Genomic DNA, 121,896 nt, shown 5'->3' with positions numbered 1-121,896 from the left:
GCACTCCTACGAGATCACTTTTATCAATGCAGCATATGTGTTGAAATAGCTTTTCTGTACAATGCAGGAACTTTGATCTCCTGACTCCTGGTCCTGTCCCTTAACAACAGAGGAAGCTTGTAAATCTCCCACAGGCTTCTCCTCCCCTGGTCATGCCTATAGACCGGTACCCTAACACCACTGCAAACTGCCTGGGAACAAGCAAGACCATCTTGGAAGGAAACATCAAAATGGTATTGACATCCTGCAGCATGCAGGCAGTTTTATTTGTTGAACCAAGACTGAGGGGCAAACCCAGAGACTGAAGCCAAAAGTGATTTCACCTGGAGCCAAGACAAATGTCACCTGGAGTCATACTTGCCTGGTTTTATGGAGAATTTTATAGCAAACACGTTTCTTACTCCCAGGGGCTTTCCTCCCCTGACACATACAATGCACAATATTTGTCTTCTGACAGTGCACAAAAATGGTTAAACAGACTACTGCCATTCAAAATAGTTGCCATTTTCACAACAAAAACTTTGTATTTCTGCATAACAAACTAGAAAGACAAATTACATGTCTGCAGGATGGCATTCCTACTGAAGTAGCCAAGGCCCACAATACAAAATTTGGGTCAGCTTCCTACTGGCTCCAGGACAGCCACTGGAGCTTGATAACACCTACTTTACCCACCAGTGTAACCATTTGAGCCAGTTTGAATTGGTAAAATGAGTCTACACAACATTTAGCTATCCCTGCCATGACAGCTTTGATCTGACAGCTATGACAGCTTTGATCTGACAGTAAAAGCTATGACAGCTATGATAAAGTTGTCACAGTGAAACAAGAAGGCGTACTCCTATCTCAGACTTTTTGTTTTCTAGAAATGCTGTACCCCATCCTTATTAAGGCTTATCATCAGTAGTGAGTATATGCAAGTGCCCAACAAGGATTAAGTTTCTTTTCACTTAACACTGCCGCGTTTACAAAAGAGAATCCTAGAGGATTTTGTATTATATCACGTGCGTGACTCCACGTCCTCCAACAAACTTCTCCAAATGCTTCTTCTGAGACCTTTTTCAGGTCATGATGCCAGCACACCACATCCAAACTCGCTGGAGAGAGCTGATCAAGGATGAGCCCAGGCAGGAAACAACCAAGACAACTCTACTCTGTGTTTCTGTGAGATCTTCACACAATTTTACTCGCTGGCCATCAGATGACTAAATGCAAAGCTGAAGAACAGTGCCCTGCAGACATACCATCAACATTCACATTTGAGACAAACACGCAAATCAGCAGAATCTTTTCCAAGTATTAGGAGCATCAATTCACAAACAGTTTGCCTGTCACATTCACAGTTGTGCTGCTTTGCTGCAGTTTTCACTTAAGGTCAGGACATGACCCCACGATAGAATAACTTTTCCACCATTCTCACACCCTTGAACCCCAGTTGAGTAAAAAAAAAAAAAAACAACATGCTGGCATGCTTTAGTTAACACCATAATTTTTAACTGTAAGATTAGTTGGGAGCTTAACCTTGAAAGGCAACATCTACAGGAAACTACACATCTGTACATTTTCTTTAAACTAAAAAGTGAAATCATGTTATCAATGAGATCTTTGGAAGCCACTGCTTCCCTTTTTTCTAGAAGAGTGCTGCATGGTGCAGTTTTGCACATAGTCTGCTGATAAAGATGCTTGCAGGGGAGGCAGGTACCTATATATGCTGGCCTGAAGACTTCTTTGACTAACATGATGTTAATGAGCAAGTACCATGATTACAAATGGTACATGCCCCCTAAACTCCCTGACGGGACTCAATGACCTTCTCTCCTTATTCACAGGTTGTTTAGCAGCTATTAGGCGATTTTAGAGGTATCAGGAATTTACCCAGGCAACAAAGAGTAATTTTGAGCAACGGAAGGGATTTTTCTCTCAGTCTTCTGCAATTTCGTAATGGTAAAGCTTTATAATAAAACAAACCATCATCTTTCGTTTTACAGGGAAGTAACATACGAAGAAGAGAAAGGAGCACTAGCAATCCATTCCTCATTTGCAAGGTTGAGTCCTTTTCCTTCTCAGACTAGGAATTTGCATCTAAAAGCCAATTAAGAGAAAATCCCATTTTTTGACCACTTGAAACAATGTTTTTTTAAGAATGACAACCAGCTACTCAGAAATGTGGTAAGCCAGGCCATGGGTGACAAGCATTTCACACTGTAAAAGGGTGTCTGAGACTCTTCTGTTCAAATGGGAAAGCAAAGAAGGAGGCTTAAAAAACTTCTTTTACATGGTTCACTAATTAACAACCGCTTCCTTACATAAAGGATGCTTCCTTTTTGCTTTTCTTGAATGAAGAACTCTGATATTCTTCTTCTTTCCTAAGCAAGTTATAAAACTTCTCCATGTTCTTAAAGGTCTTTCCCAACCTAAATCATTCTATGAGTCTATGTTATAGTAGCTCATATGCTCCTGAAATGGGGTTTGAAATTCAAGAATGGCAATTGAACTTGGTCTCAGTCCTTGGGCTTGTGGTATTTGGGCATGACTCATCCATCACATCTCCTGAAAAGCTGACCCCAGAATCTCTTTGATCAAGCTGGATGCCTACAGGGCTCCCATGTTACCATGGCAAAGGACAGCAGACAACCACATGAGCGCTTCTGTACTAGATTCTCCACTCTTCACCTCGAGAGAAATTCAATTCAGCAGCAAAGACAAAAGAGGTTGCTTCAGGTTTTGCGGTTTTGCATCTTTTTTAAGACTCAAAGACGACTCAGCTTTTTTCATCAGCAGACAGAGAAAATCTGGAGGACAGGGCACAGGCCTGACTTCTGGAATCTCCAGCCAGACACAGGATCGGGACAGGAGCTTTTATTGCAAGAGATCTTGAGCACGAAATAGAGGCCTTGAAAGCTCACGGATTTCAAAACTCTGACATTGAAACAACAAACAGGTAGTTTCACCACTATTTTGAAATATCAACTATGTCTTGGGAAAACTGCTTTCATGACCACGGTTAATATTTAAATCTACAGAAGTTGGAATAGAAGTCAAATGCACACACTAAAAAAAAAAAAAGAATCAACTCTGAACTGTAAAATGTTAAATATTCACATATACCTATCCTAATAATTAGTGAAGAAATGGTATGACATCACCTTCTACTGGATTTTAAAGTAAAATATTAGTGCTTTGGCACAACTACATCTTATTTTCCTACTTCGAAAAACTAGTGCATACACTGTGTAGCAAACACAACACCTGCCTGAACGCCACTTGACTTCAATGAGTTATTCAAACAGGCTACTCTGGATGCACAATGTTTCGTGATCAAGCCTTGTAAAATGATCTCATTTTCTCAGAGACAATATGTTACATGAGTGTCATCGTACTCTTCTACTCATATTTAGGTACTTGAAAACATCTGTCCCTTACACTTCCTCAAAAGCAATTTTTTTCCCAGGTGTCCAAGAACAAATTTACCATTACTGACAACAGTAGCATTAGAAACAACTGCATGAACAACGTGTACCTAATCACTGACATCAGCGTGTTGTGTAGACTTGCTCCGACTTTACTATAGCTCATGTTCTGCCTATGGCAATGCACCTGCTATAGCTACATATTGTTGGAGCAACACCAGCAACGTTTGGTCAACAGCTGTAAATTGCAGAAACATCTCTTGGCAGAGCCGTTGCAATGTTCATCCCGTCTAACAGCTGCATTACCATTAAAAAACACATGCTATTTTTTTCTGTGGCAGAACTTTTATTTGGAGGGAAATTATAACTTTTGCATTTACATGACACAAATTATATACAGTACACTTTCCATGATAAGAATTATGATGCTGTTCACAGAAAGGTATCAAATTTGAGATAAATAATGCATAAGCTAAAATATACAAACCGGGGTGGAGGTGAAACTATTGGCCATTTTTATTATCTATAGAAGAATTTCAAGGAATAATGTTAATTCAATGTTCAAAAATTTTTAACAAACTTCTAGTAAAGTTAATTGAAATATTTATAATACTATTCAGTTGTTGCACAGTATTTCCAATATACAATCAAGAAGATGCACAGAACACAACACTTAATATGAAAAAACCTTATTGCACCCACAATTTAAAGGTTTCACTGCCTTTTGGATGCTGCACTACCATATTTATATAAACATTTACAACACTTCAGTAAACACAAAGGTTCTAAATGTAGTGCAGCATTATGGGGGGCCACTTTCAGCTCTTAAAATAAATGTTAAATGCCCGTATACTGTGCCATTTATTCTAAGCTGATGGTTTAAGCTGTAACCCTTAATTCCTACTGTGAGTAGCAAACACACTTTCCCCATGTTCAGAAGATTACCATCCCTCTGACTACATACTCTATATTCCGAGACCTAAACTGTCCTCGGCTTCATTGCCATTTAGGCATTTTGCCTCAGTGCTTGTGACAACTATCCCTTATATTATTTTTTTAATGTCCTGTTAAGTAGTCCTGCGTAGAATCTGAAGCAAAAGAATCTGCATCTTCATTATCAGAATCATCACTACTGTCATCAGCTGCTGGCTCTCCTGTCAGCGCTATCCGGGCATAATCATCAGTGTCTATAGACTTGCAGAAGTGAATGGCATACTTCAGTTTTTCCTCTAGCACTTGCTTACAGGAATACCTGGGCAGCTTCAGGAGAAAGAAGCAAGTGTATGACTCAGGAAGGAAGTGGTCTGGAGGATTGTATTTATCCAACACCTGTTGAAAACAAAAAGCATAATCTTTTTGATTCACTGTCCAAACCACAAATATATATCAGACTTATACTTGAGAATCCTTTTTAACAGCATGTTAGATTTGTGATTTGATGCTGAAGTTCCTTAAAAGAATAACAAAAAGACCAAATCCATTTTCCCTACACTAAGTAAATAAATAAAACCAGACATATATGAGCTTTTATTCATTATGAATATATGGTTGGGAACAATCTAAAAAGTATTATATTACTTCAGCAAATACCAAAATATGATTTGACGATTGTGGTTTTTTAATTTAGCTGAAATGATTACTGAGCTGAGTGAAATGCTAAATAAATGCCAGCAAAACCAGCTGATGACCGACAGTGGAAAACTACCAAAATCCAGAGAAGCAAATGGCTGGTAAATAAAATGAATATCCACTAGCCCAAGTCAAGACAGAAATACTTATACACATTATAGGTCGCTGTTGCACCGTCGAATCTACAACGTAACGCTGCATAAACAGTTTAACGAACTCAGTCTGTTCTCTTGTTATGTCACGCTACTACTTCTCCACTACCAGCTTTTAAAAATAAAAATCCCACACCCCATCCCACACACCTTACCTGAATAACAAAGTCCCTCCCTCTAAAGTCTGCAATAGTCCTGGGCAGCCTTGTTCTGCCCCACACAAAACGCAGGAAGAGAGATCGCTCTGTATTGGAGAACGATTCCATCACTTCCCAGAACCACTGTATCAAGGAAGCAGTTGGTTCAATGCCTTTATAAGTTGCTACAGATTTCAGAAGGTGAAGTGGAATATCTGGGCTTCCACATACCTGAAAATAAAACAGAGCGATAAGCTACAAAAATCTGATCAAATCAATTACAGGTGATTTGTTCCCTCCATTTCTTTGAAATATTTAATCAGCTTTTACACTGACAAAATCAACATTCAAATATTTGAAGTGCTGTGCATAGTCTCCTATTACAGTATTACTAAATATACATCATACCATCAGGGGACAATAATGAACTTTCTTTCATATTCCTGAATCACGTAAAGAATTAAACATTCTACTTGGGATGAATATCTCCAATTCACCTCCTAGGTCTCTGTTTCATGGGGGTTTTTTGGCTTTGTTTGTTTGTTTGTTTCTTCCAGAAATAATTCATTACATCACTCCTCAGCTATATCAAAATAACCTTATTAACACCAAGAGGGCAACTAAACATTTTCTAGTCTTTCCTTGGACAAAATGTTTGCAATCACAGAGCAAGCATTATGAATAGTATTTAATGTGGGTTTTGGATTAGTAAGATGTAAGTGAAGAATCTCACTCCAAGTTAGTCTGACAGAGTTAGCAAAACAGAAATTGATACCATAGTTTCCAGTTCATATCCTGTAAACAGCGAAAGTAGAGGAACTGGAACAACACGGGCCATCCCCTCACGAACTGCTGCAACTTGTTCGTCAAATTCATGAAGTCTGCAGAGACACATTTTCAGAGTTTCTTTGAATGCCACTTCTAGCAATTATTTCTAGCAATTACTGTAATATCAAGAAAAATTTAACCATTCTCCTCAAGTCTCCAGCTATGTGCCAAGGAACATTAATAAACATTTATCACACGAGACACTTGACTTACACCAGTTTCTACACCAATTCATATTGCACAGCAAGCTCAGTATGAAGAGATACCTCCCAATGTTTAGGATATTTCATTTCCAGTATTATTCATGTGCTGTGCCTGGCAAGAACAAACCAATACCCCATTTGGAAACAACACGCTCTTGGGAAAAGAACAGCTGTGCTTTGAAACTCTGCCCTCGAACATTCCCAACACTAGACAGACATAATGGTAAAAGAAAAACGGGTCTGAACTAAATGATGTCTGAGGACAGGAGTTGTATTTCAAGAGAGACACAGATAAGTCTAACACTCTGCTGCTTATGCTGCCACCCATGATTTGTGTTTTGCATTTTTTTTTTCCTGTCAAATAATTTCTGAGATGTTTTACAGGGCTCTCGGAGGTGAGATTCGCATCATTGACGAGTCCTGGCCCCAGGATCATTATCACCAAAATAAACAAAGATGTCAGGACAAACGTGGTCTTATGCATCCACTTTTTCACACGGATTCTATTCAGGTGATAGTTTTTTCTCTCAAGGGCTTCACATAATTAAAAAATTTGATACTTAATCTAAACATGTAAATATTTCTCCCAAAGGACTTTTAATTGGAAAATGCTTTAGAATTGCTCCATGTCCTTTGAGGATAGCCAGAACTGGCAAGAGAACAAAAACATTTCTTCAAAGGAATGTTACATTTTATATAGACATATCATTTATCCACGCCAAATGAAATTCCTCTCTGCTGTCAAAAACAGGTTTAAGTATCGGTTCATAACCATCTATAGGAAAAAAAGAAAAAAAAAACAAAACAGCACAACAAAGACTGTAATTCAAGTAGTTGTTGGCAAACACTGTAACTACAAACTAATAAGCAAGTATATAGTGATGATACAGTCTTGCTCAAGCACTCTCTGAAACAGTTAGCTATGGCGGAAGGAATAAAACAACTATGAATCAGTTTCTCGTCCAATTATCTAAATTTCCATAGTTCAATAGGTACTAGGCCCATTGCTTCACATAACAAGATGCCTACGGTTTCTTCTTAGATGTACTTGTCCAGATTAGCTATCTAGGTATTTAAGTGACCAAAGGCCTGTCTTCTCAAATCCTGAACAACTATTTCCCACTGATTTCAGTGCAATGTTCAGCTTTTGGCTTACTTCTCTGCATACAGGTGTCAGACTTATTTTATGGTGTCCAGGGAATGAACATTTTGTTTTGTGTATTCCAACTTAGATAAGAATATAATAAGAATTCATCTCGGACTCCTCTTGACTACCACTGATGATACAAACAAACTGTGGGAGCAGTAGTACTAAATCTAAGCTCTTTTTACAAAGAACTTGATGATCAAGCCCACTACTTTATTGCATAGGAAGAACTAGATGGATGGGGCATTTCTCCACCTGTAAAACTGGCTGCCAAAACTGCTCTATCAGGACAGCTATTAAAATCTAGAGCCATACCTGCTAGTTTATTTTGTTTCCTAAAGATGAAGTTTAACCTTTTCTCCTTGGAGATATTAAAAGAAATCAGAAGATCAACACTGTTTACATTGTTTAAAAACCTTTACATATTTTTAAAAGAAAATGCTTATTCATGTCAATAATTTTAATGACTTATTCAACAAACCTGTAGTTTATTGCCAGCCTCACATATTCAGCTCTATTATCCAGTGTAATATGGGTGTACTTGGAACTCAACTGAATATCTTGACCACTTGCATTAGGCACAGTGAATGGAAGGCTCATAGCCTCAAACTCTTCTGAAGTAGCTTCGTTGTCTCGAATGTACATAAGCCCAGGAATAAAATCTTTATCGACCTTTTGAAAATAACAAGCCCAAGTTAAAGTCAGTTTACTAGCTCTATACAACAGCATCTCTTGCATACCAAAAGCAGTGCATCATGTGTCATCTACCAAAAGCATCGTCAAATGTCTGACCATAACCCATCTAACTGAATTTCAAAGCCATAAAATGCCTTAGTATTTTACACAAAATTTCGTTATGCAGGGATGTGGGAGGGTACATGTGTTCTAGATTTCAATTCTTTTGAGAAGCATTTCCCAAGAAACTGCATTAGATAAAAAAATGGATCTAAAGCTTAAAAACTTAATCATGTCTACAAAGTCCAATGCTGGTTTTAGGTACAAAAGGAATCCCCTTATGGACAATTAAATGACTCAATGCTTTTACACTAAGTACGTTTCTACGTGACAGTATTTGAGAAGGAACTCTTCTTTGTAATGAAGACCTAACTCTTACTCCACATTTACTAAGCTCAGTAAACAGAGATTGAAAGTTTGTGATGTTCAGTATGTGGGCATAAACTATTTTCAGTAGTAGTTTGAACTAATTTTCTTTTACTTCAAAACAGTGTAGGCGTGTGCACCCAATCAGTTACTGCATCTTAGAATCCTAGAATCCTAGAATTGTTTAGGTTGGAAAAGACCTTTAAGATCATCAAGTCCAACCGTTAACCTAGCACTGCATCTTGGCACAACAGGCAGTAACAACTACAGAAAGGTCTACTGGAAAGCAGGAGTTTGACCACAAACATTTGTCTAGGCAAACCCATGAGAAGATTTGAGAACGCTCTAGAATTCAAATAGCTTATTTAAATACTTTTGAATGACCTGTAAATTTACAGTTTAATAGTGAGTACAAGTCATCCTTATATACTGGCTCAAAATGTAAAAGACCAATCAAAACACAAATATATAGAAACCAGGGAAGCCAATCACTGGAGAAAAAATTATGCTAGAGTCTGCTTGTCTTCTGTAAGTTATATTCTACTCAGAAACTTCATACTTACCTCACTTAAATCAGCAATTGTTAGGTTCATTCCTGCAAGCTGTTTCCACACTGGCTCAGCCAGGTTGAGGCTCAGAGGGCTGCCAGTCCGGATAGCAATGCCCAAAAGTACACCTGTAAGTTTAAACATAGTATTTTAATTTTTTTTTTTGTTAGATTCCCACTATTCTGATCATGTAATGCAAGTAGAACATCACAATGTTGCTATGAAATTACCAAGAAAACGAAACATGTTCATATGCAAGAGGGACTTGGCAGCAGGATTTAATAGGAAACAATCTCTGTTTGCTCCAGACTCATCTCTTCCATTTGGTGTCACAATTAACAGAGGGGTCAGCCCATTCTGAAGCTCCTCGCACATTTCTGCTATTGATTCACTATAACCTCCACCACAATCGTCCACAGATTCACCTTGGAGAAAAAAAAGGCTCAAAATTAAATGCTCTTTTAAAAAATAAATGAAGTATTGAAATAAACTGTATTTTCTTCCATGGGGATGACTGAGTAAACAGAAGTTTACTAAAGCTACACTGTCATATCTGTTCATATAAAAAACCTTTATGTTTTGGTTTATATTTGGATATTTCCAGTTCATTGTAAATCTCATTATTTAGAAGATGATACAATATATCACAGTGTCAAAAATGCTATTTTGCCAGAGCGTAACTAACATTTTTTGTGTTATACACTAATCAAAATAAAATAGAAGAGGTAGAAAGTCAAAGCAACACAATTCCTAAGTAACATTTTAAAGTATATATATGTTATATATGTTACATACAGTAGATAGAATGGCTCTTCAATCTAAAAAATTTTCATCAAAAAGCTCAGAGTGATATGTGAATTGTAAAAACAACCCTACCAGTTAAAACAGCTATCCAGAATTATTTACCAATTCAGACAGCTGAAAAACAGGTTTAGATTTTGCAGAATGTTTCTTGTAAGCAGAGGAGCTGCCCCTGGAATTTGAGGACAATTACAGGCACATTTCCACTAATCTTGACATGTTTTATAAAATCATTTTAAAAGGCTTTTTTGCTTCCTAACGTTTTAAGCACCTTTCTCTGCCTACACACATACATTGTTTTCCTATATCCCTTCCTTCCTTCAGGCCTCCAAAAAACTAAATCTGAAGAAAACTGTTAAGTGCAAAATAGGGGGGGGGGGGGGAGTGGAGAATCTTCTTACCAACAAACTTGACTTTCCAAACACGATGAGGAAGCAGAAGGCTATCAGGGCTAAAGGAACTCATTTTAGCACACATCTGTCCAAACACTGATTTTGTACCATCAGGCCCAGCCAGTCCTCCTTTACTCCTAGAACGCTTTACCTATTGAGTAAGCACATTATAAAAATCACTGTAAGAACATATTTCAGCTGGCATCACTGCACAGATCAGACCATAACATTAATGTTTTTAAAATACTAATGTGTTCAGTGAAACATTTGCAGAGGTCCACAGTGTATCTTGTAAATATGTGACATATACAGAAGAACAACCAAATTTCAAATTACAGCACTACAGTATTTTTCAGTACCATCTAATATCCATCCCTAGCTATAGCTATCACAGACTCCTATTACGTATCCTGATCCTCTCCAGGAGGACGAAAGCACTTAAAACCTCAGGCTCTCAGGAGCCAGAACTATTTCAGAGTCACATGATGGTTGAGGTCAGAAGGGACCTCTGGAGATCATTTGGTCCAACTTCCCTGCTCAAGCAGGGCCACCCCGAGCCAGCTGCCCAGGACCATGTCCAGACAGATTTCAAATATCTCCAAGGATGGAGACTCCACAGCCTCCCTGGGCAACCTGTACCAGTGCTCGGTCACCTTCACAGTGAAAAAGTGTTTCCTGATGGTCAGAGGGAAGCTCCTGTGTTTCAGTTTGTGCCCGTTGCCTCTGGTCCTGTCGCTGGGCACCGCTGAAAAGAGCCTGGCTCCCTCTTTGCACCCTCTCTTCACGCATGCAAAAATATACATTAATGAGATGCCCCCTGAACTTTCTCTTCTCCAAGCTAAACAGTCCCAGCTCTCTCCGCCTTTCCTCGTAGGAGAGATGTTCCATACTCTCTGCGGTATGTCCATGTCTCTTGTACTGGGGAACTCAGAACTGGACCCAGTATTCCAAGTGTGGCCTCGCCAGTGCTGAGTAGAAGGGAAGGATCACCTCCCTCGACCTGCTGCCAACACTCCTCCTAATGCAGCCCAGGACACCCATTAACCTTCTTTGTGGCAAGGGCACATGGGTGGCTCATGTTCAACTCGGTGCCCACCAGGACCCCCAGATTTTTTCTGCAAAACTGCTTTCCAGCTGGATTACTCCCAGCATGGGGTTGTTCCTCCCCAGGTGCACGACTTTGCACTTCTCCTTGTTGAACTTCATGGGGTTCCTGTCAGTCCATTCCTCCAGCCTGTCGAGGTCCCTCTGGATGGCAGCACAACCCTCTGATGCATCAATCACTCCTCCCAGTTTTGTATCATCAGCAAACTTGCCAAGGGTACACTCTGCCCCATCATCTAGATCATTAATAAAGATGTTGACTAGGACTGGACCCAGTATGGATCCCTGGGGTACACCACTAGTTAGTGGCCTCTAACTAGACTTCATGCCACTGATCACCACCCTCTGGGCCCAGCCATTCAGGCCGTTTTCAGCCCACCTCACTGCTCATCCAGCCCATACTTTGTCAGCTTGTTTCTGATATAAAAATAGGAAATACTTAAACATTAAGGAAAAAGAGTTACTGGTTCTAGGATAGGCTGCACTGCAACTTCTGCAATAGGTCGTCTCTCTGTGACATAGCTGTTTAGCTGTCAGTGATTACTATGATTATCACCATTTATAAGCACTGCAAATTCCAGTGCCTCTCTAACAGAAGACATTTTTCAACTAATGCTTGGATTTGCACAAACCTAAAAACCAGTATCTGGTTATCTAGATGCTTCCACTACATGTCCTGAACTGACCTGACAATGCTGAATGATTGTTCTAGGTAATTTCTATGACCTGACATAGTTATAACTAGTTGAGACAATCTTAGTTCAAACACAGCTGACCACAATAATGATGATTTTTTTTTTTTAAATGAAACTAAAAATTTGGAGGTTGATTAGGCCTTAGTAATTTTACTGTTAGAGCTGGAAACATGCAAAAACAATAGGTGCGTCCGCTGCAGCTAGACAGAAAGATTCTTTACCAGTTCAGTTGACAACCCTGTGGGCTTTCTTCCCTAGGTAAAGACTTTTACATTCCCCCAACCACCAATACCTTACTTATCTTTAATTTTAAACAGTTCATTGTTCATCTGTCTTTACTCATCAACACATCTGTTCATCTTTAAAGGAGAATGGAAAGACAGAGGGGTATCAATGATAAAATTTTTTGATAAAATTTTCTTCCCCTATTTCTGAAGAAGCAGCCAATGCCTTGGTAAATTCAGTTTTTCTGGACTGCAGTCCACTTAGTTAATGCATACTGTCTCTACTCACACATTCAATTGTCAAATCTGGGTAAGTTTTTAATACATAAGACAGATCAGAGGCTGTGTTGTTGGCCAGGAAACTGAATACATGTTATTCTTATAGTCATTAATGGTAATATTTAAATATGCATCTATGATGCTGACTAGAAGCCTCTAAAAATGAGTAAGCACTACCAAAATATGTATGTATATACACACACAGAGTAATGTGTTTCTTAGGCACCTACAAAAAAGTGTATTTTAAGATCCATAAGAAACGGCATGCAAAGAAAATCCAACGTATTTTGCTGCAAGAGATGCATGCAAAGTGGGTAAGAATACAAACAGCATTTCACCAGTATAGAGAGGAAAGAAATGGAAAGTAAACAGAAGGCTAGAGAAACCCAAGATATTTTTTTTTCCCCTTGGTGTTCTGCAATTTATATTGTCAACCTGCGCTGACTGCAAAGGGACTCCTACAGTGCATGTAGTTCACCGATATCCATAAGACTGTTCATTCAGAAATAACCCAGACTCATCCCACTGATCTGTATTTGGTCCCACTCCAACCTACAATGCATCTCAAAATCCAGTTGTTCTGATGCTGCATACTTCTGATGCTTTGGATAAAACATCCATCAGATTTCTTTCAGGTTTTATTGAAAGGCTGACACACTCAAGTCCTCCTCATGTATAAGATGTTCTGTATCAACACAAGCTGGTTTTAATTCAATGGATTTCTAAGAAATTTGGATGCCCAAGAAGTTTTAAGCTGAGAAATAACTGAGTCTTCTCTTAAAAAGAGGAAAGGATGAGCAGAACGTCTATGAAAGCAGTAGTTAAATTCTCTGTTTTTTCAAACTTCAGACCTAAAATACAAATTAATCAAGTGACAATAAAAGGCAAGCAATCCTGCCTGAACTGAATAGGATGGCATGCACATTTGCTATTATACATTTAATTTAGTATTTGTTTACTAGCAACACAGAATTTTCATTTAATCTGATCATTTAGATGCAGAAATGGTTACAATTTGACTTTTAACAAAGCAATGCAAGAACACCATGAAGGATTATTGGCATTTCTGCCAGCACCTTAGTATATTGCTGGCTGACAAAGACAGATGCCCATATTAAAATTTATTAGGTTATTAGCAAAGAGTAAAACACTTCACTGAAAAATGGCTAAAATTCATACAAATAGATTTAGGCCACAATCCACCACAGGTGTTTTAACTTTTTATTGTAGGGGTCTGGAGCATAGCATCTTGCTCATGTTTTCAAATCATCCCCTTTGGAGACATAATAAGTATCCTGTGAAATTTATTTTGCTGAATAGGGTCAGATATAACCCTCATTGAATACATGCCTTATTAAACATGGATTATGCAGCATCTCAAGTTTTTAAAATACAGTTCTAGCCTTCTTGCTGATGAGAACTTTTTAGCATAAAACAAGTTAATATGTTGATTAGAGCCTAAGTAGGATTTTCATAAAACAGTCTGCCATCAGAAGATATTAGCTTGTGGAAAACCAACATTTCTTGGACCAGAGAGAAATGCAGCCATTCAAAAGCAGCACACAGTGAAATGTGAGAGAATCAAGTTCAAGAACTTTCCTCAGTGAATAATCACTTATTGTGAGCAGACCCATTGCAACAAAGGGGGAGAGGCACTCAAGTCAATCTGTAATCCGGTTAAAGCATTTTGAAGTGATAAAGACCAAAATTTAAGTTCTTTCTCTGAATCTGAAGAACAAAACTTTAAATTTGTCTCAAGCAGCCTGAGAGTACCCACTGAAATACTGACCATCCTGTGGGGCTCTCTCCAACCCACCAGAACTTGGGAGAAATGTAGTATATAAACCCATGCACTCAGACTAATAAAAAAGTTTACAAAAATATGACAGCTTATTAGTTGGAATCATCTAGGAAAGAGAAATACATACTGTTAACAAAGAAGACAGATCTATGAAAGCAAACACAATTCAAGGATATGTCATGAAATCAATCTCCAGAAGAGGTGTAGAAGTATCAGTGTGAGAACTACAAGAGCACAGACACAGTCTCACCTGTACCTTGAGATTTGTTATCTATGCTCAAACTGAAATGCTACAGAAAAAATACAGTGTAAAAAGATGAGGAAAGACTATTCCACACAAGCACACAAAGAAGCTTCACCTGATCAGTGTAGGAAAATGAAGGCTGTTATGAAATGAGTGTCCTTTAAAAGCAATTTGATAAGGGAGAAGACAATAACCAGGACAGACGAATGTTATTTAAACTGAAGTATAACACTCACAAAAGAACAAGTAATTCATTCATTGATATGCTGTGCCTACTTTAAGGTCAGATCATTTTTAATTATCATGCTAGTGAGATTTCTGTAACCCACATTTAATAAGGAGCCCTAATGAGGAGGAAGAAACTGTTCCTAAAGTGAAATTTCATATAGCCATACATGTGACATTCCTCCCATGACAGTAGAGAACATTGAACCAGGAGATGCTTTGCAATATTACATTCCTGAAAGCAGACATTCTCCTTAACTGAAATTTGTTTCCCTTTTAGAAGGAGGAAATTCTTTTCAACTGCTGCGATAATCTCTTTCATCTAACAGCAAAGATACGATTTAACAGCATTATGAATGTGTTTGCCTATAGGTCATACCACACTGTCCATTTGACACCACATGAGCTACACCAATACTTAAATACTAGGTAAATCTGGTCTGCTAGTAAGAGGGTCAGTAAGTAAACTTAAGCACTGGAGCCCTGTCTAGCCACGTTACTGTTGGTTCACTTTCTGGCTCAGTCTTCGACAACTTCTATTACACCTTTCCAGAGCAAGGCCCAGGTGCTGTTTTGGAACATTTCACTTAACAACCATTCCCAAAAAGTAACATGGATAAAACTGCATCAAGTTTGGTTTCTTCTGCCCTATGCAGCCCTCTAACAGTGTCCCAAACTGTCTCTGTGCACGCAGGCTTGCTCTCATGCTACACCTCCAAACATAAAACATCTACCCTCAATTTTATGCTATAGAAATACCAGGCTGGCACTTGGGTGAGTTGCAGTACAGCCATCACACTGTATTTCACACACCTTGAGCAAGAAGACTACACAAAACTACTGTGTCCTGCTATCACAAGGCTCCCAACAGAGAAGATCCAGGGCCAAGTAGTATATAATGTGAATGTGACGTACTCTAAAAGGAATCTGGTCCATGTAAAACTTGACCTCAGGACAAGGGAGTGGTGTGTTTGCTTTTATGCCACAAGTTAGACAGCTGTTATGTCCAGTTCTGGTACTTCCAAAGAAACCACTAACAACAAGGTAATATTTTAAAAAGGAAATATTTTAAAATGGAAAATATTAAATAAATAAAAAGGAAATATTTTAAAAAACAAGACAGTATCTGGAAAACAACTTTAAATTAAAAACTTATCTGTTTATTTTACACGAAGGAAGATGGTGAAGAGAATTGACTGTACCATACAATATATAAACTGTAAGAAGAGTCTTCTGAAAGCAAAGGGATCTTAAAGCCTAGATGCAGTTAAATTCACAACTGCAAATAAGATGAAAATTCTTAACATTGACAATTAGCTGTTTAAGAGTATGTAAAGCAGCTTTGAATCTTCAGTTAAATATTATAAAGGATCAAACAGTTTAAGAAACCACATCTTCATTCTCTGCAAAAGCTAACTCAAGAAATTGTGACCTGTACTTGGTACTGTGTAATCAGTACAGATTAGGAACATGGTCTTCTTTAGCCTTCACTTGGCTAAATCTAGGACAGACTTGTGTTACAGCAATATTTCATTTCCCTCAGAAGCTAAGAAGAAGGAAAGCCCTGCAGCTACCAGTTCTTTTCTAGAGTTCAAGACATATTCAAGTAGTGAACTGGAATACAAGAGAAAGCTTATCTTAATTAATTAACTCAACAGTAGAAGAAGGACACTAGGAAATGAGCCCAAAACCTACTCACTGTTTTCCTGCTTAAAGTTAAATACTTGCACTGCTTTATTGGGCTTTCTGAATTCACACACACACACACAAAAAGTATCAAGAAAATCTCTGGCACTCTCTTCAAGCTTCAACTTCCCATATAATAAACTAAACCAACACATTTTAATCACATAACATTACCACAAGAAATTTTAAGTGCCCACAGAAAATGGCAAATAAGCAGAAAAAAGGTCCAGTCACAACAGGATGTACTTCTGTTCACTAAGAGAAAACTAATTCGTCAAAATTTTCACAATTTCTCCATTCTAGCCTTAATAAGAGTAGGTTTTCTTACTTTTTACAGTATAAAAAAAAAAAACAAAACACACCACTAAAGGAAAGAAATGCATAAGGATTCTCTGTAAGAACAGGCTTCAGTCCATTTAAATGAAAACAATGTTTTACTATACTATGTTACAGAAATATCTACAGAAAAAAGACATATCTGGCCTAAGGCACAACCTTACATTTTCTAACATCAATGATAAGGAAAAAAGCCCTTTTGTATCAAAGAATTCTGCAATCAATGTGACCACATGTGATGACCCACAAAGGACAAGAGTTAATCAGCCTGATTTTTAACTATTTTCAAAGACTTTTTTTTTTCCCCTTCATATTCTCTGTTATGAAAGCAACAGCTGAATAATTCATCTGACCATTTGGAAACTTAAGAAAGGCATCAGAATTCCTACTCTCTTAAATTATCTCATGTAGTGAGTTTCGAAAAAGCAGGCCTTTGCCAAGCATGACATACTTTGCTCATTAGAGTCTCAATCATTCACTTAATATTTCAACAGATGTCCCTCTCCCCTCAAACAACTACAGTGTAGATGAAAACATACTGAAAAGAAAATGAGCAGCCCTTGCTGCATTCACTTCTTCATTGTTTAATTCTCTGATAAAAATTCAACTCTTCAGTATTCAAATACCAAACAGCTGAAACAAAGGGACTTGACAAATGTATAACACTGTGGGCTAAACATACAGATACTAAAATAAAAAACCTCAGCTTAAGATACCTGTATTCTGTTGAGCTCTACGACTGGTCCATGTTGACGATCTCTCACCATAGTTGCTTGCACAACTTTTCTGAAAGCTGCCTCCTAAAAAACGAAAATACAAAACATTAAAATAGTAGCAAAATTGCAATCAAATAAGAGAGTTGCACATATTTCACAGATAAACACATACTTCGTTCAACTCACAAAAAAAAAAAGACTCTTCAGCAGAATAGAGAAACCAATCCTGCAACACTACCCTTCAGCAATTACCTTCTGAGTACATCACAAAACACTAAAAAAGGCATAACACCTCTGAGTCTTTCTTTAGAAGAAATGGAAGCAAGCATCAAATACTTTTGAAATACTAAAAATAAACAAAAGCAACAGAAGATAAAGCTGTGAGATGTTAGTTAAAGATCATGTTATTTGTGCGAATACAATTCAAGCCTGAAACAGTCAGGATACTAAAAAAGTAAAGAAGAAAGTCTCTCCTGTATCACTCAAAACCATGGCTTAAAAGGTTGTACTGCACCCAGATTCAGTTATTACTAAGCAACCGACATGCCACTGAGTGCAGGTATAAATTAGTTTATACCAGAATAATATATATATATATGGAGAATAATTAACATCAGAGAAAAACAATCAAAAAAGTAAAAAATGAGATCATCTCGCTATGGAAGGCAACAAATAAACAACAAATAAAAATAAAAACCCCAAACTTTTAATGCAAATTCAAGTATCTGAGGTTCTCTCACTAAATATTTGGATCTAATTTTACACTGTCAGTTTCAAGCAAGCTGTAAAAAGATTTTTAGAGTCTTTAGAATCTCTGAAGGTAAGCCTGACTTAAATGCCTAGATATGAATATGGTATTGCAACTTCTGGTGTCTCTGTTGAATGCTTTTGATATAACATATGCCTGATATCACATTTTATCTCATATCTGAAGCCTTTCTGGAACTGTTCTGCAGACTCTTAAGTAAATTATGTTGAATATGCCTCCTGCACACCCATTCCTATACTTAACTTCATACCTAAAGACTCCCTGTTAATAGCACTAACATATAAAAGTATCATGAACAGAGTAGCTAGGACTTCCCTTTTGTTTTTTCCAATTTAGGTTTTGATGAAAAATGCATGGTCTTCTCTTGGTCTGTGAAGCATGTATTCTGCTGGATTGCTCTACTACACAATTTTATTGGAGTCTAGAGAAAGAGACCTTGAGACAATACATGCTAAGGAGTCTAGTTACAGGCCATGTGTCATATTTAAGGACATAGAACAGCACTGCAGAGGGAAACTTAACTGCTTCTCTTTTCAAATATATCTCCCAGCAGATTTTGTCTGTTTATATAAGGTTATCATTTTTTGTTAGACAAGTTACTATGACAGTGAGAAAATTCAGATCCCAAACTGATGATCATACTGAAGGCAAGTCATGTTTTTAAAGGCTTTCCATATCTGAAGTTTTGAATAAGTGTTGTAGCCTTGAAGCATTATAATCATCTGGATTTTCTCATGACTGACTTTACTTAAAACTATAAAAATCCACTTTCTTTACCAATTTGAGATTGAACTCCTAGGTATCCTGTCTTCACTTATAGCCCAGTCTAAAACAAGTTTGTACCTGCATAGAGCTTTGGATCAACTAGTATATCACCTGATCATGACAACTGAAATATAAAAAGCAGACAGTGACCATTTCATACCTATCTTACATTTTTCTTCCAGAATAGCATCTACTGAATACTCTAGAAGAATTTGGCTGTGCTACAAAGAGAAGATCTGCAGTGTAAAGTTATTTTCAAGATCAACACACAAAAGCACTATGATGAAGAACTGAGGAAAACATAATAAAAAGAACACATTCACAAAGAAAGAAATTTGCATAATCAGAATGCAAATATTTGATATACAACTTACAGAACAAATTGAGATATATAGTTCTATTTTCTTCAGAAACAGTTTAAACAGTACATTTCACTTACAGTTACAAATCACTCCCTTAAAAACATTCTGATAAATACCTTTCCCTGTGATATCAGTATTCCCCGTAATGTATCAAACCCAACTGAGGGTCCTTGGCCAGTTTCATCAAGTCTTCCTTCAAGATCAAACATTGGAATGCAAGGACAGAAGAGTTCAGAAATGTGATGCAACAGCAGAAGCCTGTTTCTCAATGAAATGATGGGAATTTCCTGCAGATGATTGTACTCCATAGGAACCTATGATAAGGCAATGATATCCAAATGCAAATTAGAATTATTATATACTTTATTTTATTAAACAGAACAACAATTTATAAGATTTGTAGGTAAATTTGTATTAGAAATTCAGATATTTGCTTATTCACACTGTCAAAATTTCATACATGGAATTCAGTTGTTTATAAGAGATACTAATAGTATCCATCTAAACTGAAACAAGTATTAGAAACATGAGTTAGACTATTCTTGCTATTGTGTATTTTACAATTTTCTTTATCCATAAAGAGACACATTTTACATCCTGTCATTGCTACACCCAGGCATTATAGCTGAAAGACAGAATATTCAAAAAACAATCTTCTCAACATAGAGCAAGCAATGAAGAAATCCCTTGGAAGGCATAAGATTTTCATAACTGGAATACAGAATTAAAATTCCTACCAATTTGCAAACTGAGTTACTGTTCTGCATTGGATTAACAACTGAATGAAAAGGCTTTCTAGCCTCAGAAAACTGGAATCCTTCTTTGGAAATATGGAAGTTAAAGTAACTGGCTCAAACTCGAAGCCAAATCAAAGCACACCGAGCTTATGCAGGGATTTAGAAAGGAAATATGTCTACTGAAAGATCAGCAATAAGCATACCAAGTACATTTCCACAATCTGAATGCAATAAGCCAAAAATATTACCTGTGTAGGCAGCTTGCCAGCATTAGCAGGTTTACTGGTTGACCAAGCTAAAGTATGTGCTGAGCCACAGGCTACTCTGTTGATCTTTTTACCCTGAAGCGCTGCAACCAAGCGTGGTCTTTGGATGGCATTAGTTGTTCCATCTCCAAGCTGCCCTTCATCATTATCTCCCCAGGTATATACTTCCCCTAAACCAATAAAAATAATTAATTGTTCTGAAGCAAAGACAGAAGCCTTTTGCCTTTTTTTTTAAATTAGCATTTATAAATCATTTAACCAAACGAGGCCTTGGACTGTAATCAAGATTGCTAGGACTGATGGCCATCCTGAAATCCACTGTCTAGTGCAGATAAATCTTGAACGACACAGTTAGGCACATGGTCTATGTAGAGCAGCTAGTATAAGATGCATTTATTTCCTCATAGTTTGTATAACTTAAAAGTTCTGTTCCAGAACAGGAAGAAATGGTAGAGCAGAAGAATAACAACAGATAAACCAGAAACAGCCTGTATTTGAGAGTTTCATAGCAAAAAAAGCTGATATTAAAAAAGAATTAGAAAAGCTTAACATTTTGTATGAGACAAAAGAAAAGATCCTGTAATAGGTTGTATTACTAGGGAGGACACTAAAATGGGTGCTTACTGTTGCAAGATAATTGGAAAATATTTTTAAAATAGCAACCTTGTTTCTGAGCATCCATTTTCTGCAGCTATATCCTATTTCACTAGCACCTATAAAACACTCAGTTATTGTGCAGACTTATTAATTAAATGTGGGAGTGAGTCTGCTACAAAGAATATTCGGTATCTCAACCTGCTCTGTAAGAAGCAATATTGTTTGTGCAGTGCTTCATTTAGCAAGTTAAACACCTCAGCAGGCTCAGAAGACCCTGTGACAAAAAAAAAAAACAAATCTGTTCATTCTACTGCTTGACCAATCTGTAATTACTTTTAGAGCTCTATATTTTTCTTTGACCATCAGCATTCATGAAACTTAAACTCTTGATTTTTTATTAATTAAAAACTTTCAGTTGGTTTTATGTGATCATTTTAAATCAATGACATGCTTGCTGCTCAAGAAATATGCAACATCTGCAAACACAAATTATGTCCATACACATAGAGGACCAGCATTTTTAGCAACAATCTACCAACAGTTGACTAAAAAATAAAGTTTTGGTTTTTTCAAATTCAGTACTGAGAACTAAGTAAATGATTTGATTTTTATACCATCTTCAGTGCAGCAAACACAGTGCAAAGACCCAGTAGCAATTGCAATGACTTTCTTTCCTTGCAGTCCCTGCACTTGTCGTGGTCTTCTAACATGGTCATCAGATCCATGGCCTAACCGATGATAATCTCCTTTGCCCCTGCACAGAGAAAGTAAAACATTTCAAAACCGTGTTTTAATTGTGGAAAAAATGCAATGATAGACTGTGTCTGATATTTGATCTGTAGGTGTATTTATAAACAGTCCAATACCAAAATATCCTCCGAATATTCAACATTAATCATCCCTAGCTTGTACAACATGGATGTGATTCTGCTGATACAGTAAAAATTCTTAAACCTCCATCCAGTATGCTGTTCCTACTTATTCTGTGTAGGTCTTTTTACCATTTTTGCAGTGGGTGGTTTGGTTTTTTCCCCTCTTAAAAGGGTCAAGTATTAGAAGCATTCATCTGCAAAAACAGAGCTCAGAGACTGGAACTTTGTACAGTTTAAGGAACTCTCTAATGCCATGCAAACAAGGGGGCAGAAGGATGTTGGGGATGTATTTTGCTTAGTCTTTTTAAACACTTAAGTCTAGTAGTTTAAACTACAAAATTTGGAATGGCATAGGAAGATTAAAACAATGAACTAAAATCAAATTCTCAGACTACAGCCACCACAAGCTAGACGCAATTTTGATAATATACGAGAATCTGATTTATGCTATCGTCTTCCATCCTGTAGGACACTTCAGGCTTATACTTCTACTGACCTCCTTGGAACTTCTACACCTTGCAGTGGTCAATGCCTGGAATGACAACTCTGTGCTTAGGTCTCCAAGATAAAATACTTTGATTTTTCATTCAAATAGCACTATAAAATGTTCCCCAAAGTGGCAGATTTTACTACCAATCAAGGCAGAGGAACTCAAAAAAGTTTTTGATTGGGGGGGAATCAAAACAGTGAAGGCAGTATAACACTTAATACCTGTTGCAGACAAGGTTACATCTAAGACTGTCAAAATAACTAATACAAAGTACTTACCACGTATATACTGCTCCAGATTTGGTAAGAGCCACAGAAAATTGTGATCCACATTCTACTTTAACCACTCCAAGGCCTGTGAGGGAATCAATCTAGGAAAATAATATCAAATGAAATCAAAGCTAATTAAGGAGGCCATAGTTTCATAGACTGCACTGTCTTAAGTAAAACATAATGTGCAAGTGCGTAAGTGTCTATGTATATTTATAAATTAAAACATGTATATAGATCATTTAGCAGAATTTTACTCCTTTCATCTTTCTACCATTTACTACTTGAACATTAAAAAGAAGCTCAGATTTGCTGTTGAAGATCATCTCTAGTATGCTTCGCCAACAGATACTCGGCAATTGCGCCTTAGTAGAAACGGTAAGGCTCTGTTGCCAAATACTCAACATTAATCATACCTAGCTCATATGACATGAGTGTGATTCTGCCAACATAGTATAAGTATTTAAACCTCCAGTACACTCTTCTTATTTATTCAGTGTAGGTCCTTATGCCACTTTACCATCAATCCTATGGGACTGATGATTGATGAAACATAAACAAGCTATTTTCGTATTGTGTTACGTCATGTAATAAAAAACTTATTTGGGACAGGCTGGTAGACTTTGCCCATTTGGGGACAGAATGGGGACACCTGTATGGAGGTAATAAAGCGTGATTCTGCACTAAGAATCTAAAATCCACCATGCATAGGTACACACAGTGACACTCACATTTCTCAAACACAAACAACGTTCATCTTCATAACAAGCACTGGAATTCAAATTAGAGGGCTACATGGATTTAATTTGTAACATATGAAGAAAATCCAAGTCAACCATGCATTCACACGAAAGGTTTAATATAAAGTAAGATTACTTTTTAATCAATTGATACCCCTTTCCGAAATGAAGTTATGACTTCAGCAGTATTATGGAAATTTATTAACACAAGGCAATATGAAGATTTCTTGGCAAAATCTAACATTTTGACAGGAACCAAAATTAAAATGAGAAATATTGCTGGAATCAGCAATATTCTCCAAAGAAAAAACCTTCAAGTGCAACTTCAACAGTTAGCACAAAATTTAAAGACTTGTCATTGTAGCCTACAAAGTTCGTTCTTAACAACAATCAGAAGAATCCTGATGTCCCAGGATGGGTGGAAGTTTGCACATATTGGCAAGTCTGTCTTCAGTGCTCTCCATCAACCTCATGGTTTCTAAAACAATGAAAAAATTACATTCAAATACCTTCATTGGTACTTTACAGCCATCACTGCCTCCTCTCCCAAGTTTTCCATAATCTCCATCACCCCAGGACCAGACTGTATCATCATCAGTCAGGCACAATGTCTGTGCATCTCCGCTGCCACAGGCTATGTCAATCACACGGTAGCCCTGAAGTGCTTCCACCTGTAAAGAAATCGCCCATTCTTGTTCACAATAAAAGACTCAGTCATTTAGTTTCAGAAAAGATGACAAACCCAACTTGGAGAGGTGCTTCACTGGAACTACAAGTCTGAAACACCACAGAAACAAGCAAATAAATGCAACTCAAAAGGCTTTGCTCTTTTCAAACCAGCAAAATGAAAACTATGTATTTTAAATACTGGATTATTCTTTTTAATTGGTGAACTAGTCAAATTTTTTTGTCCTAGAAAGCCAGGGAAAACAATTCATACAAAACATGTAAAGTTATCAAAGACTATATTCCATTGAAATAATTTCAGGTTCTCTGGGTGAGTATTGTATACAATAAGGAAAAAAAGTCTTATTTTCAAATATTCTTTTACTAGTTTACGATTTTCTAGCACTTGCATCATAATCTGAATTTAGTCAACATCTTTTGAAATGCTGCCATCTAGTGACGAAGTATGGGATTTGGATTCACAAAGTAAAAGGATGGTGACCCACACATATCGCATCCTCCCCATCCTCACCCCTACTTGAAATAGATTATAGGTAGCACAATCCATCATCCAAAGCAGCATGGAATTTCACGTACTTCAACTCATCTACAGATCATCTATGATGATTATCTTATCTATCTACAAGATGTATAAGGATGTATAGGAAAGGTGGGTAGACCTTGTTTTTTTGGGGGCAGGGGAACGAGAACATCTGGATACAGGTGATAAGGTCCCAAAGCGGACTAAGAATGTACAATACCTTGCCCCACAAATTCAAGCACTGAAAAAAGTTAATGCTTGCGTAAATAGAAATACGTGCACAGAATGACAAATAAAAATAACAAACTAACATTCAGTGTGATTCAACTAATGCAATCTTATCCTTTGCTGTATTTTCAGCAAGAAAACACAGATAGTAAAATGAACTCTCATTGCAAAGGCAGGGCAGTTTTCTTAATACCACTATTCTAACTTGAAGCTCTTACAGTCTAGTTCACAGGAGTATGGTCTGAATTACAACTCATCAGCTAATCAGTATAGTCATTCTTCCTACATGCCATACTGTTCAAGTTCTCAGATTTACCACTTTACCACCAAGAATCAAATGGAAACAGCTATCATCTCCATCAATAATTGCTTAACTCTTTTTTTTTTTTTTTTTACCAAATAGCAATTAAATACTTCATAAATACCTAGGTTAAATTCTTACTAACTTAGTAGGTACTTCATCTCAGTATTCAGTCATGAGAATTAAGAGTACAGTTATTATGTCAGGAAAAAAAAGCGATTTGCAAGTGACTAAGTGGCTATCACTATAATGACTGGTATATTTTTCAGGAAGTAAACAATGAGGGGACCCAGTAGACAAGGAGCTCACTTGTTACTTTCAGTGCAAACTACTCCTGTGAAGGGGTGGAATTTACTTACTGGGGGACAGGGCACTTGATTTGGGATTTTCTTTAAGTCTTCTCTAAAACAAATCCCTTATAAGCTGTTTAGTGACCTCTAGCAAAGTTTTGCAGCTCCACTTGCATTTTATTCTTCCAATCCATTCCTGTTTTCTAAAGCAACTGCTCATTTCTTACAAATACATGCCACCATTTTGCCCTTTCATTCTTTATATGCAGAAATGCAAAAAGTTACAAATCAGAAACTAAGAACTGGACTAAGACTGTATAGAAATCCAAAGGTTTCTTACCAGTTTAGGTTTTAGTTGGTCCTCACTATCTCCATGCCCAAGGCGTCCATATCTCCCCTTCCCCCACGTAAAAAGGTCTCCTGCAGCTGTAATACATGCGCTGTGTGCTCCCCCAGCAGCAATGTCAACCACTTCTATACCTCTCAGAGATTCAATTACACGAGGACGATCACAAGGGCTGAAATGAAAATATTTCTCTTGACAAAACTTTTAGAACAGACCATTCATCCTCACCGGTGTATGGAGAGAGGTTTTTAAAATCAGTACGAGGACACCTAGAATAACTGAGTATTTGCTTTTCCTCCAGTTTAATATCCTTAAGATTATGTTTAATTAGTCATTCAGAAATATTTTTAGAGGCCTACAGTATTACAGGTAAGCTGAAACTACAAAACTACTTCCATTAAAATCCAGTCAAAGCTAAGCATTTACCCCGGAAAATCAGTCCAATTTAAGATACATTATCAAAATTTCTAGCATAAAGTGTCCATGTTCCCCATGGACTCCAGCATTCCTTTTTCTTTTTGGATCAGAACATTGTTATCTCTAAACACAACAGAATTTCTCCTTCAATGTAGGCAACAATGCATGCAGAAATCAGAAGCAGAATGGCAGCTTTGCTCTCTAAAGTGGCCTTCAAGTTCCACATACCTACAAGACAGATCCCAAAGGAAAGCCACTGGACTTTAGGATCCACAGATATGTTAGAACACAAGATCTAATGACAGAAATCAGAGTAACTACTTATCTGAAAAATATTTTGTGGATCTCCAATTTAAAAATGTACGTTTCCACATCACTACTTAAAACTGATTTCCACATATAGGCAGTACTCATACAACACTTCAAATACATAGCAACTGTAATAAGTATCCGTTAATAGTTTTTAAAATTAACATTTCAAAGTGTTACTTACCTTCGGTTTCCATGACCAAGTTTACCATCTTCTGCTTCACCCCAAGAATAAACTTCTCCCTCAGAAGACAATGCCAAACAGTGTTTTCCTCCTGAGTTCACTGCAACTTTCTTTATAAACACATGTTGAATGGATTCCAGCAAAGTTGGAGTAGAAACTGACTCTGTTCCTCCAATTCCAAGCCTACCACCTGCTCCATATCCAGTGGCATATAGCTTTAAAGTGAAGAATAAAATTTAATTTTGTTTGCCTCTTGAAGAACATTCACTAGAGCTGTAGAGAAGAATTCTTAACGAATTTATACTAGAATGCAGTTAAAGGAAAGCCTGTAAAAACAGTTTCTTACATGCTTCTATACCTTCTTCTGGAAAATAAGAAATATTTTAAAATATTTCACAAAATAATTGTGAAAAAATGACTACATTCAAGTCAATATGAACTGTCACTGACTTAGTGGATTTCATTTTAAATCCTAAAGCTGATTTTGTAAAAGCATCAAGAAACCATAGCTTTGTATGATAACATTGCAAAATCACCTGTCACCTGTAGGTCTTTTTCAAGCAGTGCTATTCTAGTTTTCTTTCTTCTGTGGAACATACACACCTAAACACACTTGCTTCTTCCCCTTCCATCCCATAAATACAGTTTTAAGTACTGCTTTTCACTCTCTTTTTGTCTATCTGAAAGTAATTTCTCTCAACAGAACGATGTCAAGCAATGTCATTAATCTGCCCCTTACCCTTCTGTCAATCGCTAGCAAGAATGATACTAACTGCTGAAGAAACATTACGGTATCTCACTAGATGAATGTAACTGTTACAAAAAGCTCTAGCTAAAATTCTCAATCACATCCTTAACACAAAGCTGCCATCTGTATCAAAATAAAGACTTTTTCAAATTCATTAACTTATTTTCTTCTCCTATACCTTACACTAAACCTCTACATGGTGCTCCTTTTCACTCAGGATTTAAGCATCTGCAACTCAGATCCTGCAATATCTAACTTACAGGCATTTAGCCAACTGTGATCAATCTCAGATTCCAGTTGCACCTCTCCCCTGTCAGAGAGACATAATCACCATCACATTTTACTGTCTGTCCTATTTTATGGGACTCAGAGACTGTTACTTGTATTCAGCTTTGTTTTCCAAAATCTGATCACAGTTTTGAATTGAGAACTAAAATACATGTCTTGTTTCATGCATTTAATGCTATAGTACACTGAATTCCTAGACTGCACTGGTGGAGTTGGTATAGTTCAGTTTCTTTAAATAAATAAACCAAAACAATAATAATAATAATAGTAATAATAATAACACTACTACTACTAATAATAATAATAATAATTTAAAAAATCTGTGCTATGCACATTATTTTTTATTTAGCCAAACCCATTCTGACTGAGGATGAAATATTTCAAGGGAGTCTAACGAACAATCATTTGTTGTATCCTTACTTTCCCATCAGCAGTCACTGCAAACAGAGTCTGTTCACCACCAATTAACTGCACTGGTCTAAGGGTAGCGAGAGCTTCACATGGAGTTGGGACTTTGACTTTTGCCCCTTCAATCCCACCAAGTTGCCCTCTGTGATTATGACCCCAACCATAAATAGTTCCGCTGCCTCCAGCTGAAAGTGTCCAATCATCGGGTCGTCTGCAGAAAATGTAAAACAAACAAAAATTTAAAAGAGCTTTAAAAAAGTCACAAAAAGTGCAGTTTATCATTGTACAACAATGAAGCATCACGAGACCAAACCAATGAGAGCTGAAAGAAATAACCTGTTCATCCACTGGACAAGCTGCTCATCCTGTTCTCTTTTAAAGACATCATGGCACTCATGAAGAACATCCATATTTTCATTATCTGCCATTAATTCTCGGATTTTCTTTGCCACCTGTAAAATATTTTGGATTAAACAACATCATTCAAACTATCAGTTACTCCTATCACAGTTGGCATAAAATACTGTAAACTCAAGTGCCTTTTTAAACGAAACACTTTCATATGTTCCATGAACCATTTAAAATATTCCTGCAGTACCTCATCAAGGAAAAGGCGAGGTAATGGTGTCCTTTTATCAAGAGCCACAGCAACCCTGGATGCCATACAGTATCTCCTGAACCAAGCCCATTTGTGTGTCTCTGCACAGCAAGGGAGAGTGTCCAACTCCAGATCACAAGCAAGAGCCACAAGCACCTGCAGACAATCAAAAAACATTTTAGACATGTATCAAAAATGTGTAATAAAAAGTAATAAGCATTTGATGTAGTTGAACAGCTCATAGACCATTATGGCCTGAACAGAATCTCAAAGACATGTAAAGTGCAAGGGACATTAACAGCCATCTTTATTACCCTTATTGATGGGGTAGCATCAGGTGTATCCACACTATCTCACATGGTTACATATCTAATTTCCAATTCCAATCCAGAAATTTTCACAACCCCCCTGTGAAAAAAACCCCACTCCTAGATTAATTAACTTTTCTATATCAAATACCATGTGCTGAACTTTTACCTTCCATTTCTAAACTAAGTCTCCTTCCTACAATTAAATCAATTTTCAATTGATTTTCAATTTGATTCAACTTCAAATCAATGTTACTGATGAAGATTGTGAACAATGGATTACTTCTTCCCTGTATAAACTTTTACATATTTTAAGAATTTCTTTTCCTTAAGGTAGATAAGTCCTCTTAGTTTAACTTTTACCACATGGGAGGCTTTTCAGCCTTTTATTCTTGTTGCTCTTCTCTAGACTTCCTCAGCTTCTTTATTTTCACTTTGAAGTACAGGGTCCAAAACTGAATAGCCTTCCTTTTAAGATGTTCTTATTTGTTCCAACTAGATATAAATAAAACCTTCAGAGTATTTAAATAAACAAACAAACAAAAATATACAACACTCCTATTAGGACAACTCAAAAATCACTTATCAAGAAGTGTAGTCTACTGTACTTTCAAGACGTTTTTCTGACCTATCTACCTCTGCCTAGCTAGGCACTCCTTGTTCTTCATTTGTATATTTGATTCTCCTTTCAGAAGTAGTATTCTGATTTTGTCAGAAAATGTTTCTGATATAGGACTAGGTGATCTTACCATGTCTCACAAAAAAATCCAGAACTATAGTAATGAATTCTTTACTGATTGTACCCCATACCTTAAAGAAAGGGCTGTGGAGCAATTGTTTGCCACCTCTCACAATGGGGTCTTCATAGTCAAACTGTCGCTGCAAAGCTTCTGGAAGACCTTTAACCAAAGCAGCTAAAGCACTCCCTGTGAAACTCTAGAAAAACCACAGAACTAGGAAGTTAGTCTTACTGTATGTATTACAAAAAGTAAATTATTTAGATGACCATGACAAAACATTAATAACTTCCCAAACTACAGTTACTATGTGAAGTATCATTTCCATCCATTTCCTAATACAAAAGTATTTCTATCGCGTTTTGGCAATTCCAAAACCACATCTCTACAGTATTGGAATTAGCCGTTTTTTTCTAAAGTGGAGCATCTTTACAGGCTTGCAGAGCTGTGCAAGAAGGCTATTCATTTGCACATTTCCTATTTTGCCATTAACAACAAAAATATTGTACATCAGAGCTAGCATTTTAATGCTTCACATACATCTAATGTGAAAAATGTGAAGAGGAGAGCATCACTGCCTTCTTACCAAAGCTCGTGTTTCTCCGTCGTTATCCCCCAGAATCCGGTTGATGTTAATAGACTGGCCAAACTCTGTTGTGAGCAGTTTCCGTAGTCTTTGCAAGGCCCACATTCTGTGGCCAGCAGCTAAGGAGGCATAAGCACACAAAGAACATAATTACTTAAAACAACCATTTTAACTTCAAACAAATAGCCTTAATTTTAAGACTGCACCTACCTAATGCACTCAGTTGAGCACAAGCTGCAAGAGAAGCTGCCAAGCGAGGAACTATACTCCTGTTGGAAGCAAAATTTAAGCGAAAATCCAACAAACACGTAACCAAATCCATTGAGGGACATGAAAGAATGCAACGATCTGAGAGAAGGTCTTTAGGGCCTGCAAGAAACAAAAAGAAAAACAACAACAACAAAAAAGGTGTGGAAGATTTGTCCTCAGACTGAAATAAGAACAGAACGTAGGCAGGATTTAGCTGACCAAACGCAGCAGCCTAGAGTGCCAGTCTGCACCTGAGTTGGTCCATTCCATCTCCCTTTGAAGGGATTGGAAGAAAGAGGCACTTTCATGAGGCACATTCACCTAATTCCAAAACAGATGCATTAAAAAAAAAATTCAGATTAATTGTGCCTCAAAAATATCCTCTCTTCACTGATGAAGAGGCAAACTAGACTGATTATAAAATATTTTTAAACTCTTCCCTATGTACAAGTGCCCCTCTCAGAACTTTGTTGAAAATGTTGCCCAAGTATGAATGAAACTGTTTTCTTATTATGAATGCAAATACTATTGAACTTTGACACATAAATATCACACAATAAATGCAACTGTAAAAAACTGACAAGTAAATCTACTCTCTTGCCCTTCCGTAAATGTCATATATGATACCTTACCTGCAGCTGGCATGATAGGGTAAACAGTGAATCGCCATCCCCATCCGTTCACAGAGCCATCACTGATGAACTTCCACTTGAGCTCATCCCCTGGAATTCGCAATTCACTAGACCAATCTGACCACTCACGACCTGTTACAGTAGGTAATATGAACATATTCATCTATGCTGTCTGAGCCAATATGCAAGCCACTCATCAACAGCAACTTCCCTCCATGGTTATATATTATAAACATCACATAAATGCATTCAAGAAAAGAAACCTATGTAAAGCACATGAACGTAACTATAAAGATGTTCCATTAACAAAACTTAAGTCTTAAACAGTTCAATTAGCACTGCTAACAGATACCCTCAGTAATTCTAATACCACATTCAAAAGAATTATGAGATCTTACTAAAATCCATTGTCCTATTTTCAAATTATCTTTTCATATTACAAAAATACATAACAACATATATATTAAATAAAACTTTACAGCTTTTTTTCAACCAGGAATCCAATCAGAAATATCTCAATAATGAATTAACACATGCATCTGAAACAGTCTGGGGAAAAACAGGTCAACAGTAAAAGCCCACATCATGACTGCTCAGAAATGTTAAGCACAGGCAGTAACTACCAAGACCCATACACATGATGTAACGGATGGGTGGGTTCAATATAAAATTTGATGAGATTAAAAATATTCCTCTAAAATCTACTGCAAATTAATAGTGCTTAAAAATGAAATCAGAGATAAGAGGATAAAAGACGAAGATTTCACGTAGTGTCATGTACATAGACCAGAGTACAAAACAGAAAGAGAGAGCCTGTTATTTTGGGCATTTGACAGCAGAAGAGCATTTGTCTTGACTGTATGAAAGCTCAAATTTCTGTAAATATTACTTTAAAAAGAAAAAAAGCTAACAAAAGAAGTATCCTTTTCCAATTGTGTTCCAATTTGTTAAAATATACTTTGATTATACAGAAACTCACACGTTAGCAGGAGTGCTAAACACTGATTTTTTACACTCTAACTGCTCTTCGGAAGAGCATGACAACATGCTCTTCTGACAGATTCTCTACATTCAAAGATGCAAGATCACTCTTAGATGTCTGTGTCTAGATCCTACATCTTTTTTAGTTTAAAACGGAATATCAATTTACATAGTTTTTCCTCTTTTTTTAATTGGCATATCCCTCACAATAAGTCAGTCACAGACAGTGGTACATTTCATTCAGCATTTAACAATAAATCACACAAGATATTTTTGAAAAGCACTAGTTCTCATAACCTGATCGGACGGAAACAATTCTGTTGACACCATCCATTATGGTGAGTGGATCATGACGCCGCTCTGTAGAACACTGGCGATCAAATTCTACCCTTAGTCCCTCAGCACCTAAACAGCAATAAAGAGTTTACACATTTCTACAGAGCAATCAATACCACAAACAAATGCAGTATTTTAGAAATCCACATGAAATCAAACACAGTTCTTTGGAAGCCACAGCGCTCATTAATAAAAATAGCTTCCTTTGGTTTAATGACATTATTTGTCTGTAATTTCCTCTCTTTGAAAGGCTTACATCATAGCACACTCATGTGAGTAGGGGCTAGCAGACAGAAGACTATATTCAGAACATTCCAAACTAAAGTTGCAACAGACAAAAAAATGTCTATTTACAGTTAAGGCAAATTGCTCTTTGTTGCCCGTACCTTTTGATAAGTATCTAGGTAACATACTGAAGGAAGCACTAAATGAAAAGACAGCGTTGAAACAAGAAAGTATTTCCCTAATGCTCAAGACTAGAAGATAGGTGTTCAGTTACTGACCCCAAAAAAGACTCAGTCCTCAGCTCTGTAACTGAACAGAGAACAGCAATGATATACAGCTGCACTCACAGCCAGTGAACCTAAATATACGTATTTCACAGGATCAAGATGTTCATGCAGTATGTTAAGTGTTTTAAGAAATACTTTATTATAGCGACAGGATACATAACACGGTTTTGAAAGTTCAATACACATTTTTGCAAGCTAAGGAAAAATTTTATGCGTGCAGGCTTGAAATTAACTGAATTTTAGTAACGTAACTCTAAGAATTCTATACCTGGTATTTTAACTGTGCCACTAGAAGATGTATCATCAGTATATGGATGGCTGCTTTCTACCACAACTGGTTGCGAAGAGAGCCGACCACTTTGTGAATCAGTTGCTACATCTTCTAGTTCAGTAACACACAGCTCCAACAACATATCAGCAACCTAAGAAAAATACACACTTTATGAAAAGTAAGTTCGATTAGTCCAAGAAGTCTAAGCTAACTACCATTCTTCCCAAATTTTAAATAAATAAATAAATAAATAAATAAATAAATAAGTCGCTTGTTTTCTGAATTCTGATTCATAAACCATCATATTCATTCAAAAATACTCTTCTTGGTGTTGTTAAAGCTAGAAAAACTCCTAAAACTAAAAGCCAAACAACATAAGTTTCCAGTAAGTAAATTGCAACACAAATAATTGCTTCCCCTTACAGAAAAAACTGTAAAATCTGAACTGTAAAGCACAGGCCAAGATTAATGAAAAGTGTAAATATTTAACCAGTATGTACTACTGCAAAATATTGTTTAGAGAGAAATTTCCAATAGTACTCATTTTTAAAGAGCAGTTTCAAATAAAAATTCTGACTATCAAGGTTAAAAAAAAAAAACCAACACCACACAAAAAAAACCACAAAAAAACAAACTACAAAAAACACCCACAAACACAAAGCTGTTCAACTACTCACTATTAATGCTAGAAGCAAAAAACCAGAATTAATGTTTAAGTGCATATATAGCGTGCATCTAATTGGGGTGGGAGGGGGACAACTACATATCAAACCCAGAGTATGGGTATACATAGCTGATCATTGAAAATACAGGGAGTAAAAAAAACAAAAGGAAAAAAAAAAATGTAACAGTTTGAGAAATACCACTCAATTGCCCCTACACGAATAGCATCAGTTAGGCTCTCCTCCAATCCTAGTGTATTTGGACAGAGATACTGTAAGATTTCATCGTTTAAAACTGAAGCTGTCTTGTCATTTATACCATAAATAAATAAATAAAATGCTCAATTCAATGCACACTCCTTAGCAAAGTCATTATTCACCTTTTTGGTTAGAGAAGCCAAGTTTAATAAAAGAATACAAAATCAGCTTTGCATAATCACTTCTGATGTTTCAAACCAGTCTTAATTTATGGCTTTGCACTGCTTAACTACATCATATGAGCATCTTAAAAGAAATGCATTGTTACTCATCAGAAAAAATTATTTGAAGGGTAAAGCTATAAGAAACATTAAACAACTTTCAGTTCATTACTGTAAGCAGATATTCTTTAAATAATTTATGATTTGTAACATTCTTTAATATAGCTGCTGGTATCCAATATTACAGCATTTATTAACTCTGTTTGACAGTTGTCCCAAAAAAACCCACACCCATGGATACTTTGTAAATAGAAACTTCAATGCATCAAATGTAAATCTTAAAAATTAAGAAGAATTACTATATCATTAACAATATATTAACAGCATTTTTAGCTAGCAATAATGACTGCACCAATTTGAGAAATAAACTCAGATGCAAAATGAAATCAACATGGAAGATTTTAAACTAACATTCCACAGATCCAAGCAATAGAGCTTGGTTTAATTCAGCTTAATTCCAATATGTTTCTCAGTATGTTGAGCTGCACTTCAAATACAGGAAAATATTCAAGTAAGCTACTATTAAAAAGGACATAGTTAAAACACAACAGAAACAAAACCTGACCTGTGGGTAAGCTGTGCCCATACCAGACAGCACAGCTGAAAGAACATCTCTTCCCTTTTCACCTGCTCGATTGGACACAGCAAGCTTTAGCAGGTCAACCATGACTCGCGTGTCATCTGGTACTAAGAGACTAGTAAACTCATCCAAGTACTGCGGTTCTGGGCCAGACACTTTACTTTGACTTTCCACGTCCTACAAAAGAATCCAAACAAGTTAACAAGTCTCAAGAAGCTTAAAGGCAGTTTAAATCACAATTTGTAAATCTGGGATTATATGGCCTCAAAATTAATCTACTGTTAAATCTGTTTCTCAAGTGAAAAAGCTTTCCTAAAACTAGCCTCCTTTAACTTTGGACACACACACATACAAAAATCATCCCTCTGTCTTTGGATACATTTAAAAAAAAATGCAGTCATTTACAGAATAAAAGCACAAAAAAAGCAAAACTGCTTGACAAAAGCATGGTAAGGACTTAAGTTTTAAGGAAAGTATTGACAACATTACTTCTTTGGTTTTTGTCATGGTTTCTGCAATGATACTGGCAGCTCCAGGATCATCTGTGACTGGAATGAAAGGACGGGAAGAGGCAGCAGCAGCTGAGGGAGTTACAGCAGACGGTGTCACAGCATCTTCTGAAGAAACAACCTAGCCAAAACAAATAATAACTAACAAAAGCTGCAAGAAGATACTGTAAAACCTTCAAGAGTCTAATTATTTATTAGAAGGGCTTACGTTCAAAGACAGCAGCAATTTAAAAACAGCCATAAATTCAAAACCAACAGATTTGCTCCCTGTACTTCTAGCTTCTATTTTATGGTCCTAGCACAGCAAACCAGCCAACACCCCCCCTGAAGGCCAGCTGCTACAAAAACATGCAATAAAACATCAGTGCCTGCAGAGAAGTCTGCAACATTGAAGACAAGCCCTAACAATACATGTCAAATTAATAGTTTGTTAAAGACCTCTTCAGCAGCAAGCCTTTTCTTTTTTCTGCTTCTGTTAGCAGTTGGGAATCAACAAAGTAGAACTCCATTCAGGTTCTCCTGTTCTACATTAGTTGCTATAAGTTTACAATTACATTTCATTAAATAATTGTCAAATATTCCCTTAGTCTTGACTTTTTTTTTTTTTTAAAGATCACTCCTGTGAAATGAATTTAATATCTGATCAAATGGTTAATATTTTCATGCTAACTCTAAACACTACTAGAAATCATCACAATTGCATTTAAGTGACAGTGCATTCTGAAAGTTCAAAACTGATTTCACACTAAAATTTTAGTTTTTCCAAATCTGACATACACAAAGTACCCACTCCCGAAATTAGAGCATGAAAGAACAGTTTAATCTCTGCTATTATCAAACTAAATCGGAAAATATTTTTCAGCTTTACTGTTAAACACTGTTGCAAAAATTCGTTTCACACTTTACCTCCCCTCTCCTGTCCTGCCATGGGTTTGGGCTCAGCCTCTCTTCTATATCTCCTACAAGCATGCATTCCTCTCCATTTGCAGGGCTTCCTGTAGAAGTAGCATCTGATGGGGGGGCTGGCGAAGAAGAGGGACATTCTACTGGTGCGATCATACTTGCAGGCATCAATGCTCCAACAACTGCATCCCTGAAATCATTTAGGACAGGTTAACATAAACCTAATTATACTCCCTTGTTGAACTTAGAAAAAATGATTTAACTTGTCTTAATAAAATAAGGAAAGGTTTCCAAGCTCTGGAATTTAGAGAGTAGTTTATTTGCATTCTCCTTTGGGCCTGATGCTTAAATACTGTGTTTTAAGGCAATTATTTTACATGAGTTCCTCTTCAGAAATTTTAGCACAGATACTCTGTTCTCTACCAACAACAAGGAGGGCACTGTAAAGTTGTGTTGTTCTTTCCACCTTGCTCCCCACTGCTTCCTCCACATCATCTATCATGATTTACTTACACTCCTTGTACATGATTTACTTGAGCATTCCTAAATAAACAATTTTTTTCCCCAGGCACTGGGAGCTTCTGTAAAGAAAACATAACAGCATAAAGCTAACATCAACATCAAAAGAAAACTTAAATGAAGCTTAGGCCTATCCTGAGGAGTCCAAACTTGTGAAACAATTTATACCTCACTAAAGAGACCCCAACAGATGGTAAGCTATGTCATCTTTTGCTCTGTAAAAGACAAGAATGTTCGCATGCCTACCTGGCATACATGATTTGTAATGCCATCAATATATGAGATAACGCCTGCTGTTTGGCCACGTTCCCATCAAGCGACAGAAGAATCTTAGCAAGGGACGGGCGATTCGGCTTGGAACTGTTTGCCCCACTGATTTTGTTACTGGCAGCAGAAGAATCTGCATCTGAAGGAACACCTGGAGTGAGGGGAAAAAAAGAGAAGGAGAGCTTTTTTAATGGTGTACTACATAACTGAAACTGATTTATCTAATTTCTTAAGTCAGAAAGAAGACTGTAAAACAAAAGTCTACAGTAGATTCTTAAACTGCAGTGCCTAGAGTTACAACATTAAAGTCAATACGGAAGCTTTGCAGCAAGGACTTTCATAAAATAGTGCTCTACCTTGTTACTTACTCATGAAGATTAAGGCAATACAGATATAAATATTTTGGTGATCAGCATCTAAACCAAGTTTTACTTACACAGAAATTTCTCAAATAGCAAGAATATTTATTAGGTACGCTTAAAAATATTAATCAAATATTCTATATATGTAATTTTTGCTCTTTTTTAAATACATTGCCTTGTTCATGAAGAAGCTTAATTAGTAAAATGTTTGTTGCTTTTATATTCAACACAAAACATTGCTGTTTTGTCTTCCTAATTCTTAAGTCACCCACCTTAGAAACAAAAGGTAACAGTAGCATCAAGAATTATAGCAAGATGTAACATGTAAGAAGACCAGTATTACAGTAGCATCCATCTACCATTACCTCCACAAAGCTCTATCCCATATTAAAGACAAAGTCTTTAGGGCATTTGATAAAGCATGTTGCATTTTAATTTCCTGAAGAACAACGAAAGTTCAAACTAATGCTACTTCTGAACAAGTTCTTTACAACTTCCACTTTCAGGAAGAGGTTTTGTTGGGGTTTTTTTCAAAGGTGTGTATGGTTTTTGTTGTTGGTTTCTTGTGGTTTAAAAAAACCCACATTTTTCTTTTTGCACTCTTCTATCACCTATTAAACCACACACACAACTAACTCTCCAATGGCATTAATAAAACAACGTAAGGCAATAAATACCAACCAAGATAAGAAGCACCTAAAGGGTCCCGCGCTGTCTGGAAAAGTACTGGTTCATGAACAGATGGTGTAGCTACATCCACTGTTGTCCATGCTACACTGTGGGAAGACCCACAAGCAACCCGGGTGATTTTCTGGCCTTCCAAGCCCTGGACAAGAGTGGGCTTTCTATTGACTGTAGTAGTTCCATTGCCTTGTTGCCCATGGTCATTGTCACCCCAAGCATAAACCTGCCAGTAAAATTTCCACATATTACTTTGCTTCACTGGTTGCCTCATTTAATTGTTTTCTTAAAAAAATCCCACAAAGGAATATTAGTGATTTGTACTATTAATCTAGGACAATTACCTATTGCTGTGACTTTTTCCGCCCCCATGAAATAATGCAGGCATTATCATACATTAAAAGAAAAAAAAAACCAAAACAGCACTTTATCAGATGATTCATAAATTATTGCCAGTTCATAAATCACCGGTTGATTCATAAATTATCCCATGTTCACAGCGAACAGTAAGTTAGAAGAATGAGTTGCACAGTAATTACATTTGGGATCTGAATCAATACTATGATAATGATAACGCTGGATCACAGCAGAAAAATCTGTCCAGAATGCTATGACTGCCTCAGCATTTCATGAGTGAGAAGCAGGAAACTGATCATGCAGAGAATACATAAACTAGGGAAGTATTACAAAAGCCACTACGACAACAATATTTAAATTCCAATAATAATATGAAAGGTAATATACTTTAAATTACAATCATGCTTATATTTATTCAAGACTTTAAATGGAATAAAAATTTCTAATGATATTTATTTGCTTTTTAATCAGCATCGATGCTATTACACTCTTCAACACTTTAGTTTATTCCTTTCTGGATCAAGGAAAAAGGGGAAAGGAGGATGATGCACAACATACCTGCCCAGCGTCAGTAACCGCTAGACAATGGAGCGCGCCTACAGCCACGTGCACGATCTTTTTACCCCTCAGTCCTTCCACAACTTGTGGCTTTCGTACATGTACATCTGTGCCATGGCCTAGCCTGAAGTAGTCGCCCTTACCCCTGCAACAGATAGTAAACAAAAAATTCAAGACAATTATATTGCTTACACATTCCTCTGTCAATGCAGCTTCCTGAACCAAAATACTTCCTTTACCACTGGGATTAAACACAAGCACCAACTAGCAAATTCTTCAAATTTGAATTACAAGGGCCTAAAAATGAGGGTAACTGCAGTTCCGTGACTCCGTAACTTTTCACTTCAGTATAGAACAGGCATTTATGACTATTTTTTGTATGTAGTGCCAACTGTGATTACACTGAATTTCCTCAGTTGCAGAAACATTGCAATTACAAATACCTACAAAATTGATGTGTTTCCATAGACTTGGACAGATTTATACTATTGAGGACAGACCTAACAATAAACAGACCCTTTGACAAGTACAATCACATGAAAAAAATATACGGGAACAAACATGGTTTTAGAACTGAGTTTTTTCACACTGTTGCAAGCCTCAATATAGGTTCTCAAGCCTCCATAATTTAAATTCTTCTAAAACTGTTATACACAAACTGCACTAAAAATATACCATATGCAAGAGTAATGAAAACACCTTAAAATGCCTCTAAGAGCATCAGTAAAGAAGAAAAAAAATCCTGAGATCTCTTCCACTGTTTTTTAGTAACCAGTTCTGCTGCTTACCACCACCAACACCAATTTTTCTCAATTTATGCTGGAGGTGAATGTGATATATGGGACTATTGCCTACCTAAAGTTATAACACAGAAGTTGTGATTTTTCCCTCAAATCAGTACAAATTCAAGAAGATAAGAATAAAAGTTTAGAAGCAACTCAACCATTTTAAAGCACAGACATGCACACCTGAAACAGACCCAAAAATCTCCTTGTAGTCCTGTAATGCCATGAAATAGCTGTAGATTTTATGACTAGATATAACAGTGTTAAGACAAACTGGGGGAAGGAAGGAATGAACAAGAATTTTGCAGAGAGTTCTTAAAGACTGACAAATTCCCTTTCCTCTTACTCCTTTTGTCACTACAAAAAATTGATTTAAAAGAGGGAGGAAAGTGAGAGAGACAAATACAGTTTCCAGTGGCCACTCTGAGAAGTCACATCTCCGCTAAAAGCTCTTCTCCCTATTAAAAATAGAAGTAACTTATAAAAATGGAAGTTTCCTGGATTTCTGTTTGTATCATTCATCAATTGCTGACAAATAATAAAACAAAAATGACCATTTTAAAGTCTTCTTAGCTTTGATATACATCAAACAGGTCATAGTCTTATTACACAAGGATGGGGTAAGACCTTGATCTGGTTAGAGCTCTGAAGTTGACCTGCCATACAATAAGCTCTCAAATTTTACAAAAAGTTTATAAACTCAAAAAGCCAGGTTTGTGTTCAAAACAAAGCAGAAGTGAGCAGACAAATAGAAGAAAAATAAAAAGTGTTTCTGAATAACCCTCAGTAATGATTCCATACCAGTTCTTGCTTTGAGGCATCATTACTGACAACTCGGTGGCCTTCTGAGCAGCAATGAGCTCTGCAGAGACCCTGTGTTTCCAAGGAAGTTCTTCCCATCTCCTCTGAACTCTGGCTTACTTCCTTACTCTACTACATCCTTACTCTCTCAGTCTCTGCTTTAGCTGTAGGCTAAGTACGCCGAAGTATGATTTTCAGGTTCTCTTTTTCCCACTCTACTCCTAAGTCTTGAATTAACATTTCTTTACACACTCCATTGCTCCCAAGAGAGGGAATGATCTTCTCCTTCCTCCAGTAGTTCAGTAAGACCCAGGCATCCTAACAGAGTACAATACACAAGTGAGCATGCTACAAAACACAGAGTAATTGAACAGATCACAGCTTGTCTCGAAGAGCTGCCAGTTTAAAAGACAAAGCACACAGATAAGGCACAGATAGAGTTAGGGCAGTCAAATGGCAATAAATACAACACATACTTAGCGATTGCTTTGTTAATATTTTCTGGCAAATGTAACATACCATGTCCACACCACTCCTGACTTGGTCAGTGCCAATGAGAACTGTGCACCACACTCAATCTGACAAACGCCTTGGCCGTTCAGTCTTTCAATGTTCTGAGGAATGTTGCATCCTTCACTTCCTCCTCGGCCCAGTTTTCCAAAATCACCATCACCCCAAGAAAACACCAAACCTAACAAACACCAAACTGCAGGTCAAACAATGATCACAGTATTCCCATGTGCTAGAAAGCTTCTAGAACAAGATATTCCTACCTTCATCTGTCAAAGCAAGAGTCTGAGCATCTCTGCTTCCACAGGCAACCTGAATGACTCTGTGGCCAAGGAGCACTTTAACCTACAAAATAAAAAAGTAAGCAAGACATTTCAAAGAAATTATGTTTTAAAAACCTTACAGACATTTTCAAGCTCTTATGACTGATGTTGTTCATTGTGCCCAGCCTGAGCATGCCATTTAGCAAAGGCCTATCAAGCCTTGCTCACTCAGGATCCAACATAGCTCCATGACAGCAGTAGCTTCCAGCTGTGTATCAAAGTAGATGCAGGACATAATGACAGGTATAACAAAGTAGACGAACGTTTAGAAGAGCACTAGCCATTCCACATCACTTCCCAAGAAAAAGAGAGAGACTGGATCTTTTTGGCCTTTCTGAAATAATAGCTTGCCTGTTAATTTTGTTAATTTGTCTTCATACTGCTTTCACGGTTTATGGCTTTACTTTAGCTTTATTTTATCATTTATTAAACAAACACATTTGCATTTCATCAGAGACAAGAAACATTTATTTTACCATCTTAGGCTTCAGCTGTGTGGTATTATCTCCATGTCCTAGCCTTCCATACTCTCCAAGACCCCATGTATACAGTTCACCACTAGAGGTAATGGCAGCACTGTGGGAACTCCCACAAGCAATATCACGGATGCGTTTGGTTTTCAATGCTTCTATCAATCTGGGTTTATCACAATTCCTAGAGAAAATGAGTAAAGAATTAATTGCGTTAATTACGAAAGAGTTGCACAATATACACCAACCTTCATAATCGAAAAAATTTTGTGTAGTAACTAATAGTACCTAAAGATAAAATAAGATGCAACATTATGATTCCAAGACATACTTTTTAGTAGCAACATAAACCTAAAGTTTACACTATTTTAATGTACTTCGAAGTTTATTTAAAGACATATTTTATGTATATGCTACAAAACAGGTGACAAAGCCAAAATACCAAGGTGATGGATCCATTAAAAAGTGTGAAAACTGATATCGTGTCATTGCCCAAAGTTGAGCTATTTGTCAGAAGCAGTTATTTCTCCACTCTGTGGACACAGAGCCAGATAGTAAGATTAAGAGATGACACTCCCATCCCAAGTTTGCTCTTATGAGAGAGAAATTAGAACTGGAATTTACTGTTAGGCTTCTACGAGAGTACTGGAAACTTCTACTATCCATATTGTACAATATTCTCTAAACTCAGGGAAGTGTTTCAACTCCAGGTTTTCTAATATTAACTGTGTATCAGAGCCACTATTAAGGTTTTATAAAATTATGCACAGCCTCTGGAAAATTTGCTCTCATGAAATGCCCAAGAAGTCCAAGTCTCACTTCTGATAAAATTATAGAAAACATGAGGCAGTTGAACAATAAACAACAATACTGCTCTAATCCAGACTTTCCCTTTCATTGATCTGACACACATACCCTTATGAACATGTATTTGTTGTCATGTATTAACCATCTGAGTTGAGCATTGTAATTTTTATGTATTCTGAGCAGAATGACAAAGATTTCCCCATAGGCTATGTTTTTTTTTTTTCTTTCAAAACATTGTTCTGTGGTACAAACAAAGAAAAATCCTGAGACAATTCAAATTTTCCTCAAAGCTGTCCTGCAGAGGATTAAACTATGTATTATTGAAAAGTGTAAGAAATTTATTTCTGGCTAACAAGTTTGTGAACAGAAGTCTAAAGAAAAGGGTTACAAAATACTCTGTCAGGCTTACATTATAAATTGTTACAGCTCAGGAATGTAGAACTGCTACGGTTTTACACCTCAAGGCACCTCTGTAAACCTTACCTTATAAAAGTAACCAAAAATGTCCAAAAGTGTGCCATTTCATCAGTGACATTCAAAAATGCTATGAAAGACTTTAACCACTAAGTATGTTTCCAATTATTATATTAATTGAATGCCTCCTTTTTAAATGACTGAAGACTGCTACAAATGCTGCACCATATATTGACATACACTGATGAAAAAAAAAATCTTTTCACAACACGATTTTTTATTCCCGTTGTATTAAAAATCCTGTCATTGTCAATAGCGGTGGTCAGCTGTGTTACATGCAACACAAATGTTCTCTTACTGAAATACAGACAAATTTGGTATCCTTACATTCGACTGAAGTGACCAAGTTTTCCATCATCTCCTTCACCCCATGAAAATACCTTTCCATCAACAGTTAATGCCATAGCATGACGGCCACCTAAAAGTGTAAACATAAATTTAAATTTTCAAGCTTTCAAGCAGGCAGCAGGTCTAGGAAAAAATCTCAGAAATTTGACACTGCTGTACTTCTACAATGTAACTGTACGAGCCTTTCAACCCAATAGGCGTTGCTTATTTTCTTCAGAGTTTTTATGTGATTTAATTTAAAACACAAAACTTTTCTGAGGTTTCCTGACACATTAAAAAAAAAAAAAAAAAAAAAGAAATAATCATTCAATTTGCTATTTTCAATGCTGCAAGAAAAAACAAAACCAAACCCACCACTTAGTAATATTCAAAAATGAAAACAGTTTCTTTGGATCAGACTGAAAAACTATTCAGAAGTTACCATATTTAACTTCCAGCAAGTAAGAAACTGTATATCATCTAAATTCATAGATTTTAGTAACAGAACCATTAGATTTAATCTGACATTTTACGCAACAGACAGAATTTAATAACCTGTAATTATTTTAAAATTTTTTAAAAATATCCGATATGCTGGGGCATCACAGCACCCAAGAAAATTTCAAAGCAACTATTTTCAGGCTTAATATGCTTCTTTATGTATATAAGAATAGCAATAGTCAGTACCTGAGTGAACAGCCACCTTCTTTACCACATAGTTACTAAGAGCTGTAATCTGGCGGGGAATAGGCACAGTTCCACTAGATATTCCTAAACCCAGCCTTCCATTTGTGGCTTCTCCGCAGGCATATACTTTACCCTCTACAGTCACTAAAATGAAGAGAAGAAGTTTGAAACATCATTTATGTTTCACAACTCGAAATCTGTTTCTGCCCTTAAATAATTACATTTATTTTAAACTTCTATTACCTGCAAAAAGGCTTTTGGATCCTCCAGCTACTTGTACAACATTCAAAGCAGACAGGGTTTCAGAAAAGGAAGGGACCTTTATCTAGAGCAGATAGGAAATAAAGATCGTTACAATACATTTTAAGATTTTATACTTTAAAAAGAAGAGCTATTCTGAAATGATAAACCAGTTAATCTAACAGGTACCTTTTTTTTTTTTTTAAAAGACATTAAACTCCCCATTATTATTCAGACACTTCACACATACCAGTTAATATACACCAGGCAAAAGACAGAAACCAAGAAAAAGCATTTAATACTGAAACCATAATAAATACAAAAACTGAGAAAAAAATAAATGTGATAAAAACAAGGATTTTCCTTTTAGTAAAGTTGTCTTGAGAAAACTGAACTCAGTTTTGAAGAAAGGCACAACAGCAAAATAAACCTAGTTAAAAGTGTTAACCAACCCACTTCAAATCAGCATACAGGAACACAAAACCACAACTGAGTTTTCAGTAGCAAAATACTTCAGCAATCTGGATTAGAGATCAGCTCAAAGGGGGAAAAACAACAAAAAAATCCACCACACCAGAAAAACCCAGACAAACAAAAGGGACCAGGAAACCTATTTTCTCCATTACTACAAAGAAGTCTTTGATCAAGTTGTGTATATATATATATAAATAGACATCAACAATCTCTTTTCAAGTGTTTTAAATCAACATACATTCAAACCTGGCATAACCCCTTCCATAATAAAAGTAAATATTTAGTTATTTATTTTTATGCAGCTAAAGAGATAAAGTTTCTAGCAGACTTCTTCATTACAGTATATGGGGAAAAAAAGTTTGAAGGACATTTGAAAAGCCTTAAATTAGTTTTTGAATTACTATCCTAATTAATCAATTTATGCATTTAATAATATTAATACCTGTTAAGAACTCAAAGATAAAGTGTGTAAGTTCATGTTAGCATGTTTTTTCCACTAAAAAAGTTTAATCTTTACAGAATCAGTTCATATCTACAGAGGTATCTGATTTCTTTTTTTTTTTTTTTTTTATCCCCTCGCTTCTTCCATTCAACTGTCCTATAGTTCTCCCCTTTTCTAGGTGGGGGGGAAGCACGTCAATCGAACAGAGCCATAATGCTGCCTTCAACATGTTTGGAGCAAGAATGAACTGAAATCTGCACTTCTGCACTGAAGCATTGATGGCTTTATGCACCAATAAAACACAGGATGGAGAATACAGTAACAGTTAACTTTTTGGTTTCTTGAAAGGCACTCTACGGATACAATAGCATATGTTTTATTTACAGTATAAATTAAAGAAATGCTCTCCTAACATACTTTTCAGATTAATGATATCTTAAATTGATTAAACATTCGCCATGTATCTCCCATCTTGCATTGTGTTAGCCATTACGTATAAATGGCAGGGCTAAAATTCCTCTCGTATTACACTGAATTGTAATCAAGTTATACCAATCAAAAGATTACAATCCAACTTTTTTTTTTTTTCTGATTACTGCACCAGCTCCAGGTACAGGTAATACATAGAAAAGTTCACCAATATCTTCATTTCACGCACGCAAACTCAAAAGGAACAGAATATGTATAGCGCGCTACACATTTTTAGAACAATTAGTTCACTATTGTCTAAAACAAATGATTAAGTGGCTGCTAGAAATCAAACTGGATTTCAGAATAACAACCAAAATGCAAATTTTCTCCAATTTTCCACCCACCGGACATCTACATGTCTTAACAGAAAAAAGCCATTAAAACCTACTCTTTGTAGCTTTTGGTAATAAACTTTAAAATTCTGATTAAATTTAAATTAATTCTGAGTCGTGCGAGACCTGCACATTTTATTTTTAGCCGTGTGCGTTTTTTACTAAAGTATGAAAACAACAAACATACCTTGGAACCTTTTAGCCCTCCCAATTGGTCTTTGTCATTCAGTCCCCAAACAAAAACTTTGGTTCTTATTGTAGCTGCCGATTCAAGCCCAGCTGCCTTCTTTCTAACAAGACTGAACATATTGAGAAAAAAAAAAAGTCAGTTTAGCAACCTGCATGCTATAGCCTAGGCACCTTTTTACTGTATTTACTGATTTTACAGTCTGGAACAATTTCAGTACTCAAACTACACTACCATAGTTAAGTGGTGGCTATAACAATAAAAACCAAAAAAAACCCCAGAATGTTTTGATGAGCTGTGGGAAATATGCACATGCCACATACCAAATATAAATACATCAAGCTTTTAGCTAGATGTCCTGGTTTCAGCTGGGACAGAGTTAATCTTCCTCTTAGTAGCTGACATAGTGCTGTGTTTTGTATTTAGTATGAGAATAATGTTGATAACACACTGATGGTTGAGTTGTTGCTGAGTAGTGTTTATACAAGTCAAGGACTTTTCAGCTTCCCATGCTCTGCCAGGTGCACAAGAAGCTGGGAGGGGGCACAGCCAGGACAGCTGACCCAAACTGGCCAAAGGGCTGTTCCATACCATGTGATGTCATGCTCAGTATATAAAGCTGGAGGAAGAAGGAAGGGGGGGACGTTCAGAGCGAGGAATTTGTCTTCCCAAGTAACCATTACGTGTGATGGATCCCTGCTGTCCTGGAGATGGCTGAACACCTGTCTGCTGATGGGAAGTAGCGAAGGAATTCCTTGTTTTGCTTTGCTTGTGTGCATGACTTTTGCTTTACCTATTAAACTGTCTTTATCTCAACACGCAAGTTTTCTCACTTTTACCCTTCTGATTCTCTCCCCCATCCCACCAGGGGGAGTGAGCAAGCGGCTGGGTGGGGCTTAGTTGCCAGACACTAGGTTTTTAACTCCAAGTATACTGCAGAAGCAGAAGAGTTGTACAAAATGCTACCACCTCACCAGTATGATAAACTTAAGGAAGTTATTTATCAACACATGACCTACTTACAATTCTGACAAACTAAGATACTGATTTCTCTTTACTACCATTCAACCTAATTAAGTTGCTCTTCTTGAAATAATCTCCTGACTGGAATATATAGGCACTAAGGTTCTTTATCATTTCTCCCCTGCCCCTGCAGTTACCTACCTCCCAGTGTTAGCTTTATCGTCATCCTCTTCCTCATTATCAGAAGCGAGGAAAGGGACTGCAGCCAAATCTTCATCCTCCGCACGTATACGTCCCAGTATGCTGAGGCCATGTATTTTGCAATCAATCCCAGAGCTTCTGCACTGCTTAATTGCAATCTCAATATACCTGTGGTACTAAGAAGAAAAAACTAAATTGCCATCTTTCGGGTCCTATATAACTTTGTAAAACATAGGAAAGAATTAGAACTTTTGCTTGACTTTGTCACCTTAACAAAATGAATCTGCAACGTTAAATATTTGGCTTTTCAGCCGTACATAATTCATACTTTAAGAGAAACATATGGCCTCATTAATTTGAGAATGATTTTACTTCCCATCTTCTAAAAATTCTTTACACATTCCTCCTTGCTGTTACTGAAACAGATCAGAACTACTATCCAAAATAAGCTTTATCACCCACCAAAATTATTCCCAAATTTAAGTTTATTGGGATGTCTTCTTGGTTCATAGGTATATTGATTTACATCAAAAAAACTAAAATATCTTTACTACTAAGGCTATTATAGAGTTACACTGTGATTATGGTAAAACTTACCAGGATAATTAACTTTACTAAACTGCCAGAAATAGTGCTAATTTAGAGGAAAAGTAAAATACCATGTTTTAATAATCAAAACATTGCTTTTCATCTACCTTTTACAGAAAAATATTTTTCTCGTGCATACAAGAGTAATTCTCACACAAACTTCACTTACTTCTGTACAATCACTGAGAAGAGGCACTGTGGTGTCTGTAGGATTTATATTGATTGTCTTTAGCTCTATAAGGTTATTTAAGGAATTCCCCCCTAGAAAGAAAAACATTTTAAGAGATGGTGTTTGTTTCATAAACAGGCACTATACACCTTAAATAGATAACTATGTTAACTGAAACCAGATAAATACCTACTGTTGAATGTACAAAAAAAATATTTTTCAGACTTCTCAGAGAACATACACATACCTGAAACTACAACTAAAGAGGGCATGTAACTGCTGTCCGCAGGGTCCACTATCATCTTTAGTCTGTGAACAAGAACATCTGGAAAAATCTCCAAGCGAATCCAGTGCTAGGGGAAACACACAGAATTTTGTTTTCAGATGGTACTGTTAGAATCACGGTATGGTTAACAAGAATAAATGTGTGTTGTTTTTGAAGAAAGCATGAAAAACATTTGTGAATGGTACACAACAGCTGCAATGCATGGGAACTGGCCACAGGAAAATGACCTTGTGAACTTCTTGCCTGTCCAAGCTCCAAATACAAGACAAACAGTTGCAGCAAATTATCTCACCCAAGAGCAACACCATTGAGAAGACTGAGAAAGCACAATACCATTGGAGGTCAAGAAATGGTTACAGCCTGTAGACAACCCGAAGGAAGGGTACTTGGGAATATTCTCAGCATGGCCATCAACTGAGCATCAAAACACACTGGACAGAAGCCTAGCCGCAAATCCCAGTCCTTAGACTGGCCACAGTGCAGTGCTGCAGGCCAATAAAACTGGTACACCATAAACTAAGGAACAGTACTTGTATGGTTTTATAAGTGATCTGGATGCAGGAGTCGAATGTACATTAAGCAAGTTTGCCAATGATGCTAAACTAGGAGCAGCTGTGGACTCCCTCAAGGGTAGAGAGGTCTTGCAGAGAGATTTGGATAGACTACACAGCTGGGCAATCACCAACCATATGCAATTTAAGAGCAAGTGCCGGATTCTCCACCTGGGATGGGGTAATCCTGCTTATGCATACAAACTGGGGGACAAGAGGCTGGAGAGCAGCCCAGCGGAAAGAGATGTGGGAGTTTCGGTTGATGGCAAGTTAAATACGAGTCAACAGTGTGCCCTGGCAGCCAAAAGGGCCAACAGTCTCCTAGGGTGCATCAAGCACAGCATAGCTAGTCGGTCGAGGGAGGCGATTGTCCCACGCTGCACTGGTGTGGCCCCATCTCGAGGACTGTGTGCAGTTTTGGGCACCTCAATATAAGGAGTACATCAAACTATTAGTGTCCAGGAGGGCTACCAAGATGGTGAAAGGCCTCGAGGGCAAGACTCATGAGGTCACTTGGTTTGTTCAGCTTGGAGAAGAGAGGGCTGAGGGTACACCTCATCACAGTCTACAACTTCCTCAAAGGGGGCAGTGGAGAGGGAGGTGCTGATCTCCTCTCTCTGGTGAGCAGCGATAGGACACGACTGAAGCTGCATCAGGAGAAGTTCAGGTTGGACATTAGGAAAAGGTTCTTCACTGAGAGGGTGGTCAGTCACTGGAAAAGGCTCCCCAGGGAAGTTGTCATGGCACCAAGCTTGTCAGAGTTCAAGGAGCATCTAGAAGATGCTCTTAGTCATATGGTTTAGTTTTAGGTAGTCCTGCAAGGAGCAGGGAACTGGACTCGATAATCCCTATGGGTCCCTTCCAACTCAAGATATTCTATGATTCTGTGCAACTGAGGGAGTGCTTGGAGACTTTTAGCTACTGAGAGCATAGGTGCTTTTCGTACTGCAACAAACTCACTTAAGTAAAATATAATCAATGTGATTGTTAAGAACAATTGTCATCAGTTACTATACTGAAAAGGCAATTGTAACCATATAACCAACTACAGAATAGAATAATTACCCTATATTTCAAAAATCACACAAGTACCTTATAATTCACATTAAATAATTAGAAAGATGAAGAACAGCTTTAAAAAAACAGGCACATTTACTATGAAGAAACATAGTTTTGTACTTCAGATGTCTGTTTTTACTACTCTTCTATCTTACATGAAGGTAACAAACAAATATATTTGACTAAGGTCAATACTTATCCTCTTAAGAAGAAAGTAAGCCAGAATAAACCAGGTATGGCTTAAAGTTACCTTTCCTTGTGAGCCAGAAGACTGCCAGCACTGCTCACTACCATCAATAAGACGTGAAGCCTGATTCACAGAGGATGAGACATTCAAATTCTTAACTATTCTTGACCAATCATCCAGTAACATTCCCCGCTGGCTACTATGCCGTCTCTTCAGCTGCTTTCCAGAACGCCCACAAAACACCGGAGACTGACCTGCATGATTAAGTGAAACGTTAAGTATGTACCTCTCAAAGAAAATTGCTTTTATTAAACCCATAAGCAACATGAAAGGAAATATAACAAATCAAAGATTTCAGGTATGTAATCTAAAAGTAGAATACAGAAGCATGTCACATAGGTATGGTAATACTACTCACACTTAAAGGGCATAGCTCAAGATTCATTTTTTTTTTTAAAAGGAGTTTCAAGCACTTTACCTGACTACAAGTTTTCATACCTGTCATTTGGGATAGTCACACTTTCTATTCTTACACTTATGGTTGATTTGTAACAAGAAACCAAGCATAATTTAGTAAAAAAAATAAACGTTAAAAAATTAAGGAAAATTATTCTCTTCAGGAATGTAAGACACTACAAATAATTCCTAAAATCAAATGATAAAACATTACAGGGGCATGCAATCTTTAAACTGACAGAATCCTTAAAAGACTAACATTCTTGACTAAATAGCCACTTGAAAGGGTCCTTCCTTTTGAAATAAATCAAAATCTATGATGATACATACTTCAAAATACAGGCTCACAGCACATGAATTTTGTACACCACCATAGCATATGAAAAATAACCAACTAACCCTCAACAGAAATCCCTTACAGGAGAATAGACATAGCTAAGTTACAACACTCAAAAATTCCAAATCTTGTTCAAGAATGAGGTGGTTTTGTGAGCTGTTGATTTCCCTCCTGCAAAAACCCACTTCCACTTCCCTTCGCTGATCTTTGTGGCTTCTAGAAAGCCTGACTAAAAAAACATTGTAACTCCTCTAGCCTATCCAGAGCAACAGGAAGGACTACAGATTCACAACATACTAGCTGTTACAACCATATTAACTGATTTCTTAATGGAAAGTCTTTCTTGCTCTTTAGACAAACCACCACACACATGTTCATGATTTCTAGCAGGAAATCAGTTTTATTCATTTTCCAAACCAATTAGACCAGCTACATGTAAATATTAAGAGGTTTAGTCCAGATGCCAGCATCACCTTGCAAATACTAGGAATCAGACTGATTTTTAAACAGGTGGAGAGAAAAGAAATAAAAGCTAGTGTCAGGTAAGTTTTGCATAATAATGCAAAACCCAAAAGTTTTGGAGTTAAAATGGCTGCACCTGTTCCTGCCCTAAAAACAAAAAACTGAAATACTCATAATCAGAAAAGGTTTCCCTTTCCTACCACACCTCTCTGGAGTCTCCACACCATGGAGGAAATGAGGCAATAGCCATCACACACTGATAGGCAAAATTGCTGAAGAGCAACTGAGGTGTAAGAAGGTATCTTAAGTATTTCAAGCTGCACCCACCATCATGAGGATTCCATTCACCTACATTTAGGCTGATAGCAAAAGGCAGGAGGATTAAAGAATTATACTTTTTACTCTTGGTGTAGCTGAAAACTCAGTTCTGACATAAAGAGTTACTGTCAAGTAGCCATATTTTTTAAACTTCTTTAACACTACAAAGAAAGCTTCAGAGTTGATGTTTTGGTGTAGTGCATTATGTGCAATTGTAGCAGTGCTATGATCTGCCGAAAATGTCTTGTTGTCTAGACAGTCAGTCTGAACACTAATTCTTCATTATGTTAAGGAGCTGAAATTTAAAACTGTTTTTTTAAAAACAAATTCAATGCGTTTTAAATTAATCTAAGAAACACTTAGATTCTGAAACTTACCTGGTTCATTTATTCTGCCAAAAGTATGTCGGGTGTTATGCTTCCTGGTTTTAAAACAGGTTTCACAAAAGTCAAAATCATCACAGTTTCTGCATTTGAATCTAGGCCCATTGATAGGAAACATCTGACAGCCATCACACCTGATTTCACGAAAGAACGAGTAAATATATTTCTAGCAGTTTTCATGGTACAAGTTAATTGTAACACCAGTCAAGATAATGGAATCAAGACAGTAAGATTAAAGGATAACCCATATACATTAAGAAAAATGTAAATCATCACTTACGTGACTCCAGGATGAATGCTGGGGACCAGTTCCATTTCTGACAATAAGCCAGTCCAATGAGACTGCTGAGGAAAGTCTACAATGACATCTTTTCCATTGGCACTAAAAGCTGTGACAAAAACATGCAGAAAATACCATGTGTTGCAAATCTCCATAAAATGAAGCAGAAAGTGTCCAGTGCAACATCAGAGCAGAAACATGTTATAAAAGCAGCTTTCAAAAGCAATCTTTTATTTTAATGGAACTATGTATTAACCTAATCAGATAGCCTAGAAAGGGGCAGATTTTTTTAAAGATACATATTATTCTATTTAAATTCCTTGACTCTGAATTTTTCATTTATCTTTTTTTTTAAACAGTTCCCAAAGGGAGAGAGTACTTCTAAGCACAAATACAGTATAACCAAAATCTGTACCTCTTTAAAGAATCTATGCCCCACAGATTACTTCTATAACATCCCTTACAGCTTGACACTAGTGCACCCCACTTTCTCCTCACTTTCATATGAAGTGTTCAAGTTAGATTTGCTTCTTAAAGGAAAACCGTTTGTGGCTTGACCAAAGTATAAATGAGAACTACAACAGGAAGCTGCACAGATTCTTAAAGACCTTCCTTTAGCGTATGTGAATGGAGCGGCTCAAAAAGCAGATGAACACGCTAACAAAATGGGCTGCCACAGAGTACGTGTCTATAAATTCATCACAGACATCAAATGCATTCTATACTCTCTTATCATCATGCAATATTCCACAAAACAGTGTGATTTGTAAGTGTGTCTAGAAGATTCTCTCCTTAAACACTGCAGAAAGTCTGCGTGGCTTCCAGTTTTATTACCTCCCCATGCCCCATTTTGAATATACATTACCTTTGACAACTCCCACACTTCGGTGAGTAACTGACCCCCATTTGTATTTGGGTGTGGTAACAGAGCTTTTCACACGCACTTTATCACCTATCTTGATATGAGAGGCCGAACTCTGCGGTGGGAATCCTAGCAGTTGCAAGAATAAATGCATGGTGAGTGGGTTTTTCCCCTCAAAAAATAAATCTCCCTTAGTGAATCATTCAGTTTTTTATTAAAAAGCAGTTAGCAGTGAACTTACCTAAAAGCTCAACATGGATATATCTGACCCAGTAAGTACCACCCTTTTGTTGCCAATCACACTGTACGTTCAGGTCATGCAATCCATCTCGATCCAATTTAATAACTTTGCCTACATCTCCTTCACAAACCTCCTCATAGGTTCTGCAGCACCTAACCATCATCCCCACCTAGAGAAAAAGGACAATAGAATGCCATAGCTATGTAAAGACTTTTGTACCAGAAAGAAAGCAGTTTCAGTATAGCTCTTCATCATCATGCTTACCTGAATATTCTCCCTCACATACACAGCATAGTCATCATTACTTAAGAAATCAGATCGTTTCTTATAGGTCTGGCTCTCTGTTACAACAGCACCACTTGACTGGAAAGAAATCCAAAATTAACATATAACAGTTACAAAATTTGTTTTTAATTCAGATAAATAAAATTGTTAGCAGCGACTGAAGAAAACCCATCAAACCACACACACATATAATATCCAAGTTGCATGCCAAAATGGGCAAAATCTTCAACAGGTCAACTCACTATAGGGCTAACATTTATGATCTACTTTAAACTAAAGTTTAGTTTTCAAAATGACTTGCCAAGGAATGCAGCTGCAAATTTTCAAAATGTGTGAAACAAACTGCAAGTTGCTATTATGAAATCTGCTTGCCAAAGAAAATTAGAACAAAGAGGATTTTTGAGTGTTCTACTTAGTCTTGCAAATACACATTCACTTTCCACTTCTTACGGTACTTGTTTGGAGAGGAAATAAAACAAATAAAACAGTGGGGTGAATGGTAACCTCCTACCTAAAGTACACTGCTAATTTTTTTTGTTATATAATATAGTGGGATTTAAAGTATTCCCTTAGAAAAATAAGCTGACAAAAAAGACAAGATTGTAGTTATCAGAAATTATTCAAGAGTTGATTAACTTAAAAAAAATTAGAACTATTGCATTCCAGTTGTAACAAGAATTTTCAGAAAACTTTGTTCTGTTTTGAGCATTAAGTGTTTTTTCATTTGAGGCAATATATAGCACAGTTTCTCACTGCAATACTGATAAAGACATCAGAATTCAACGTCAATTTCCTTCAAAATACAATGCATTTCTTTTGATTACAAAATCCCACATGTGCCAGTAAACTCAACATGACTCCTTAAAAAAATAAATAGAAATACAGAACTCATTTCATTTTATTGGCAAATCCTTACTGAAACAGTTCCTGAAAGTCAACAGAAGCCTAATATAAGTTCACACTAAAGCCATCACAATCAACAGGCATTGTAAAGGTCATTTTATCACCAGTAAGTGAAAACAGTTTTTCAGGAAAAAGTTAAGTTATTTCACTGACATCTTTTTACCATTTATTCACTAAGTCTTCAGTCATTCCTTACAGCTAACATACAAAAAAAAAAAAAAAACCAAACAAACATCAAACCCAAAACCAAAAAACCCAAACAAGGAGTCCTTTACAAATACTGCCCCATAGCATTGACTATTTTAAATGAAACTTAGACCAGCTATCAGGGATACTTATAGCTACTACCACTAGTGAAACATCTGCCTGCATTCCACTCTTCTCCTGTGCTACTCATAAATATTTATACATTATTCTTCAATTCTTTTATGACACGCCTTAGAAACATACGGCAAATGTGGTCCTTGTTACAGTCTTGAAAGCTTGGGACAGCAGAATGTCCTTTCACTCTAACCAAGTTCATAAAAGGAAAGAATTACAAAATTTGCAGCCAGCTAGCATGACTTAGGTTTTAGTAAGTTGATACTTACCACAGGGCATGCAGCTTCAGCTTCTTCCACCTCCTCTGCTATCTCCTCATCTGAATATTCATCAGAAATAGTATCAGCATCAGAGAGATCCGTAATTTGAACATCAGGGTGATCCAACAACCAGCCAACCAAGGCTTCCACTCCTAATACAGAAAACAAACTCAGTCTGTCTCTAAGGGATACTCTGACATTCTTAAGACAGTATCCAAAAAGAAAAGTAACAATTGCTTCCTTGTAAGAGTGTTTTAATCTGCTCGCAACTTTCCCTCTCCTTCTAACATCATTAATTTAACTAAATTAAATACCTGGTAATCCAGAAGCACTTCCAGAGGTTCCAGACAGAGATTTTAATGCAAATTCTATGTTTTTCCTAGGAAATCCCATTTCCATAAGTTGAACTACAATGGGGAGGGGTGGAATTGGAGATTGCTTGCGTTTCTTCACTTTTGTGGGTCGGATATGTTGCACTGTGATGGGTGTTGTAGCTTCACTAGAGCTGCAGTCTTCAAACAATGGAGTTGATGGATGTGTAGACTCTACAGCCAGATACTGGCATACTGCCAAAGCGGCAGCCTAAATGAGAACAAATAAATCAGTCCAAGTAAAACAAGCATACTTAATGTTTTTTGTGTGTGTGCCTGAACTCAAAGGTTATTTGCCGAAAAGGGTTCAGTTTTTAAACCTATAGCTTAACAAGTTTCAATTGGAATGTGAATTTAAAAGACTTGTTTAGGTTATTTATTAGCAGAAAACACAGACTCTACCTCAAGCTCCTGTTTGTCAAATATTGCTTTCACAGGTGATGGTTGCGTAGCAGCTGTCAAAAGTTGCTGTAAAAGAATCATGGGAGGCTGAGGTCCTTCAGGAGACATATCTCCTATGTCGGGAGAGGCAACTGCTCCATCCTCTTGAAACAAAAACATTATTTTAACCAAAACCATGTAATGTAAGTCAATCGGGAGACTTATTCTGGGACCTATTGGTTGATAAAATATATTTATTTCTCCCATATTTCTTCTCCACAGGAATCATGTATTTAAGATTAAATCATGTGTGCCACAATCTCCGTACAAAAAAAAGCAAATAAGAAATTTGTAAATAAACAGTAGTTTTACTAAAAGACACCTAGAACATGTCTAGCAGAAACTGCTCAGTGGACAGTGAATTGGCACAAGTTCTGAGTTCACCTTTTTACAGTAAGATTATTATACAGAGGTCCTTCCAGAATAAACCACTTTATATAGACAATTAACAATCTCATTGATCCCCAAAACCATGGTGCATACTTTCTGGATTGAATCATTTCCCCCTCTAATATATCTCTGGGGAAGAGACCCTAGAAGTATTCATTGCCCCTTCAAAAGAGTACACCTTTTTTGAATCAACTGGCTCACAATTCCACAACTTTTGTATTTGATTTTGTATTCCTGTTGGCATAAACATTCATGTTTCCTAAATCTTTACTGTGGCTATTTTAGGAAAGTGTTCTCACTCTTTATTAAACTTCAACAAAAGGAAGTTCTTATATTTGAAACAAGAACAAAACAGTTAATACTCCTCACGTACTTATGCTGTTCTGGTTTTAAAAAAAAAAAAAAAAAAAAAAAAAAAGGTGGGTGGGGTTTTTTCCCCCCCTTAAAAACTGATGGTAGAAGTAAAACCATGTTCCATTCCTGGGAAAAAAAATGATGATGCTGTTGACTTAAAATTTGGCAACTGACAAAAACCCCCCAAAATATGTAAATAAACTGAATATATTAATATATTTAAAGACATTACATGCTTCACAAATGCCCAAAGAATTAATATAAACTATAAGGGCATCAATAGCTATCCTGAAAGCTGACAGAGCCATTTTCTTTATTTTTATATGTGGAACGAATGTATATCGAGAATGAATTCCAATTATTAAAACTACAATTCTTTAAACTCCTTTTAAGATTATGCTTAAGATACTGTATCCTGCTAGGTGTTTCACTGGAAACTGCAAAACACTTGAAGTAAAAGGAATAGCCAGTTGAGAACTCATACTTTAAGCTTTGAAGCAGAAAAAGAAACCACTGCAAAAAACCCACAAGTTTTTTAAAATTACTTACACAGCTCACTAACTATAGAAGACTTATAAATTTAGCTAACTCCAATATTTCAAGCTTCAAACGCTTGATCCACTTAGTTTTCAAAACCTAAGTTAAAAAGTCAAAATGCTTTTAATATATAAGGTTAAAAACATTCCTGAATTTTAATTCTAGGCTTTAGAGGGCAAACCTAATTTCTAGCCTTTAACTGCCATTAGCAAGGGTTACAATCACATACTCTATCTACCGTCTAAACAAACAGCAGCACACTCAGGTTGCATTTCAGAATACCTGCAGGATTTAATGCACACTCCTGAACAGCTGGCTGAGATAAGATCTGCCTTAGTGTATCCTGGTGAGAAAGCAGAGCTCGGCCTGCTTTCAGTATGTACAGCTTTAATTGCTGGCATCGCAGTAGGTCCAAATCCACTTGACCTATCAGAAATATTAAGCAGCCATTAGTGCTAGGAACCTCTTGTATTAGAGAAGAAAGGGTATCATTCATACAACCTCGGCCCAAAAATCAGGTTACATCTTAACTCACTGTGTGAAAGCTTGTGAAATACTGATGGTATGAGCTAGTTTGAACAGCACCTGGATAAACAGTCTGCACACATTCTATGACCCGTGATATTAAAAACACCACCTTCCTACTTTTCATACCCTGGACAATCATACAGCTAATATATAGCACAGTAAGCACCGTAAAGATGTTATATGCATCCAATATTAAAAAATTCAATACAAAAGTCCAGATCCAAACCTTATTTACATTTTCTCACCAAAGTAAAAACGGTATTCCACTTACAGTGCAGAGTTATTCATCTCCTAGTTAAACTTGTCTTGTAAGTGCATACAATTCAATGTTGACTAAGAAAAAAGGTAAGGTTCCAGAAAACCCTTTTTCTTATGTATGCTTGCTGTTATCAGTATTTTTCACACAGTATATCCAGCTATTTAAAAACAAAACAAAACAAACAAACAACAAAAATCCCAACTGTACCTGAAAGACCCTGATTGGGAGACTTCATTCTTTGTTTTTCTATTTTACTTCCAGCCAGATTTACTAGTTGAGCCCAAATGGATAGCATAGGTTCAGTGAAAGGCAAATTGTTCACATTAAAAGCCACAACTGGAAGCTAGACAGTGGAGGAAGAACCAGACAACACAAAAAAGATACAGGTAAGCTTTTTCAATATTTTACAAAAAACATTCAAAAGTTTCAATGGTTATTAACCAAAGAAGAGAAAAAGTAGCATTTGTCTTATTGCTCTTGACCAGGAACAACTGGAGAGGATTTCTGTTCCCTGCATAGCTCCTAAGCCTGTATTTGTGCCACCCAGTTGCAGGTCTACTTGGTGAAAAAGCAAGACAGAGCCAGGAAGAACTCCAGTCCCTGAAGCAGACCAGGCACTTTGACTGTGCTTTCACTAAAGCCATATCAACCAACTTGAGATTAAGATTCAAAGGAAAACACCCAAGAGTTTCTACATTAGTTAGCAAATCAAGTTAAATACAAATAAATAAGCTCCTCTCATGTAAGGGCCATGAATCACATTGTCATGTCTTGGGATTTTACCTCAAGTCAAAGGACTTCAGCTCAAATCCCTTCTCCTTTCACCTCCTCAACAAATGAGGACAGGCATTAAAGGCCCTATAGGGGTGCACATGAGTACCATCTTAGATTTGCATTCAGAGCATCGTATGTGTTGAATGTTGATGTATTTACCCAATGAAGAACAAATATTTTCTTTGCACCGCAACAGTCTAACCATACCCTTCCCTGCATTAAAGCCTCAATAAAACGAACTTACTGGTTTTAGTTGATTCAGAGGGCACACTCTACATGTTCGCATGTCATAGAACTGTACAGTGATTTTCCCTTTTGGGGTGATGCGTGTCACTGTGCCTTCTCCAAATTCATCATGAACTACTTGTCCACCCAGTCTCAAGCGACTGTCTATGCCACCAATCACCGCTAGCACTGCCATTAGTCCTCCCACCTCTGGATTCTCAGTGTCAGGAAAGTAGTCGTCCAACAGAGCCTAACAAAGAACAATAAAATTAACTGTAGGGAGAAAACATATCTCTATCTGCTTTAAAATACAAAGTTAATCACACATACTTCAATTTAAAAATTACAACACATAAATACATATATATAAAAAAATAGAAAAATGGTTTCAAAATTAAGCTTAATATTGTTTACAAACATTTAATTATAATTTCAAAATAAATACTGCTATAAAAATGAGCTTATTTTAAAACGTGGAAACTACCCCTTCTGACTGTTTTCCTGCAAAGATGTGGGTGATGGAGGTTAGCTGAGAGTTGATGTACTTGTTTATGAGTCCATTCCACTGGCTGAGCGAATGGAGCGTCCTCAGCAGTGCCACTATCTCTTCTGCTAAAGTACTACTGTGAGTGGCAGTTAGAGATGCTTGAGGCCTGGCCTTTCTCCTTCTCAGAGTAGATTCTGGAAAGACAAAGCAATTGCACAACAGTTATCAATTTAACACACGCATTTTCTATACATAAAAATAAGCCACTGAGGGAAAATTCCTCTACCTCTGAGTAGTGGGATATCAGAAGAACAAGTACTAAGCAGGCTGCCTAAAAATCCAAACAGTTTTTCCACAAGAAATTTCATGTCTCTTGACCTTTCATTTTTATCCCAGGACGGAAGTACTGCTTTCAATAAATGTACAGCAAGGATCTAAAAAGAGAACAAAATTAGTATTATTCCATTCTAAGTCACCAAATATTAAAGAAATTCTCAAACATATTAAGTACAGAAGAAAGACATTTTAAAAGTTAGCCTTCCTTTGGAGTTCTTTCTATAATGCTGATTTCTTTCCAGCTGTGGATATTACAGAGCTACAGATCTTCTGTTCAGTTTGTTAAGGGATATTTTAAAAGAAGTTGTGCCAGTTCAAAGTCAGTAACAATTTCACTGGCGCATTATATTAGCGAATCCAACCTCTTCAATACTCAGGACGTGAGACAAACAGGCACTGGGAAACAATGTAAATGACTAAAACACATAGGAAAAACAGGGATACAGAATGGGATGGTTTGTTCAGATTCCAGACCCAGAACTTAGTACTAAGATGTATTTCAGAATGAAAGTTTCCAAGTGTTCTGCAATGAAGGTATGATAATTAAAAATCATGAGATATAAAGCTGAATGATACAAGAAGGCAAAAAGCAACCACAGTGACACCCAGAAGCAGTTACTGTGAAACTACGGCCTCCAACACAGTACAGAAGGAACAGGCTGGCATCTCTAAACTCAGACAGTGCAGGACTGACGAGGAACACGGGAAGGTGCAATGCTGCAGTATCGAAGAGCAAATGGGGCTGCACATTCTGAACAGGAGTGTTTCAGGTTTTGAGCTTCCTCATCTTCTACCCAGACGACCAGTACAATACAAGTGACCAGTAACAGTGAAGAGATCTCTCTTCTTGTAAACCTCTGTCAATAACGCGTCTTTCTAAAACTTCAAGGTCTCATCTTTCTCTTGTTATTAAGTTAGATGCTGGTACACAAGGAATGCTCATTTCTCTTGAGTATTCCCTGAACAGCACAGATGACTGTAATGCACTAAGTCCTGGATGATGACAGAAGTCTCATCATATTAAAAATACTGGCAAGAATTTGCTGGAAGATCACACAAAAATGCACGGGCCTTTATGATACAAGGCTTTAGTTTAAAAATGCTGATGCCTTATTGAGGAAAAGATTAAGAAGATCTTTTGATCCCCGAGCCTTAAAACTTGGAAGAGTTATTCCATAATAAGGTTGCTTTTCAATCTCATGAAAAGGCACTACAAGTTGCTAAGGAAAGGGAAAAAAAAAAAAGAAGAAAAAGAAAAAAAAAAAGGGGAAAGGGGACAAGGGAAATACAATACCAAAATAAGATGCAAAGATGCAGCTTCTTAAAAGAGACTGTAATTAAAACAATAATAACAGTTTACTATGGAAGGAGGGATAGTAGATAATACATAATTTGATAACTTAAATTGTAATTGCACATTTTTCCTAGCCATCTTTTTGTTAATTCTATTCTTTATTCAACTTTTCAGAAACATTATATGCGAGTTTCTGGAATACATTTTTGGAACACTGTTTTGGCCTCTCGTCTGTACAAAACTTTCAGGCTTTCAATAGAACAAGGGAGTCTGTAGTACCCTGAAGGCTCAAAAAACTTACAGATGTATATTTAAAACAATGAATCCTAAATATAAGGAGACATGGTATCTTTTTTCGAATTAACTAAAAACCGATTTAAGGACATTTCCCATCTGTTTTTTAAAATACACTTTTTTTAAAGACAACTAAAGTCTACTAAATTCATTGCCTATCAAAGTAATTTGGAAATACATACGTTACCTGTCTCTGTAGTGACGCAGCAGTGAAAGATTCATGCCCCTCAACAATTTTCATTAGCAAAGTTATCCACTGAGATGTACTAAGAGTGCTGCACATCTGAGGCATGAGTGCTATACTTCGAATGAATCCCAACGTGCACCAACTCCTATGCTGTTCTTTATAAACTAATTTATTTGGCAAGGAAGCTAAAAACAAAAAGATATATACATATAACAGTTGACTTTTCCGCCAGCTATGTAATTCTTTATATACTACATGGGGCTTTTTTGGACAAATCATAACACTGAGCTACTCCACTGTCTTTACATTAACTATTAACTTTAATTTTAAAGCCTGTAATTAATTTTACTAAACATGCCTTTAAAACAATTCTCATCCTTATACTGTTTCCTCATTTCAAAGTAGTTAACAGCATTACTTCTGAAATTACAAAGCAGCTATGGAAATGAATATAACATACCCAGTCATACTGTTCTCCGCAAAGAGAAAAAGACTGCTAAGATATTCATTGCCTAAGTCAACCATACACATCCTGATGCTCCACATTTCATGCGTTTTTACTGCTTACGTTGTATGAATGCTCCAGATCACTTATGTTACTTTTGCTAAAAATGAAGATTTTAAAAGCTCTGAAAATGCATTTTCTAGCCTTTGGCCTTAAAGGATTAAAACCTAGCAACAAAAGATTTACAAAGTTACAACACAACAAAGCACAAAATAGAAGCACATAGCTGAATCAGACTGTTTCTGTATAATATACCTGATTTATCTATTGTTCCGCTCTCCACAAGCATACGGAGTAGACCACACAAAGTCCTAGTAGCATCACTTTGCATGACTTCAGCATGGACGCCAGCAGAGAGACATAGTGTCTGCAACAGGTTGACTGTACTTGTCAGCATCATGGAAGTAGGGTGGAGATTCCTTTCAACTTGTTCTCCTTCTGAAGGGAAACACAAAAGGCAAAGGCATACATTAATATTGACTTAATCTATTTCACAAAAAGTTCTGAAACAAACACAAAGTGAGAAATTTGTTGTAAGTATTTTCTCTAAGATGATTTGACATGAAGAAGATTCCTTATGTCCAACTGCAAGAGCAAAATATATACCAGATATTTTGTGCAGATATTTTCAAGTTATTCTCTAGCAGTACACAACTTAAAAGAAATTCCAAATGCAGTGCCAAGAACAGGGAAGCAGTGTGACTAGATGCATAATTAGGCCACACAAAAAACACTTTAGAATGACATTAACATATGTTAAAAGGTATACCTTCTGGTATCTGTAACTGAAACTATTTCAGTTGGATAATACTGTTTTCTTTGGCCCATGAATATGTAACAAATGTGCTACCATCCTTTCTACCCTCCTTTCTCATGGGAAAGCTATCTTAAAGATCCTGGTCAGAAACGTACATCTATTTAACCGTCTTTGATAAAGCATCTTCTCCTGTGAAGGAAGCTTTTTCTTATTATAAGACATCAATTTTGGAATTCAACTAAAACCCTGCCGCCACTTTTATAAAAAAAAAAAAAAAATAATTGTTTTTTTTACCAGAATCATCCTCAGTGTCTGAATCCTCTGTTGTGGGCTGCGTTGCTGGTGGTGGTTCAGCTAGTTTGAGATCGTATTTTCCCTCCTTCCCCATTCTATAAGAATTTGTACTTCCAGTGTCCCACTGCACTCTAATCCACCCATCTTCTCCCAATTCTCCAATCACACGACCCAAACCTGGAGGGGGTCCATCCTAACAGAAGAGAGAGGCTCAAGTTACAGAATCAACAACACTAATTCGTATCCCAAGTTCATAAAATAATAATGCAATCGCTCTTTTTCTGCTGCTAACTTAATGGTTAAGTAGTAAACATTCAATAATGTTTCAAAATCCAGCATGAAGTTGGAAAGCATTTCACAGTCTTCAGAAGAAATCACCCCAGTAAACTGCAGCAACACTCATGTTTAGATCTATTTTACTACGTACTACATAAGTGCCATACACACCTAGCTGGAAGCGTACAATATTGTAGCAAACAAGTGATCCAATTTCCTGTTAAATCGTGAATCAGAAGTCTCGTTAAAAAAGAATTTTCACCTCCAAAAATGAAGTTAAACAAACAATTAATATATTTTATGTTAATTCTCCAAGTCTTTGAAATGTAAAATGACCTTTAAAGTTTGAACATAAAATTCACAGACAGTCCACTGAAGAGAGACTTTAGATTTTAACACACCCAAACCTGTATGAAAGAAGTTGTACCTGATCACCCCATTTCCAGTCTACCCCTCTCACCACTCTGGTACCAATTTTCATCATGGCTGCCAGCTCCGGTCCAGAAACAGGGAGCTGAACAGGTGTAGTTTCCTTTCTTGACTCTTCTAGGACTGTAGCAGAAGCTCCACGAGAAGAGGCAATCATATCTTCTTCAATGTTGTCAGAACTAGGTCCTAAAGAGGAAAAAACATGAAAAAATTTAAAACCAGCTACAAGGTTTTATACATATTTTTGTCACACTTAAACTTTAAGGCACATAAGGTTTGCAATATAAAAGCAATAAAAAATAGGAAAGCTGACTTAACAAGTGATACAGTCAGATGAGCTTTTAGGAAACTAGGATATAATGGTTTTGAATGCACAGGGCTCTAAATACTTAATTTTGAACAAAAATAAGTGACAAGTAATAGAGACATTATAGTGACAAGTCCAGTGGCTAAATGGTTCTACTAAAAGAAATTTTTGGGAAAAACTTCTTATGAGCACTCCAGTTAAGTACAAGTTACAAGAACAAATATTTGCTGTTGTCTGAGAAAACGAAGAAAGAAAAAGCAGGAGAACTTGAATCGTGGCAAAAAACCACCACAGAACTTCTTACAACAGAACAAAGGAAGCTTCCAGCTTAATTATGCAGACTGGGAATGGTTTTAATAGATAGAACAAATGATACTGAATGAATAGGGAGTAGGCAGTTTTTAATGTTTTCCTTTTAATTTTTCCATTTTTTATTTATTTGTAAAGTTTCCACCAAAACTGCACTATCACTGCTAAATTCTAGCAAAGGATGGCCAAAGCAAAGGCTTAGGAGAAAAATCATGAATGAATAAAGGCTATAGTCAAATTAACTTCCTTCTCAATTGTGCTAACAGATGTGGTTTTTACAGGGTAAAGGACAATAGCATTAAGTACTATCTTTAAGCAGCAAAGTCATTCTGTAGTTTGGGTATACCAACAGGTAAAACATACAGGAGATTTATAAAACATGTGCTTTCCTCCAAACAAGAAAGCAGATGATCTCATACCTATCAGCCGCAGTGTGGTTTGCGTCAATGCTAGCATGCCAGAATTAAGGAGGAGGCTCAAGGTATTAGCACCGTGCTGCAGCGTCAACATGTTGAGCATGACCAACAGAAAACGTGCTTGTGGAATAGTTCCAAGACTTGGTCCTGCTGGATTCTCATTAGTGATTGTTTGTAGAGGAACAGGCTGCACACCTAATTCAAAAGTAATGCAAATAACAAAGTCAGCTGACATTTGGGAGCTGCAATAAAATATGTTCTAGATTTGTTTGATGATTTAAAATATTTTTTATTCCCTGCTTGGCTTTAAGAACTTAGAAGCTGAAGTTCCAAGAAACTTTTTATAATTTACATTTTAATGGCAAAATGTTACTAATGAGTAATCAATGACCTGTTGCTGGGATACCAGCAACATTCTCTTAAACACTGAAAAGTGAGTTAAGGGGGAATAAGGGGGAGTGGAATGACACATGGATGGACAGAAAGTCAAAGTATTACTCAGCACAAACCAAGGGAACTGATTTTAGGATCCCAATTATTTGGACCTTTAAAAAATGCAACAATATTCATTTAAAACAGTTTTCTCCCAAGTCAACGGCAAGAAAATGAGATTCACCTAGTTCTTTAAATTTTGCATTAGCATCTAGCAAGATGTTCCGGACATTCTGAATAGCCCACGCATACAACTTTCCAAAAGTTACTTCTAGCAGCATTCTGTTAAACGGTGGAATCAGATCAACATCCTTCAAGCAGTCAGTAAGAGGTTCCCTTCATAGAAAAACAACAACAAAAATAAGTATTTTTTTTCTTACTGAAGAACAGTGAAAGCAAAAACAACAAAGAGTTTTACCCTATATTGGCTCCTTCTGGAATAAGCCTCTGCCATCCACAGAACATAGCATACTGCACAGATGGGAGCAAAAAATTTTTTGCTGCCAATTTCAGAATAGTATCTATTCCCTCCAGACGAACTTCTGCTCTTTCCAACTGCAAAAGAGGGGAAGAAAAAGAAAAGTAATACTTATGTAAACTGCTAATACATGCAAGCCTATTTTCATCCATTTTACCTGTTTTAATAAACATTTTCTCATTTTTTCTACATCCACCGGCTCTTCTTTAAGTGCAAATTCAACAATGGTGTTAAGGAGGGCAGACTGTGGATACAAGCCTTGGACATTTTGCTTCAGCCATTTGTATTTGTGGACACCTGTAACTGTACTCAAAAGTGGCTGCCACTTATCCTGCAAAACAAGAAGGTAGCATGTTAAAACAGATTTTAAATTACTGAAAATATAAGTTTTCATGTAAAAGCATGTCCAAATTTAAAATACTAGGAGGGGGAAAAAAAAAAGGAAACTTCTTCGAAGTCAGGAAAGACCTTAGTATTATTTGTAACTCATCTTGTTTACAATTGCTATATAAAATGCCTTAATGTTCAAAAGAAGAAGAAGTAACCCATCACAACCTTTTACTTTGAAATGAAGCTTTATCTGAACACTTCTAAAATTATCAATAATCTAAAAATTAGAGAAGGGAATTTTACATATTCTAAATATGCAGTACACGAGCTTATCTTTTCAGAATTATTCCAGGTTTCACTAAAACAATGCACCCTACTTAATTACATATCCCAAACACCATTATCAGAATATTAAGTGCCAAGTTATAGCAATCGTGCTTTAGCTAGTATTTTTTCCTCTTGTTATTTTTATTCACAAGGTTGATTCAAAATCTGATATCCTACCCTGGGTGATTTGATTTGTATGGGCCTTTTATCTATAGGTACAGGACTGTGAGGTACCACACAGGATTCTTCTAAATCACTCTCTTCGTTTCCAATTTTGGATTCTTCCACATCAGCAGATTCAGATTTTTTTGGCACTAGAAATAAAAAAAAATATTCTTTTATGTAATCTGATAACATTTTACAGTGTCACATTTTTAGGTTTGCATGATATCCTAAGCATACAGAATGCTTAAGATCTGCCTGTAATAAGATGGAAATGTACTCCTGGTGAACTCTATGTCCAACTATTATCAAATTAGCTTTGGTAATATCTGCAATATGCTTTTATCTTTAAAGACCAACTTCAAAAGCACTTTGGTGTTTGTTCACCACATTAATTTATTTCCAGTTAACCAGTTCTTTGACTACACTGCTTTAATAGAACATGATTTTTACTAAGATGGCACTTCTAGTTAAATTTCACTAAAACCAATTCAGAGGGATGGATATTGCTGAATCATTTTCAATAGGCAGGGACACAAAGAACCATGCCTCACCTAAACTTGACTCTCCTCTGCCTGGTTTTGCTGTAGGAAATTATGTGTAACCATTGATTAAGAAAACTTCGTGAAAATGCAGCAGAAAGCAAATGGCTTTGATGCTTTAGCTAACAAGAGTCTCAAATATAGAGCAGAAAACCTTGGACTGAGATTGATTTTCATTGTTTCAAAAAAACCCCACAATACTAATGTTGCCTTACCTCTTTTTTTCCTTTTTTCTCTGATTATTTTCTGAGCTACCCTCCGCCATCGGGGCAAGGAACTCAGAAGTTTAAATTTAGACATTATAGAGAGATCATTGCAAACTGCAGGACGAAGTTCATTGAATAAGAATCTCAAACGTTCAATGACAGGAGCACAAACTTCCTTGTAAGAACGTCCTTGTTCTTGATGGGTCTAGAAAATGCATTGAAAGATTAGGTTACTGTTTAATATACAATAAAATGAACAATGTATAACTTTTTAATAAAACACTTCAAATTAAAAATAATCTGAACTTCAGCAGGTAAGAGACTTACCTTAATCAGTGAGCATTTTGCTTGGTAGACAACACGACACACATCCACTACTGATTTTGGTAAGGTTTTGTGCTTTACCTGGTCAACTCCAAGGGTGCCAGGATGAACAAGAGACAGTGCTACGTGACCTTAATGGGAAAAGACAATCTCTGAATACGCGTTTCCAAAATCAGCTGTAGCAGAGTTCAATCTGGTCCAAAACGTATTCTGGGACAGCTATACCACAAGCCTACCTACCCAAATCTTCATGCTTCAGAAGACAACATAATAACAAACGTCCTACTTCTTCCACAGGATGCTCAGGAGGGAATGTGATCGGTGTTGTTAAGTGACACTGTTTACAGTATCTCTCTATTTGACACAGGAAGTCCTACAAAAACACACAACAGCCTCTATTTAACTTTGTTTTTAAATACAATGAAAAGACTCAAAATACTGCAGTCAGCATTTAAATAACACTGAATAACCTTCACAATCTGAACTAGCACTCAGAAGTGAGATACACCACGCAGTATGCACTATTTAATACACAGTAATTACAACACAATACTACAAAGAATACCCTGTATCATTCTTGTATGAAGAGCAACATGGCTCAAGGAACAAAGCTACTACTGCTTTTATCTGTTCCTGAGATAGCCAGGTCACCTAACACAACTTTTAATTGTCTTCTCCTCACTCACCATTATTACTATCCTATCCTCCCAAGGACTTATTTGGGCTTTTTGGATAAAGGAGTTGAACTCAAAGGGTTGGAAAATCTGAAGATATTACAGAAGACAGTGATCAATGTAAATCTTCTGGGGTTTCATAATACCCACGATTTCAACTAGGTGAAACCTGAACCGCAAGGCACAAAGGGACTTTAAGACAAAGATATACATGCACCTGACACACAAAATACATTTCCACTTTGACAAAGAAAACTCCATCTTAGTTCAACTGGAGGTGAGCAGGGTCTGTCTATACTACTAAAACTTGACATGGAAAGTAACGCATTATTAATTTTTTTGGTAAGAATACATTTAAATTTTTTAGTTTTCCCTCTGAAAAGTTAAAAAAAAAAAAAAAAGCAGTTATGATATTAAGTGAAATACAGAAATTTTATCCATTAGTAATACTCAACCACCCCTTTCACAAAAAGTAATTCCAAAACAGCTTTTTACATTGTTTTGTTATAACTGTTGGAGAATTTTCACCAACAAAACTGTTTCAGGCCACCACTGTCACCCTTCAGCAACATTTTTTGTGAACAGAACTACTGAGGGCTTACCTTCACAGTGTGATCCTGGATATTATTATCTGCAATAGCTTGGAGAAAAGGTTGTGAATGGTCACTCAAAGTTAATCGATGCGTGTATAGTTTTGATTTATTTGGGGTAGTGTTACCAGGTGAACTGCAATGATCTTCATCTTTTTCCTCATTGTAACTGTAATGAATCTGACTGGTTTGCAAGCCTCCAGAAAAGATAGATGACTTCAACCATTCTAAAAGAAAGAAAAGACGAATGTATATTCTGACGAAAGATTAAGCTATCAAGACTCAGCAACTCCCTCAAATAAAATACATACACAGCTTCAAAGAAGGTTTAGCAGCTCTTCCATTTGCTGAAACTTTTTCACAGAAAAAAAAAGGGGTTCTGCAACTAAGAAACAATTAAGTAACAGGGCAGCCATCACTTGTTTAAGAGATAATATGGCCTTAGCTATTTTTCTGTGATTAATATTGAATTATACCCTCTATTCACCAAATTAAGATACCCAACAAGATAGAATCCAACATGAGATGCTTCACACACTCTTAATTGAACACAAATTAGTGAGAGAACTATGCTATACAGAGTGTCCTTTCTGTTCCAATATTCTATCTTGTATATTACAAATTTTGGATATTTAACTGTTCAAAATTATCTAACCCCCCCATTTAAACCTTACTAAATCATTGGACCTTGATGAGTGTAGTAATTAACGTTAAGAATAAAGAACTTGTTCAGAGGACAGCAAAGCTAAGAAGGTGCTAGATTTCCAGTCAATTTGTTTAGCCTGTGTCGTCTTCTTGCGTGCTTTGACAAGTATTTATCACTTATTTAAGCTCAAAATGAAGTTCTGCTTACTGGCACATTCAATTTCCAGAGGAGAAAGTGGTGTGCTCATTGCCAGGTAGGAAGCATGCAGTCCAAGGAGAAGACCCAAATTCCTTTCTGTGTCTATTAGAGGTGATGACAAAGTACTGAGATCTGGTGTTGTGATCACTTCCTGGTCAGGCTAATTAAAAGAAATAGGAGTTGAAAGCTAGAACTAAGCTCCAACAAGAATTCTGAAAGCAAAGCAATACTTTACTTCAGAAAGTGTGTATCCATTAATATATAGCATTTTTACCTCCATATATTGGCCAACACAGAAGGCATGCATTGAATCCCGCGTGTCCTCAAATTGCAGAGCAGCTTCCAAAGCAACAACTGGGTCCTCACCTGCAAACTGAGCTAATGAAAGAATGAGGTAGTTAGTATAATATCTAAAAAACTGTTTATGCCATCTAATTTTGAAACAGAAGTAACTTGTGTCTTTAATTCAGATGCTGATTCTCACCAAGTATGCTACTGCCAGTTAAAGACTGGGTTTGGAAGTCCTTTATATCATACACTTTCCCATCAATCACTGTCCAAAATCCTCCATCTTTGTTGTGGTTCTCTAGATCAGCTTTACGTATAAGTGTCACCTCCTCATTATTTCTGCAACTCTGGCCAGTAAAAAACGAACCTACAGGTATAAAACCGAATAGAGAATTTATCAGCAGAAAAACAGAAAGTACTTTTTTTTTTAAAAAAAAAATTCCTTTAATAGTTGCCTAACGGAATTCTTCACTTCTATTCAAAGGCTGCTTGTCTTTTGATATGCTCAAAAGTCAAAATGGCTATTAATATGTTCCTGTCTACATATTATGCAATTAAATTGTCTCTATGCTGTGTTCTTTTATGCACTAATCTCCAATGTCACACTGTCAAAGACCTAACGCTGCCCAACTACACAGCTGTTTTGTTTGGAGGTGGAGCAGAACAATCAGTGTTGTGGCAAATCACTGCTCTAGTCGGTTCTCCCTCAAAATTACTTTAGTTTTACTATATGCTTGCCTGCAAGGCATTAGCTGTATATTTAATTTCAGTCTAAATCCAGATTTTTTTTCAAATAAAAGAAGGATGGTTACATACATGTTAGAACTCTTCCAATCTACATGTCAGTAAACTATTTCAAACTAAAGGTAATTTCATCCAGGCAAGAAACATCAGAGTAATGTTCACACTTCATCTCAGTTTGCTCTATTAGACCAGTAACTGAATTTTCACATAGTTTTTGCTCTCCCCAACACACTACCGTCTAGCAGCGTGACCTTTAGCTCTCTTGGGCTATGTCAACCATGTTTCATTCCTCCCTCCACTAGTAAAATGCTCCCAGTCACAAATGCACATTTTCTGGTTCTCTTTTCACCCCAGACACAGCTCATACTATGAAGAACCCTGGGAAAAGAAAAATTCCTTATTTCAAAGCTTTCACATCACTGTCCCTTTATGTTACAGATAGAATTTAGTAACAAAACGCATAGATGTACTACTCATGTTTTCACTGCAACTTTTCACACTCAAAACGCAAAATGATGTAACTGCTGCTTTTATAAGTTGCATCTGTACTCTGCTTAATCCTACCTCTATACATAACTTCCTTAAGAATTTATTGACAGAAATAAATATTGTCATATGACTGCCATATGAATTGGTTAATAAAAATTTGTGTTGTAAAGTAGAATTCCCTTCCTGAGAGCAGTTCACAAACAGTCACCATTTTTACATAGCTACTTTATGAAATCATAAATAGTCCAGATGCTACTAGTACATACCCATTATTCCTGGCCATGCTAAATCCTCATTGTCATCCCTTTCCTTTCCAGGGGCTAAATGGTTAAATCTGTCTAGATGTTCTAGCAAGCCAGCCAACAGAGGGATAGCACCAGCTTCCTGCATTAATCCAGCATTTTTACTGAGGAGTAGCACTATAGAAACCACCAATTCTGGAAGAAGAATGCCTAAAACACAGAAACACAGAAGATATTCAGATTTAATTCAAGACCTATGCTTATAGCATCACGGAAGTAAATCACCAAGCAATACATTCTGCCTTTTATTACTGCTTTAGTACAAAGCTCTTGCCTTCCTCATCAAATTTGCCCTCCTTCTCTCCCATCAATCAGAAGATTAAACTGACTCTTTTTTAGTCATTTAGAACTTTCAAGAACACCTACAATGTAACTTCACAATTTCATGGAAGAGGAGGAAAGGAGGACAGCAAAGAAAATCCTACCTGTTAAATCTCCATCCACGACACGAGATACTTCTGCAAAATGCCTATGACTAGTAGAAGCAATGCTGGTTGCCACAGGAAGTATATCACCAATGTGCGTGCACAGAAGAGCAGCGTATTTCTTCAGTAAAGAGCCAACGCCTAAGAGGTCAGGACCTGTATAAAACAGGAGGAAGAGCACAGAAAACGATCACATAATCATATTTAAGAAACAGATTTCAAAAGTGGTCAAACTCTTCCGAAATGCAACCACTCAGTATTAGCACTGAATTAAAAAACCACATCTTTTTAAAACTTCTTAAAAGTTTATGAAAAAATTTATTATATAGATCCTGTTGCCTTCCAAAGAGAAATTTTCCTTTACAGAAAACAATTTAAAGAAACTACTTTCAAACACTTTTCAGACAGACTCAGCAACTAGGCTGATAAATGAGACAAGAAGATAAATTAAAATAGAAAACTGCTATCCTGTAAAAGAGGTATTACAGAAATGCTTGGGGGAGGTGGAGCTTACTTTTTTTACAATAACTTACTGTATGTATTAGGGACCTGCCCAACACAATCTCCTGGGTAAAGTTTACTGACAAGTAGACGCTGAAAACGAAGCAACAGGTCCAGAGAAGCAGATCTCTCTTTGCTATAATGTTCATGGTCCATGCAGGAAGAAATGCGACGAGCAACATCTTTTAATTTGGCTATCGTCTGTGAAGCGATGTTCCTAATTGGTATGAAAGTATTGTAAAGCACTTAAAGGGAGCTGATAGTGAAGGCAGTCCACAGAAACACAGGTTAAGCTTTTGCTAGAATTTCACACAAATATATAAGAAACCTATGCGAAGTTTCTTTGTAGGATGTTCCCTTGTTTGCATCATAGTACCCAAAAAGTCAGTGGTTTTTGTAGAGGCATTTTGTTTAACAGGATTTGTAAAACACATCAATTTTGTATTTCTTGTCATCACTCACTATAAAAAAACATAATCTGATAATTTTAACTGAAAGGTGCAATGAAAGTCATGACACTATGTAGTTCAAAAGAGTCTCAAGTACTGATTAAATTACATGGTTAACATCACAACTAAGTGAAAAAGCGCAATACATTTCTTAGTAATCTCATAATTACTTGCTGCTACATATGTTACATATTAAATACTGCTGTAGCTGACATAAAGAAGCTTTGTTCTCAGCACCCTATTGGTCATGCATTCACAATTCTTTCTCAGTGTCAAGAATTTAAAATTCAGGTTTCTTCCCCACTGAGAACCCCAGCTACAGTCTCCTTGAGGCAAAACATTCAGTTCTAAATAAAATTGTGCTGATTCTCATACTTTGTAAGCACAGGCTTTTGAACGTTTGTCCTATATTTGTTACACATACTTTCAGAGTACAGGAAGAAGTATCAAAATCCATAAAAGCAAGGCAATAATTACCTGATTTTAGAAAGACTTAAGCATAGAACTTTGCTCCTTAGCAAACATAAAATAGCAAAACTATAGATAAGCTGGGAGAATGTTCAATATTTTGAATTCTGAGGAGCTAAAATGCTAGCAGGAGACTATTTGCTAACCAAAATTAGTCATTGACTTTAGTTGACTAGTTCATAAAACATCTAAACAGATCTTCTGTACAAAAATAAAAGACAAATTCGAAGCAATTACCTTAGTAACTGCTGAATTAACTGAACTAATGGTAAACTTTGTTTTCCTGCAGATTCATAGATTCCAGTATTAATAAGGTCTTTGTCCAATGGAGTCCTGCTCCTATGAAGCGTTGATGCATTTGCTTCTTGTTCATCAATTTCTTTTTCTTTCTGTGCTTCTTTTTTTGCTTCAATATCCTAAAAAAGTAAACCAAGTTAAAGAAAACATGCAAACTGCCACTGTGATTATGAAACATTTTACTAACAACTATTCATAATAACAAGATCAAAGTACTTTTACTTATGCCAGAAATGAAACAGTTCCTACCAGACAAATGTGTATTGTATATTCCGTAACAATCACATGGGCACACTTTTTTTAAACAATTATAACATAAAAAGAAAGGGCGGGGGGTAGGAGGTGAAGGTAAACAAGAGTAGAAAAACTCCAAATTCAATTTCCAGCAAACCAAGTTAACAATTGATTTCTGTTCTATGTATGTTTAAACATGCCAGTAGCTGCTGCATAGTTCACAACTGAAGGCATGTTTACTCTGTATTTATAAAAAGTAACAAATCCAGTCCACTGCAGAAGAACCTGGGTTAGACTGGCTACTGAGCTATAGACATACAGAAGTCTATGGAAACAAATTCACCCAGGTTTTAGACAATGTAAACTAGCCTGTGCAGTGCTGTATGCTGCCACCTAGACCAGCATATATCTGAAGCTGGCTCAGGCATCTCTGACCTATGCTATAACGTAAACGTGCCCTAGGAGACTTCGTTAAGAAACAAGACGTCCTGCATGTCTCTAAATACAACAGAAAATGCTAATGCTAGACTATACATTAAAGCAAAACTTAATACATGCATTTCCCCTGCATCATAAACCTCCCCATTTACCAAGAGTGGAGAAAAACCAAGAAGAAAATACACTAGGAAGAATTAAACAAATGAAGAGGCAAGGAAAAAGCACATTTTTGTTTTTATGGCCATACATAAATATGGCAATTTAAAACAGTCTCTGCAGAGGATGTCCCATCTCTGAGCGGCTAATGGACAAAACAGCATATACAGACTGTTTCTTTCATCCTTTGTGTAACTAGTCAGCATCTGTTAAACATTTGAAACAGTCTGAAACAGAACCTATGGAAATTTGGGATGCTGCAAAGAATTCATTCATCTTGAATTCATAAGTAATAAGGCTGAAATTTCTGCTGGAGAGATATGGGTGACATCAAGGAAGTGAAGAACTCAAGAATCCCACAGAAAGGTACAAAGTGCTTTGTAAAATTATGCTCCTATTACAGAGCTTTATGAAAATGTTTGTTACCATTAAGATCATCACTCTAGGCAACGAAAAGAAACACTCCACTCAAAAGGAGAATATGATCCATGCTTCCATACAAACACTGGCTCAAGTTTCAGGTCTAGAGAGGATGACATCAATCCACAAGCTTCAGAAAACACTTGATACAACAACTTCTCTGTTTATACAGAACTGCAAAGCTGCTGAAACATACCTGAATTTCTGCAGTAATAGCAGCATTTAGTGCAGACTCTAAGCCTCCATCAGCCATCAAGCTGCCCACCAAGAGGTCAATCATAAATCTACGGCCTGGACTTACATTCATTTCATTTCCTGAAACTAAGAATGGAAGAAGCTATTAGTAAGCTAGAAATGCAAGCACAAAACAAATAGGTTTAAATCTTAGGACCAACCTGCACTGGGTAAGAGCGCTGAGAGAGCCCTAGCCCGCTCTTCTGCTGTTGGCAGTAACACAGACCATCCACTCTGCAGCACTGCTTGAGCAGCCGATTGCACAGTATTAAGAACACCAGCATTGCTTGCTAATGTTACCACTGTCTGCTTCAGGCTGTTCAGCAGAATACTGCCCAAACCTAAGCCAAGGCATTCCGGATCCACCTGATGACTAATGGCAGCATGAAGCTGAAAAAAAGAAAGGAAAAAAACCCATGCAAATTTTAATTAAGAAGAGAGGTGAACTTGAAAAAAAGTCCACCCTGGAGCAATTGAGTAAGTTCACTGACCAAGATACAAACTTTCCTAAGTAAATTTGTAAAATAAAAGGGAAAAGCCGGCTTGCCCAAACACATACTGAATTTAACCTAATACTCAAAGATTATTAACTATATTTAACTATATCACCTAAAACTCTGAATTATAATAACCTAAACAATAACCTCAACTGTTTCTACTTCGCTGCAGTACGCTAGGAAAAGTAGCACATCTCCAGTGAATGTCAGATACCTTCTAAAGAGGACATTCACTCAAAAATGCTATCTGAAGTTCTTAGAAATGCTCAAAATCTCCAAGTGTATGGGCTTATTGAGTGAGTATACAAGGCTTAATCAATTTACATTTTATTTTTATAGCTCATTTTTAATGAGATCCAAAAGCTGTCAAGAAGAAAAAAAACAACCACTAGCTGCCAAATTTCAAAGAGCAGAGAGTGATAATGTACTTATTTCACTTTTTAAATCAATAAAAATGTTTTAAAGCACATTAAGTCCACTGTTTTCGTCCACGCAATTTACTGAAACATTTAGTTCAATGACTGCTCAATGTGTAAGAAACTGAAGGTACCTGAAGCCTCAGAAGGTTCAATGTTGCCACAGCCATACACTCCTTTTCCTGAGGGGGGGGCCAGTCAGAGGAGCCATCCATTCCCTCCGTCACTTGTCTTAGTAAAAGATCTAGCTGCTCAAATGTCATGGGGCAAACATCCACCACAAAAGGCACCCGCAAGCCTATTGACCATTCTGAACACGATGACCAAGCAAAACTCTATAAATGGAAACAAAGTTCAACAGTTATTTCCCAAATATAAGATGACACTGATTAGAGATAGGAGTGTAAAGCTGACATCTGCCTTCAAACAGTAATAGAAGATGCAGAAATAATATCAGCACATCTGTTGAAGAGAACCCTCCACTTGCATCCTTGTAAACATACATAAAACCCTACCAATCCCAGAAAAGAACTCTTTTATCACATTTTCCAAAGTGCTGTTATGCCAGTCCAGATACCTCACTGTCTTTGCTGGAGGAAACATTTTGCTTGACAACTCTTCAATTGCTATACCAGACAAAAAACAAAACAGGTAAATACCTACTTCTCAGAATACCCAACAGAGGGAAAGCTAGTCATCCCTTTTTGGCAGAGGAATTGCACAAGATTTGTTTTTTCCAAGCCATCACTTATTCAGAATAAGAAATAACAATAAGAAAAGTCATGCAAGCACAGAAAGAGGGACTGGGATCAGTGTACAGAACTAGGCTCAGTGAGAGACAAAGACAAATTGCAATTAACAATTCAAAAATAAAACTTACCTGAGCGGGCCCACAAGCAATTCCAACGATATGCTTCGTGTCTAATCCTGGGAGAGCTGCGGGCTCTGGTTTGGTGATCCGCAAAGTATCAAAATGTTGACACTGATCATTGCTTCCCCAGCTATGCACTTCACTATCTTCAGTCAGTGCTAAACAATGGGTAGATCCAGCTGCTACATCTATCACTTTTTTTCCTGATCGAAAAGTCAAATATTGAAAATACAACTTAAAGATTACAATCATTAACAGAAAAATATCAGAGGTAAGGAAAACTGTGCTAATTACAACCATACTTAACTATGAACACATTATGGATGTCAAGAGTCTCACTTTTGCCTTAGTAGTGGATTGGAAGAGTACAGCAAAAGAAAAACCAAGGAAATATTTAAAGATTCTTAAGAGACAGCTTAAGTACAAAAGTTTACAAGTTAAAAAAAAAATCTTCTCTTTTGTATCCCTTCTACTTAGATACGTTCTCAGGAAAGGTTTATTAAAAGATCTCCCCATCTATGGACAGAGACTGTAAAGTTATATCGTAGTCATTAGTTCAGCAGTTACTTTCAATTAGATCATTCATCATATATGAACAACAATTTTAGGAAAGACAGAGCAATGTAGAAGGTTTCTTCCTCATCTTCCCCTACAAAACCTCAGGTTTCTCACAAATGCAAGAAAAAAATCTTCACTCTGTTACAAACTAGTCAAAAGTACTGGCACGAACACAACTTTAAACAACATTACTTGTTGCCTGTGATTTTCATTTATTCCATGCCTTAATCTAAGCATATATATATTTGCATGACAATGCAAAAATACGTGTTTTAAATAAGCATTTCTGTGAACGTAATAAAAGAAAAGCAGTAAGAGAACACAAGACAAGGAGCATTTCAAGTAGTTGTAACATAGTGGCTCTACATCTGCTAGAATTCTAAAGATATAAATGCAGAAGTGATGGAAAATGTGCACTACTACCTTTTTCAATGCAACGAGCATAAAATATGACATGGTGCCATCATTCTTAAAGTTGCGATCATTAGTGTCCAGTAAAAGATTCCAACAACAGCAAAAAGAACTTTGTAATATTTCCAGCTCTGACAATTACCTTTCAAGCCTTCCAGCAGTTTGGGATATCGAACATGCTCTTCCGTTCCATGCCCAAGTCTCTGATTATCACCTTTTCCCCAGGTGTAGACCTGGCCATCTTTGGTTAAAGCAATAGAAAACTGACTCCCGCAGCGTACTTTCACAATGTCCAGATCTTGAAGTTTTTCTATCAACTTGGGAGTCTTGCAACCATCACTGCCTCCTCTTCCCAGTTTTCCATAATCTCCATCACCCCAAGACCACACTTGGCCTTTAAATCAAGAGAAAAAAAACCCAAAAACTATTGCATTGCCTTTTCATGTAACGAAGTTATCTGTTTTGACAAGCACGTTCTTAAAAATCTGAGATTCTATAATAAGCACAATTTTCAAATTGTAATTTAAGAATAAGAATTTTAATTGTTCATTACAATAAGAAGAAAGAAAAAGATTTTAAAAGCTTTCATGTTGCTAAAACTGAATATAAAAAGTGTAATACACAACATGCACTGAAAATTAATCAGTGTGCAGAAAGTCCTTCTTAAACACATAGGAAGTACAGGGTTGACTGCAAATCAAACCTGTAGTATGATCTTTAGTTAAAAACTGCCTTCTTTTATTATAAGGCATTATTTATAAGAACTTGCAAAATCTTTTTCCACATCAAATGGCCAAACTGTCTGTGAAACCTGTTTTCTTAAATTTTCTGTTCTTGTCATTCAACCATTTCACAAAATGAAGTTAAAAGTGCCATTGTCTATCATGTTCTTTTGAAATACACTACTAAGACTAAGCCCTGATGTAGGAACTTAGAAACAGACAAGTCATTGTGCATCTGCGTTAAATAAAACTGTCGTTCAAAAATGGTAAACCCATGCATGTCCAAAAAGAAAGTCTTGTTTTACACTCTGATGCATTTATGTTCCCTACTTGCATAAGCTAGTCTCTAAGGTACTCTGATAAGCAATGGAAGCATGCAAGGAGGAGATCAAGAGAAAAAAAAAAAAAAATTCTGGGTTTCCATTTCCCAGATGAGCAAATCTTTCAGCTTTTAAATCCTACACATCACCATAACCAGTTATATTTTAAAAGAACAGCTAGCTTCCAAGAACTATTTGCTTTGTAAGGGATGACTTTGGGGCTTAACCTCACACTGAAATTCAGGTTTTAAATTTGTCTCACCCTAGGCACCTCACTCAGGAATGCTGGGAAGCAGAATTTCAACACAGCCTCTCTTTGGCACTTCCTGTGGGTTAACACAAACAATTCTCCTACTCAAAATTCTGGCTGTTGTGACAACATGAGTTATTTGCACTTATATAACAATACATTAAATTTAGACATGTATGTACATATATGTAATATTTTGTGTGTATATTATACATTTACATGGGTATTTTAAATACATATACCATAAATGGAAATATATATTTGCATGTTCATAATGAATATATTGCATATCTATGCATGGAAATATATCTGCATACATTATATGCAAAATGTATAAATGCACATATATATTTCCCAAAAAGGAATTTCAGCTTCAAATTCTTGCAGAATTCAAGCCACTGAAATGAGCATATCTGCAGTATAAATATCTTCAGAATGAAAGGAAGAAAAGGTAAGCTTACTTAAAGTTATATTTTGCTACTAACCATTTTCAGTAACTGCAAGAGTCTGAGCATCTCCGCTACCACAAGACACATCAATAACTTTGAGTCCTTTCAGCCCCGTGACCAGCATTGGGATGGTCTGATCTTCACTGGAACCTTCAAAACAAAGTAGTTCTGTGAGAGAAGCAAAACCAAGAAGGCCTGGTAGGTTCTTTTGTTTGGTTTTTTTTTGCTTGTTTTGGGGTGTTTGGGGGGGGGGGGGGGTGTTGGTTTGGTTTTGTTTTCAGATTTGAGCATCATGACTAAGGTCCCATATGGTTTCTTAGGTATCTAATATGGATTTAATCCATGAGACAGTCTTTCCTTCACAAGGAAGGCAACAGAGAATAGTATAGATTTTTCTTCACCATCCAATTGCTTATTTTCACATAACTCATGGAAATTTAGTGGCTTTGAGACAATCCCTCCTATAATTATTTCAATTCCTGTGCAACCACATATGGTTCTCAAATCAGCGTTAGGTAAGTTGGATAAGATCATTTGAGACAGGCACTAGACAATTCTTTGACAAACAACTTACTTTAAGATATCAAGTAACATACCGTGACCAAGCCTGCCATAGTTTCCTCGTCCCCATGTATATAGCTCTCCTTCAGCAGTAATGGCTGCACTATAGGTGCTTCCACATGCAATATGAACAACATGTTTCCCAGTTTGCTTTCCAGATAAAGCGGATATCATCTTCGGTTCCTCCAGAGGGCTATTTAAAGAGAAGGTGACATATTTCACAAAAGGTGATATCTGATGAGTAGATAATAAAAGGTGTGACATACTTGTTAGAAAACAATTGCAGCAATTCTACCTGAAAACCTTATTATTAGTCTGAAGTATCAAGATATAAATAGAGCTATAAGCCAAAAATTAAGTTCAGATTGTTCAACAACATACAAACTACTGAAGGAATGTCTGACAACTATGATTTCTACTTCCAATTAAGTTAATGCAGTGTTTTTAAAAATTATTTGTCTACTATAAAAAAAAGATTATCTTTAATTGCTATACCTGAACAATTAATTTCATGACACTGCTAACCCTTGTGTAGTAACTCCTTTGCCATATAGGGAATTCAGCACTGGGGGAATACACTTAGAACCTCTAAAATATATTGATGTATACCCTCTACAGAATACCTCTGTAGAAGACTGCTCCTACACAAAAGCAGAACACTAATGTTATTGTTTAACACGGGGGAAAAAAAGGAATGATATATGCAACATGACTGCATAGGAAATGATGACCCTGCTCTGACATTTCAGTCAATGTTTCTAGAGAAAATGTGTTGTGGATTCATAAAGCCATGAATAAAAGGCGTAATAGCAGTGCAACCACTACTACACATTCTATCCGCAAATATTTCAGAAAGTAGCGTTAATACAGAACTGGGAATATTAGAGGCAGAGAAAACATGCAGGGAGAATGCAATTTCTGTTCAATAACAGAGGTGAATGTCAAATGCTGAACGTGCTTATAAACACAACTGAATAGTTCTTACTAAGAGTTCAGAACACTGGCAAATAAGTGTTATTATTATTTTTATTACATACACTGTATCCCCATGGCCTAGTCTTCCACCATCTCCACAACCCCAAGAGAAAACTTCACCATTTGCTGACAAAGCAAGATAGTGATGCCCATCTGAATGTGCTGCTATCTTCACAATATTTCTAGAAGCTAGACTCTGCACCAGCTGTGGTCCCTGTGAACCAAATAAAAGCAATACACTTACAAAAACTGCTTATATTTTCCATCCCTTACCTATATACAGAATAACTAGTACAGTTTTCATACAGCTTTATCAGAACTGTGCACTCAAATTAATGAGGTGAAGGTATAAAGAAAAAAAAGGTCAAATGTACTATTCGAGTCTGACAAAAACAATGCTTTGAAGTTATTTTGTTCCTATCCTCATAAGGTCTTCAGTATATATGAAAATGGTGTTTTATCTTAATCTTACAGGCAATCTTAGTGACAAATGTTTCTGTTACAGTATAGTTTTGTTTGAGAAACTACACAGTTTGGGCACAGTGTTACATCACTGAAATAGAATCCATTTCATATCTGCCAATTTCTGCAGCTGTTACCAAGGCCAGCATACCAATGAAAGCAATTATCATTGTATTCATAACCTCTAGCCTGATAGAAATTACAGAAACCAGATGCATTTCATCAAATCAATACAAGATATCAAACCCACTATTTCTGAAAGTTTAAAAACAACAACATAGAAGCTCACAAAAATCAGCATGTCTCTATCTATTCTTCCAAGATACTGTACGTAGTTAAAGGAGCAGACTTATGCTATGAAGTAATACAGAAGAGAACACATTTTTAAAAACATGTAAAAAACTCTCACCAGAGTATCGCTGTTGTACGCTTGTGTATAAACTCGTCCATTCCTAGATAATATTAGGAAACGTTTCTCTGCACAGGCCACCTGCACAACGCCAAGATTGGCAAGTCCTTCACATTGAATAGGACCACTCACATTAGCGTAATATTTCCAACCTATTAAACCCCAAGCAATGACCTCTTGCAGAGATCCCTAGAAAATAAGACATTCTGTAAGTACTAATTTTGAAAGATGCAAATTAATAAAATGCGTAGAGCAGATTATTTTTTAAACCTTTATATGCCAAATATACTCAAATCTGTGACAGTCATTACTGCCAGTAGTCAGTAAAGCTTACCTATTAGAAGATATCAAAAATAAAGACTTGCATGCATTATATTCAGTTTAGTCTGGTACTGAATAAGCTATAAATATCTACACTAAGCCTTCAGAGATTTTTCAAGTTGGGAAGTTTAATTTTTTTTTTTTCCTTTCTTTCTTTTTTTTTTTTTTTTTTTTTAAATGTCAGACCCCCAACATTTATAAAGTCTGGTCTTGAGCATTTACTCTGATAAACACAGGGAACAGCTCACAACATGGCAGAATTAGCCACAGCACTGTGATAAGAAAGAATGGTTCACAAACCATAGATTTGTACTCCAAGGCTAACTGAAAGAGCGCTGATGTAATAAAAGATAGCAAATTAGACAAATTTCGGCAACTCAATGTTACCTTGTGAAAATCAAAAGGGAATTTGAAGAATCTTAGGAGTCATTTTCCTTCCAAATTGAAAATCAGTTATGCTTTTAGGAAAAATATCTTACTAAATTTGATGTTGCAAACAGTTACCTTATGAGATGTAGGAGAGCTACACTGTGGAGGCATACATGGGGTGGCTAGACGATCTAAATGGGCCATGATCACTACAGCTGTTTGTCTCAGATCAATCGCTAGCTCATTGTCCTGTGGTAAAGTCAGATACCTTAGAAAACTTTCATTTGGACTCAGAGGGTAAGTCAGGAGCTAGAAAAGAAAAAAAAGAGCAGTCAGAAGAATATTCAAGGTATTTCTATGCCAGTACACATATAGATACGCAATATATTTTAGATATGCTAAGTATCACACAAGTTTAAGAGAAATTGAATTAACTCTGCACATCCTTTTTCTTACAGTAAAGGAAAATTCCAAACACACATGTTGAGAAAATATAGTCAGATTGTGAATATAATAGAAAGTTACAAGAAAAATAAAAAAGATTTACTATGTTTTATCAACCTAAATAGTATTTACTAAGAGTCATAGTTCAATTAACTTCAAACACAACTAAATAAAAACAATCCAAATATGCAGAAAAGTTAACTGGCCACATCTCTAAGTTAATTATCACGAAAACATTAACTCTGAAACACAATGCTTACCTCTAACCATACTATGGCATTCCTCTTCCTACCTCAAGAAACTCAGATGTACGCATGAAAACCAAATAACAGTGGTGTATATACATCTTACATGGAAAACACTATTGCCAATATTGTTTGGATAATTTTATAATTATTTTAGCCAGTCAAATGAAATTTGATACCAACATAATGCCCCTTTCAAATAATCCAAGGGTAAGTACCTGAATCTCTTCCTCAGTATTGGGCACGTCTTTATTACATATTATACTCTGAAATCTTTGTAACAAAGGTAGAAGGGGTGCGCTTGTTCCCTGGGCAGATCGCTCATTATCCGTTTCCCTCGTGCCATTATCCCAAAGTTGAAGCAACAACATAACTGCAGACAACATTTGGCTGAAAGAGGAAGTTTACATCTTCTATTAATAAGCATTCCTAAAAACATTATTTTAGGTTATCCATACAATTCACTTTCTACATTTTCAAGTTTAGCAATATCAGATATCACAGCTTTCCATTTTAAACAGATTATCAAAATATCAAAAATGGATTTTGCAGTCTAGCTAACAAGATCTTGATCTCCACTGCATTGCAGAAAAGGTTCACATGCTTTGAACCACAATTATTATGATAAACCCACACCCATGAAAACTGAAGACAGGCACTGCTCGGGCCATTCCAACAGACAGTGATGGTTAAAAAACAGAGTGCTCATGCATCTCACCTTAGTGTACCCCTCTGCACTGCCAGTTCTAGCAATATGGCAAGTGCTAAGTGCTGGTCTTGTAACGGAATGTTTCCTGGCCCTTTGGTACTGGGAGCTCCATGCACATCTCTACATAAAAGTCAAACAACATACATTAACTAAGAAGTAATTGGAAATAATACATATTTGCTTACTAAAAGCATCTACAGCACACTAAGAACCACTGAACTTATAGAAAAATATAAAATTGGTGATGAAAGCAGCTGAGAAGAAAAGCTGACACATTCCACACAAGATCAATTTTTAGAGTGGCAGCTAGGCTTTAAAATTGCCCCAAGCTTCACTATCTACTCTATAGCTCTATTAAATATGCCAAGAACTTGAAAAAAACATTTTTCACAGGTGAAATTCAAATATTCTTTATGATATTCACTATAAGGATGTAGTTCCAGTATTCAAAAGACAATTAATTTCTGGTAACTATTGTAAAAGGGTAACTTTAAGTCTCCTTAAATAACAGGGAAAAGCAGGGGAGTGCTCTAAGTCCAATGAGAGTATATTTTTCCCCCATATGCAAAGAAGTCTGCATTATTTTACTAAACTAGAAAGGCACAATTAAGTGTACACGTATATTGTATTACCAAAGCACTCTTCATGTGGATAGAGTTTACATTAGTGAAACTATTTTTCAGGTAAGTCTACATGCAGTGATTCAGAATACTCAAATTCAGGTTTTTCTTAAACAGTTAAAGGAATTAAATCATATTTAAACAGTTCATGTATTTTTTTGCTTGCTTGTATAACAACATTAGAAAAGGAAAGCAATCTTTTTAATTTTCCATAAACTATTATGTTTATACCATCAGCTGCTAAGAGATGCAAGTTTGCCATTTAACAGCTACTTCAGCAATGCTCAGAAAAAGAAACTTACCCAGTCACAACAGACCTTAGGAATTTAGTAGCTCTTTCCACCACTTCCAGCCATACAGAAGATACAGTCCCTTCATCAAAAAGGGATGCCTCTGGTAGAGCTCGTAGTGCATCAAGTGATTCCTGTAGCAATTCACTGCACAGGTCTGCATCTTCACCTAAGGAACACAGTAATACTAGTTACACTCCCATCCTTACAGAAGTCATATAGATTTCTGTATACAATGTTTTGTGGCATTTTTTTCTAACCTCAAGTTTACAAGTTACTTAATAATATGTACAAAGTTCTCAATTTTGACATGAACATTTTTACTGCAAGACTTCTGAAGAACTATCTGCTTCACAAAAAATACATTCAGAAAGGTGACAGCTCTTACACCAGCTCGTCCTACTATGCATCCACTGAGGAAATCAGAAGAACTACGGCTGGCTGGACAAAGAGCGAGCCAAACAGCTGCCGTCTGAACAAACAGCACAGACTGAGACAAACAGGTAGGTTAAGGTGGCACAGACGACAATTCTGCCAACCTCTGCAATTTGACGATCACTGACAAGTACACAAACTAAACGCAAGTTTCACACTTCTGCTCCAAACTCTTTTTCTAAGCTGCTACTATCGCATAGTAATATAGTGGATTGACCCTGTCTGAAGACTAAATCTAACTTTTCTGAAACCTGGCATTAAAAATACGTTCTCTTCATGAAATTCCAATTGGCCTTCCTAAACATAAAAGTATCCCAGTACAACACAGCACTGGTACTGGCTTGGATGGCTTCGATCAGCAACAGTATTGTTGGGCATAATACCACGTGAACATAAGACAAAATTATGCAAATCTAACATTTAAAAATGTATAGTTCTATGCAAATATTTTACATGCACACATGCTATAATGAATCATCTGTCTTCTGATGAAAAAAATATATGCAATATGCTACAGAGTAGACCTACCTGACCTCCAGGCTCTACGAAGGAACGCAAATGCAAATGAAAGTGCTGCTCGGGATCCGACTCGGGCCAGTCCTTCTACACCTTTGCCTACAGGTCTTGGGCTAAATAAAATTATACATGCATTGTCTCAATATAATTTATATAGTAATAATATATATTTATACTATTATCTGTATAATTTGTATATTCGACAATTTTATAATTTAGCTATATGCATGCATATGTAATTACACCTTTTTTTTTTTAAAGAATTGTACTTGTCTCTTGAGAATGAAGGTGATTAACATCAAAATGTCAACAACCAAAATTCAACTTCAGCTGCTTCAAAGAACAACCAATTCGACGTCCAACATCAAAAAGCTTCACAGAGAAAAAATAAACTAGACCAGCATAACTGACTGCCATCAGAAAGGTGCCTATAGTTACTCAGAGTGAAATTATGATGGTGTATTCAAAATACACAGATGTAAGATACTTCATGTACTCATCATTTACTCAGGAAGTTTGTACTTCTAGTTAATTTGTACTGCATAAGCTATACTTACAGGCTTTTTTTTAATGAATCTTCAATTACCTATAATTAATTCCATCAATTTTGTCATTTATCTTTCCATTCAAGTGTCAATGTTACAAATCTCTCTTTGCAGCTTCTGTATTGGTGTGTGTAAGGAAAAGAGAGAGCTTGAACTTTTGTTAATACCCACTGGACTCGCATACATTTCTGTTAACCTTTTTATGCAAACAATCACATTAATTTAAGTAAGCTTTCTTTTGTGCTTAACAACAGGAGATTCCCTACTGCTTCCTCTCAGAAAGACACCAACAATTGTGTTTTCTTTTTAATCTCACATCAAAAGAATGTGAACTGCTTAGGACTTTTTCAAGAGAAAAAATTTAAACTGGCATTTTTAGTAGTCTGATAACTTAAATATACCACTGCTCTTTTTAATCAGAACTGGAAAAAAAAATTTCAGAGAAAAGACTATTCAGAGAAAGATATCATTGTCAGAATTCCAATCCATAATAACCACTCATGATATCTACTTATTGTCTCCTTTCATCTTTGAAGCTAGAGACAATCTAACATAAAAATTTCCCTGGCTGAATTGCTTGTTCTGTCAGACAGCAACCTTGTTCAGCTACTGAATAGCTTCTTTAATGCCTCATCTGATAGATTTTTCTATTTTTAGGTCAATAAGCTATCAAGACATGGAAAGTAATCAGACTATTTCTTATTCAGTTAGTTCTCTGGAAACAGTTTCATATAAAATGTACGATTACAGCGTTTCTCACCCAAGCTAAGGAAAACTATGTTCAACTTTTATATATTTGTATTTTTAGATTTGTTATGTGCCTTAACTGAGCAAATATTGACAAAAAAAATATATTAATGTTATTAGAACTATGCAGCCTCCATGAGCATCATTTCTGGAACAGGCTACTCCATACTTTCTAGCTGAGTACAACAAAAGGAATTCCTCAATAAAAGTATACTTATAGCTCAAAAAATAATATCTACAGCAATGTATTACAATAAAAACCCACTGGTATGAACAGAAACACTATAAGCAAGCATTAGCCAACGAAGAAAACTGCGTGGCAGATAACACCATGTAAAACCATCTTAAGAAATAAGAGTTTCTTTACTGCTAATGTTTCACGAGGAGGAAGAAATCACATTAAGCTCTCACACACAGGCTGATAACCTTTCGATGACTTTCCTAATGTATTAACTTGTTCATGCATGTGTTGTTACCTTTTCTTATCCACAGCAGGCAGAGGAATACTACTGCTTTTCCACTTAACTTTGACATTCTCCTGAAGAACTGTCCTGTTCAATGCAATGAAGTATCGTTCCAGGATAACTAGCCTTTGCTTTAGCCTCATAGCTGAAAGAGCTGTTGTAGCAGTTTGTGTGGCCAGACTTTGCTGTTCCTTCACTAGTACATGAAGGCATTCCTTCAACTCATTCACGTCTGAGAATCAGAGAAAAATATCATTTTATTGGTGTTCGTCTTTGTTATATACAGTATCAAGAAAAAATCAAGACAAATTGAAAACTATGAACTGACCAGAAGTCTGAACCTCAAAACCCAGTGAAACTCTCTGTTTCCATATTTAACGTACACATTTCTAAGCCACAATATTACATAATCACAATCATACTTAACAGGCGTTTAGACAAGGGCTATTATCAAAACTGGTTTTGTGTGAACACATCTGAACCTTCGTATTTCATGTCTGAAATTAAAACATCATAGGAAATATTTATGTGTTTCAAAAAAACAAGTTAGACAGCAAATTCTTATCATCTTCAGACCTCAGTCAGACCCATCTCAAGTGCAGGCAATAACCTTGCAAGTCCCCACAAGGATATACTTTCATTTTGCACTGACAGATATTATCTTAAGTTCCTCAGAAGTTAGAAAACTACTCTCAGAAGCTCTAGGATCACTGCCAAGAGCTGCTAAGCTTCTGAAACAAATAATGGCAGAAATTTAAGATGTTTGCAAGTACTATTAGCAAATAAAAGACCTGACTTACGTACCAACACTAGAGAATTAATTCTTCACTAACCAGAAAAAGCAGTCAACAGCCCAAAGTCCCAGTAATCTAATAATGGTAACAAGTACAGTGTCAACAACAACAACAAAAAAAACCAAAACAAAAAGAAAAAACACCCAACACTTTAAAATAAAAATTTGGAAAATGTGTATTTTTATACTCTCCGTAGTTTTAATTTCTAGAACAAGCATCAAAGTGTGTTCTTAGAAGGGTTCTTTTCTGTCCCTTTATTAACAGCCTGATCACTGGGCCACGCGACTCTGCTTTGCACTGAATTACTGTACTCCTCCCTAAGCCAACCACATTTGCTGCCTGGCTGCTACACAGAATTACCTTTGTTTTAACTGACACCTGACTAAGGGGTACAAAGAAAACATATTTGTGCATATATGTAACAGTGTTTGTCAGAAGATGGACACAACCTTACAATAAAAAGGAAAAAAAAAAAAAAAAACCACATTTTTGGAACAGCTGCCTCGAAGCTATAGGAATTTAGACACACTTCTGATGGTCTCTAGTGTTGAAAATTGTATCTAATGAGGCATAATGGTTTTTTTGCAACTGTAACTGTATAAAGCATTTCAAAGTTTTGTCCCCACTCTGCAACACATCTTTGCATACCCAGCAGAGAATTCGAGTGGCCTTCTCTGCCACTGGATCGCATTGCACGGTCACTTATGGTTTGTTGTCAGCCATCACCCCAGCCTGTTTTCAACATTGCTACTCACATTTCACCATTTTATAACATGTTAGATTCCTTTCCCTGAGGTAATTTACATCTTTCCACCTGACTATGAGGAACAACTTATTTTTTTCAACGAGTAAGAATAGATTCAGAAGTGTTCCTTGCAGTCTAGACCTTAATAAAAAAAAAAAAAAAAAAAGCAATAGCAGCTATTATGCACATTTATACCTTGACTCAGACAACAAGAAATATGACAAAAAAAGCCATATTGTCCTTAATATTAGCCCTACAAAATTCCCCGAAGAATTCTATAGTACAGTCAAGTATCAACAAGTTACATACGTACAGCTACTTCAGATCACAATGTAAAGTAACACATAAATAAAAAAGATGCCTGCCAAAGGCATGTTTGATTTGTTTGGTTTGGCTTTTATAAAGTCCCTTAACATTATGGCCATATAGAAGTTCACCTGGAAAGTTCAATGGATGACTGCATCAGTACCCAGTCTGAAGCTCCAATATACCTCCAGGTTGATCCAACTAAAATTTTGTTTCATTAAATACCACAATGTTGAGAGAAAAATCTCAGTTGTGATGTGTTAGCATTACTCAGAACACCAAAGTAAAAACTCTTACAAAATATAAACTGCATGTTCTGAAGCCGCTGCTGTCATCTTAGGTGTGCCTTAACCTTTATTTTATAAGCAAAAATACTATTTTGCAGCACATGGCTTCTACACTTCAGAGTATCACAACAGAACATGGTCAATACTGACATGCCAGTTTCAAGATCCCTCTAAAAAAGCCATCAGAAGAGATAAAAATCAGGGTTTTTTTTTTCTTCCCTTCCTGAACACTGAAGCCCTATCCATCTCTAAATATCACCAGGACACAACAGTGAAGAGATGACCATACTCTCCACGTCACAGAGGCTTTTCTTAACATTGTTCTTTTTGGCAACTGATTTCATTCTGCAGGTTCATTCCTCACATTATGGTCTCATCTATCTACAGGAAAAGTAAAGAAATAGTTAATGAAGAAAAAACAAGACAGTTCAATTAACGCTTATGTTTGGGGAAGAGAGAGTCTATGGTGCTACAGAAATCAAGCACTAGGTGCCAGACTCAGCAGAGTCTATGAAGTAATACAGAGCTATGGCATTCACCACTCCTTCCCGGCTGGCAAGTTATTGAAATGTGGACACCCTCTAAAATTATTTTTGAGAGTTGAAGAAGTAGGTGAAAAAGCCCTTCATTTCAAAATAACACACTTATTAAACATTATGTCATGGGGACTACTGGAAAGAAACACTTAGGACAGGCAGAGACCACCTACAATCCTCCAGCAATTACTTTACGAGGAAGTTTCCCTGAAAGTCTACAGCTGCATACCTTTCAAACCACTTTCAAGCAACCACAGTACTGCTGTTATCAGCATCCCAGCCACTCTGATGCAATAGGTGACACAAACTGCTGTATGAACTCTGAATGCATTAAAAAAATCAGAATCCTATGGAAGCACACACAATGTATGCACATCAAGCGGTACCAGTTTTAAAGCTGGCCATTGTATACACACACAATATTGTGTCTGTGCAGAAAAAGAAAATAGTTTATAGCAGCACCTACGAAAGTAATTCCTAATGGTTCAGCCAATACATACTGTATTACATAACCTGTAAGATACTCAACATCCTACTCAATGATGTGACAGGACAACTGGCTCATTTCACAAAAAAAATTCACATTAATGTAGGTTTTCAATACCTCAAAGGTTCAATTCTGTTTTAATACAAAAACAGTCCATAGTTCCATGGACTACGCAATGTTTCACAAAACAAAGGCTCACGATAGCGCTTTCTAAAGTAAGGGATTTTAAAAGCAAGTTATTTTGCTTTCCTGCCAATTAAGTCAACAAATAAAACAAAGTCAAAATAAGACAACACAAAACCTAGAAAAGAAATCAACTAAAATTCTGTCTTTACTTTTTACGAAGAAAAAGGGCTGGAAAGAATTCAATTTTCAAGTGATTAGCCCTAAAAAACCCAAAGTCTTCATATTCAGAAACTAGTAATAGGAAGAGCTGTTCAGTTACAATATACTATTTTCAAATATTTAAACATTGCATGCAAAAAATATTTTTTTCTAATGGAAAATATGATTTAGTCTCACCCAGATTCAAACCATATAAAAATAACCTGCATGAAGCATAAACTTAAGCTTACTGAACTTAGTTGTAATAAAATTGTTTTCTTTCCCCCTTCTCACCTTGCCTTCACAATCTCAAATGGCTACAATTTTAGGAAGGCTTTCTACCAAAATTAAATAATTCCACTCTTAAATATTTTATACATACTTCTTTAGTATTTCAAGAATGCAAAAGAAAGTTCATATGCAAAGTGTAGTAAAGGCTGGAACAGGTCATAGTAGCCCTATAACCCAGACAACTCAGAACTGAACCAAGGACTGTGTCGTTTTATTACAAGTAACACTATTTTTAAGTGGGCTATATCTATACACTTCTCACTTTAAATGTTCTCTTATTCCATAAGTAAATTTATCTTTATGAAAATTCAGTTCATCATTAGAAAGATTTAAATATGTCTGGGAATCAACCCAGTGAAACTGATTTCAATAAATCCTCAGGTCTGCACGACACTTATTACCAATGAACTAAATAGACTAATGAGAGAATAGCTTATTAATAGTAACGATTCAAATTTCATCTGAGAAGGTTACAGGGAACTCTTTAAACAAAACTGTTCATACGCCACCACGCCAGCCCTTGATGCCAACCATCCCTTGCAATGCTTTGCTTTGTCAGTTATTTTATGAAGGGTGGAGACACATTATTTACCTAATCTGTACCTACAATGTAAGAGTTGAGGTCATACCATCCAAGTTTAAATTCTCAGGTTACCATTAGTAGAATACTTATTAACTGACAACTACAGTGACTTATCTTTCTGGCTGCAGTAGAGATAGGTAAGGGTTTTACCATCTTCTGTAAAATTTATCACATCTCTCCCTCCCCTCAGCAACTAACATAGCTACATGTCCTCGCTTCTTAATTCCTCCTGCCAGAAGTTCTCTGCATTAGAAGGAAAAATACCGGTAGTGTTTAACCCAGATCATTTGACAGAACAGGGTTAAGAAGTGACACGTTATTTAGGTATGCCAGCAAAACTGGGGGGGGGGGGGAGGGGGGGGGGAGCAAAACAAGCAGCTGAAGACAGTAACATCTTAAACCATCTCAGCCACAGCCAGAACACTAACCTGACACAAGTCTAAGACAGGCAGCCTGCCCAAAGGCATGTTTGCTCCTGTTCTAGCAGCTCAAAAAAAAAAAAAAAAAAAAAAAAAATTAACATACTAAATGGTTTCTTAACACTTATTTCATGAGCTCTTGTAGGGAACACCACAGGCTTCTAACTGGTAAATTAAGAACAATAAAAATGCCAAATATCAAACTGAAAAGTTTCAAGGACTTTGGTTGAATCACAAGCTTTACTAAAGGCAAATATAGATGTTACGGTGTGGAGAGATTTCAGACGTAAAAACTCAAAACACATTTCAAACAGAATTTGGCAAGAATCTACTGTTACAATGAGCACACATTCCTGTCAGCAGCAGAACTAATGTGCTCTGATTTCCTAGAGATTTTTATATTTTGTCTCCTCTTTCCCCTTCCACTACATGGTATTTCCACTGGACAAAGAGCAGATGGAAGATGCAGTTGGCTTGGCTTAACAGGCATCTAATGGCGCTGCAAGCCATCACCACAGAATGAGTGGACTCAAAAGTTAGAGGGAAAGACAGAAATGCAATCACATACACATAATTTCCTTCAGAAACAAAGATAAATATGCTCCCAAAATTATTCTATACCAACAAAGCATATAATTCCTAAAGGGCATTTACCTTTTAGCTTCCTTCTGACTGCTCCCCTATTCAAAAGATCACCATCAGCAGACCTCATCTTATTAGTATTCAGGAGGAGAAATAATGAATAGTTGCATGCACATTCAGAATGCATCTCATTATATGGCTGGGTGCTTCATTGTCAAAGTTTTATATTGTGAGCAAAACTTGCTTAAATTGATGCGCAAATACTCATGCACAGAACAAAATAGCAAGAACTGAGCCTTGTGTGTGTGTGTAAAAATATACATATGCATGCACATACCCCTTAAGAGCATAAACAGCAACCAAACAGACACTTGGAGCTGGGCAACAGCTTTCAAGTTGGGACCGGGGAGGGGGAGGAGCGGTAAGTTAAAATCTGTTCCAAGTGGCAAGAAAGTAAAAGAAAAAAACAGGGAGGAAGGACTTCTGAGAAGAGAAATCTAAACCAGAGGAGGTCAAATTTCATCCTTTGACTGAACCATTCCTTTATCAGCGTTTCTAAATCTAAACTTAAAAGTACTCATCAAGAAATTTTATTAAAGTAGAAAATGTCACTATAAAGGAGGCTAAAAACAGTTTTTTCAATGCCATGACTGCTTTTAATTACTTTTATAAACAGTACGAATTTAGATTTAATCATGTAACTAATAGCACCTACAAGATGAAGGTTCTGCGTGTCTCCTCTCACAAAGCAAACAAAGATTCAATTGCTGTTAGTAGCGGCACCTATCTCAACAATATCTCACTGAATTCACATAGGTAATTTTAACTTGCGCCCATAGGTATTGCCTCTAAAGCATTTCTTAGTGCAGTCAACTATACTAACAATATCGGAAAAACGAAGATGCAGCACTGGCTGTAAACAAGCTCTCACTCATTCATGAGTAAACCCCAGAAGTGCTACATCATGACACTGATTTACCAGCATAATAGTTTAATTCACTACTAATATAAACCAGATCCCACTATACAAGAAAACCATATTCCCCACTTCAACTGTACATTGCTTATTTATTTAAAGATGTTTGCATTAAGATTATTTCCTCATTTACCTCTTTGTCCTACAGGGGAAACAGCACAGTAGCATTCCCACGGAAGCGTCCAAGTAGAAAGTACCGTTTTCTAGTCAGACAGCAATTAAGATGAATTTAAACTAACTTTTTCTGTAAGTATGCAATATTTAGTATCTTAAACACATGAAATGAGATCAGATTACAGTTTTTCAAATTAAGTTTTTACACACATAGTTGTTGCACCAGTTGAGGTGTTTCTTTTTTTTTTTTTTCAAGAAATAAAAATCACCTGACCTCAAGTGGTATTAAATAAATACTCAACTATACCCACAGTCAAAGTGAGCTGGCTCTATGACTTTAAGCTTTGAGAAAGTTTTAGCCACTGCTTTTTCCCTAAGACACACCCCAAAAAAAACCCACAAAAATAAAAAACCAAGCAAACAAAACAAAAACAAACAAACAAAAAAAGAAACAGGATTCATCTTAAGGGAGAACTGCACTTTTGTATGGAAGTTGAAAATACTCAAATGTCTCAGATTTTATATCTACAAAGACAGGGTGCATTGAAGACATTTCAAAACACCCAACAGTGATATATATAAAATGCTAAGGGTTAGAACCCTTAATGCTGATAGAGACATGTATGGAATCCATCGAGGAATACGAATAAATAGTATACACTTCGGAGCGACAACAGCAGCAAAGTCCCACAGAAACCTGTGTGAATTCCTCTGCTCTTCCATACACACATAAATTGTTTGGAAATGGAGACAAATATTTAGGTTACTAAGTCTGTTGGTACTACATTAGTAAAGATGACAGCCAACTGCAAAAGTATGTGGGCAATTAAGTAAGTGAGCAATAAAACAGTATATATACACTTGTGAGCAAGGGAAACAAAATTCCAGTTTTTCCTGTTAACGGGGCTCCAAACAACCTTCCACTCAGGAATGACCCCTTGGCACTACAGCAAGGTAGATCTAAGAAGAAATTGGTCCACTGTACAACAGCAGCTGGAAAAACAGGGTATCAAGACAGAACGAAAAACAGAGATCATTATGCCACTTCATGTAACCCATGAGGTACCTGCAGCTCAAGTAGTATACACAGTTCCCAACCCACCTTCCCTGGCATAAAAATATAGGGGGAAAAATAAAAAAAAAAAAGGGGGGGGAGGGCGGGAACTAAGAGTTTAGAATAGCTTCTGCATGCAAAGAAATTGCATGAAATAAGATCTTCAGTGAGGGAAAGATACAACTGGGGGGTGATTATGACAGAATTCTTAAAACACAAAGAACCCACCCCACCAGTGTTGGGGAAGACAAGTAAGGAACAACCACTCACTGCCTCTTCCAGTATAAGAACAACGAGGCATTAGGTGAAACCAACAGACACCAAAATCAAGTCAAGGACTAGGAAGAGATAATATTAATGCAATAAACAGTTGAATTATAAAGCCCCTTGGTACATATAGCTGTGGATGCTAGAAGTTCAGAACGTTCAAAAGACTGGACAAATGGAAAAAAATCAACATCAAAAATATTAAAGCCTATTAAGTTATGCCATGCACACATATGCTCCAGCAAAATAAAAGTAGGATGGGGAATCCAAACACACATTCACATTCCCCCAAACACTCACCTCTGGCTCAAAGTCTATAGGCTACAGATAATGTATCATAAACATGGGACCTAATTACTCACTTGGCTACTGCTATTTATGCTGTTGCTGTCAGGACATTGAACTAGACTGTCCTCTGGTTTGACTCAATATAGCCAACCATAAGCACATCATGACTAAGAAAAAGAAGCCCAAGATAAATGAAATACTGCTCTATTTTCTGCAGGTTTTGAACAACCACTTCAAAGGTTTCCTCTTTTTCTTCCCATATCCAGGGCTGAACACCTCAACTTCTCTCCAGATCACTTAAGATGGTAAAAACCAAATATTTTCAGAAAAGAAAATTGATGAAAGTAGTAAAACAAGATTTTTAGGAAAAATCAGAAGAACTGGTTAATGAACACACAACCTGGTAAGAATGGAATAGGGGGAAGATATTTTAAAGAAGCACTCATGTCAAAAACGAGGCCTGAATAGTTCAACACTAACATCAGTTGAGCTGAATATGAAATGGATGAACACTAAGATGCAAGAGAAGGAAAAACACCTTAAAGTCAAATAATGACCTGCCCATGTATTTATTACTTTCTTGCACATTTTTACAGTACTTGGCATAGTAAGACCATTCCAAAACAAAGCTATGACTCCTTTGCCCTGTTCTATTAGAGTAGTGATCTCTGCATAAATTAGAACTAGGGAAAGCATTTTGCTTCTCTGAACTTGTGCCAGGATAACAAAACAAGCACAGGGCTGGGGGGGACAAAAAGTACTGCTTCTCAACACATTTTACAAACAGGTTTTTTCGTGTGTTCTCAAAAATCTCTCAGCCCTCATGGGAGAGGGATGTCACAAGGCCCACTGGCCTGGATTAGCCTGTTGAAGTTCAACAGCATGATCCTCCACGCTTCTTGGCAAAATAAAATTGTATTACAGCACTTCTAAAACATAGATATACACTGTCTAATGTCTAGATACTATTTTCATAATGTAAGACTGTACATCATCAAACTCAGTAGAAATAGTTCAGGGCATTGACCTGAAATACAGACTTTAAACGCTTCTTCAGTTCTTTTTGTAAAATAACTCCAAGCTCACATCTCCAAATTATACCTTACTTGTAAAGGAATATAAAACATAAATGAAAACATAGTAAGTCTTAAATATATTGTTGCTGATCAAGTAAGAATTAAAGAAACAATTCTCCTTTTCAAAAGTTCCTCCATGCTTTTGACAGGCATATGTTCAAAGGTTCATTTTATTTTTATGAAGGATGACAGAAGAAAAGGTTACAAGTTTTCCTCACTTTATGAAACACTTATACGAAGTATCAAAATTGAAGTGATTCTCTGTATTTTTTTCAAAATTAATTACCAAGCCACAAAACCTAGGATGGCTCAAAAGGCAGCTGTTAGCTATATTTCTGACAAATACAAAACAAAAAGTTACCTACAATCATGAACAAAAGCCACCTGTAACACTTCTATACATAAACTGCAAGTGTGTTTGCAGTATTGTTTAAGGATTTGTATATAACAGCTAGGTGATGCAAATTTAAAGCACAAATGGTAACAGAGACCAAGGATTACAAATTTATTAGATAAAATCTTCATAAGCTATTTCTAGAATAAGGATCTCTGTGTGCCAATAAACCATACTATATATAAGCACTAAAAGTTAATACAAGAGCAAGTTACTTCTTTCTGAAAACTCCAAACACACATATATCCCTTTTTTTCTAAAAAACTGTTTTTTCAATTTTTAAGAAATAATTGGGGGGTGAGCTTAAAGGCCAGGTCTTGTCCCAGACACCTTGGTCAGTGGGGAGAAATTTATAGAATCATAGAATTGTTTAGTTTGGAAAAGACCTTTAAGACCATCAAGTCCAAATGTTAACTTAGCACTGCCAACTCCACCACTAAACCATGTCCTCGAGCACCACGTCTACCCGGCTTTTAAATACCTCCAGGGATGGGGACTCAACCACTTCCCTGGGCAGCCTGTTCCAGCACCTGACTACCCTTTCGGGGAAGAAATGTTTCCTAATATCCAATCTAAACCTCCCCTGGTGCAACTTGAGGCCATTTCCTCTTGTCCTATCACTTGCTACTGGAGAGAAGAGACCAACCCCCACCTCACTACAGCCTCCTTTCAGGTAGTTGTACAGAGCAATAAGGTCTCCGCTCAGCCTCCTCTTCTCCAGGCTAAACAACCCCAGCTCCCTCAGCCGCTCCTCATAAGACTTGTGCTCTACACCCTTCACCAGTCTCATTGCCTTTCTTTGGACATGCTCCAGCATCTCGATGTCTTTCTTGCAGTGAGGGGCCAAAAACTGAACACAGTACTCGAGGTGAGGCCTCGAATTACGACATATTGGTAAGATATTCAGCATTTACATTACCACTTTGTAAAATAGTTTTATTTTACTCTTCAGCAACAAACACTAAATAAAAATATAAAACAAAATAGCGTGACCTTCAGCTTACATCTCTTCAACACATTCAATTCTCACTCCCCCTTCCACTGTAGTGGCAATTCTTTTCATTCCTCCTACACTGCAAAATTCTGGCCCACTACTAGAGTGAAGCAAGTCCATCTGTCCTCCTGTCCTTAAGAAAAGGGAGCAAGCTGGCTGGCACAGAGCAGAGGACAGCAGACTGGCAGCTGAACTGTGGCTCAACAGAAACAAATAGCTTCCCTAGCAAAAGGGGCCACACAGATGCAGATTCTGGCACTGAAGAGACAATACTTTTCCCAGGGATCTTCAAGCGCTTCTGGGTGAAGGGAAAGGAAAAGGGGCACAACAGACGTCTCCAAAGTTTGTACATGCCAACATCTGAATCAGGCAATATCATGCACCAGAACTGTAAAACAAACCACTGAAGTGAAGCTTCTTCTGATCTGCTATTTTTAAACGTGGACAATTTTAGAGAATGAATTGCTGCTCTGCAGTAATAAACAGCCACGAACTTCACCTGGCTTCAATATCAAAATCACTGTTTTATAGAGCCATTCATGAAGATGTGAACACACAAACCATTCTTCCACTGCCATCATAGATGAGATTACTGTCAGCAAAGGTCAGGACAGACAGTTAATTGAACTAACCATTTCAACCTTCCTCCCATGATTCACTCAAACTTATCTACCAGACCATGAAATCAAAAAGAAAAATCACCTATTAAACCTTTATTGTCGGCAGAAAATTCAGTCTTCAGAAACTAAGCAATTTCTTTTTAGTGTCTGCAACTGAAAAGAAATATTCTGAAGACATTGTAACATTTCACTGTATAACTGCATTTGTTCCAAGTCAGTTTATCACTCCTTCAAGCAGCGTGAAAGGTGCAAACTGACTATTCATGAGTCTAATTAAATCTGAAGGTAATTATAGTAAATGTTTAACTTCAATCACAGTTAACCACTTATCAACTTATTCCACTAACCTAACAGATGCATCTGTCAGCAAGTACATTTGATCCAATTACTTCCTGATGCTACAAAAGTAGTGATCAATATAGAATACATAATACTTCAGTGAGAATGACCAAAACAGCTGTAATACCTGGTTGTTTGCCCCACACCCAACTCTCAACAATCGATTTGGCCCTGTAAGTGGGCAGCGGAGTCTCTTCTTCATCTTTCTTTTCTTTGTCATTTTGCTCCTCTTTCTTTGATGCAGTTTGGCATTCAGTGCTATCATCTAAAAAAAAAAATAAAAAAAAAAAAGACCAGTTAAGATACTTCCCCCTTGAATTTGGTCTAGATTAGAAATGTAAAGGTGAAATGCCCAACCCACAAGTATACAGCAATATTGTCTATCATTAAGAGTATAGGGTGGGGGAGTAGTATTTTACCATGTTAACTGTCACAGGTGCTAGGTCTCATGTTACATTTTGTAAGACAGTGACCTTAGAATCCAGAAATCACTGCTGTAACCTCCCAGGGAGGATGAACATTCATTTAGTATCTATACCATCACGTAAGACTTGCAAAGGATGCACTTTAAGTCAGATTTTGCTCCCAACTATCCACATTTCTGTAGTATTTATTTGTTTTCATATTCCATTTCCAACACAGAAAAAAAGATAGCAATTGCCTTAATTTCAAAATCAAGGAGAGCTACACATTGGCATTTACACTAATTTTATGCAGCAGTATTTCCACATCTGTAACGAATCTAGCGTCTTAGTAATTACCAGCAAGTAATGAAAATAATACCACCACTTTCTGCCCAAGCAACAAAACACCATTTGCAATCCTTTTGAGATTACTTTCATAAAGACAGAACACAGACATTAGTCACTTATCTCTGTAATCAAAGGCTGCATGAAAGTCCCAGTTTTCTAAACACAGTAGAACAGTAGAACTAGACAGCTGGAAGTCTCTCCTTATTCATATAGGGGATATGGATTTCCATATCCATACCTCCAGTCAGTTCAATGCACAAGACTGCCTTGCAATTAAGGGCCACATTGGCAACGGCCTTCCTCACCCTGACCTTCTTTTCTAAAAATATCCCCCAAAATTTCTCAAGTCCAGCATTTGCAACTTACCCACAAAGAGTTTAGTTCCAGCCATTTTCACCCAGCTCTTAAAAATGACTGGTCCTCCATTCCTGTCCGCCAATCTAGTCTACAGAGACTCCCCTCCACCCCAAAATGTCCCGGCCACAACAAGCCAGGCAAGCATTAGAATTTTGTCTTTTTCCCTATCTCACCCCGCACACCCAAAACACATGCATTTGTACCAGCATATTTCAGAAGACAGTAATAAGCAAGAGATTTACAGCTGTAGCCAGACACAGCACATCTGACTGCAGCCTGCCTCAGACTCAGCATGACCCCACTTGGAGATCAAAGGCTCCCATTACCTCAGAACATACAAAATACACCTATGACAATGTACAAAAACAGTCAACTATTCTTTCCATCTGGCCTGAAAATAAAGGAATGCCTAATCTGATTGTAACTGCATCTGTGACTGCCTCTTTGTTAAAAATTTGTTAGGCTGTAGACAATAGCACCTCCCAAAATAAACCTTTTTAAGGCATCTTAATTATATAAGTTTTAAATTAAAGCCAATGTTTCCTAATCTATAACACACACTAGCACTCAGGAGGTGGCAGATGAAGACTGAAGGAAAAAAAAAGGAGACATAATTGCAGCATGCATGCTGCAGCTGACATTGTGGGCTAAGGGAGGGATAGCAAAGTCACCTGAGAACAGGAAAAAGCAGTTTGGACATCCCACTGGTAAGTGGCAATCATAGAGAGCATAACCGTTTCTCTCAAACACCAAGGAACAGCCAATAGTACAGCAGTCATCAGCATGATAACACATGTCCAAAATATGACTGAATCTAGCTGTTTCTATTCCAAGGCACAAGCATGTAACATTAAAGGCACAGATTCCATTATAGAGTTAAATCAGTGACTAGGGACCCTGTTTAGCCTCAGTAGTTCAGGATATTCCCACAGTAACACCACAATCTCACTGTTTCTCCACTCACCCACACATCTAGACACACACTCCACAGGGTCTGGGATTTTAGTTAGTGGCTAGAAGGGTGTTGTGCCAAGACGCTACGTTTTGCAGGCAGCTGTAAGAGAACTTGTTACGCTTTTTAACAGATCCTCGGCAAAGGATGACAACAAAGGGCTACGAATTTAGTCATTTTGCTCATCTCCTCACTGCAAATAGAGAAGGTCCAAATCAAGGTGGGAACTTAAGCTTTGTATTGTATAAAAACAACCCTGACATGCAAATCCACAAGGAGGATTTTTTTTTTTTTCATTGTCTGTATGAACAGAAAAGGGGATCAATAAGAGAAGTGGGGAGGAGCTGAGCTAAAAATCACGTTAAAAGCCCATGTCGAATTGTTTCATAAAGACTTTTCACTACACTTGCAAAAAAACCACCTGCCCCGTAAGGGACAAAGTTGGTATCAGTCTAGATTGAAAGCAGCAACACAGACATTGTAATTGTGGAAGCTCAGTTATGCTTAATGAAAGGAATTTTTAAAAAGAGAGCCCCAAAGATTTTTCAGAAAGAGGGGCAGGGAGGAAGAAATCTTGAATGAAGCCAGCACAGACCAAGATAACAAGTAATAAGACAGTTTTCAAAACAATGCATGCAAAAACACACTGCAGTGGGACAACCTGTTTTAACCTCATTTTTCTCACACTGAAGCGTGAATATTGCGGTGAGGGAAAACAACCGTGTAATATTTCCCTGAAATCACTTTCTCTTAACTATGTTTTGGTTTACAACCTTAAGCCTCCAAGCTGAGGTAGGTATGCTTAGCCAGTCAAAACGGAGCAACTGAAGTCAGTTGCCCTCAATTAGGAGTTAGCTCCCAAATCCAAGTGCAGTAGCTCATGATGTGTGCTCTATCTTGCACAGCAATAGCCTAATCGAGTATAAACAGAGGATAAAAGGAAGCAACTGAAGGTGGAATTCACATTTCATAGTCAACGACGAAAATACCTGACGCTGCATAGTCACCTCCGGCACCTGTTACAGTATGATCTTGTGCTGCTCTTAAATGCCAATGAACTGACACAGTTAGGAATCCCTCAGTAGAAAGAAAAAGCTTGCAACAGTTTCCCAAACAGGTGTTGCCATTCACAAGACAAAAAGTTACATAGTGTGCTTCAGGCAAGGGCTGTATTTTACAACCACTCTAAAATAGTATTTGGTAGTCCCAGATCCAGGAAGTATTTCAGCTGCAATACAAAATAATAATTTGTTTTCTGTCAAAGAGCTTTTCTTTTATATATATACACACATGTAACTTCAATTGATAGTTATTTGTGAAGGAAGGATGTATGCCTAACCATTTGCAAGCCATGTTTACACAGCCTTCCAGGTGTAGAAGTCCAGATGACAGAAGATTCTGATCTCCTAACCCTAATCAGAAATAAAGTTTCTTTTCTTCCCTGGTATACCATTTTTTTAAATGAATTCTTTAAATTATCTGTTGAATATGCAATAAAGCATTTTACACTTCTGAAGTCCAGCTGTCCCACGGGGTGACTACAGACTTCCCTCTGTCCTGCAAAGAGAGGAGGATGGTCCACAGCCGAGTACTGAACGCTTGAGCCGCTGGGTGCAGCCACTGTAGCTGGGCTGGGGGAAGCAGGAAAGGGGGAGAGAAAAGAGGCACTTCTCAATTTTAACGAGTTCGTTCTTAGACAAGAAAGGAGGCTCAAAGCAGGAGCCAGCCTATACGCCTGCTCGCTACGTACGTGGTCTGAACAGTAGCCACCAGAACCAATTCCCACATACTGTTATTCTTATCATAAAGATTTGGTTTCTGCCAGACTCTCTGGAATTGCTTGTGGCATTTGGGCTTTATTATTTATTTGCAGGTGCAACACTGAATGAGGTTTGTGGATTCCATAGCACTAGGCTGACAAAGGTCCAACTTTCAGGAAAGGGAGAACAGAAGCGAAGAGGAAGCCCACAGTGTTTACCAAAGGCAGGACAGAGCCATGAAGCTGATGATTTTATATTTTTGCCCTGGAACTTAAAATAGCTCACTGAAACAGAAATTCCCACCTATACAGAAGTTTGAGAAATCAAAAATAAAAAAAAAACCAAACCACAAACACAAAAGAGAGACCTGTGTAGTTGACTGATGTGTCATAAAAATTCACAGTAACGGTTCTCTAATTTAAAAATTCAGTAAGAATAACATTATTTAATACTTTTTATTATTTTCAGTACATAGCCTCCAGTAGAAAAGATACTAATCTCATCCAAATTTCCTGAGGGCAGCCTGATTATCTTTTAAGTACATGCCATGCTGCAAGTGCACCTGTATTTGGACATCACTACTGTCACAGCTGTGTCCTCAGATGATACTTGGAAACATGCAAACACATTCTGCTGAACGCATTTATCAAACATGATTTTCTGAAAGTGCCACGAACAAAAAACAAAGAAGTTATTCCTAATCAAATGTTCCTGCTAACAGGGGGAAAAAAAAAAAATACACTATTTGCGTATTCCTCCTAGAGAGAAAAGGAATGCTTTTCGCTATCAATAGCATGTTCTTCCAGTCTATTGCCACTGCTGATATCCACTGAAAGAACGAAGTGCCTCTTCTGAGCAGCCCAGTCAGCAACCACAGAGAGCTATAGCACTAGCGAAGAAAAGGAGTTACAATGGGTGGACATAAATCAAAACTTCTTAAAACAGACTGAATAAAAAGGACTACTTACAGCAACCTCGCTTATTTATCTCCAAATCAGTCAATTTAGCAGCAAAACCTGAATATTGAGATTAAAATATATTGCTTTTAATATAAAAGCACTGGGTTTTACATAAATCTCATTACTTATATGTACTTTTCCCTCTCCTCTTGAATGACATTTGTAGATCATTTATGCAAAAAAAGTAACTACCAACTAAACAGACTGAAATAGTCTAGATTTTAATTTCATGAAACTCAATTTGAGCTGCAAGTTCAGAGGTCCAAACTGACAGCCAATATTTCTGGTTCCATGATTCACTACTGCCTCACAGAACCAAATATGCACTCTAATCAGCATTGGCCAAAAATAGCCTTGATGAGCTTTTTCTTCTCAAAGCTCAAGTCTAGTAAGCAAGATGGTTGTAGTTTAGCAATCCTGTAGGCCAGCACAATGGCATTTATGAAGGCTAACTTCAATGAAAGAGAATTTGTACAGTAATTCTAAGAGTTAAGAGCCTGAAAAAGCTATATTTAAATTTCTAAACTATTGTAGCTTTTCAAGAAATAGATGTTTGAGAAGTACCTATGTAGAAGAACATAGACACTCCAGGTGTGAAAAGGAACAGATGCGATCTGTGCTATATAATACCTACACTTAATCCATCCAGAAGGAAGGGCAAGGGGAAGGTGGTGTTTTAATTTTTATCTTTGTTACTTACTATCCAACTCTATCTTAATTGGCAATAAATTAAATTAAATTAATTTTCCCCAAGTCAAGTCTGTTTTTTGCCCATGACAGTAACTGGTAAGCGATCTCCCTGGCTTTATCTTGACCCACGAGCTTTTCCATTTTACTTTCTCCCTCTGTCCTGTGGAGGGGGGGGGCAGTGAGGAAGAAGCTGGGTGGGCAGCTGGCAGCTGCCTAAAGTCAACCCACCGCAATACAGTATTGGAAACAACAAGTGGCAGTCTTGTTTTAACAAAAACAAAACAAAACACCCACCCACCGAAAAAAGCCAAAAACCACCACGAATATCAGAAAGCTTTCGAAAGCCTCGTCACGGCTTGGACCACTGACATTTTATGGTAAAATAAATGCCTTGTTTCTACAGTAAACCATCAGAATTTCTGTATTTTTAAGTAACGTTATCCTATAGCCTTTAGCACTTTATGCCTTTTTGATCCTTCAACATCATGTATACATAAATACATCCAGCATTTTAAAAAAAAACTTCACATCATTATTCCGAATAGGTGTCCCAAGTCTGGATGAACATGTGAAGTCAAAGATGATCAACTTGCTTAGCACTTCAGGTTTTTTACCCAAAGCAGTATAAACTTCTCTCTACATTTTGGATCAGAACTGACAGCTTGCATTTTCGTAGTTGATATTTCAATGATTCCCCTGAAAACAAAAACCAGTTATACTACGACATCTTTTTACAAGCTTTCTCAGAATCACTGAAGCACTACAGCACCATAACTGACAAAAATCCCAATTCTCTGTGGCTACTTAAGTATAAAGATACCAGAAGAATAGTTTTCTGTCAAAGACCAGCATTAGTACAACTCTAAAAACAATGTGTAAGTATCCGGCACAAAAAGAGGAAATTGCATCAATTTCATCTGTAAAGCAGGTATTTACTTTAATATATTGCCTTTATTATTATAGATGTTTGTTATCTTTCTGCTACATGAGAGCAGAGTGTGTTGAATACCACGACCATCACAACACCTCTATCACGAGCTCTCAGTGAATGGGAAAGCACTTCCCACAGTTCATTTAGGGGATAACCCTTCCTTTCATTGCACCAAGTTTATGAGGCCTTTTAGTAATATACATGAAACTAGCCAATCCTAAGAAAAAAATATTACACTACCTCCACTCATTTCATGAGCAGCTGTTGTAGTACCCTTTCTGCTAAGATTAGCTGCATTTTCGTCCAGTGTCAACAAGAATATTCAAGAGGGCCAGCAGCAGCAGAAGGACAAAAAAAGTAGTTTTCTAACTCTGAAACAGTTAGGAGCATAATTCTAGTCCTTACTACAGCACGCAGCCACTCACAACCTACAAAGCTTATACTCTTGATAAAAATTATGTACAATTTGCTCTCCTCTCACACTATTTATTATAGCTTCTTTCCTATAGAAATAACTTCCTCTAGTCAAAAAGACTTCCCCCTCCCCCCCATTTTTTAAAGATGACAAATCATAGGTACAAAAAAAAAAAAAAAACACCTCTCTCTCCATAAGGAATTGAGCGTTAGTGGTTGAAATATGATGTCTATCCAACACTACAGTTCAGGAAGTAACAGAAGCTGAAATAATAGTTCACTGCTACCAAAGGCAGTATTCCACCCTTCTCCTAGGCAGAGCCTCATTTATTTGGGGGTCACATAAATTACTGACAAAACTTATCTGACCATTTGATGAGCCCATTTCAGCCAGGTTAAGAAACATAAACCTTTTCCTTTTTTGACCAGTTTAATTTTCTGTTCAATAAGGAGTCAAAAGATCACCACAATCAGAAAAAGGAAAAAAGGTAAGAGCAGAATCACTCCATTTTGGCGTAGCCGATCACAAAACAAAATCTACCTCCACCAAAGTAATTTCTCTAAATAGATGCATTACTCTGCCATTTGCAGGATTCGCAGCATTTGAACTGCTCTCAAGTACACTAGAAGGAAGGAAAAAAAAAAAAAAGCACTACATTCTCAGTCAGACTGTGGACAGTTTTTTAGCTGACCTTTTAGTTACCTTATGAAGATTGTAAACAACATCAGAAATAGCAGTATGGGCTCTACCCCATTCCTCAGTCCACTTCCTTTAAACAAAGGCTTCAACTGTAAACACACCAAGCATACCAAACAAAAGGACACCGCCAAGCGCCTCTCATAATAATATGCCTAGTTATGAAGTTTAATTTCAAAACACTGGAACAGATTTAAGCCTTCATTTGAAGGCTTAGACGTTACCTTTCCATACGCTTTTAAGAAATCAGTTTCAATTGTATTTAATTCAAAATATGAACACCTGCAAATTGTATAGAAAGGTGACGATAAACCAAAGTTCTGTGACAGTATGAAATTTGAATTCCATTTTCATCATAGTGATGAAAGAAAAAATGAACAAAGAAAAAAAATAATTTAAAAATCCATACCTTTTCTTGGAGGTAGTTCACCACTTAGTGTTAACTCTGTTCCAGGATATACAATCTCCCCATCTTTTACCATTTCATTCCACAAGCCACATAGTCCATCTCGTGTAAAAGCCAGCTGTTAAAAATAATACATTATATATAGTTACACACAACAATTTGCTCTCAAGCCAACTCAAGCTAACATTTAAAATACACCAGATTTTATATTTTGTCCCAGAAGAAAGAAAACATGTATCACTTCACTAGTATATTCATTGTGTGTGTGCGTATGATAGGGATTTAACTGATCTTCAGGACCTCTGATTCTCTAGCTATGCTACTTTCAGGCTAAAAGCACAAATTAGTAACTTTTATATAGGCTCAAATACAGTAAGGTGAACTTTCTTTTGGTGAAAAATTCTCACAAAAGCATGGATTTGGTCACCTCAGAAGTATCCACACATTCAAAATGACATCATGCAATAATCAGGGGGGGCATGGGGTGGGGTGTCCTTTTCCCTTCAGGAAAAGCTATCCAAACAAAGTCAAGCTGCATAAAGTCACAAAACAGGGAAGCATGAGGGAAGTCAATACAGTCCCCCCTCCAAACCAGCGACTGAAGAGCTGGGCATTCCACCAGAACAAATGGCACCAAGGCGCGGATTCATAAATGTACTTAACCAGTTCAAACTGGTCCTGCTGTGCACAGCATCTCTCACAGCCCTCCCTCTTCCTTCCAGCTGCTACAATGCCTCCTCTCGCATGCAGGCTAATGCACGTGCGTGATCATCTGCTGACCCAGACCATGGAACCGATCAAGACTAAAACCAGCTGCGCCTGGGGGAAGAGCGAGGGGCCGCCTCAGCCCCCGTCAGTTCCCAGTACACTGTGTGTGCAACAGGACAAATGCTCACGACAGAACAAATGGCAGGACTGTGCTAGCTGGAAGCACTCATGAAAGCGCCGGCTTAAACCCGAGTCTCCTAATGATTTATCAATTCGGATCTCCCTTGAAGAATCCTAATGACCAGGACAACCTGTCTTCTACTGATGTTGTTCTCTGCTTTATAAAAGGCTGCTAAACAGGTGTCAACATCCCAAGCAAATTCCGTAATAGCCAGGCTATCATTCGCAACCGTACAGCATACGGGAGGAGGGGAGTACATGAAATTGAAAAACAGAATACCTTTAGCATACCAAAGTGGTGCAGCAGAGACACTTAAAAAAAAAAAAAAAAAAAAAAAACACACACAAAACTGCTGAAGGCTTATTCAGAAGTGTTTTTGTGTTACATAACTACTATTCAAATCCAAAGTCTTTTAACAGAGGAGTAATACAAAGACGTTAGTTACACAACTGCTGCAAAATATTTACCGTTATACACAGAAGTCCACTTATATTTAATTTTGATCTATTTCCTAAAGATATTTTAATGATTAAAGATTACATGTTTTAAGAATCACAACCACCAGCAGGGAAATCATTTGCTGATCTAGCTAACCTCAGTTAACATGAGGAATTAAAGGCAAGTTGCATGTTGTGACACCACTGTAACACATTAAATTACCGTATTAATTTCTTGACTTCATACTGCTTACTTCAGAAATTCACTCCAACACATATTAATGATTCCAATCGTTTTTCTTTCAGCATAAAATATGAGCTGACACATTGTACGTATTTGTCACTTGCTGTTTCCTGATCTCAGGGGGATAAGAATCACACAGCGTGAGCTAGACATTATTCAACTTATCTGCAATTTATCAGTTGTGCAGCACCAGAATTACACTGTGACCATGCTTTACTGAAAGGTACAGTCCCTGTTCTTCAGAGCTAGACAGCATGTAGAGCTTTTGCAAAGACTCTGTATTTTGCTGAAAGCTTTCCATTTGGCTTAATTTTTTATGAATTGGAATAGTCTGAAGTAAAATTGCATTTCAACAAGGGGGGGGGGGGGGAATCAACCATTCACCGTTGACCGAATTTCTTGCATCATTCTCAGCCTATAAATATTTCAAAAATAAATAGCATTCACTTTCTCCTTCATCAGATGTGGTCATAGTGGGGCACTTAAGGAATTTATTTTTCACAATTTTTTTCTTGAAAAAATAGCTAAACACAACTGTTTCACTATTTTTGGCTCATATGCGATAGCATTTTTTTTTTTTTTTTTTTTAACATTCACCTGTTGACTGATAACCTATGCTAAAATGCAAGCTTGAAAAATAGTGAGTGAGGCAACCCTCCAGACGGGTTGCATAATAAATTATGGTTTTCACAAAGTTAAGTTTTTGTCTGATAAACTCCCTTTTCATACATTTTATTTTACATTCTCAGACCACCTAGATATGGAAAATTATTCTTACAGCCCTCAAGCTCAGAATCTAAAGGCCTACAGGCTTTGAATTCAAGGTTCTTCATAATGCAGCACTGTTTTATTTCAGAAAACCTACTACTTTTGTAAGCATTGCTATAAAGTAGAATCAATAATTGTTTTCTCCATTTTAACCTCTACTCCTTTCAGATGGCACAAAGTTTACCCAAGTCTTTCAAGCAACTAAAAACTGAAAAAGTAAACAAAATTTCTTCTGCCTTGGGTTTGGCGTTCATATTCTTATCGAAGTAATTTTCTTGGTGTGTTGCATAGAGATAGAGCAACCACCAAGATTATAGGTCACAGAGAGTTCCCCCTCCTTCTCCAAATACCTCATGTGGAAGCTTACACCACAAGCAGCCTTCAGAAAAACAACTTTGCTTTTATTCAAGTTGTAGTTAACATTTTCCCAGTAGCATATGTGTTGGGGGAGGGGGAAAAGGACACATGTTTGAAAGTATAGTAACACTGGACTTTTTTTGTAGCAATAATCAAAGCAACCAACTCAAAGGACAATTAAGAAACAGTATTTACAACCAATTCAGCTCTCATAACAGGGCAACTCAGTTCCAGCTGTAACAAGTTCACTATTAATCTCGTCGACGTTCAGCAGACATATTAAACAGTGAATTACCACTATGATATGGAAAAGTGAAAGAAAAGGGTGAGTTTTTAAGTGATAATTTATTCAAGCAATTTTATTTTCATGATCCCAAAATTCTATAACCATAACAGAAGTTTCACAACTCCGTTAAGAGAAATATTTCACTTAACCAACAGAAATGGGGAGGAGTGGTTGATGCATCAGAGGGTTGTGCTGCCATCCAGAGGGACCTCGACAGGCTGGAGGAATGGACTGACAGGAACCCCATGAAGTTCAACAAGGAGAAGTGCAAAGTCGTGCACCTGGGGAGGAACAACCCCATGCTGGGAGTAATCCAGCTGGAAAGCAGTTTTGCAGAAAAAATCTGGGGGTCCTGGTGGGCACCGAGTTGAACATGAGCCACCCATGTGCCCTTGCCACAAAGAAGGTTAATGGGTGTCCTGGGCTGCATTAGGAGGAGTGTTGGCAGCAGGTCGAGGGAGGTGATCCTTCCCTTCTACTCAGCACTGGCGAGGCCACACTTGGAATACTGGGTCCGGTTCTGTGTTCCCCAGTACAAGAGACATGGACATACCGCAGAGAGTATGGAACATCTCTCCTACGAGGAAAGGCGGAGAGAGCTGGGACTGTTTAGCTTGGAGAAGAGAAAGTTCAGGGGGCATCTCATTAATGTATATTTTTGCATGCGTGAAGAGAGGGTGCAAAGAGGGAGCCAGGCTCTTTTCAGCGGTGCCCAGCGACAGGACCAGAGGCAACGGGCACAAACTGAAACACAGGAGCTTCCCTCTGACCATCAGGAAACACTTTTTCACTGTGAAGGTGACTGAGCACGGGCACAGGTTGCCAGGTTGGACCAGACGACCTCTAGACATCCCTTCCAACCTCAGCCATTTGTGATTCTGTGAAACTAGCAGCTGAAGATAACAGTAATTCAACTGTATGGTAGAAAAGTCAAATATCTGCTTTGACTACACAGTCCTGCTTTTCCTCTTTCTATAGTGTTTTAAGACTATCTTAGCCAGCACAAGCACATACTACTTTCTTCTTTGCTCCCACCGATTCTTGCATTCTGTCATTTGCAAGGAGCCCATTAACACATCCAAGTGCTGAGACAGAAGAACTAGAACTTTGTTCAGAGCAAATTTGGAAAACATCTCTCTTCGGTTTCTATTTTCCAAATAATATGACCCTTCAAAAATATCGCTCTTCTTCCACTCAGTTCTTTAAAGAAAGTTCACAAGGCAATCGATGGTGCAGTGCAAGAGAAGAAAAGCTCATTTGGTGTCTTCGTTGTTTCTGACACACTAGGGTTGCGAGTACAAGAGTACCTACCTGTGTTTTGTTAAGTCTAACGCTCTCTCACTAGATTGCTTGATTTATGTGGACATCTTTCCCTCTAATAATTAGTAACTTCATTTATGAATGTTTAAAGGGATGACCTTGACAAACTCAGTAAGGTAACAAATTAAGAATAATTAAGTTTTCACTGAACTTTTGCAACTGGCAACAGTGTCAGAGATGTACACTCTGTAAAAACCCCACAAGGACCCCAAGTCCCTGCTTGCTCCACCACCTACACACTGCCTTCCCAAGACTGAGACAATAGCAGCTCCATCACCACTATCCACTGCTTTACAACCTTGGCCCGTGTTCTTAATCCTCCTACTCATTCCACCAAATCAAGTGCCATTCCCCATGCCCAAAATCTCCCTCATTCTTCCCACGGCATCTCCTGACCTCAGATAAGACCACAGCCACATATCCTCATCTCCTACGCACCTCACCTTCACAAACCCCAAGCCACTTCCACCATTTGTCACACATTCTCATCCCCAGACCACATCTTGATCTCTGCACTTGTAAGGCATGTATCTCACCAAATTCATACTTCCCACACAGACCTAAGTCTTGGCCCTGCTCACTTAGCCAAAAAAGCAAGGGCCTAAGCAGACTTCAAAGTGAACTTCTACTGTGCTGTAAACTGGGCAGCCCCCACTCTAATCTTCTGCTAATCTTACCTCTGCAGTTGAACTGTAATTTATTCTGTCTGGTACAACATTTAATTAAGTCAAAGGGATACCTAGTTTGGTCACTGGCATACGCTGCTGCCATCCTCCAACAGGGCTGGCAGTGAAATTCCTGTCCATCCCCATCAACTCTAGAGAATAAGGCATTGGCATTAACACTTCCTTACATTTCAAGAAAATTAAATCTTGCAACCATAACTGGATACGCTTCTGAGAATTCTCAAAGCATCACTACAATTTTGCTTTTAATAAGTTACTTCAAGAATAATCAGCAGCTGTGATTTTGTTCTAAAGTCAACTGTTTAAGTTAAACAAAGCTTACTCTATGTGGTACAGCAGATCACGTTCTTGATGCGGTTTCATAAACTTTCCTGCAGAAAGCATAGAAGCCTCCGCAAAAGTTAACTCGAGCTCAAGAAAAATGAAGCCAGGAAAAGGAAATGACACAAAAGGACAGGGATTGATTTAGGTAGGATTCCTGATTATATAACTGCACTGGAAATTCAAGAAAGTGACTTCATAATTACAAAATGTCAATATGGATTTAAAATACAGGCTACTTAAATAATCTTCACCTCAGAATTGCCAGCAGGGGGGGAGGAGGAGAGAATCTGTTCTTCCATTCAATTACTTCTGCAGTAGCCATTGGCTGTATTTAAAAGACTACATTAAAAAAACATTTTTCTTTAGAAATAGATTTAAAAAAAACCAAAAAAAAACCCAAACTTTTTCAACCCAGTAATGGTGAAGAAAATCACAGAACAGTAAGTCCTTTCCCAGGTCTCTCTGTTGTTAATGCTTTTTTGAATCCATTCAATTGTGTTTCCTTTTTCATTGTCATCTTCTTCAGTATTCTGTCCTAGCTTCCTTCCTTCCCTGCTGAAGCATGCCCTGAAACCACAGCTGCTTATCACATCTATGCAAAGCACAGTGAAACATCATTAAATCTAAACATACTGCTCTAAAGCTCTCATAGCAAAGACAGAAAAGTTCAGCAGCCCCACATTACTTCAACAGATTTGGGGTTAAACTAGAAATGTCCCTGTAATAACAGTCTGCTGGTCTTCCATTTGTTGCAAAAGTTTATTAACAGTTAATGCTCATATGCAAAGAAACACGTAGAAGAGACATTCTCTAACTTTCTCCATTTGCAGAACGGTAGTTCTGTTTGAGCCCAAATATTTGCATAAACATTAAATTTAATTTCTCTAATCTATCACTCCACATATGGGCCTCACCCCTCCCTCTGAAAATCACTTATTTTGGCGGGACAGCATTACTTTATTTTTTAAGTAAGAAAAAAAAAAATCCCTATTGCAAGCTTCACTTCCTTTAAAAACATAGGAGCTCTCATTTGCAGTTTGCTATAAGAACTTCTACATAAGCCCTTCATTTTTCGATCAGAAAACAGGAACTAAGGAAATTAACAGGGAATCAACAAAACAGAGAAAGCAACTTCCACTAACTTCTTGCCTTTTAATAGTCAAGACATCATTTATTTGCATTATTTTCTTAGAAGCAAAGACACTGATCTAGATGCTAGAAGAGTAGGATTTTCATGAAAAATCAAAATGCCAAATGTAATTCCGAAGGGAAGGTAAAAAGATTTCAGACCAATGCAACTCTTACAGTTGGCTGTTTCATTTGAAAAAGCTCACTCTCATCTCTGTGGCAAAAGAAGATGACACAAATAGCCTGCCAACCACGAACTCAATGAAAACTGATGAAAATGCATCATATTTCTCTTGTCAACAGCTCTTGCACCTTGACTGTTGCCTAAAGTTTTTTTCCACACTACAGGAAAATGAAAGTCTTTCACCTCTGACCCCTGCTATTAAGCACAATAGTTCTCTGCAGGATCTAGAATAAGCAGACTGTTTAAACACCAGTCGAACACACACATGCATCCCATTAGCTGACAGCAGTTCTAGTTTTTCATTATTCAGCCATCACTAACTATAAAGTTCTCTGCATAAGATTCTAAAATAGTAGTACAGTACATCTATTTAATTGGAATTATTTTAAGCACAGTTTGATTCAGCAAACTGGATATCTAGGCTTAAGTAAACAACTTTAATCTTCCCTTCCGATTGTGTATTTTTCTATACTTTTCTTTAAAAAAAAAGAATGTCTTTCTTAGAAACGGCCATCAAAACACAATCTCCCATTACACACAGATTTTGATATAAATCTGATGGCTTCTACTGGTAATAGACATAAATAAGTAGGTGTTTTTAGATGTATTAATTCAAATCTAAAAAAATAAATTGGAAAATTAAGTGATACACTAACCTTTCTAGAAACTACGTTAAATATGACCCATGAAAAAGTTGCCTGTACTAAAATCCACCTGTTTTATAAATTCATAGGATTATTTTATTAATGGTGATGTTACACACATTATTATGTAACACGAGAACATATTACATATTGTAGTACTGATGTTACCTCATATTGAGCTGAGCTATCCTAATTTTTCAGCTGCTATGACAGTTTGTGGTTTTTTTCAGACAACATAGAATATCTTAATTTTGCTCCACCAGGAAATTTAGATTTTTAATAAAACAAATGTTTCTAAACAGTTCAAAGTTATGCTAGCAGCTGTAAATTATACAATAATAGTTCAACAATTACAAAGTTAGTAAAAAGATATGGAATAGTTATGGAGTGCACTTAGGTCTTTGTAGAGTATTTTGGCTTCCTAAAATAATAACTATTAGTTTCATATACATTAATATAAGCAAAAATATATTATCAAGATATAGTTCCATTAACATTTCACACCAGTTAATCCTGCAGGCTAGAGGCTCACTGCTATTACAAAAGGCCTTGTGTCTTTGATATTCTCTTAAGAACAGTAATAATATGCTACATCACTCTGGCTTTGTCTCTTAACAGTAACATCCCAAAACTGAATAAGAACATTTAAATTTGGTCTGGATGCCAGCAGGAACAGTGACGCATGCAGGTGATTAAACACAATCCGTGCTAAAATCCACATCTTTTTTTTTTTTGTTATATTAATACCACTATATTACAGACTTATTAATGCACATGGTATAACAATATCGTGTATTACATTATTAATGTGACATCATCTTGAGCTAAAGCAAAAAAGAATCTGATGATTTTCAGAGAGATTTCACTGGCTTAATCCACAATAACCGCCACAGCCATCGAGTCTAAAGAGCAAACTCTCTAGCAACAGTGACCAAAAAAAAAAAAAAGGCACAAGTCAGACTTTGGAGACTACTAGCCCACCAAGTGAAACATTTCACTTCCAATTCTAGCTATAGTCTTCAATTTTTGCAACAGCAAAGAACTTCATTTAGAAACAAAAAAAAAGTTAGTTTTAAAGACTAATCAATCTCTGTATGTCTCCTAAGGTAAGAATTCACCAGTATGATTCTGTTTCTCCAAGGACTTTCACCCATCCACTCTCAGACTGCTGTCCAGTGAAAAGTTAAAAATCTAACCGCAAAGTGAAGAGTTTCAGGGTCTAATTCCAAACAACAATTTGTAGGTAGCTTAAGTCACAAAAATTAGTGTGTCTTTCTTCAAATCTCTCCTAAGTATTATGCTCATCTTTTCAATTCCTGTTGACAGTCTCCTGAACACCAATAAGGCCCTTCTATAGCTAGGTAAAAATATACACAGTAGGAAATCAGCATATTCGGTAGACATAGAACTTAAAGGATTAAGAGACAGGAGTTATACCTATAAAGAAATTTCACACACAGCTAGGTCATGCCAGTCAACCAGTAGCTAAAATAGTCCATCATGCAATAGAAATATTCCCCAGAGCCCAAAACCCCCTTAACTTGACAGAAGACATCTGACATTTAATACATTAAAAAGGAGTGACTCAAGATTCACATACACATTTTTCTAAAATACTGAACACACACATCCAGACAGAGTTCTGTGATGAGGACCTGTGTAATATCAAAAACAGATAACCTAATAAGAAAATTATATTATACCCAGGAGGCCTAGCTAGTCTTCAGATTCCAGAGAAGTGATGTTTGCGTCCAGCAGATCACAAATGGTTATTGTTCTCTTATTTCATTAATCCCATTATCTTGACTATAGCATGATTGGAAGAAAACAAAGGAAGTACCCTGGCAATTAGAGTCCAACTTGTTATTACTCATAAAGAACTCTTATAAATAAGAGAACTTATTCACAGAAATTTGTTACAAATTAAAATTTTTATTATTAAAAGGAATTATTACAACACATTAACTACGCAACGATCTCATAAAAGACAAATATTTCATTGCATTTGTACACACTCAGCTGAAAATAATCCTTAAAGTTTGGATGACAACTGAAAACCTCCTGTCAAAAGTTTACATAAACAGAAAAAAGGGATGTAGAAAAAAAGGCACTACGAATGACAGGAAAAATCTGACCAATCACATGAACAGTCACATTTTTCACCCCATATAACACAGAAGAAAATTAGGCAATGCATAGTCAGCAGCTATTACAAACAAAGATTGCCACTTTTTCAGCTAAAATTTCCCTCTATTCTACAATCATTGAAGCAACATATTTGTAATCTAGAAGGCAGATTCCAGGCAACACAAAAATATTTCTGTATTTCTTAATATGCTTATCTTCAAATTGTTTTCTGCTACATTTATTTACCACATGAGCCAAAACATCTAATTCTGGATCAAAACTTTTACTTTGGTAAGAATAAAACATGAAAATAGAATTAATCGAGCCAAATCAAGAGCAAGCCCTGTCATTTTAGAGCATTTACATACAAGACCTACTAAATAATGTAACCTCTAAGGCTATATCTGTCACTTCTGATTCCTACTTAGCTTGTTTGATGTAAAATATTGGAGAAAGGCTGCTTTTGAATCACAACTGCATGGGGAAAAACCCTTGCTTAACCACAAGAACAGCTGAACTGAACCATTCAGATGATCAGCATGTAATTTGGGGTGAAGTCGCTCAGGATGCAGTTTTTTACATTTTTTATTAATTATTATTAAGCTGTAACAAAGGAGTAATGCTGTATGGCCAACCTCAACAAGAATTTCAGAGTTTTGAGCAGGAACTTGGAAAGGGTATTCAAAGTAAGGTACCTACACGCAACATCTGGGGGAAGGAAGACGACAGACAAGACAAGGACTTACTCTAGTTACCCATTTCATCTGAAACAAACGTAACTGACCCAAAGCACTCTACTTCTCTATATTTTCCACTTAATTTTCAAACCTGAATTGGGAAAACACAATAGTATCCTCATCCCTGTATCATGCAACTTTGATAAATAAACAGATCATCTTCTACAACAAAAGAAAACCTTCATCAAACACGAGCACATTTAAACAAAGACCAGTTCCATCTCAACCACATATCTTTGATGAAAAATGAACCCCCTTCAAAAAGGACAAAATTTAAAGGAAGCCTACACCCATTACACAAACAACTACAATAAAGGCTAATCTGAATTCTTCAAAATATAAATTCATTTCCATCACCTTTTGCTTCAGTTCTCTTGTGCATTAAAGCTGCTAGCTCATATGCAGGCAAGAAGTTTACCACCAGCCGAAATAAAGAAGTTATAGTTCTAGCAGCAATGCTACATACTCAGCTGTGCGCTTTGATGCTCTGCAGAGATAACATACATATGCAGTCCAGCTTGTTTCTAAGCAGAAGGGACTGGACTGACAATACAGATTTATCTGCAGCTTGAAATGAGTTAGTGTTTCTTCAAGATGAGTTTTAAATCAGCATACTCAAAAAACCCTATATATTTATCTCCAGAGCAATGCTGCAGTCTTCCGTTTGTCAGCTGTTTAGACTAAAAGCATCCTTCATCCTTCACCTGCACCTGAAAGGTCACGATTCCAACTCCTTACCTGTAAGTCTGTCTTCAACCATTTGGAGTCAAACCTAGCTTGAGCAGCCAGACAAAAAGGTTCAGAAGACATGGTTCCTTCCCCAGCCTTCCCTCCAGGCTGCCCGAGCAGCCCAACCTGCCACAGAATGAGAAAAACAACAATCTAGCACATGAAATAAACCACACAAGGTTATTTTTCCTCAGACTAGGACGGCTTCCACCTGATCTTTAAAAATTTATCGTAAATAAGGACCTCCCTCGTTCACATCCCCCAGAATTGCCCAGGGAGAGGAACACACATAAAGCACACTATTTGAACCCCCAAACCCCACTTCCCTTCCCCAGAACACCGGTGGAAGGAAGCCTCCCTTCTGCTGCGCTGAGCTACATCAGAGGCCTAACGCTGCCCCTCAGACCCATAAGCGGTGCATGAAATAAATAATTGATCACAGATTACGCAAGCCGCAGGCCGACATAAAGCGATTACCACGGTCATCCGCACCCCCTCCTCCCCATCGCCCCCGGCGGCGGCCGAGGCCCGGGGGCTCCCCCTCTCCCCGGAGCATCCCCCCCCCCGCCCTCAGGGCCCGCTGTCACCGCCCGTTACGGTCACCACCCGCGGCTTTAACCCACCTCGGCCGGCCCGGGGGAGAGGGCCGCGGGGCGGGGGCCGCCGGGACCTCGGCGGGCTGGCAGGGCCCGGGCGGGCCCGGACAGGGGTCGCTGCGCACAGCGCGGGGGGCTGCGCTGCACCGCCCCGCCCCGCTCCTCCCCTCCCCTCCCGCGGGGCTGAGGGGGGCGGCCCCTTTCCCCGCGCCGCCAGACCGAGGCTGAGCGCGCTCGCGCCCCCCTCCCCCCGCCACTGCGGCCAGCTCCACGGGGCGAGGCGGGGGGGGCGCTCCCGCCCTCTGTCTCGCCCCCCCCTCCCCGCCCAGCCAGATGGAGGGTCCCTCGCACTCACCGGCCGGCCGTGACCACGGCGGCGGCGGCGGCTCCTCGCCCCTTGCCTTGCCTCGCTCTACCGCCGCCCGCTCGGCCCCCGGTAATCCTCGCCCCTCCTTCCCTCGCCCGCCCGCCCGCCCCCCCCCTCCGCCGGCAGAGCCGCTCGCCGGTCCCTCCCCCGGTACTGGAAGCGAGGGAAACTCGGCCCATTCGCGGCTCAGCCCCCAGTACGCTAGCAAAGCTCCCGGCCAATCGGGAGAGGAGGAGGAGGCGGGACATCCTGTCCCGGAGCGGGCCGCGGCGGCGAGGGGGGCGGGGCGGGGGCCCGTCTGTCAGGTGCGCCCGAAGTCAGCCGCTCGTAGCGAAAACCGGTCTCCTTTTAGGTGGGATGCAGAGATTTAAGAAAACAAAGAGGGTTGGGTGGGTTTTTTAAGTCACTTTAGGGATCGTCTGCAAACTATACTGTTAAGTTCCTCTCTAAAAAAAAAGCAGTGTTTAAATGTTTCAGGGCAGAAGGGTCAATAACGAGTAGTTCAGAGGCGAACAACATGGCAGAAACAGCCCGAAAGAGTCGAGGCTGGAAACGGGGACGTGATGCTGCCGCACACCAGGGCGGAGGGGTGCTGGGGAGGGAATCGGGAGGGTGCTGATGGCAGGCGGCGAGGGGAGCCTGGCCTGCACGGAGGCAAACGATCACGCTTCAGCGTAGGTTTGTTGAGGAGGGTGAAATATATCACCAGTATGAAACTAAAGTTAACCAAAAGTCAAGTTTCTCACAAGACTTGGACTACAGTTCCCCGGCAGCTAAGGAAGGAGGAAAGGAGGAGGAAGGCTTGGCAGATGGGGCCGTGATTGCCTTTGGCCAACAGAAAGCCACAGACGGAATGTCAATGAAATTGTAACAGAATTGAGGCCATTTGCTGGCGATTAGGCAAAGGTACGCAACATTTAGGTAGTGTTATTTAAGAAGCATTGTTATAAAACACAGTGGATTTGATTCTCCTGGGTTAGTTTTCAAAGTAATAAGTGCAACCACAACCTAACTGCTTAGCCTATTCCTTACCACAGACCTCTCTTGGATCAAGATACAGTAGTTTCTTCAAGTAAAATAGTGTACGAAATTTCTGAAGTGCCTCAAAATTTATATAAAAAGAGAGAAATACACAATTTTCTCAAGTTACTCCCTGAAACTTCAAAACCAAAAGTAGTTTCCCTTGAAAAATCTGCCCAAATGCCTACAAGTCAAAAGCTTTCAGTTTAACATGAAGGGACTGGAAGTTTTGTCATGTATATCACGTTGTGTCTATTCTGTCCAGTCCATGGCTGAGCAAGACCTAGCACACCAGGATGGGAAATATTTTAGTCTCTTCTTACCCAGTAGACTAGAAATATAAGAAAATAACATTGGAACAGGTTGCCCACAGAAGTTGTGGAAGCCCCATCATGGAAAGTGTTCAAGGTCAGGTTGGACGGGGCTTTGAGCAACCGCATCTAGTGAAAAATGTCCCTGCTCATGGCAGGGGGTTTGAACTAGATGATCTTTAAAGGTCCCTTCTAACCCAAACCATTCCATGATTCCATGATTTCATGAAAATAGTCATACTGTCATATTCCAAGTAGAAATAAAAACCGCTTTGCAATGTACGGAGCCCAAACCAGAAGGAATTAGTAAAACTTGGTTGAAACCACGGTGCCCACTGGTTGTGCCTACTGCTTGCTTAAGTGATTTGCAAGTCAGATCTAAATGAGATACTTTGCACGTGCAACATTCACTGCCATTTCTTGTTTGTCTCTCCAAGAAGGATATCTTTAGACGATCTGCATTTATTTCAGAGAGTCTTCTTACTTTTATTAAATAACAAATGGCAATGGCCTTTTGCTGGCACTCTTGATGGGAATAATTTGAAGAGTGCATAGCTAGCTAACTTGTTAGACTTGAATCACTGGCCCAGTTAGCAGGTACACTTTTGCTTCAACAAAAATCAAAACATATTTGGGTGCAGTAACCATGGAAATCCAAAGCTAGAGATACTTCTGAAGAATTTATGGATTATTTTGTATTTCCAGATTTAGATTTCATTTCTGATGAATAATTTTTGTTTGCATTTGAAATGCACTGTAATAGCATGGTGCAATCTCAAATGGCATTCTCGTTTATAAAAATACGTACCCACCAAATTTTCCACAGAGAAAAGTACCT

At 37.3% G+C, this 121,896-nt stretch overlaps 1 protein-coding gene across 9 annotated transcripts; it reads right to left on the bottom strand.

The window, feature by feature from the left end:
* Window positions 1-3,735: 3,735 nt before the first annotated feature.
* HERC2 (HECT and RLD domain containing E3 ubiquitin protein ligase 2) lies at window positions 3,736-119,833 on the bottom strand. 9 transcript variants are annotated; one of them, XM_087759603.1, is made up of 93 exons: window positions 119,716-119,833; window positions 118,774-118,890; window positions 107,908-108,022; window positions 100,114-100,251; window positions 88,523-88,742; window positions 86,767-86,867; window positions 85,816-85,972; window positions 84,903-85,013; window positions 84,403-84,574; window positions 83,631-83,804; window positions 82,806-82,994; window positions 81,997-82,148; window positions 80,995-81,152; window positions 80,435-80,566; window positions 78,800-79,051; window positions 77,698-77,891; window positions 76,952-77,152; window positions 76,066-76,294; window positions 75,867-75,991; window positions 74,363-74,541; window positions 73,241-73,425; window positions 72,708-72,863; window positions 72,247-72,432; window positions 70,944-71,114; window positions 70,734-70,837; window positions 70,469-70,619; window positions 69,628-69,842; window positions 68,592-68,724; window positions 68,355-68,482; window positions 68,037-68,232; window positions 67,295-67,431; window positions 66,618-66,791; window positions 66,401-66,537; window positions 66,167-66,318; window positions 65,554-65,745; window positions 64,517-64,704; window positions 63,814-64,006; window positions 63,018-63,200; window positions 62,258-62,442; window positions 60,433-60,580; window positions 60,144-60,340; window positions 59,679-59,909; window positions 58,868-59,003; window positions 58,156-58,299; window positions 56,554-56,696; window positions 56,095-56,362; window positions 55,790-55,932; window positions 54,276-54,374; window positions 54,012-54,180; window positions 53,774-53,899; window positions 52,909-53,017; window positions 52,623-52,762; window positions 50,736-50,926; window positions 48,837-48,942; window positions 48,590-48,681; window positions 47,833-48,008; window positions 46,669-46,780; window positions 44,766-44,847; window positions 44,523-44,666; window positions 43,836-43,926; window positions 42,234-42,411; window positions 41,698-41,779; window positions 41,444-41,615; window positions 39,339-39,483; window positions 38,424-38,649; window positions 37,360-37,531; window positions 36,598-36,784; window positions 35,672-35,812; window positions 35,168-35,359; window positions 33,459-33,612; window positions 32,640-32,747; window positions 31,362-31,493; window positions 30,691-30,849; window positions 30,481-30,599; window positions 29,968-30,093; window positions 28,850-29,005; window positions 28,588-28,703; window positions 28,264-28,462; window positions 26,808-27,022; window positions 25,892-26,069; window positions 24,035-24,196; window positions 22,795-22,886; window positions 21,769-21,908; window positions 20,540-20,727; window positions 19,671-19,868; window positions 17,659-17,742; window positions 10,358-10,499; window positions 9,386-9,580; window positions 9,171-9,283; window positions 7,988-8,178; window positions 6,104-6,209; window positions 5,347-5,559; window positions 3,736-4,739 (listed from the first exon to the last, which is right to left on the bottom strand). In XM_087759603.1, the coding sequence occupies exons 2-93, from the start codon at window positions 118,843-118,845 to the stop codon at window positions 4,467-4,469; spliced, it is 14,538 nt and encodes a 4,845-aa protein (XP_087615729.1). In that variant the 5' UTR covers window positions 118,846-118,890; window positions 119,716-119,833; the 3' UTR covers window positions 3,736-4,466. The 9 variants fall into 9 exon arrangements, with proteins under 9 accessions (XP_087615729.1, XP_087615732.1, XP_087615731.1 ...); XM_087759606.1 differs by having other exon boundaries at window positions 80,435-80,548; XM_087759605.1 differs by having other exon boundaries at window positions 85,831-85,972.
* Window positions 119,834-121,896: the final 2,063 nt, after the last annotated feature.

This window comes from Nipponia nippon, unplaced genomic scaffold (assembly GCF_047370975.1).
Source record: "Nipponia nippon isolate SJK-2023a ecotype South Korea unplaced genomic scaffold, ASM4737097v1 scaffold_2, whole genome shotgun sequence".
In the NCBI taxonomy this organism is placed as follows: Eukaryota; Metazoa; Chordata; class Aves; order Pelecaniformes; family Threskiornithidae; genus Nipponia; species Nipponia nippon.
This window is presented reverse-complemented; position numbering and strand designations above follow the sequence as displayed.

What these genes read in the sequence shown, in the direction of transcription:
- HERC2 (XM_087759603.1), bottom strand. Translation starts at nt 118,845, where the DNA reads ATGTCTTCTGAACCTTTTTGTCTGGCTGCTCAAGCTAGGTTTGACTCC. An exon ending in CTATGGCAGGCTTGGTCACG is followed by an intron (nt 80,567 to 80,994) that starts GTATGTTACTTG and finishes CTTCTCTCACAG; the next exon opens with AACTACTTTGTTTTGAAGGT. An exon ending in TGGGCACAGCTTACCCACAG is followed by an intron (nt 33,613 to 35,167) that starts GTCAGGTTTTGT and finishes TATTTTTCTTAG; the next exon opens with GTTGCTGATATGTTGTTGGA.